The sequence below is a fragment of the Schistocerca piceifrons genome, chromosome 1, assembly GCF_021461385.2.
Source record: "Schistocerca piceifrons isolate TAMUIC-IGC-003096 chromosome 1, iqSchPice1.1, whole genome shotgun sequence".
Classification (NCBI taxonomy): domain Eukaryota; kingdom Metazoa; phylum Arthropoda; class Insecta; order Orthoptera; family Acrididae; genus Schistocerca; species Schistocerca piceifrons.
In genome coordinates, this window is record NC_060138.1 from 936,630,108 (window position 1) to 936,774,286 (window position 144,179).

Consider the following 144,179-nt stretch of genomic DNA (forward strand, 5'->3'; position numbering starts at 1 on the left):
CCCAAATCTGTTCTAGTATTTTTATCTTCTCTTATCCCTACTTTTACACCTGCCAATGGTTGTTAATGTCGAAAACGCCTAGTTGTACTGCTATAAGAATCCAATTTATCGTTCCCCTACGGGCTTCATGCTTTATCCAGTTAGAGCCCATATAATGGACAGAGTTTACCAATGGCATGCATTTTGGCCGTTTCGCAGTCATGTAAATAAACAGCGGATGTAGCGGCTAAGCTGCGAGCAGTCAAGTATCAACAACGGCTTCATTGAGTTTGTGTTCAGCACTGCAGTAACATGTCACGTATAGACATAAAACACTTTAATGGCCAGGATAGTGAATTTACTTTCAGCAGCTCATACACAGCAATAAGTTCAAAAAATGGTTCAAATGGCTCTGAACACTATGGGACTTAACTTCTGAGATCATCAGTCCCCTAGAACTTAGAACCACTTAAACGTAACTAACCTAAGAACATCACACACAGCCGCGGGGGATTAGCAGAGCGGTCAGGGGCGCTGCAGACATGGACTGTGCGGCTTCTCCCGACGGAGGTTCGAGTCCTCCCTCGGGCATGGGTGTGTGTGTTTGTCATTAGGATAATTTAGGTTAAGTAGTGTGTAAGCTTACGGACTGATGACCTTAGCAGTTAAGTCCCATAAGATTTCACACACATTTGAACATCACACACATCCATGCCCGAGGCATGATTCGAACCTGCGACCGTAGCGGTCGCGCGGTTCCAGACTGTAGCGCCTAAAACCGCTCGGTCATACCGGCCGGCCAGCAAGATGTTGCCGGTCTGTTATATGTCACTCAATGCCGGATCGTTTTCCCCCAATTTCGGCTCGCAGGCGCCCAACATCAACTGCCAGAAGTATTGGAACTGACTTCTTTCGGACAACATGGCGTAGAACATTGCATGACGGTGGTCTTTATTCCAGAACACCAAGGATACGTTTGTCACTGAACCAACGGAACCGAAGGACATGTGATCTTTCACATCAACATTGGACCATTGCAGGATCTGAAGGAGCGCTAGAAGACTCCACGAATGCCGATACGCTCAGGAAGTCCATCCGTTTGCAGGTGGACGTGTAGTATTCTGAGCGGCATTAATGATGGAATTGCGGACCGCTCTAAATCCCACCTTCGGCAATCTGGCTGGTCCCCGATACCTCCACGAAGTCCTACAAACGATTGTAAGACCCTATCGATGTGATGTCGATGGCAACTTCGTCCTAGTCAATGGCAATGCAAGATCGCACCGTACTCTAGCAGTGTGTCGGTATCTTCAAAGATGATATGTACACTTAGGTGAGTGCCCGCTTTGTTTTGTAATGATTTTTTTGTAACTAACGCTGTTCCAAACTTTTGTTGAGATGTGTATTTTTGTTGTCCGTCCGTTTTTAGGTCTGCTAGGACCCCCTTTCTTTCAGCAAAAGCTACACGCTATATATCTATCCATCTGAAATTTATGTCAATTTAGCAAGGCCTACGGCCGTTTGGCGATGTAAAAGTATAACCCTAAGATTCTAAGCCAAAGCAATCAGAAGATATGGTCATTTATGCCACATAGCTTGATAGTTGCAGAGTCACTCATCAAAGCCCATTGACGAACAGTTTATATGCATGATTAAGTTTATAAGCAAACCTACACAAATTTGTCCAATTTTTGCATATACCTACACACCAAATGGTTTGCCGCGAAGTTTTAAGATGTGGTTCAGACTTATGGAGTGTATCACTAAATTTAGGTGCATCCACAGGTTTAAATTTTGTAAGTTTATAACAACACTTATTGAAAGTTTTATCGTGAACTGCGATACAAAAATCTGTTTTGTCACGATTAGCACAAGTTAGACCTACATCGGCGAAGAAATGATGGTTCAGTCTGTCGATAATTCAAGGAGTCGTTACTCTTCTCAGCGAAAACCCAGGTCACGTGCTCAGTTTTAATGACGTATACGGCCTGTGTAGGTACTGGAGAAAATAAATTCGTTCCAGTTTAATCACTCAGATGCTTAAATAGTGACTTTTCGTTTCTATGCAAATGGGGATGGAAGATTCAAATGTGTGAACGGTTTTAGTGTCTTACGTAAACCTGATTACGTTGCAATGGCAAACGTCTGAAAAATCAAGTAGCCTATTATTTGGAAGTAAAATAATGTATTGCTGGAATAATGCGTACATACTGCTGAATGCGGGCCCTTTAATTGATCAGAGCTGCATGTCTTGCTCGTCTCAAACCGGCTCTAGTCGGTCATCCGTTGTGGTGCTTTTCGATCATCATCAATATGCATATCGTTCAATAACCAACCATCAAATACATTTTTGTGTTTCAGTAATTTCAAAGCTATCCTGGTTCATGAAATGAAATGTCGTGTGACGAGGGCCTCCCGTCGGGTAGACCGCTCGCCTGGTGCAAGTCTTTCGATTTGACGCCACTTCGGCGACTTGCGCGTCAATGGGGATGAAATGATGATTATTAGGACAACACAACACCCAGTCCCTGAGCGAAGAAAATCTCCGACCCAGCCGGGAATCGAACCCAGGCCCTTTGGATTGACAGTCTGTCGCGCTGACCACTCAGCTACCGGGGGCGGACTTCCTGGTTCATAAAAAGCGTTAGCTAATAATAGTTTCAGAACATAAACTTCTCTGGCGACAATGAACGAGAAGACCGCTGCAAAAGCTCTGGCGACAATGAACAAGAAGACTGCTGCAAAAACTGTTGAGACTTAGGTAGTATAATTGTCTTAGATTTTTGAGGTATCGCAGCCTAATACGCAAGAAGTTTTTATTCAAATACAAAAAAAAACCTGGAGTTTATTGTGATTGTTTGGTGAGCCGTGACTGGTGACTGAATGAAATTTTGTGTCGATACGCCAAGTCTGAGTCACGAAGATTTCGTGATGCCATCGTCAGCTGCAAGAAGCTGTATTATCAAATGTGTACCGCTAAAGGTTGTCACATAAAGAGCTACATGAAAATGAAGATGAAATGTGATTAGAATACTTGAACTTCTCCGTAGTAACGAAATAAATTTTATTTTCGGCTCTTACAAGCAACACGCAACATAAATGATTCCACTTACGGTACTCGCGAGGGTACTACACTTTAGGTTATCTAAATATAATAGAACTACGCATTTGGGCGTTATAAATGCTACTCTTCAGTTTCTGAAACCAGGGTTACTTCTGCTCTACGAAAACTGTAAATGATGTCGCTATGTTTCGTGTATAACATCGTACAACAAATATTCCACTTTGCGCTTACAATCTAGTGAAGCAGCGTGCTTGATATCCTATAACGAATATTCCATTTCACGCTAACCAAATACTATTTCACAACTAAAGTATGTAATTCCGCGAGAACGAATTAGAAATTCCGTGTGAAAGATAAATAGATTACAGCTCAAATTGAGTGCGAAATCCTAAATCCAAAATTGCTTATCGACAGAAGCTATTCCATCGCATGCCACAGTATATTCGATTACTAGAACTATAATTTGAACGGCTGGCTTTCAAGAAAATGTAGAAAATTTATGGCAGTCCGGATCGATCCTTTATCAGCTGAACAGCGTGTTCGTCTCAAGCTTACGATGTATCCATTATATATTCGATGACTTGTGACTTGAAACATCGTGCAACCACACCATATGCAGAAATGAAGCATGAGAAGATGGATTGTAACGTCCACTCGAAATCACCATCATTATGAAAGAGGCAAGAAAGGAAGGCGTTCCAATACGAATTATCATTAATTCCACAGTTTCCCAAACTTAAACGTACTACGACATCTGACCGAGATACTAAACTGTTGCTGAACTTAATTAAATAACCCACCCACCGTACCTCCCTGGTGAGTCTTCGACGATCTTCAGCTTCATGTGTAGGACAATTTTGTCGGGACCTATGACCTAGCAGACTCGACCTCCCCATCCCCTCTTTAAACCAACCACCCAGTTACTAATTTTTTCGTAAACGGTTTACTGAATACCTATGTCCCTTACTGTGGTTAATTTCTTGACAGAGTATTTCAACGACCTTAAGTTAACTTCTTTCACGGTGCTGACAACACCTTTATGATGTGGCAACATGGGAGCGAATGGTTTCACCTGTTCGTTGATGTTACGAAAAACAGGCACGTTAATATCAAGTTCACCACTGGAATGGAGAGCGAAGAAAATTCATGTTTTGAGATGCGTTGCATGAACCAAAAGCGTACATGTTGCTTGACCACTATGTTTACCGGAATCAAAGTCATACAGAACTATGTCTCTGCGATCAAGGATTGGATTATTCAATTCATAGCTACAACTGAGTTAAAAATTTTCCTGACAAAGGCCATCATGATTACAGCGTAAGGTACGTCACAAGTTTTTCTTTTTTTTCAGAGACAATGGCTGTAGTGGACGAAATATTAAGTTTGCCATCTCTAAGAAACGGAAACACATACCTACTTAGTCAACAAAAGATCGTCAACCTACAGCATTTCCTCCTTTCTTTGGGGATAAAACAAATAAAGTAGGCAGTGCCATAAGCGAAAACGATATTCAGTTCATACAATGACACCTCCCCATTATTGTGAATGCGTTATCAGTGACACTGGTCAGTACAATGCATTTCAGAAGAATACACAGAGAACTCGTGCTACATTAAATATCTTGATTTCGATAAATCTACTATCATTATAGCCGACATATTCTACGAGAGAGAATCGCAACTGTGTTGATATACGAAGCAATTCTCATTTACTTTTCAGTCTCAGTTGCACATTTTTTGTCCATGACGTACTTCTAGCCCACTGGATCCTTTACAAATCTAAAAACAAAGTAAAGCTAAATATGTACGACCGATTTACAGTAAGTATGGATGTAGAAATTACTTACGCGTACACTATTTTACTAAAAGAATCCGGACACCCTCAAAAACATATGTTTTTCATATTACGTGCATTGTGCTGCCACCTACTGCCAGGTACTCCACATCAGCGACCTCACTAGTCAATTAGACCTCGTGAAAGAGCTGAATGGGGAGCTCCGCGGAAGTCATGGACTTCGAACGTCGTCAGGCGATTGGGTGTCACTTGTGTTATATGACTGCATGCGAGATTTCCACACTCCTACACATCCATACATCCACTGTTTCCGATATGATAGTGAAATGGAAACGAGAATTGACACGAACAGCACAAAAGCGTACAGGCCGACCTCGTCTGCTGACTGACCCCGCCGAGAGTTGAAGAGGGTCGCAATGTGTAGCAGGCCTTCACACAGGAACTCCAAACTGCATCAGGATCCACTGCAAGTACCATGACAGTTAGGCGGGAGGTGAGAAAACATGGATTTCATGGTCGAGCGGCCGCTTGTAAGCCACACATCAGGCCGGTAAATGCTAAACGACGCCTGGCTTGGTGTAAGGAGCGTAAACATTGGACCACTGAACAGTGGAAAAATGTTGTTTGGGATGTCGAATCACGGTACACAATGGGGCGAACCGAACGCAGGGTTTGAGTGTGACAAGTTCCCGGTGAACGTCATCTGACAGCGTGTGTAGTGCCAACAGTAAAATTCGAGGTGGTGGTGTTATGGTGTGGTCGTAATTTTCATGGAGGGGCTTACACCCCTTGTTCTTTTACGTGGCACTATCACAGCACAGACCTACATTGATGTTTTAAGCACCTTCTTGTTGACCACTGTTGAAGAGCAATTCGGGATGGCGATTGCATCTTTCAACACGATCGAGCTCCTGCTAATAATGCACTGCATTCGGCGGAGTGGTTACACGACGGTAACATACCTGTAGTGGACTGGCCTGCACAGAGTCCTGACCTGTATCCTATAGAACATCGTTTGGATGTTTTTGAACGCCGACGTTGTGCCAGGCCTCACCGACCGCCATCGATTCCTGTCCTCAGTCCTGCAGTCCGTGAAGAATGGGCTGCAATTCCCCAAGAAACCATCCAGCACCTGATTCAACGTATGCCTGCGAGAGTGGAAGCTGTCATCAAAGCTAAGGGTGGGTCAACACCATGTTGAATTCCAACATTACCGATGGAGGGCACCTGATAGGTGTCCGGATACTTTTGATCAGATAGTGTGTAACCGAATTCCCTTCACACACTTTGAGAAGAGGTTCCTTACATAAAAAGAAGAGGAAAATGTGTAGTAAACATGTGGTCTAAAATGCATACTTCAAGATGTGTGGGCTTTGTCTCATTTTCAATATTGTGAAACATATTTTATGCTAGGAACTGTCTGGTTTTTGTACTTTGGGAGGAACTGAAGTGGGACAAGTAAAAATATCCCGTAAATATGAGCTTCTAAATATTTACTTTGAGAGCTAGTAGCAATTGTTCATCTTTTTTGCTGTTACACACAGCTTTCATAACGAAGAAGTGCTCAGTGCTCTTAAGGTATGCATTTTGCCCAAGCTTTCAGGAAATTTTTTTCTTGTTTTCGGTCATAGCGCCTCCTCCCCGAATATGGTAAGCAAAGAGCTTGGAGTAGAGGTGGTGTGTATCGCATTATCGTAGTACACAAATGTTGACTATACTTTTTTGTTTTGGGGTGAAAAGCCGGTCGGCATAGTCTGCAATGAGAATTTAGATACCAGCATATGTCTACGGGTCTCTGTTAAAATTTCAGCTCAGAGTACTGTGTATTGAAACTGCAGTCGATTTTTAAATTGGTATCTGATGGTGATAGGGGAGAGGGATGGGAGAAAAGGTGGGGGGGTTTGAAGATTGGTGGATGAGGGAAAACAGAACGCCTGTGATTCGGAGAGAAGAAATAAAAAAGGGAGGTGGAGTGCTAGGGATATCATGGGTTTATCAAGTGAGGCTCTTACGCCAAAATTGTAGAAAATTCAGTTACATAATAGTTCTCGTTAAGATATTACTAGTATAGGGCTTTGGGCATGTAAACTGTAAAAGGTGAAAAATAGTAAATTTATTTGTTGGAGCGGAGGGTATTGGGAGAGGGGAAAAGGGAAAAATAAGGCAGCCCCAAGAGTTGGTGTGAGGGGGTGGGGTTATGGGGGGGCTGTGATCGGGATGCCACGAGTATAAAAATAGCATTAGGTAACCATTCTTTTTTATATTAATGAAAACATTTGTAAATAATGTTAGTTTCTACAGTGTTAATAATATCCACTCTTGTTAAAGTGATGACATCCCTAAGATTTACCCTCACCCCTCCCTGCCTCCCTTCTCCTCATCCCTCTCCCAATCCCCCTCGCTCCCTCCAACAAATCTCTGAAATGCGCTACCAAGGATGATTCAGTGGTTCAATGTTGGCCGATATGATTTCTGCTGGACTTTGCAGAAAGACTCACATCTTCGTATAAGTGGCCAGAACAGAGAAAATGCATGTTGTAACGAAGGTAGCTGTTAATGGTGTATGTTTCCATGTACATAGTCTAAAGCACTTTGATTCGTTTTACACTTAGTTTGTGAGTTGGTTAGATTTCACGATTTTGTATTACTCATACACTTAAATAACGTAGTCTACCAAATATCTAAAACCCTAGAGCCTTTCTGACAAATATATTACGGTATATGGATTCGGTACCCCTTAAACTGTAAAAATCCATTTATTCTTCCCATTATTAAAATTTTACATTCAATACGAAAAATGTGTGTATCGGTACTTCAGCAAAAATATAGGTTCCAAAACCACTACGTAAAAAACTAGAGCCATTATAGGAAAGCGGACTCAATATTTGTCATCACTGCATCGAATTAACCCCAAAACCACGGCCAGCTGTTTGGAAAGTATATGTGTGTTGGGAAACGCTGCACTTGTTACTCTATGGACTCTTATAATATGTGAATAAAATAACTGTTTCAATAACTTCCAGATCTGAGCTAACTAGATTTTTGTCATTTTCAACTTCAGTACTTCCGCATAAATCACCTATTTTGGCCTTCGCAAAGTACAAAATATTAAAATTTGTTGTCTAGTATAAGAACAGATTTTGTTTGTTAAAGTTAATGTACAGGGGTTGTTCAGGAAAATGCTTAAAAAGGTCCAAATGAAAATGTATTTCACGCAGTACTAGTGCTGGGGACGTGTGGCCCGCATGTGGACATAGCCCGCCCCGAAATTACGATCGGGTTTGCATTGACCTACTGGTTCGGACCTGGCGTTGACTGGGATGTGAGGTAGCTCGCAGTTGCTCGCAGTTGCCGTCACTACCACGAGATGTTACTCCAGAGGCCAATTAAAAATGAAACAGAGAACCTTTGAGTTTCCTGAGAACTTTCCTGGCGCTTTCTGCTTATATGAAAGGGGTGATATTCTGTTACATAACGTGGTCTAGGGGTAGCGTCTTTGATTCATAACCAAAACGTCTTCGGTCCCGGGTTCGATCCCCGCCTCTGCCTAAATTTTGATAAATAATCAGCATTGGCGGCCGAAGACTCCGGCATAAGAAGTCAGCCTCATTCTCCCAACGGTCTTGTCAAAGAGGGCGGAGGAGCGGATAGAGGTTCAGGGCTCTCTCTTGTCCTAGGGGTGGGAAATTGCCCCTAAAGGTGGAAGAATCTGCAATGATCAACGACATGAGGATTCAGAAGGCATTGGAAACCACTGCATTAAAGACACGTAACGTGTATCCACAGGACATGTGGCCTGTAATTAAAGAAGTGTCATGATGATCTCTCCATTGTCAAAATATTCCTAAATAGTCCCCCATTCGGATCTCCGGGAGGGGACTGCCAAGGGGGAGGTTACCATGAGAAAAAGATTTATTAATCAACGAAATGATAACGTTCTACGTGTCGGGGTTTGGAATGTCAGAAGCTTGAATGTGGTAGGGAAACTAGAAAATCTGAAAAGGAAAATGCAAAGGCTCAATCTAGATTTAGTAGGGGTCAGTGAAGTGAAGTGGAAGGAAGACAAGGATTTTTGGTCAGATGAGTATCGGGTAATATCAACAGCAGCAGAAAATGGTATAACAGGTGTAGGATCCGTTATGAATAGGAAGGTAGGGCAGAGGGTGTGTTACTGTGAACAGTTCAGTGTCCGGGTTGTTCTAATCAGAATCGACAGCAGACCAACACCGACAACGATAGTTCAGGTATACATGCCGACGTCTCAAGCTGAAGATGAACAGATAGAGAAAGTGTATGAGGATATTGAAAGGGTAATGCATTATGTAAAGGGGGACGACAATCTAGTAGTCATGGGCGACTGGAATGCAGCTGTAGTGCAAGGAGTAGAAGAAAAGGTTACAGGAGAATATGGGCTTGGGACAAGGAATGAAAGAGGAGGAAGACTAATTGAGTTCTGTAACATGTTTCAGCTAGTAATAGCGAATACCCTGTTGAAGAATCACAAGAGGAGGAGGTATACTTGGAAAAGGCCGGGAGGTACAGGAAGATTTCAATTAGATTACATCATGGTCAGACAGAGACTCCGAAATCAGATACTGGATTGTAAGGCGTACCCAGGAGCAGATATAGACTCAGATCACAATATAGTATTGATGAAGAGTACGCTGAAGACATTAGTCAGGAAGAATCAATACGCAAAGAAGTGGGATACGGAAGTACTAAGGAATAACGAGATACGTTTGAAGTTCTCTAACGCTATAGATACAGCAATAAGGAATAGCGCAGTATGCAGTACAGTTGAAGAGGAATGGACATCTCTAAAAAGGGCCATCACAGAAGTTGGGAAGGAAAACATTGGTACAAAGAAGGTAGCTGCGAAGAAACCATGGGTAACAGAAGAAATACTTCAGTTGATTGATGAAAGGAGGAGGTACGAACACGTTCCGGGAAAATCAGGAATACAGAAATACAAGTCGCTGAGGAATGAAATAAACAGGAAGTGCAGGGAAGCTAAGACGAAATGGCTGCAGGAAACATGTGAAGACATCGAAAAAGATTGTCGGAAGGACAGACTCAGCATACAGGAAAGTCAAAACAACCTTAGGTGACATTAAAAGCAACGGTGGTAACATTAAGAGTGCAACGGGAATTCCACTGTTAAATGCAGAGGAGAGAGCATATAGGTGGAAAGAATACATTGAAAGCCTCTATGAGGGTGAAGATTTGTCTGATGTGATAGAAGAAGAAACAGGAATCGATTTAGAAGAGATAGGGGATCCAGTGTTAGAATCGGAATTTAAAAGAGCTTTGGAGGACTTACGGTCAAATAAGGCAGAAGGGATAGATAACATTCCATCAGAATTTCTAAAATCATTGGGGGAAGTGGCAAGAAAACGACTATTCACGTTGGTGTATAGAATATATGAGTCTGGCGATATATCATCTGACTTTCGGAAAAGCATCATCCACACAATTCCGAAGACGGCAAGAGCTGACAAGTGCGAGAATTGTCGCACAATCAGCTTACCATCTCATGCATCGAAGATGCTTACATGAATAATATACAGAAGAATGGAAAAGAAAATTGAGAACGCGCTAGGTGACGATCAGTTTGGCTTTAAGAAAAGTAAAGGGACGAGAGAGGCAATTCTGACGTTACGGCTAATAATGGAAGCAAGGCTAAAGAAAAATCAAGACACTTTCATAGGATTTGTCGACCTGGAAATAGCGTTCGACAATATAAAATGGTGCAAGCTGTTCGAGATTCTGAAAAAATTAGGGATAAGCTATACGGAGAGACGGGTCATATACAATATGTACAATAACCAAGAGGCAATAATAAGAGTGGACGATCAAGAACGAAGTGCTCCCATTAAGAAGGGAGTAAGACAAGGCTGTAGCCTTTCGCCCCTACTCTTCAGCCTGTACATCGAGGAAGCAATGATGGAAATAAAAGAACGGTTCAGGTGTGGAATTAAAAGACAAGGTGAAAGGATATCAATGATACGATTCGCTGATGACATTGCTATCCTGAGTGAAAGTGAAGAAGAATTAAATGATCTGCTGAACGGAATGAACAGTCTAATGAGTACACAGTATGGTTTGAGATTAAATCGGAGAAAGTCGAAGGTAATGAGAAGTAGTAGAAATGAGAACAGTGAGAAACTTAACATCAGGATTGATGGTCACGAAGTCAATGAAGTTAAGGAATTCTGCTACCTAGGCAGTAAAATAACCAATGCCGGACGGAGCAAGGAGGACATCAAAAGCAGACTAGCTATGGCAAAAAAGGCATTTCTGGCCAAGAGAAGTCTACAAATATCAAATACCGGCCTTATTTTGAGGAAGAAATTTCTGAGGATGTACGTCTGGAGTATAGCATTCTATGGTAGTGAAACATGGACTGTGGGAAAACCGGAACAGAAGAGAATCGAAGCATTTGAGATGTGGTGCTATAGACGAATGTTGAAAATTAGGTGGATTGATAAGGTAAGGAATGAGGGGGTTCTACGCAGAATCGGAGAGGAAAGGAATATGTGGAAAACACTGATAAGGAGAAGATACAGGATGGTAGGACATCTGCTATGACATGAGGGAATGACTTCCATGGTACTGGCGGGAGCTGTAGAGGGCAAAAACTGTATAGGAAGACAGATATTGGAATACGTGAAGCAAATAATTGAGGACGTAGGTTGCAAGTGCCACTCTGAGATGAATAGGTTAGCACAGGAAAGGAATTCGTGGCGGGCCGCATCAAACCATCCAGCAGACTGATGACCAAAAAAAAAGGTTGTTCTCCGAGTTTTAATCACAACTCTTTTCGTGGTGTACCACAAAAAATTACCACTAGACCTGACAAGTCGTCCGGTTGTAGAAACTCTGTGTTAACCGTGCGAAGCCAACACGGGTTGCTCGTAACATATTTGTATTCGGCTCTTGCAGTCGTACTGCTTGTGTGATTCACGCACGATGCTTGTCTTTAACAGGGAATACGCTTACAGTTAGCTTATTTGAACTGCTATTTAACTGTTAAATTTATGAAGAGAGCTTGAACTGTACCAGATGTTGCTTCATTGGATGCCACATTATGTGTGCGTTTATTATGCCTGTACTCAGAAGTCCTGTTATACGTTAAATGCTACTGACTCTGTTACAAGATGAATGTTACTGGTTCTCTTGATAGGTTTAAGATTCAGGTGTAGGTATCTACCATCGTGGAAGGATTGCCCTCCTTTTCTGGTAAGTGTTACGTAGTGCCACTGGAATGGTTCATGCGTTTATGCGTGAATTCCAAATACTGGTCACAATGTAAATTTAGGTTAAAGAAGGCAAAATGACATGTTGAATTTGTGCGTCTACTGTTACTATTAGTTCTATAGTATGTCCATATAATGGAAGGTGTGTACGTTAATTTTTCTAGGATTTTTTCTTGTTTTCGATGTCTGAAATCGGGCTAGTAAGGTCTGAATTGCTCAGGTATGGACGGGCAACCTCAATAGAGCTGCTGCGCTCCACAGAGATGAGTCAGAGATGATATTTGCTCTGCGAAGATGCGCGTTATCTGTTGATTGTGGCCGGCCGCTGTGACCGAGCGGCTCTAGGATCTCCAGTCCGGAACCACGCTGCTGCTACGGTCGTAAGTTCGAATACTGCTTCGGGCATGGATGTGTGTGATATCCTTAGGTTAGTCAGGTTAAAGTAGTTCTAAGTCACAGATGTCAAGTCCCATAATGCTTAGAGCCATTTGAACCATTTTGTTGATTGTGAGGCGAGGAAACGAAACGATGAATTGAGTTTTGGCGTTTGATGTGAACAGTCTGGTTTTGATTTAGTAGCAGCAAGGGACAATGTGGTGTTTCAGAAGTCTAATCCGGAAACATCGCGTTTCTTTACCGCTTGAGCGACGCCAGGTAAGAAATGTTAATATATTTTTTTTTATTTGAAGTATGTAAAGTGGAGACTTGTTATTTAAAAAGATTTTGTTTCTTTTCTTTCATGTCGAGCGTGGCAGCAAAATGAGCCAGTGGGGACTCAAGAAGCGGCGGACGACGAGAGATAATCGACGGCCGGCGGTTGGAAGAACCGTTGAAACATAATGCTGACCATTATTAAAGTATGTTTTATGTTTTTTATAAAATGAAAAGAAGTTCAGTGTTGAATGTGGAGGGATAAAGTTTGTAATTCGATCTCACTTGGTTATCAACTGTTAAATAAACTTCGAGTTGGAAGTTGGAAAAGTCAGTTGACTCTGTCGTTACGACATGCATCGTAAATATTAGTTATGTGTGAGATTTGCAAGTTTTGTTAAAATTCAGACTTGTTGAAGGGATTCGGGCAGAGTTTTGTCGAGAGTGTGGACGATCTTCAATGGTTGACTGGTTTGAAGTTTTATTGGTGAGAGGTCGACACGCACTGATATTTTGAAAATAATCGATACTGTGAATTGTGTTAGGATACTGTTTTGAAACTTCATCGGCGATTGTGGTCGGGAGTATCGGTTTTAAAGCGGAATATTTCGTTGTATGAGGACAGGATTGATTCTTTAGTGACATTAATTTGTTATTTAAGGAAAAATCAGGAGAATTTCAATTTATTCTGGCAAAGATATGAAGGAGTGTCAGGCCGCACAACGAATATACAGAAACTCTGTGACTTTTTATTAAAATTCAGACTTGTTGAAGGGATTCGGGCAGAGTTTTGTCGAGAGTGTGGACGATCTTCAATGGTTGACTGGTTTGAAGTTTTATTGGTGAGAGGTCGACACGTACTGATATTTTGGAAATAATCGATACTGTGAATTGTGTTAGGATACTGTTTTGAAACTTTATCGGCGATTGTGGTCGGGAGTATCGGTTTTAAAGCGGAATATTTCGTTGTATGAGGACAGGATTGATTCTTTAGTGACATTAATTTGTTATTTAAGGAAAAATCAGGAGAATTTCAATTTATTCTGGCAAAGATATGAAGGAGTGTCAGGCCGCACAACGAATATACAGAAACTCTGTGACTTTTTATTAAAATTCAGACTTGTTGAAGGGATTCGGGCAGAGTTTTGTCGAGAGTGTGGACGATCTTCAATGGTTGACTGGTTTGAAGTTTTATTGGTGAGAGGTCGACATGTACTGATATTTTGAAAATAATCGATACTGTGAATTGTGTTAGGATACTGTTTTGAAACTTTATCGGCGATTGTGGTCGGGAGTATCGGTTTTAAAGCGGAATATTTCGTTGTATGAGGACAGGATTGATTCTTTAGTGACATTAATTTGTTATTTAAGGAAAAATCAGGAGAATTTCAATTTATTCTGGCAAAGATATGAAGGAGTGACAGGCCGCACAACGAATATACAGAAACTCTATGGCTTTTTATTAAAATTCAGACTTGTTGAAGGGATTCGGGCAGAGTTTTGTCGAGAGTGTGGACGATCTTCAATGGTTGACTGGTTTGAAGTGTTATTGGTGAGAAGTCGACACGTACTGATATTTTGAAAATAATCGATACTGTGAATTGTGTTAGGATACTGTTTTGAAACTTTATCGGCGATTGTGGTCGGGAGTATCCGTTTTAAAGCGGAATATTTCGTTGTATGAGGACAGGATTGATTCTTTAGTGACATTAATTTGTTATTTAAGGAAAAATCAGGAGAATCTCAATTTATTCTGGCAAAGATGTGAAGGAGTGTCAGGCCGCACAACGAATATACAGAAACTCTGTGACTTTTTATTAAAATTCAGACTTGTTGAAGGGATTCGGGCAGAGTTTTGTCGAGAGTGTGGACGATCTTCAATGGTTGACTGGTTTGAAGTGTTATTGGTGAGAAGTCGACACGTACTGATATTTTGAAAATAATCGATACTGTGAATTGTGTTAGGATACTGTTTTGAAACTTTATCGGCGATTGTGGTCGGAAGTATCGGTTTTAAAGCGGAATATTTCGTTGTATGAGGACAGGATTGATTCTTTAGTGACATTAAATTGTTATTTAAGGAAAAATCAGGAGAATTTCAATTTATTCTGGCAAAGATATCAAGGAGTGTCAGGCCGCACAACGAATATACAGAAACTCTGTGACTTTGTTGAACTGTGAAAAAAAATTTTTTTACTGTAAAAATTGTCTACAATAGAGACTGGTCAATTTTGCTGCGTCTATCCTTATCTTGTAGGTTGAACCTGCTACAGCTTAATGTTTTTCTTTATGGATTTTTCAAGTAACTGGGAAAAGAACTTATAATTTGATCTATGGCGGACCGTCGATATTGGGTACACGGTTACGCTGTTGTGAAGGCTGTTGGTTTGCAGATTGCCTTTCTTTTCCCTGCTGCAGACATCGTTGCTGACTTGCTACGACAGGATCGGCGGTTCAGCTCAACAAACAATGGAAATTTTTGGAACTATAATTTGAATTAGTAGAAGACTTAATCCTGGGAGAAAAAGAATTGATTTTTACATTCCTAGATTAATAATTGTAAAGGGTGGGTTAGAGGAAATAGTTACGCTTGTTTTATTTGCGGCAGCGGTTAGATAACAAATTAGGAATGTTTCTGCTTTTAGTTTTTTTTATTTTTTTGGTACGATTTATCGATCATTGAGAAAGAAATGGATTTAAGAATTAGATTTTTCTTTTAAAATAAGGCAGAGATTATACACACGAAATTTGGTTTTTCTTAGGATTAGATCACTGTTATGTGATTTCAGTGAAAGCTTAAGGAATTTTTGAAGTTTCACTAAATCTTGACAAGTCTAGGGAAATGGAATTGGAACTCAGTTCATTCAAACCACAGTCATTACCCACATCTGAAGAGTCAATTAATTTTCAGTTATTTAAAAGCCGTTATCAATAACGTATGAGCCAAAAACGTTAGCAATGTTTTTAAGGTATGTATTGCACCTCTGCCTACCTCTGTAATTGGATTTTACTGGTAGTTACAGAGAGGCGCTGTAACTATGAGAGCACTTTGCACCTGGGTAGGACAAATATTGTGTAGAGAACAGCTTCTTTCATTAATGAAATTTCACAGGGATCTACTTTACTTTCGAAGCAATCGGTTTTCTTTTATCAAAGTACCTAGTCAGATTTGGTGGTTGCAATAAGTTTCAGACAGGACATGATTTTCTTAAGAGTCTCTCAGCTAGTATCTATGCATTCTCGTAGCTGAATTTCGTCATTAAAAGCTAATGTTAATCTACCTACAGATACAGATCCACTTTCAGAATTACTTTCAGAATCATTAAAACAAATCGAAACAAATATTTTCTGTTAAACCTCTGTCCATTATCTCGAAACATTTCTCGTCCAGTTGTATTGAGTTAAGCGACTGCGTGTGCACTTATGGCGCTTGGAGTATTACTGAAAGGCTTTATTTCATTGAGAAACAAACGCTCATTGGTTCTTAACACAGCGTGGGATAGCAAAAGATTACACGCTATTTGTCGTAATCAAAGCTTCATAAAAATTAACCAGTGAATAATCTTTGCTGGAAGTATTCCCATGGCGGTAAGTGCGCGCGTTTGCTATTAATGAAATAATTCGGCAATTGGTAAGTATTAGCTCGTAACGATTTCTAGCGGACATGAGCTCAAGCACGTCAGCATTTATGTCGTAGCTTCAGATACGTGTAACATCGAAAGGGATTTACAAACCTAAAAATTCATTGCGTGACATGTCGCAATAGGATTATGTCATTCACAAGAAGCCCGAAATACGGTCTCATCAATACTTTACTTTCCGAATAACATTGTCCAGTGCACGATACCACTTAGCAGATACATTACTGCACAAGGAATTTATTGCGTGTTGCAAGCTGCCGAATTAGCAACAACGAAAAGAGTTGCCCAAGAACACCAAATCAGTTTCGTTACATGATGCGCTTCATGTACGACGTTTAGCTTCAAAGTTAATTAAACAGTATTATCTTTCTACAGTCAATAGCACGAATCCGATACAATAACCATTCCCCGCATTACTGTTGTCCACTCTTGCAGATTGTGAAACACCAACTCCGTAGTCCAAAATACTTCATTACGGCTCACATTAGCTTTAAATTCAGAGACTAATACATGGTCTTATGCAGAGTACATCTTATTCACGATGGAGAAACAGCCAATTGACTGTTGAAAATTATATCTCATTATTGTACCTCATGAAGTGATATTACTTCAAAGAAATTCGTTCTGTGCTATTTGCTCGACCTTGGATCTTAATAATCAGTCTAAATATGTCACATCTTCTTACACAATGAAGTTTCGTACCACGCAGGGTAGTCTAAGTATTGATTAAGGATATCCTATAGTTTGAATACCTATGCCTCGCTCCGTTGACATTATCTGAAAGTTGGAAACTGATATTAATTAAAAGTTTTAATGATGAAATTAATATGACCTGGAAATGTGATAGAAGGTTCTGTAAGTGTAGGTAAAATGAAGACCTGAAATACGTAAATCAGATTTTAGTTTCGGGTTCATCCTTGAGGTTCCGCTACTCAAACTTTATTTTATAATTATTTAGTGATAATTAATACAATGTTAAATATGTTCAATTCTAAACATAAAAATAAGTAAAATATTGATCATGCGTGATTTCTCAAACAGTTCACTTAGATAGCGTGAACGTTGTTTTGCTTATCTCTCATACAATCAGTTTACATTAACGTGTGTTTGAGGAGGTTCTGTTTTATCCTGAAACAAAAATTGTAGCCTGATAGACAAATAATTCTCAACGGCGCCGTTCACCTGAGCTTAGTATAAAGGAAAATTTGGATATTTGTGTACATTGTGCGTAATAAACTTGTTGCACTAGCGTCTGCTTCTTGGAATGAAAATGCTACATCGTCGCGGACACAACAATCCTCTCTCGAAAAACGAAGTTAACAGAAAGTGTCGTTATTTGTTTTGGCAACTACAGAGCTGCAAAGATCGCTCACTAAAATAAAAACATAATGCAACAACTTCCTCCAGTAGATATGCTTTTTAGCGAATGAACACAGCACTGTTTTTGATTGTACTGGTTGAGGAGCCGTCCTTTATACTTGAATCGTAGCTCCAACACTTTTACCATTGACGAAGAATCTGCTCGTTTGTGGACACATTGTATATCAGCAATAACGACCTGTAATTCGTTGTCGCTCCTGCTGCGACGGCTGTGTACTGTCCGGGTTTACGATTGCAAGACTCCGACGATAATACGGTAACCGTGGCGAAACCGCAGTCCGGTCGCTGCAGCCACAGGGCCAATACGCCGCAACCGCAGGCAATTGACGTTCACAGCCTGTGCTGCCGAAAAGCAGACAACTGAGTGCTCACGCCGGCACATTAAGGAACGGGATACGGTGGAACTGAGGTCACCCCAAATCAAAATGAAAGATAGCTCTGCTGCCCTGTTATTGACATAAAAAATAGATTGTTATGGCTCTGAGGGCCCTGCAGACCTTTTTAGTTGCCCCAAGGGAAAATCTGCAGTATACTTGCACCCTTATACAGTCCAGTTTTACGGCAGGATGAGTCCAATGTGGCATAAATTTCATCTTATCGTAAGATAACGTTGATAGTCAATTTTATTAAACCTCTTAATAAATTTTTTTGATTGCTGTTCTGTCAGTCCCAACTGAAGTAAAAATAATAGCTGAATCGTCAGCCAAGAAGTTCCCATAACTTTCCCGGATTGTTTTTAATTAAGTGTCTGGTATGAGGATAGAAATACAAAGTAAGGTCCGACAGGTCGTGAAATGGAAACGACAGTGAAGAGCTGATGAGGCTTTCCAGTGTCTCCAGTATGGCTATCGATCGCGTCACGTCTCTCTGTTCAAATCTGAGCACACAGTGAGAACGTACACACGCCTAGAACGATAGTGTCTCCCATGAAATAGGGGAACCACTGCGAGATTCCATCTAATTTCATGCAACCTACATAATGTACCTGTCATGCAGGTACTTTTTCATGATTATTCTCGGCCGCCTACTGCAAGGGCAGTGATGACACTACAGCAGTGGTTTCGATAGGAAGTGGTTGATCACCCACCATGCAGCCCGGACTTGGCTTCCTCTGATGTTCATCTCCGCTCACATCAACAACTAGCTATGGAGACAACAAAATGGTTCAAATGGCTCTGAGCACTATGGGAGTTAACATCTATGGTCATCAGTCCCCTAGAACTTAGAACTACTTAAAACCAACTAACCTAAGGACATCACACAACAACCAGTTTTCACGAGGCAGAGAAAATCCCTAAGCCCGCCGGGAATCGAACCTGGGAACCCGGACGTGGGAAGCGAGAACGCTGCCGCACGACCACGAGCTGCGGATATGGAGACAACATTTTGGTACAGGCAACGAACTGAAGACCAGCATAGGGAAATGGTCAAAAGCACAGTCGGCTCCTTTCTTTGAAGAGTGTCCTGGAAAGTTGGTACACCATTACGAGAAGTGTCTAAGTCGAAGCGGCGACTATGTAAGGAAGTAGCTGGAAGGTATAGCAAATAAAATATTTTTGATTTTTACTATGGTTTCCATTTCACGACCGATCGGACTTTACTTTCCAAATAGCGCTCTTACTGTCGAAAGTCATCTAGATTTCATCGATCTGTCTGTACTAAAAGGATAAGCAGTATGTGCAGTTTAGGGAACTCATAAAAACTGAGTTTTCATTGTGCCCCATAACCGTGCAAAACGAGCTCTAATACGTACCACCAAAATTACGCAAAACTTTAACCCATGACTGCACGTTATGTTACTGGAATAGAGATTTGATTTGTATTATTCAAAATTCAGGCAGATGATGACGAAATGTGGAAACTGGATACGGCTGACACAGTTTTATTTAATTATATAGCGGTACAGGTAGTAAAAAAATTTTTTGTAACCATAGGATGCAACATGTAGAAACTGAGACAGAATCTTTTAAACTATTCCGATTCTATTTTTCAGTGTAGTTTGGTGGAAACGTGATGAATTCTGAGTTGTTACTTTCACTAAACATTCACAGCAAGGTCAGATATATGTTTCAAACGTTTGCTTAACTTTTGAACAAAGAATTTAAACATAACAAAGGTTTAATATGGTTTAACACTTTCCACCACCTATGACTACTTCTGGGGAATCTTCTTACATCAGTGTATGTACTGTAACGTACATATTAGATTGTCAGTATTGTGTATGAAAATATTCTGCACTCACAAATATTCCCTTCCAATTCTATTTCTACGCACTTGCTGAAATTTCCAAGTACGTTGAAGTAGGTCTCTGCGTAGCAATTGTCTTCCTCTAATACGACTCTTTCATAGAGTAGTTGTCTATTCTTCGTTCTGATTAAAAAATGAAAATCCACCCTTAATTGTTAATACCTTATTGTAACCGCATTTTCACAGCTGTAAAGTCTTGTCTTCTCACGACTTCCGTGGTCCACGACTCAGTAGTATAAAACGCTGTGCTCTAAATATACACTTTTGGTAATTCATCAGACTACATTTTCTTTCGTATTAGCCATAAATATTTGTAATGAAATTTCACCTATTAGCTATTCCACTAGTACCATGTTTTGTTCCTATACATGATAAACACTAAGATTTTATGTTGTTTTTAGTATCTAAACTAATTTTTATTACATTCATGTTCCAGTCCGTGGACAATGTGCATTTAGGCAGTATATGAGTTCTGAACCTAAGAAGTTCGGAATAAAAATTTTTAGGTATGTGATTCTAAAAATTTCTATCCGCTGAAAGGGCTACGATGTTTTGGAAATGAAACATAGGGAAGGGGTAAAAATGTCGATGTGGTCACTCAGCTTGCGAAAGACTATTTCGGTAGTTGCCGAAATATCACAGTCGATAATTTCTTCACATCCATAGATCTGGCTGATTTTCTACTATAACATGGGTTGACGGTTGTAGGTACAGTTCCACAAAATAAAATATTTGTACCCAGAGAATTTTTGCAAAGAAAATTTGGGAGAAATATGCTACACAATTTGGTTCCTATCGAAGTCGTACTCGACTGTTATACGTTCCAAAAAGGATGTCTGGTGCTGTTTCTCACAATTCATCATTCCTCAAATGTAATTACTAAAGATGCTTCTAAGCCTGAAATAATAAAATAGTATAATTAGACGAAAGGTGTGTTGGATTCAATATATCTGATGGTGCATTCTAACTCCCACTAAAGAAAACACGGAGATGGCACTTGGCATTATTCATGAACTCATTTGATGTATCTGGAGTTGCAGCATATGTGGTGTTTTTAAATGAAACCCGACATATCACAACAAAAAGGTACAGGCATATGGATTTTCTGGCCGAATTTGCTGATAACTAACTACATATCAAAACAATGCCAAAACTAGGACCTCACGTACCAGTTATTCATAGTATTGAAAGTGTTGTGCATGAACCTCAAGATTCCAGTGCAGTAGTAAAAGGAAAACGCTCCAGCAGACAAGAAATGTGCAACTCTTAAAAAGGAAGATTGCAGAAAACTGTAAGTGGTGAACCTTCATCTCAGTTGTAAACTGCTCTCTGTAAAAACAAAACACAAAGTCGAAAGCTCTTTCAGTATAAGAGTCTGTCAGTATTAAATAATAATTTGTCACCTATATACAGGATCTTTTTTCCAGAGGTTTTCATTAAGTGAATCTTAGGAAACACAAATAATAATTTTGTTACATAACCACATGATGTATTTACATTGATAGTAATAAAATCTTGCCAATATAGTATTTATTCATATTTTCTTGGTTGTCTTAGCGAAAAAATAGCATTAGAAAGTAAAGATACCTAAGAATCTTCCAGGATAGCCTTAAGTGTTTACCGTGACAAAATAGCATGGTTATTCGAGAATTAAAGTTACATTTCCTCAGCACTATCGGAAGTATGACGTCTTAATCTTTAAAGTGAACCTATGTTATCTCGCGTCCTCCACTGGTGTGCAAAAATTTAGGGGCGAAAGTAACATCAGCGTGACCTACCAATCCAAAGTAAGACAGCTCGATGAAACTTGGACCACTGAATAAAACAAGCCAACAATTTCATTGAAATCACCGCGATTCATGATGGTCTCCTGAACGAGACAAACGGAGGTACAAGGTTTTTAATTGGGTGTGTGATCACCATGGATGACAATGTACGCTCTGTAACGTGATTCAGTGATGTCTACAAGGTTGGGAAGGTGTTCTCGTGGTAGGGCGTTCCATTCCTTCTCAAGAACTGTTGACAACTGTGCTGATGGCGGGTGGTGCATGTGGATGTACTGCAGCGTGTCTCCCCAACTCTTCCCACGCGTGCGCCATGGATTTAAGTATGGGAACTGGCGCGCCACTCCATTCTCCGAATATCCTCCCGTTCGAAGATCTCCTCCACGTTCATAGTTCGATGTGGTGGCGCATTGCCATCCCTCAAAATTAAGTCAGGGCCAAATGCAACCCCAAAAAGACGCATTCAAGAAGGAGTACAGCGCTACCGGTGAGTATACTGTTCAAAGATTTCAAAGAACTGAAACTTCCAATCCATTCTAAATTCATAACCAAGGGGAAGTCAAACTTGTTTCGCGCTGTGCCATAGTGGCAGCTGTGAAGTCAAAAGATTTGCACACCAAAGGTCATTTGGGATATAACTTTACAAAAGAGAACAAGTTACAGCATTTTACTCATATTGTTATTTTGCATATAAGACGCAAATGTGGCGAATGTTATCCACAACTACGTGTTTTGGGAGTCAACCTCAAATACTGTCATAAACAAACACACACACACAGACAGCCAAATACTGGGACTTGATTCCCGATAACGCATGACTGTGAATAATATTCCTAACATTTCTGTCTGTACGCTACTTATCAATAACGATTACCTTCACAAGCCCTACGTCCAATCCTCAACATATATAATATTAATATTTTACTTATTTTGGAAGGATACATAAATAATTTGTGGATGATGCAGGGGTACACATGGTACGGAATTGACTACAAAGACCTGCCACCTTATATCTCAATGACTGGAATGTGGAGGCGTTTCAGTCTCCCAGAATCCCATGAACAGATGTTTTCATTGGGTGCGAGAAACTGCGAATGTGCTCACCAGGAGAGCCGTCAACCTCCTGTCGTGTCAAGAGTGATCAGGATAGCACGAGCAACATGCGGTCCTGTGTTATGTAGAAGAAAGATAACGTGGTGGAACAGACCCATGGGCGACGGTTAGCGTCTTTGACTGGTAATCAAAACATCCTCGGTCCTGTGTTTGAACCCAGCCTTTGGTTAAGTTTCGCATAAAAATCAACACCAATCAGGGCGGAGGGCTTCTGGCGTAAGAAGTGAACGAAGTGCTGCCAACGACCTTGTCAAAGAGGGTGGAGGAGCGGATAGAGGCTCAGCGCACTCTCTTACCCTCGGGGTATCAAACTGTCCCTAAAAGGCGAATGAATCAGCAGTGATCAAGGGCATAAGGATGCACAACGCAATGGAAACCTGCAGAAAGCAATGGAAACCACCCGACCTGTAGGCAGTATTTCAAAGTTTCTTCGTGACACTAGACTCATCCCCCTTGTTCGGATTTTCAGCAAGGGGCTGCCAAAGGAGAGGTCGCCACGATAAAAACAAAGAATGATCAACGAAAAGAAACGTTCTACGAGTCGGTGCGGGGAATGTGAGGAGTTTAATCGAGGTCGGGCAGATAGAAAACCTGGAAAGGGAAATGCTAAGGCTCAGTCTCGATATAGTAGCTGTCCGTGAAGTCACGTGAAAAGAAGAAAAGGATTTCTGCTCTGAACAGTTAAGTGATACGGTTGTTCTCATCAGAATAGGCAGCGAACAAACTCTGACAACAGTAGATTACATCGAAATGTCGACGTCGCAGGCAGAAGATCAAGAGATGGAGAAAGAGTGTGATGATACAGAATGGGTAATTCAGTATGTAAAGGCAGATGAAACCCAAGCAGCCATGGAGGACTGGAATGTTACCATGGAATGGAATATAACAAAGGATTACGACATAATTTGGGCTTGGCAGTAACATTGAGGTAGGAGAAAGTCTATCTGAGGTCTGTAATATATTTCATCTAGTAATACCGAATATTCTGTTCAATACTCATAAGAGAAGGAGGTCTAAGTGAAAAGGCTGGGAGATACAGGAAGATTCCAGTCATATTTCATCATGGTCGGGCAGAGTTTCCTAATTCTGAGATTGGATTGTAAGGTATACATATGAGCAGACATAGACTCAGATCGCAATGTAATAATGATGAATAGTTGGCTGAAGTTTAAGAGATTTCTCGGGATAAACAGTTCTCAAAGAAGTGGGATACGGAAGCAATTTAGAAGGGAGGGATGAACTTGTTTTCAGAAGCTATTGATACTACAGTTCAGTTCAAGAGAAATGGAGACATCCCTAAGAGGGACAATCACAGAGGTTGTGGAGAAGAACTTAGATACAAGGAAGGACCCTGCGAAGATACCACGGATAACAGAAGAAATAACGCAGCTCATCGACGAAAGAAGGAAGTACATAATTTTTCAGGGAAATTCAGGAATTGGAATGAAATAAACAGCAAGTGCAGGGAAGATAAGGTGAAATGGCTGCCTGAGAAATGTGAAAGATGATTCTTGGAAGGACTGGTTTAACGAAAACTCAAAATAACCTTCGGTGAAATTAAAAACAAAGTCGGCAACATACAGAAGAGAAAGACAGAGAGAGAGAAGACAGGTGGAAGGAGTACTCTGAAGTCCTCTATGAGTGGGAGTATTTCTTTGATGATGTGATAGAAGAAGAAATAGAAGTCAATAAGAGGTCCAGTATTAGCATCAGAATTTAAAAGAGCTTTCGAAGACTTCAGATCAAATAAGGCTGAAGGGACTGATAACATTCCGTAGAAATTCCAAAAATCGTTGGGGGAAGTGACAACTAAACGACTGTTCATGCTGGCGTGTAGGATGTATGAGACTGGCGATATACCATCAGACTTTCGGAAAAACTTCATCCACAAAGAATGATATTTTCAGTCTGCAGCGGAGTATGTCCTGATATGACTTCAGCCATTACCTCTTCTTCAAAACTGTACAAAAACCCTCCTGCGAAACTCGCAAGACTGCTGGAAGAATGGATATTGAGGAGACATGACTTACCCACAGCGTGGTCGATGTTCTCAGAATGAAATTTTCACTCTGCTGCGGAGTGTGAGCTGATATGAAACTTCCAGAATCGCTAGTCTTGCAAGTTTCGCGGGAGAACTTCTGTGGAGTCTGGAAGGTAGGAGACGAGGTACTGGCGGAGGCAGAGCTGTGAGAACGGGCCATCGGTCTCGCTTGGGTAGCTCAGTCGGTAGTGTGCTTGCCCGCGAAAGGCAAAGGTCCCGAATTCGTGTCTCGGTCCGGCCCACTGATTTAATCTGCCAAGAAGTTTCATCATCCACGCAATTCCGCAGATTACAAGAGCTGAGAAGTGCGAGAATTATCGCACAGTCGATTTAAGTTTATTCATTTAACTTTGTGAAATTCAACTTTGTGACAATAGTAATATAAAAAAGTATGATCTGTCATATGACGATTAGTTTGGCTCTAAGAAACGCAAAGGCACCACAGAGACAATTCTGACGTTGCAGTTGTTAATGGAAGCAAGATTGAAGGAAACTCAAGACACGTTCATAGCGTTCGTCAAACTGTACAAAACGTTGGACAGTGTAAAATGGGGCAAGAAGTTCAATATTCTTGGGACAATAGAGGTATGCCATAGCAAAAGATTTGAGACATACAATACGTGAAGAATCAAGAGGGAACAATATGGTTCAAATGGCTCTGAGCACTATGGGACTTAACTTCTGAGGTCATCAGTCCCCTAGAACTTAGAACTACTTAAACCTAACTAACCTAAGGACATCACACACATCCATGCCCGAAGCAGAATTCGAACCTGCGACCGTAGCGGTTCCACGGTTCCAGACTGTAGCGCATAGAACCGCTCGGCCACTCCGGCCGGCGGGAACAATATGAGTGGAAGGCCAAGAACGAAGTGGTCGGATTATAAATGTTGTAAGACTGGTATGTAGTCTTTCGCTCCTATACAACGAAGAAACAATTATGGAAATAAAAGAAAATTTCAGGCCTGGGTTTAAAATTCTGGTGGAAAGGATATCAACGATACCACATTGCTATTCTGAGTCAATGTAAGGATGATTTGAATGGAATGAACAGTCTAATGAGTACAGAATATGGACTGACACGAAGTCGAAGGAAGACATATGTTATGAGAACTAGAAGAAATGAAAACCGCGAGAAGATCAAAATTGGTGATCACGAATGAGATGAAGTTAAGGAATTCTGCAACCTTGGCAGCAAAATAACCGATAATGGGTGGAGCAAGTAAGATATAAAAAACAGACTAGCACAGGCATAAAGGGCATACATGACCAAGGAAAGTCTACAAGTATCAGTCACAGGTCTTAATTTGATGAAGAAATTTCAGATAGTATAAGTTTGGCGCACATCATTGTATAGTAGTAAATTATAGACTACATGAAAACCGGAACGGAAGAGAATCGAGGCATTTGAGATGTGATGCTACAGAAGACTGATGAAAGTTATGTGGAATGATAAGAATGACGAACGGCGAAGCCAAGAATATATGGAAAACAATGACAAGAAGAAGGGGCAGGATGATAGTATATCTGTTACGACATCAGGCAATAACTTCCATGATACTAGAGGGAGCTGCAGAGGGTAAAAACTGCAGAGGAAGACGGAGGCTGGAAATACACCCAACAAATTATTGTGGACGTACGCTGCTAATGGTAAGATGAGAAGAAAAGATTGGCACATGATTGGCTGGTTGCTTCAAGCCAGTCACAAAACTGATGACTTAAAAAAGGAAAAAAAACTCTTAAAGGAGATCTGAAAATACAACAGAGCTATCTGTTTTAACAAGTCGGGAATGTAACGACCACTGTCCGGATGCCCTGCTCTCTGAGAATTTAGAAATGAAAGCAAAGTTTAGCATCCCGTTCACATTTAGATCGTTATAAATTGAGATAAGAATGTTTCAAGAACGCCGTGCCGTTTCAAAGGAACCATCACGGAGTCTGTGTGGACGGATTCAGGGATGCAACAGAAAATCGAAATCTGGATGTCCAGAGCGAATTTGAATATTCTCCCCGATGGTGAGTTAAGGAATGCGCCACCTCGACCTGAGGCTTTGTAAAGACGCTCTTATGACGATGACTAATGCAGCACGACACCCTTCGTTCATGTCGAGGCACACACACACGAATACGTCCTTCGCGATGCTGTGCGTAGAATCGAGACTCATCTGAAAAGACACCAGTCGCTTTTCCAGTTTCAGCTGTCGTTGGAGACCCCTGTCGATCCATGTCTGCCTGCTGTCACCTCAAGGACAGCAGCAGAAGACTTGTCGTGCTTGCAGTCCGAGGTGTTGCAGTCTTCATCGCACTGCCCCTGTTGATTTCGATCTTTCAGCAAACAAACCCAAGACTGAAGTTACGTGACGGGGTTTTTCGATACTGCTGGTCAAGCGAATAACAGGTCTTCCCTCTCGGGCGCTGGATACGTGGGGCCATTGGAATTCATCATATTGCCCTCACGAATCCGTTGATTCCATTAGTGAATGAAAGTCTTGGGCTTCCGATCAACGCAGACAGTCTAATAGCCGAACGGTATCCCGCAGTGTGGCTATGTCACAATCCCTTACATAAACCAGATATCCAACAGTAGTAAATTTATGGAATATATTACCTTAGTAGTTCAGGTGCCTCCTTAACATCATCTGTCAAAAGAGATAAGCCATCCAGTACTTTGTGTTTGGATGTGTAAAGTGTCCACATTTAGTGGGAGGAGATCTATTGAAAACAGCTAGGTATGGTGATTCATTTAGCAAGCGCATACGACCTGGTTTTCATGTATAGAGGTCTGAAGATGGTTTCAAGAGGACAGATAAACCGGTAGCGTAATGAAATTTTTCTATAAATTTACAAGCTCCGTACTTAGTTTTTGCAGTTCATCGACCAACCGCAGTCCTATTCTTCCAGTTATGCAAGATGTAATAACAGACACAAGATCACGGTCTGTCGCTGTCGAATTCCATCACGTGCTGGTAGACGTCCCTCCAAATTATAAGAGGCATAGCACCCTCTTCCCATAGACAACAAATATTTTTAGGCGAATTCTGGTTGAGAAATCTGCTGCTTAATTTACAGAATATTTTCTGAGTTACTCCTACCTAAGTTGTGTAGTTGCACTGAAATGCTACAAAGCTAGAACAGTGACAACGGATAATGACATTAAAATTGCTTGAGACCCCGATCAGCTTCTTTGAATACAGGACCTACTTTACGTTTGCGGCATTAAGATCACTCCTTGTAGCAATAATCTGTCACGTTTTTAAATTCACGATGAGCTGTGTTAGAGGAAAAATAAAATCCTCTTTCCACTATCGCTACATCTCAGTATTATGTAATTAAAGCTTGAGCCAATGAGCTTAGTAGATGATACCAGTGCGTCACATTAAGACCAGGCCTGATGTTTTGTGCAGTGGTATTCCAAAATTTCTGCTGCTGGTATTAATTTGCGGCGTCTTTGCCGTATGTATTATAATACTTAGCTAGTGTAAACTGCTTGAGAAACTGAGTGGATCAAACCTGAGTTTTTCAATGTCTGTGTGAGATACACGATTATATTATGACGGTTCACAGAGCGCATGAATTAAGATAACCTTTATGCGATTTGTGATATCACAATTACTTAGAAGTGCTTATTAAGACCAGGAACTTTGAATTCAAGGATAAGAACTATAATGATTTTTTTTATCCTTTCTTTTCAGTCAGTACCTGAAGGTATTACAAAATGAATCAGTGAAATGAGGATCAGCATATGAGAAAAATGAGTACATTACATCCATGTAATCACGTACATAAAGAATGCTTAAATTTGATATCTTTATAATGTTATGTCCACACGAAATGTCTCAGAGATCGAAACCACGAATATATCGCCTGTCCGGCTGCGAGTTCATAATTACTGATTCTGGTAGCTACTGTACTTGAGGAGACAGTCGCAAAAATGATTGTTTGGACGATGTGGCCTATTCTACACCTTATTTTAGATCTAGGTGACGATGCTGTGCTGAGTTTATTTAAATGTTTTGACGATGCCATTACGACCTTATCACTTTAGGACATGGTGTAGAAAAGTTACGTTTTATCGCATTTTATCTGTACGTTTCCCTGGTTGTATGATAATATATTGTGATACATAATGCTGCATTGTGTTGAAGAACACACTGCTCACTAAGTGTATACATTTTTATATTGTAGATCTGAGGATGGTCATTAATGACTGAAACCGGTCATCATCAAAAGAATGAAACCGGTCATCATCAAAAGAATTGCTACTGTGATCAAAGACTGGAATAAAAAACATTTGACAGTATTGGTATCACTGTTCATACACGCGACTCTGTCGCAGCTGGTGAAGTTTGATAGCTTTGAATATATAAATTGGAATTCAAATACGTGGCAAACCTGAAAATATCTTCATCAGCTTTCCATGAAGTTACTGTTTGGGACAAACAGCGAAAGAATAGAGTCGTACACATTTATGTGGAAGTTGCACAACGCACATTTATGCATCAACAGTCTTTGTAGTAAATATAGTTAAATTTCATAACAAAATCCATTTAATTTGCAAATGGCTGGTAATAAATCGCGACTAGGATGGGAGATAGACACATCAAAGTACGAGTATATCAGAGTTGGAGGGGTAATGGTCATACGAAAGAACGCTGCACACAGCATATTCCTCAGACACATTGCGAATACATCACATCAGGCCAGCTAGAAGGAATTTTATCACACCGGAATGCAGTTATTAAACTAATACCTGAGTACACATCGATTTAGTGTATCAGCAGAAACACAGGAAGAATTTTGTTTTCCGGAAGTAGGAGGTTCAGTGCTATAAGAGATGTGAAAATTTGTTATTGACGCAAATACAAATTAGTTAAATATTGCAATATGAGTAAAAATGATAACACGCGTTTCAGTTCCCTTCTGATGGATAGAGAGAAACAGTAACTAGAGACGGGGCTGCGACCAAAAGTTGGGACAGACCAACGCTAAAATGCGTTAATGAAATTACAGATACGGTTGGACAGCCGGTGAAACAGAGGTTCTAATGAACAAACTGTACAACTGATGTCGTGATTCTGCCTCGAGTGGTTTGATTTCATTACAGACGAGGAAACAATTTTTTCCTAAGAACGCTAGTTAAAATATGTAATGATTTAATGAAACACATTATTGCGATAGGAACAAGAAAACATGTGTTACATACAGTGATGAAAATCTTGGTAGCACTTGTAAATGGAGAACCAGAAAAGAGTCAGTCCTTGCAACACGTGCCCCAGAGGGAGAATTATAGTTTGAAAGTATTTCGTGCTGTATAAACTGGACAGTTTTTCACAAAGCTCACTGTAGAAAATCATTCCTTTGGCACCTAACGTTTTTGTCTCCTCCGTAGTAGAATTTTTGAGACAAGGTGGATTGCGGATAAGAAAATTTTGCAAATGAACCACGATTTTCAGACCACTGAGTTGGATCGCACACCAATTCCGACACACTGTAAAGAATGCGATGTTCGGCTACGGAGTGAAGTGTCAGTAACTTGTGCGGTTTATGATCTTCTCTGATTACTAGCCATCAGCAAGGGGCACTGCCATTCCATCAGAGAGGTCTGAACATTTAGCAGGAACTCTGCTCCACTGAATCATAAAACTGAACATAAAAGGAGAGCGAACATTCACTCCCCGTTAACAACTCTTGGAGGAGTGTTACTGATGACGTGTAAGATTACGGGACGGCTATGGAGTTATTGTAATGAAACCAATGCTGACATCATCTCAGTCAGGGACGCTTGCGTTTTAACAACGTTTTGCTTGATGAAGTTGATTTACTCACTAGCTCATTTGCCGATGTCGAACGTATTATGTATAGGTGGGAATATGTAATTGTAAGTATGTATTGCCCAGCTGCGTAAAGAAGAACTGTCGTAGAAAGTTAGCTGGAGCGAAGAGATTGTTTAAATGTTCCTTACTTCTTACTGACTCGGTTTCCTGCAGTATCTTTCATAGTGTCGGTCGCTTGTATGAAACTTTATCATTGCAAAACTAGCTATTATTTATTAAGACTGGGTATTGTACGTTCATCTACAAGTAATAACCAAAAAGTATGACTTAGAAAAATGCTAATGCAATTACCTTCACGTGTTAACACAGCTAGATTCCCCTTTGTACTACTTTTATAATATTACCAACATTAAATATAATAGTTCTGAACTGGCGTAAGTGGCACAGATACTATTTTCGATTTGCGGCTCTCATGACTAAGCCGCAATTGTAATTTTTATGTGTGTGAAAAATCAATCAAATCTATCTAATAGCTGCATATGAATGTATTTATATTACTGAGTTTTCAACACGTCAGTCAGTGTTGCAAATATTTCATCTCACGTGGGAAAGATTGCTGAAAATGGTACATAAATCAGTGTAGGTGCAGTTTTTTACTGTTGGATATAATGTGATAACTCGTGTTACATAGAGCCCCAAGCTGGGTGACAAACCGTGTTGCAAATCTACATCTACGTCTGTACCTATACTCTGCAAACCACCGTGACGTGCACGGCAGAGGGTACGTCCCATTGAAACAGTTGTTAGGATTTCTTCACGTTCCTTTCACGTATGGAGTGCGGGAAGAATGACTGTCTGAATTCCTCTGTATGTGTGCAGTAATTATTCTAGTCTTAATCTCACGATATTCTAGCCTTAATCTAACGATACCTATGTGAGTGATACGTAGGGGATTGTAGTATATTCCAAGAGTCATCATTTAAAGCCAGTTCTTGAATCTTTGTTGATAGACTTTTTCAAGATAGTTCACGTCTATCTTCAAGAGTCTTTCAGTTCAGTTTCTTCAATATCTCTATGACGCTCTCACACGTATCAGACGTACCTTGAGCATTCGTGCTGTCGTCCTCTGTACATATTCAGTGTCCTCCGTTAGTCCTATTTGGTACAGGTTCCACACATTTGAGCGATATTCTAGAGTCGTCGCACGAGAGATTTGTAAAAAATATCCTTTGGAGACAGATTGTAATTCCCCAGTATTCTACCGATTAACCGAAATCGCTGTGAGCACTATGGGACTTAACATAAGAGGTCATCAGTCCCCTTGAACTTAGAACTACTTAAACGTAACTAGTCTAAGGACATCAAACACATCCATGCCCAAGGTAGGATTCGAACCTGCGACCGTAGCAGGCGCGCGGTTCCGAACTGAAGCACCTAGAATTGCTCGGCCACCACGGCCAGCGATAAACCGAATTCTACCACCTGCTTTAGTCACGGTTGATCCTATGTGATCATTCCATTCCCTATTCCAGCAAAATATTACGTGGAGTTATTTGTATATGTCGGCCGATCCCAACTGTGACTCATTGATATTATAGTCATATTATACTACGTTTATCGGTTTTGTGAAGTGCACAGTTTTACTTTTCTGAACATTGAAAGCAAGTTGCCAATCTTTGCACCACTTTGGAATCTTATCAAGATCTGAATGAATCCTAACGCAGTTTCATCCATTCATTATGGATAACTGCACCATCTGCAAAAGTTCAGACGTTACTATTAATATTGTCTACAAGGTCATTAATGCACGACGTGAACAGAAAGGGCTCCAACACACTTTCCTCGGGCACACCTGAAGTTACGATGACTCTCCCTCCAAGGTATCATGGTGCACAGGAAGTGCACACTCCGATCACAAATTGTACTTGATACCCCATATGATAGTACTTTTGAAGATAAGCGTAGATGTGGTACTGAATCAAATGCTTTTTAGAAATCAGTCAAGACTGCATCTACCAGACTGCCTTCATCCAAAGCTTTCAGTATGTCATTTGAGAAAAGAGAGAGTTGCGTCTCACGTGATCGATGTTTCGGAATCACTGCTGGTTCGTACGGAGGAGGTCATTCTGCTCGATATACGTCTTATGTTTGAGCTCAGAAAATGTTATAAGATTCTACAACAACTCGATCTCAAGGATGTCGGACGGCTGTTTCGTACGGCTTCCCTCGGTCCCTGGAGTTTTGTTCAGTTATAACGATTTCAGCTGTTTCTCAACACCGCCAACATTAATAATTATTTCAGTCATCTTTTCAATGGTGTGAGGATTAAATTGAGGCCATTCCCCTGGGTTTTCCTTTGTAACGCTCCTGTCTCATTCACTAGGGACTGGACGCTATCTTTAGTGCCACTAACAGTCTTTACATACGACCAGAATTTCTTTGGGTTTTGCAAAATATCGTTTGACAGTATTCTGCTACGGTAGTCATTAAGGATTCACGCACTGCTCTTTTGGTAGCTACACGGGTTTCATTCTGTAACCCTCTACAAATATAACCCTACCCTTTGTATTACCCCTGCTTTGCAGTAATATCTGTTTCTGTAGAAGTTTCTTTACAGCGACTGTATTCTATGGATGTTCTCTCCCATTGTGACCTGTTCTACTTGGTATATATCTATCCAGTGCATGGAAAACAATTCTTTTAAACCTGAGCCATACTTCCTCTATATGCTCCTGCCCTACCTTGAAAGTTACAAGGTCCTCATGAGAATCGACACTGCTGGCTATTTGTCTAGTTTACTGAACATATATATCTTTCTGCTTGTTTCAGTTGTCCTTTGTACACTCCTGGAAATTGAAATAAGAACACCGTGAATTCATTGTCACAGGAAGGGGAAACTTTATTGACACATTCCTGGGGTCAGATACATCACATGATCACACTGACAGAGCCACAGGCACATAGACACAGGCAACAGAGCATGCACAATGTCGGCACTAGTACAGTGTATATCCACCTTTCGCAGCAATGCAGGCTGCTATTTTCCCATGGAGACGATCGTAGAGATGCTGGATGTAGTCCTGTGGAACGGCTTGCCATGCCATTTCCACCTGGCGCCTCAGTTGGACCAGCGTTCGTGCTGGACGTGCAGACCGCGTGAGACGACGCTTCATCCAGTCCCAAACATGCTCAATGGGGGACAGATCCGGAGATCTTGCTGGCCAGGGTAGTTGACTTACACCTTCTAGAGCACGTTGGGTGGCACGGGATACATGCGGACGTGCATTGTCCTGTTGGAACAACAAGTTCCCTTGCCGGTCTAGGAATGGTAGAACGATGGGTCCGATGACGGTTTGGATGTACCGTGCACTATTCAGTGTCCCCTCGACGATCACCGGTGGTGTACGGCCAGTGTAGGAGATCGCTCCGCACACCATGATGCCGGGTGTTGGCCCTGTGTGCCTCGGTCGTATGCAGTCCTGATTGTGGCGCTCACCTGCACGGCGCCAAACACGCATACGACCATCATTGGCACCAAGGCAGAAGCGACTCTCATCGCTGAAGACGACACGTCTCCATTCGTCCCTCCATTCACGCCTGTCGCGACACCACTGGAGGCGGGCTGCACGATGTTGGGGCGTGAGCGGAAGACGGCCTAACGGTGTGCGGGACCGTAGCCCAGCTTCATGGAGACGGTTGCGAATGGTCGTCGCCGATACCCCAGGAGCAACAGTGTCCCTAATTTGCTGGGAAGTGGCGGTGCGGTCCCCTACGGCACTGCCTAGGATCCTACGGTCTTGGCGTGCATCCGTGCGTCGCTGCGGTCCGGTCCCAGGTCGACGGGCACGTGCACCTTCCGCCGACCACTGGCGACAACATCGATGTACTGTGGAGACCTCACGCTCCACGTGTTGAGCAATTCGGCGGTACGTCCACCCGGCCTCCCGCATGCCCACTATACGCCCTCGCTCAAAGTCCGTCAACTGCACATACGGTTCACGTCCACGCTGTCGCGGCATGCTACCAGTGTTAAAGACTGCGATGAAGCTCCGTATGCCACGGCAAACTGGCTGTCACTGACGGCGGCGGTGCACAAATGCTGCGCAGCTAGCGCCATTCGACGGCCAACACCGCGGTTCCTGGTGTGTCCGCTGTGCCGTGCGTGTGATCATTGCTTGTACAGCCCTTTCGCAGTGTCCGGAGCAAGTATGGAGGGTCTGACACACCGGTGTCAATATGTTCTTTTTTCCATTTCCAGGAGTGTATTTTGGTCATCATTGTTGCCACAACCACGTCATGGTGACTAATATGAGTTTCGATGAAGACATCTTTAAAGATGCCAGGTCTATTTTTTGCCATAAGATCCAACATATTTCCATCATAAGAGGGGTTCCAAAACTATATATTCTAGGTAGTTTTCAGAAAAGGAGTGTAGTAATGGCGTAGTGCCGAGTCTATGTTTGACGCTAATATTTGAGTTGGTGAGTTCATAAGCTCAATGTGTCAAAAAAAAAAAAATCGAAAATTTAATATCACACATTCCAGACTCTTGCTAGCATGATTTATAATCTGGTAAAACAGTTTTGTCCGTAACTTCTAATGACTTTTTAATATTAACCATGGATCTTTGTATCCCGTTCCAAAACTTTGTATGTCCAAAGCAAGTTGTGTTCCTAAACTTTGTACGTCCAATGTGAGTTTTTATGACAAAGTTTCTGAGAGGATGTCTATCTGTTATGTTCATCTTCTTCTTCTTCTTCTGCTTTTACAGCCTCATTGGACCACTTCAGTCAATCATTTCTGGTCCTCTTCTTTGGTATTTTCCCCTTCCGAGTGGCCCAGTATCTCTTCATTCGTTCCGATGCTTTTCGTCGTTCCTTATCTGTAAATACCCTTTTCATTGTATGTCGTTTGTCAATTTTTGGTTTAAATCTTATTTCTGTGTCCCTCAACTTCTTTAAATTTGGCGTTTTTTTCTGCAAATCATCCAGAGTTATTTCCAGTTCTTCCATATCCTCTCTTATTTCCTTAAGCCATCCTCCTTATTGTTTCAAATTCCGGAGTTTCTCAATAATTTTCCTTGATAATCTGGTTTCTGGTGTCCTCAGAATGTGACCACAAAAAGAGATCCTTTTCTTTCGTATAGTATCAGTGATGGGCTCCAATTCTCTGTATACCACTTCATTTGGAACTATCCGCCATTGCCCAGCTTCTTGATATTTCTTATTTATGCATGTTCTAGCAATTCTTCTCTCTACTTTTAAAATTTTGTCAATTCTGTTCTTCTGGGTGACTTTAAAAAGAGTTTCACTTCCGTATGTAACCTCTGGTTGAACCACCGTCTTGTAATGTTTTAATTTTGTTTTAATTGATAGACATTTTTTATTGTACGTAGACCATGTTAGTTTTTGAGCTTTTATCATTTAATTAGTTCTTGCTCGCCATGCAGGTTTCTCGTCCAATTTATGTGTTATAATTTCACCCAGGTATTTAAATTGTTTCACTATTTTAATTTCCCTATTGTTCACTGTGATGTGATCTATTACAAGTGGATCTGATACTATTATTTCAGTCTTTTCAAACGATATCTGGAGTCCTAATTTTTGTGCTATATTTTGTAAGCTTGTTATTTGTTTAGTGGCTTCCTGAATATTATTAGCTAGTAATGCTAGGTCATCTGCAAATCCCAAGCAATTTAGGTTTATTTTATCTTTCTTAGTTCCAATTTTAATATTCATAGGATTTTCCTTGTACCGTTCTCTCATTACATATTCAAGAGGACAACTGAATAGCAATGGCGATAAACAATCTCCCTGTCTCAACCCTGTTTTAATCGTAACTGGTTCAGATATTTCTCCTCTAAATTTTACTTTGGATTTGGTGTTTGTTAAGGTTAACTGTATCATTTTTATTAATTTAGGATGAAGTCCAAAATTCCTTAATATTTTCATCATTGAAGATCTAAGGATGCAATCATACGCCTTTTTGAAATCTACAAAGGTTATGACTAGTTGTTTTAGCCTTCTTTTGTAGACATCCATAACTAACTTCAACGTGATTATCTGTTCTGGGCAGCTTCTCCAGGATCTAAATCCTCCTTGTTATTCTCCCAGTTCCAGTTCTAGTTGATCTTTACAGCGGTTGTATAGTATTCTTGACATGATCTTATACGTGCAGTCCAAAAGGGAAATTCCTCTATAGTTGTCTGGATTTGATTTTGCTCCTTTCTTACGTAATGGATGTATTATAGCAGTAGTCCAATTTTCTGGTAATTTCTCTTCATTCCAGATTTTTACTATGCATTGGTGAAATGCTATCTTTACTGGATCTGCTGCATGTTAACAAAGTTCAGCAAACGTTTGATCTTCTCCACTTGCTTTGTAGTTTTTGAGTTCTTTCAAAGCTCTGTAGACCTCATTAATTGTAGGTGGATTTATATTTTCTGCTGGTGTTTTAATTGGGGTTTCTGTGTTTATCTGAAGAAGTTTTGTTGGATCTTCACAATTTAGTAACTTGTTAAATGTTTCTGCTAGAATTTCTGTATTTTTACTGTTGCTATGGGCTAGGTTATTATCTTTATCTTTTAACATTAATGTTGGAGGATCATATCTTTGTAATTGTCTGCCAAATATTTTGTAATAGTCTCTTGAGTTTGTTTTTTCACTATTTGTTTCTATCATTAGAAGTATATCTTTTTGATACTGACGATTAACTCTTCTTATTATTTTTTGTGTTGTCTTCCTTTGTTTTGTGAGTTCCAAATATGATTTTTCTGTTTTTTCATTTTGATGCCCTAACCAGGCTTGGTGTCGATCCAACACTGCTTCATCACATTCATCGTTCCACCATTGGTGTTTTTTCCTTGGATTTATAGGGGCAACTTGTTCAGCTATTTGTTTCAATTTGGGAATTATTTCTTCCAGATCATCAGTTATTTTTATATCCCTGGTTTGTGCTTCATAATCCTCATTTTGTATCAGTTTATGAAGGTCATAGGTTCTCTTCTTCTTCAGATGGGATTTTTTCTTTGCTAATGGGGTTAATTTAATTTTAATTTTTATCATGTAATGATCTGATCCGGTATCTGTCCCTCTCAGTACTTTCACATTGTAAATTTCCTTGTGGTAATTCTTATCCATGCAGACATGGTCCAGTTGCCATTCTCCTTTTTTCCTGTCTGGATGTTTCCAAGTTTTTAGTTTACTTGGTCTTCTCTTAAAATACGTCGACTTTGAGATCATGTCATGGTTTCTGCAAAATTCCACTAGTCTTATGCCATTTTTGTTTGTTCTTCTTTGTGCTGTCCATGTCTCTGTATCTCTTTTCCCTTCCTAACTGGGCATTGATGTCTCCAATTTAAATTTTGATGTGATTTTTATTAATGTTATTCGTCGTTTGATCTAAGAGCTCCCAAAATTTTTCTACCTCTTCTCTGTGTCCTTTTTTATTATTTTTATCATTTGTCAGGGTATGGGCATTTATTATTGTGTACATTTTATTTGCAGCTTTTAGAGTTAATGTTGAGAGCCTGGGAGATTGTGCTTTAAATTCTATTATGGACTCTATTATTTTCAGACTCACCACGAATCCTGTTCCAAATTGTGGACACTATTTCATGTCACTTTTCCCTGGTATTCCCTTATAAATCCTATATCCTTGTGATTCTATCGGCTCCTGATCAGTATTTCTCATTTCTTGAAGTCCGGTTATGAGAATCCCCTTGTGATCCATTTCATCTGTCAGAATTTTGAGTTTGCCTGGTTGTATGAGGGAATTTATATTGTGTGTCGCAATGTAGTTTATTTGTCCTGTCTTGAGTTTTGGTCGTCTGTCCGTTTTGGGTATTTTCAGATGCTCCGACTCATCCAAGTTATCTTTCAGGTGACTGACCACCGTATCCGAGTGCAGTCTTCCTTGGTTATTGCCAAGCGGTGGATTATTCCTTGAAAGATTTCCTTCCATGTTTGACTTTCAAAGGTAGTCAACCTTGTATGGAGCAAGCTCCGAGTTACAACTACGGTTGTTAGCCATAGAGGTTCATCATAAATAAGCATTAGCACTTACATTACACATTGTTAACTAAGTTTGCTTAACAGTACGCTGCAGAATCAAACGTGTGTTTAAGCAACATACCAACTGTAAATATATGGACATACTCAGTTTCAATAATTCAGATACCTGAACAACACCGAATTTCTATATTGGGTTTTGCCCAGTGTATAACATCATTATTGCGCGCAGCAGCTGTAACGATGCAGAACGAAATGGATGGGGATGCAGCTAGTATTAGAATTTGTAAAAATAATATCACTGCGACTGTGTTACGAAGTTTAAGTAAAGGAAACGAGATGTTTGTGCACGGAAGGAAATCCAAGGGAAACAAGCAAGTTAAGAATAGTAAGAAAACATTTCTAGTTTTATTTCTACTAAGGGTTCCTGTAGTTTATGCATAGCTATCTATTTTTCAATAGAAATCGTTAACCAAATTAACTTTCTACCATATTTGTGTTGCTTTTCTTTGCGTTTTATTCGATGGTTATATGTTGTCAATACCAGTTCTATCAGCCGCATTAACTACTCACAAAAAAAAATCCAAATATTTTGTATATTGCAGCAACTCATCCACATCTCTTCCAAAGAAACCAAATTCTAAACACCCTCAAAGTTCAAAAATGGTTCAAATGGCTCTGAGCACTATGGGACTCAACTGCTGAGGTCAGTAGTCCCCTAGAACTTAGAACTAGTTAAACCTAACTAACCTAAGGACATCACAAACATCCATGCCCGAGGCAGGATTCGAACCTGCGACCGTAGCGGTCTTGCGGTTCCAGACTGCAGCGCCTTTAACCGCACGGCCACTTCGGCCGGCAACACCCTCAAAGGATGGGCTTTAAAACAATGATCTTGGAATGCAAGATAGCATAACGTTTCACCAGTAATTATACAAGTGTTACATTGAAGTATGCAAGATTCATTCATTCCTTATTACGTGACGGAAGAAGCTCCACAACATAAAAGACCTAGAACGAGTGCACAAAATAAAACCAAAGATGTCGCACTCAGATACTATGGACCAAAATTTATTTCTGGACAAAGTGAATTACTTCAAATGTGTATAAGACAGTTGAAGGTCAAGTTATCGCTACGAGAAAGAAGAGAGGATGATTACCCTTTCAAAACAATAGGCGAAAGAAAAGGTCTCCAGTAAACGGTCAGGGGTAAGATGCCAGTATCTGTCAAGTGAACTAGCCATTAAAAAAATGTGACCTACGAAGCAGCATTAAATTCTGAAATAAAAGTTAAATATGGTTTCTTTCATAAAAACTTTTACCACTCTCGTAATTTCCCAAATTCAGTACGTGGATTAAATATTTGCTATTAAATATGAAAAAATGTCAATGTCTTTTACCGAAACTACCATTTTTGCAGTTAAAGCAATTTCAAGCACTATTTTTTTAAATATTTTTAACTCCAAAATATAGCTGTAATTTTTTTTTCCGTTTTTATACATTTCCCCTAACACTGACACGTTTAGATTTGTAACTAAGTGCCTCATGGGGAGAAAGGATATTTTCAGCGCCTGGCTTGATCATAATGAATGAAACCAGAAATTATCACTTCACAAAATGTGTGAAGACATGGGAACGACACAGAGTTGAAAACAAATGGCAATATGAAAATATTTTAATAGAACAACAACAAAAGCAAGAAACATATTAAATACGAGGTCTCAGGGCCCTTGGAGTGACGTGGAACGAATAGGTTTCTGAGGAGCTGGCTTTCCAGTTAGATCTCACTAACGTCTTGAACTGGCCCTCGACAGTGTAGACATGACTTTTGGCGGGCGTTGTTCTCTGACGGCGTGTGTCTCATACTGTTGCCTTGTCCTTCGTTTCAGTGAGCGGGCATTGCTCGGCGGATGACTGATAGCTATCGACAGTAAAATGGTGTGTTCCTTTTATGCATAACGTCGCGTCGCGATCAGATGGTGAGGATTATGTAGCTGCGATTTCGCCGTTCTGGTAGCACTGTTATGAGTGGTCAGCACACCAACCGAGATAGAGTTTTGTATGCGGTCGAAAGGCAGAAGCGACAACGAATGTGTCGTATTTCATCTGGATGGCCGTGGTGATGAGATTGAACCGTTCGCAACAAGACCACAACTCGGATCAGTATTTGAATGAGACTGCAAAACCGGTTTCAGGGGACAAACGGATGATCAACTTCAGAAAAGAAAGTAGAATGCTCATGAGAGTAACCGCTAGACTGGAATGAAATACAGGAAAAATGGGAATCAGAACAAATAGTAGTAGACTTAAGTCATCAGAGGATCAGATTAGCAACAAATGAAGAATAAGTCCTGAAAGAATGCGAACATAGAATAATAAAATTGCAAAGAGCAACTGCTGTATCCAAAATGAAATTGATTTGTCAGAAACACACTAATAAAGATTTTGATATATATTTCGCAAACCGAAGATGGACGAAAGGCCAAAACGCTTGTTGGGATGAAAAGAACATAAAAATGGTAGAAAATCACTGTATTCCTTTAAGAAATACAGTGTTTCAAATGAATATACGAGTTTTAAGGATTTGTAGCACATATTACATTCACCTTACAATTATAAATAATATACCAAATGAAAGAGAAACACAAACCGTTTTTCTTACAATTATTCAGTGTGAACACCGATCACACAACTCCCCTATCGAGGCGAGTTGTTCCGAAACCTTGATCAATGTGTCAGGAGTAACCGTTGCAATAAAACTGTTCCTAAAGTCGGATAGATCAGGTGGTATCGGAGGCTCATACTCATGATCGCGTCAGATCGTGTGTGAACGTGGAGATCATGCATAAAACTGGACTCGCATTCGGGAGGACGACGGTTCAATCCCGCGTCCGGCCATCCTGATTTAGGTTTTCCGTGATTTCCCTAAATCACTCCAGGCAAATGCCGGGATGGTTCCTCTGAAAGGGCACGGCCGACTTCCTTCCCCATCCATCCCTAATCCGATGAGACCGATGACCACACTGTCTGGTCTCCTTCCGCAAAAGCAACCAACCATGCATAAAATGTTGTGTCAACTGGCCCCTTGCGTCCAATCCAACAGTCGGTTACAACGTCGTTTAACCAGTCGCGTACTGAGTTATGCCAGTGAGGTGGCAAGCCATCTTACTCCTAAATAAAGATGTGTTGTTTAGCTTCTTCCCATTGAGGCACGGGCCACAGCTGTAGCACATCAAGATTAGAAACATCAGTTACAGTTGATTACCGAAAAAGAAAGGCTCATAAGCTTTCCACGGGAATATATCTTGGGGCTAAGCGTGAAAGACTTGTTCTCGTTCAACACGTTTTTAGTCAGTCTTTGTCACTCCATATTCTTCCCATTGCGCAAAGCTATAGGAACAAAACTGTATGAGTTGGTCTTTCATTTGGTTTATTATTTACAATTGTAAGTTGAACGACGTAATAAATGCTACAACGACTTAAAACTGGTATATTCATTTTGAAACACCCTGTACTTCTCCTTGAGGTGTATGCAACTGATGGTGATTCAGCCAATGAAATGTTTTTCTTTGGATGGCAGAGTCCGTTACAAAATATCTCTGAGATTAAGTTACTTCTTTCACTACAGTCGGAGATGTCGGCGATTGACCGTCGATGGCAGGTGAAAGACTGAGACCAACAAGAATCCTTGATATGAGACTCCCACAAAATTAGGTTGTGGACCCCTATAAATTACAATTATTGTACTCCACTGCTTTGCTGAAGCAAGGACTGTGCCTAATAAATGGGCGTGATCGCGTGGGGGTTTCGTCACTGTGTCCTTCTGTTGCTGACGTTGCACACGGTTTTCTGCTGTTGGCACTCTCTCATTTATATTTTCAGTTGAAATTCAATGTAGCTACTAGAATGAGATAGGTTAGTAAGTGTCATAAGATAAATACCTTTTGCTTCCCATATTAGACTTGTTACTAAACTCAAAGTATTTTGTGCAACTCATTTCCCCATTTTAGTTGCAGCAGTCGTACAATGGCCAAAGCAATTAAATGCTACATGTTTCAAACACCATAAAGTTTTATATTTGTTCGTTATAATTTAATTGGATCGTATAATAATACTGTGTCCGATCTCCACGAAAACCAGTTGTGAAATAAAACTTTAATCGTTTTTCAGTAAAAACAGAAACGACATGAAAAAAATTAACAAACTTAGCTGGCTAGCAGTATCCCTTCTCTTACCTTTCACAAATGCGTCTACTATAATGTTATCTCCCTGAGATGTAGGTGAATGGTAGCCTACGATGAAAAAGGAACTATGAATTGGTAATGACTGGAAAGTATCGTTGTCTTATAATTATTTGGAAAATGGAAACTGACAACAATGTATAATCACTTAATCTGAAGCACCTAAACGTATTTAAGGTTACTCATGTTTCACAAAATGGAGGTTTCAGGCTAAAAGCCTATTTTCAGCTGTTATTGTTTCAAAGAATTTTTATTCATATCGTCTGTTGTACTACGAAACAGAATTTTATAACCACTGAAGAAGCCATATGGTAACAAGAAATACGGTAGAATATTACAACACAAATAAATTAAATAACGATACGAAACACTGATGAAGTAATGTGTAATCGATTACAAATCAAATAATAAGGTTTTCGCTATGCAATATTGACAATCGTTTAAATAGATTACTGAGTTTCTCCGAATACAATAATGACAATTTATCATGCAGCATAGAACAAAGATTTTGGATGATTTTGGTTGCCTTGTTTGATAGTAAACCAGAAGACATGAACAACATTTTGAAAACAGTGTCACTAGAAGAAAAATGGCTATGTAAAGAGAAATCTTATCGGTGCAAAATAAAATTTTGTAAAGAATAAGCAATTAACTGTGTTTCACTGGGTAATAATTTCAATGTTTCACCGAAATTGCATCGTCAAGTAAGTTAAAAGGCACTTTTTATTTTTACCAGTGTTATCATTCTCTCTTCAACTTCAAATTCTGAGCTCGGCTGCAGATTCAACCAATACAATCAGATTTGTCTTACAAGATTTGAAACGCATGTGCGTAGTATTTACATATGCCTAGAGGTAATAACAAGGCATCAATAAACCAATCCAGAACACTAGTAGGCTTACAATCAATTTACTAGATTGTTGATCGATTTTTGGATTGCAACACAACATCCACTCTGCGTGGCATCGATTCGATACTTCGTTGGGAAGTTTCCGGTGGTATGTGACAACATATGTTTGTGGGCTATGGACGTGGATTTGACGTCGATAGCGTCACTGAGATCAAATGAAGCCAACTTGTAGGCCAGCACATCAGCATGCGTTTAGTAGCATGCTGTGAATAGTGATCCAAGGGGAAGATATTGTCTACCTATAGGAAGACGTCATGCACAAGGGGGTTCAAATTGTCCGATTACTACCACAGGCAGCATCTAAGCCCAGATGGATCTCCTCCATAGAATAATACTATCTCCAATCGGGCTGTGCCCGTGGCGCGTGAGTTATTTCGAGCAGCCGATCATCTGGATGCCCGAAACATTACCATCGACTTGGTGTAACAACAAAAGCGATTATGTCGTCTAGACGACACGTTTTCTTTGATCCACGATCCAGTTCGATGATCCCATGCTCACTGCAGTCGCAACTGACGATGCTGTTCGATTAACGGGGTAACACTTTGAGGTGTCTGTAGCAGAGTCCTTTGTTCAACAATGTACATTGGACAGTGTGCAACAAACCACTCGTGAGTTCAACGTCCTTCGCCCACTCGCGACATGTGCTTCTCCGTTTCCACTACGCTCGTTCCCAGGTGCCAGGCTATAAAAATCTGCCCATCGTGAAAGTCACATAAGGCAGCGTATTACCCAATCTGTGGGCCTAGTGTCACTAGAATGACTTTTGATCAAGACGCGAGCTTCAGTACTCGAAACTCTTAATTTCCAGTTTAAGATGAAACTAAACACTGTGTGCATTACCTTCAACCTTCTTCCGAGATGTTATCTGTGGTCCTTAAGTATGGCTGCCGTTACTTGTAGCAAATTAAACTGAACTTAGTGCTGCTACCTAAGTAGCGGTATCATTTTCGATTCGTTTCCGCCCCGCTTATCTACTTACCTCAGCGAAACGCCCCGGGAGGCATCCCGCCTCACTGTCGGTAGCAGTCAGTGTTTTAGCTCATTAACGTATCTGCGCGCGACTACATCATATGTCCGAGTTCTGTTAGTAATTGTAACGAAGTACACAGGGTATTGGTTTAAACTTGAGATAAGTAAACATCTCGGAAACGATTTATAGTACGAGAAATATATTATGGGTGAAGAGTCAACATTAGCAGAGGGGACATTTGTCTATGCTACAAATGGGCACCTCTTAAACACCTCTCCTGCGAGGGCGGGATCAACTTTGTATTTTCAATTGGGAGCACTACCCTCCCCCCCCCCCCCCCGCCACACACACACACACCAATTTTATATTCGGATTCTAGGAAAGAAAATACGTACGGTTTATTCAAACCAATGTTCTCCATATGTAATATACGGTAGTGTAATCAACTAATATCAAGTGTGCTTGTTTTTGCAGTTGCATTTAATGATGTAGAGGTAAACCTTTGTGCTCTGATGGTTGCTATTTCTGTTCGAAATTTATTTTAGTGTTGCAGATTTGATTGTACATCACACTGCGTTTAGCCCTTTCTTTGTCTAGTTAGAAACTACGTTTAGCTTGATCCAGGGACAACGAGCTGGATGTAGGGAAAGGCGGGGCGAGATGGGGAAGCTAACTTTAAACCCTTACAAAAGGGACAAAAACAAACAAATTCAAGCGGGTTTGATTATCATTTGTTTACTTAACCATTGAATTACAATAGCATGCAAAGAAACCTGGAAACGTGTTACATTTAGTTAGAAATAACTCGATTTGAAACATAAACTACCAGTTCCCCGTTTTGTCCCATATGCGGGGTAAGAAGGGGAACTAGCATGAATTCATCTCTAAAGCGCAAATAAGGACTGGAATAACTAAACCAAGGGACGATAAGGTTTCGAAACATGGTTCTGCGAATTGTAGAATCAGGTATTACGTTATATTTAGGCCTCTTACTTTCACATAGTACACAAGTGTGTACAGCCTCGTCATCATCACTTTCGATCCCTGCACAAGTGTTGTGGGCCCAGCGTCCGCAGCTAATACACTGTAACCAGCCTCCTTCAGAGAAGTCATAGCAGTATAACCATTCTTCACTCTCTCCCTCGTTGTCATTCGACCTCAGTTTATTAACCCTTGAACATGAAGGGGTGGTTAAGACGGCAGTAACGTTCGTCACTTTTTCGTTGTCATTATGTCCTTTTGGTGGTATCCCAGGTTTATTGAAAGTCTTTCAGAAGAGTTTTCGTTTACTTTCAGCACGTTTGGGGACTCCTTTTCGTTTAAATTCTTCAGATAGTTCACTCCTATAAGGAGATTCGGTTAAAACAACAGGTTTTCCACGCCTGTTCGATGGTTTCCTTTTGGTTTTTTTATCCACCTTTGGAATAGCTAACACCATTTCAGGGCTGGTAACTTGAAAGTTAGACGAAACAGAGGCTTGATCGTCACTTGTTAATTGATCAGGTGTTTCATGTTTTACGTCTGGACAACAACTCTGGTATTTGGTCTTTCATTTCTGTAACTTCAGATGTGTGAGCTTGATGAATGCCTGTAGTTGAACAGGAAAGGTAATCATGTTCTCGAAACACATTTCTGTTTTCCGAAACCCGTTCACTGCTGTGGACATTGTAGCTGAATGAATGATGGCTTTGCCGAATAAAGTTGCGATCTGATGCAGCGTAACAACTTTTCCAGGATGGGTGCGAAGCCACGATCTTACTTCATCTTCGTAAAATTTACTGAGATGTTTCATAAATGCCACGTCCAATGGTTGAAGACGGTGTGAACAGTGTGGTGGCAAACACAGCAAGGCAACCTCATTTTCGCGGGCCACATCTATCAGTTCTAAATTCTTGGTGTGCGTTTTGTGGCCATACAATATGAGAAGTATTGATATTTCCTTTGACGCTCCAGTAAATGCAATAAACTTCTTAAACCTAGTCAAAAATAGTTATTTCGTCATCCAACCAGTACGTAGCACCCCGACACTGAAACTCAGATTTCTGCAGTCACAGTGTGGCCTCTTTCTGCTGAAGTAACTGCTCCCACCTGTCTGCGCCCTTTCAAAGCAACTACCTTTGTGTGACTGTTTGGAATGACTGTTAAACCAGTCTCATCTGAATTGAAAATTCAGTCTCCAGTAAACTCGAATGTGTCAAATTGACTTTCTAACAGATCGAAAAACCGATCTACAACAACTCTATTAATTCCCATTGCTCGTGCGATTGATGTGGCCTCTGGTTTTGTATTGTTAAGGTAACATTTCGTGCAAGAAACCCATTTTACCAATGTCTTCCAGCAGATTTGGCTCCAGTATTAAATGGATGTTTGTGGATGTTTGATGTTGTTTCGTTCAGCTAGCTGAAAAGCAAGTTCACAAAGTCCTTTAAGTGTTAGGCCAAATTACTATCCTTCCATCTGTGTTAAGTAGTCTTTAAGTTCTGCTTCTTGTTCTGGGGTAAACACACCAGTGATTCGTCGTAACCTTTTCACAACTGTATAGACAGGTTCAGCACGTTTCTTTGCCACATGTCGTTCAATCGTTGTCTGTGGCACGTTGAACTGTTGAGCAGCCCTGAAAGAACCCATATGACCTACAACAGCATTTACAGCGCCTTCCATTGACTCCAATGACCAATCTTGCCTAGACGTTTGCCGCCGATACTTGCGAACCATCTGAAATAATAAACGTGGAACGTACTATTGAGTCCGATCATTCCTGGTAATTTATATTATATAGTAAATACCATATCTTCAATAGTCAGTCGTTAAACCATAGCAAGATTACTGACTTTGCTCGTTTTGTGTATTTTTATTCACCATATAGCCTAAGGCATACTTTGTAATTAATTGGGAAACGTTGGAATACCGAATACCATTCCATTTACAATTGTATTCAGTGTAGAATGTACGTGTGCAAAACGCGCAGTTAGGTAAACCCATGACACGACAAGAACGTAATGGTTGGACAAATACACTCCTGGAAATTGAAATAAGAACACCGTGAATTCATTGTCCCAGGAAGGGGAAACTTTATTGACACATTCCTGGGGTCAGATACATCACATGATCACACTGACAGAACCACAGGCACATAGACACAGGCATCAGAGCATGCACAATGTCGGCACTAGTACAGTGTATATCCACCTTTCGCAGCAATGCAGGCTGCTATTCTCCCATGGAGACGATCGTAGAGATGCTGGATGTAGTCCTGTGGAACGGCTTGCCATGCCATTTCCACCTGGCGCCTCAGTTGGACCAGCGTTCGTGCTGGACGTGCAGACCGCGTGAGACGACGCTTCATCCAGTCCCAAACATGCTCAATGGGGGACAGATCCGGAGATCTTGCTGGCCAGGGTAGATGACTTACACCTTCTAGAGCACGTTGGGTGGCACGGGATACATGCGGACGTGCATTGTCCTGTTGGAACAGCAAGTTCCCTTGCCGGTCTAGGAATGGTAGAACGATGGGTTCGATGACGGTTTGGATGCACCGTGCACTATTCAGTGTCCCCTCGACGATCACCAGTGGTGTACGGCCAGTGTAGGAGATCGCTCCCCACACCATGATGCCGGGTGTTGGCCCTGTGTGCCTCGGTCGTATGCAGTCCTGATTGTGGCGCTCACCTGCACGGCGCCAAACACGCATACGACCATCATTGGCACCAAGGCAGAAGCGACTCTCATCGCTGAAGACGACACGTCTCCATTCGTCCCTCCATTCACCACTGGAGGCGGGCTGCACGATGTTGGGGCGTGAGCGGAAGACGGCCTAACGGTGTGCGGGACCGTAGCCCAGCTTCATGGAGACGGTTGCGAATGGTCCTCGCCGATGCCCCAGGAGCAACAGTGTCCCTAATTTGCTGGGAAGTGGCGGTGCGGTCCCCTACGGCACTGCGTAGGATCCTACGGTCTTGGCGTGCATCCGTGCGTCGCTGCGGTCCGGTCCCAGGTCGACGGGCACGTGCACCTTCCGCCGACCACTGGCGACAACATCGATGTACTGTGGAGACCTCACGCCCCACGTGTTGAGCAATTCGGCGGTACGTCCACCCGGCCTCCCGCATGCCCACTATACGCCCTCGCTCAAAGTCCGTCAACTGCACATACGGTTCACGTCCACGCTGTCGCGGCATGCTACCAGTGCTAAAGACTGCGATGGAGCTCCGTATGCCACGGCAAACTGGCTGACACTGACGGCGGCGGTGCACAAATGCTACGCAGCCAGCGCCATTCGACGGCCAACACCGCGGTTCCTGGTGTGCCCGCTGTGCCGTGCGTGTGATCATTGCTTGTACAGCCCTCTCGCAGTGTCCGGAGCAAGTATGGTGGGTCTGACACACCGGTGTCAATGTGTTCTTTTTTCCATTTCCAGGAGTGTAGTAGGGGCAAGACGGGGAAGCTCCCCATCTTGCCCCACCCGTCTTGCCCCCTACTATGCTGTCAGGTTATGTTACGCCTACATGAACACTATTTAGTGAACATTGACTACTGACACAGCAGTTTACTATTAATAAGACGTACAAATCAGTGCTGTATATACATTCTTGACAAATGTTCACGAAACACACGTTTTAGGACCTCGAAAGGTGTAAAACATTACAAATCAGTATAACAACTGTACGTACCTTGCAATGCCCACAGAAACCTCCGCGAAACTAAGGTTTAGCAATGTCAACACACTGTGACCTGTGTGCTCATGATGTTGACGTAGCTATCCACAGATGGCGGCACTCTAACTGTAGCTTATGGCCCTTCCCCGTCTTACTCCACCTCCCCGTCTTGCCCCGCCTACCCCTAATAGTTTTCTGTTCCCATGATGCTTGATGCCGATGAGTCCTCTAGCAACTCAACCACTGGGGTGCCTGATTTTGGTGAGTGCGCTTGTGTCTCGTGACTTGATTTCGGCGAATATCTAGGACAGGTAAGTCTATAACTTCATGGGCATCGTACCTGATTGGAATGGTTGTTGTTAGTATCCGCCGGTAGCCGCGCAGCGGCCGGTGCAAGAGTTACGGCGGCTGGATTGAAACTCACGTAGAAATCAGTCACTTTGAAGGCGGCTTCCAAAGCGGTCACCGCAACCACGCATTTTCGTGATTTGGGGACTCAACACAATCAACGCTGTAGGAAACAGAAAATTGCGTTACCGTACAAGTGGCTTGTATCCCGAAAATGTCAGTGTCGAGCAATATTTCTTGTACTGTTCATAAACATTTGCAACACTCAGGTAAAGTTTGAACATATATACCAAACGTTAAAAGACAAGGGTCTCCATTTGCGTAGCAAATGAAATGTGGAATCAAGTGCGCCTGTTCTTAATTCCAAAAAAAAAGGGATACTTGATATTTTTCGATTACAGCGCCATCTACCACGAGTGGGAAACAAAGGTTAGAGTAAACCGTACATATTTCGTGCCGTAGAATCCGAATATGCAATGAAAATGGGGGTGTTCCCATTTGAAAATACGAATGCACCACGCCCATGGAGAAACGATGGTTAGGTGAGGAGTTGTAATGCAGACAGATGTCCCCTTTACAAATATTAACTTTTTTTTATCTAGAACCGATAGTAGCTATACGTAAACGACAGAGCCGTTACGCTACAAACTGAGAAGCTAGTGCAAGACGAATTAGCGGATTTTGTATGTAAACGCTGACCTTATTGCCAAACTAATTCCCTGTCCCTCTACACCGCAGTCAAATTGACACACCTGTCGACTGTCAGAACATGGTTCAAATAGTTCAAATGGCTCTGAGCACTATGGGACTCAACTGCTGAGGTCATTAGTTCCCTAGAACTTAGAGCTAGTTAAACCTAACTAACCTAAAGACATCACAAACATCCATGCCCGAGGCAGGATTCGAACCTGCGACCGTAGCGGTCTTGCGGTTCCTGTCAGAACATGAATATATGTGAATTTTGCTTTTCTTGAAATTATAAAATTAATTAATTCGCACAATTTTGAAAGCATTTTTTCTGGAAACATTGTCAAACAACAAAAATACGTTATTTCTTTTGTATGTGTGCCGAAAGAATCAAGTTACAGGATGAAGTTAGTACTGCATAAACGTTAGGCTGCTAGTAGAAAATTAACAGGACTAAAATTGATTTCTCTGCTGTTTCCGACTTTTCTTGGTAATATCTGAACAACTACTGTCATGATTTTTGCCATCTGTGACCGTGGAACCACGTCCTCTAATTCAATTGTGGTCAGTAGCGTTTCTCTGTTTCACCGTCCATCAGAACGTGTTTTGTCGAATAATCAAGATACACTTATGTAACATAATTTACCTCATTTATTTATTCGTCATACATATCTGTATATCATAAGCAATCTGATGACACTTGAATCTCCTATTCAAATGTTTGCTGGATTCGAGAAGTTAGGAGGTTAAGCCAGGAGAATACACTAGAGGTAACACCAACTGATGCTGTAAATAATATTTTACACTTACATTTGACTTTTAATAACTGTGGGACGTGTGAACCTACATCCATGTAAATAAACGATAATCCGATGTCATTTGTAAATATAAATCTGCAGATGTGTCCTGCTGTTATTCAGCTAAAATCTCTTAAGGAAAAAATTGACAAACAGAATAATATGTGAAACTTTTTATTTCCTAATGTTATCCTCGGAGTCTGTGCGAGGAGAGTTGATAAGTATATTTCTGATGGCACGCTTATGCACATCATCAAAGGGATACATTAACGCTCTTATTTCTGGCGAAACAGTTGGTCATCTCTTTCAGCAACGAAGCCTCTTCTTCTTTTGTAGTAGTTAAGTGTTAGCACCAAAGCCGTTGAATGCATCCATCAACACATTTTCCGCGGTATCTCTCTGCATTTAATGCTCTGTGTTACGGACCACCTAGGACGATCGCCAATACGTTATTTTAATCTTCAAGTACAACGTAAAGTTAGGGAATTTTTATCTATCAATACGGCTGAATGGCCAGGCGAAAGACATTTAGGGAGATGTATTTGTGCTAATATTGGTGGAAACATGTTGCAGAGAGCTATTTATTGTAACGAGCCACACAGTGTCCAGAGTTTCTGGGGAAGCTGAAATTACGCAGCACACAGCTGTGTGGGCAATGGCAGCAGGGCGACAGTACCGGCCCCAAAAAACTTCGGGACACCACTGTTGCTGAAAGAAAATTCGGATTATGTATATTAATTCGTTGTATCCTATTTCTGATAGACCGACGTGGTCAATCGTTTTGCACCAGCCCAGTTTTGATTGAAATATTTTAATTGCGTAGTACATAGGGACGTACGCGGCGCAGTATTTATATTGTTTTATGGTCGGTATATCGGATATGACTTACAGCAGTTTATTGGTTTTTCTTCGTAGTGTGAATCGATGATTTGTTGAATTAGAACTGTAACTTTAGTTTATTGGTTAGTGTTCTCCGAAGCAGTCGATTTTACTTAAAAGTGTAAGACGGCTACTCTTTGGAATTAATAATTATTCTTAAAGAATTGAGATTGATACGATTCGCTTGTAGTGAACACCATAATTATGAGAAATTGCACTTCACTGGGGAATTATTTTAGTCCCTGACTGCAGATGATTTGACTTGGAACGGAATTAATATACCTTGGACGTCCAGGTCGGGCAGGTGAATGCTTAGAAAAGGTAACTCTGAGTCTGAAGGTGCGTAGTTGGGGGTCACATTTTTTATTAGAAATTCCGCAAAGGACAGTACAACAGCGTTCAGTGAATCGCCTCCATATAGGTAGACCGCCACGTTTGATGTAAATATTCGCAGCACTTTAAATGTGAATGTCACAGTAGCTAATAACGTGACCAATCTTAGATTGGGGAACAGGAGGGATTACACTATTTTGCCAGTCTACAGAAAGTGATAAAAGAAATTTTAGTTAATTTTTAATTTTTGATGAAGTGAAATGAAACAAAGCGGCTTTGCTTCCAAAGTAAAAAGAAAGGAGATTGATTAGTACTGAAGCAGCTATTACATTGCTAGCGATTTTTCCATTTGGGTAATTATCGGTAACTGAAGCTTCTGTATCTTTTTGAATACATCAGTCTAAAATTCCTGGACGGACATTTTAATTTCTCTTCTCCCTAATGGGATTACACTTTTTTTAACACTGCAGCAGTTGTTAGAGCCTCATAGTATCCGTTCACACATTCCTTTTACTTTGAAAGAGTCCACAGAGTCGCCTAAACCCATTACCCTCCTCCTGATCCTGAGTGTTGCACGGTACCAAAGGCGAAACCATAATTGTGAGTGAAAGCGCATATAATGCTACACAGATGCCGCGGATTAGAAGTCGAAGCGTCTGCTCACGTGTGCGTTTGCGAGCGGTGAAGACGTCTGCAGCTGTGACTCCACAGGTCCCGCAGCGAGCTGAGAAAATGGCTTCGAGAAGAAGAAGGTAGAATAATAAGGCAACTCACTGCAAGAAATTCGTAGGTTTTTTCATTGAAATGGGAACATAGCCACCTCATTCTGATGGCAGAAGTAATTATCATCGCAAAAGAAACAAACTTGATGCAACATTGAGTTCAATATTTTGTAGTTTTGAAAATTGTAGGATGCATACAACAGTTGAGGAGGTTAACAAGATCATAAAACTATGCCTTGGTAATATTACCGATGAAGACATGTCATTTTGACGTTGAAGGAAAGTGTTGACATTAGTGCGGATGTTCATGAACCAAAAGTTTAGTTTTTACATATACTTCGATTCACTACTGGCATGGAATCTTAGAGTAATTAATTATTGTTTTTGAAAACAAGTAGCTAATTATTTTTCTCATCATAGGGTCGAGATTTGTAAATTTTTTTTTCTCTAGTACTAATCGGTAATAGAACTCGAGTTGCTGTTGTTGTAGTCTTCAGTCCAGTGACTGGTTTGATGCAGCTCGCCATGCTACTCTATCCTGTGCAAGCTTCTTCATCTCCCAGTACTTACTGCAACCTACATCCTTGTGAATCTGCTTAGTGTATTCGTCGCTTGGTCTCCCTCTATAATTTTTACCCTCCACGCTGCCTTCAAATGCTAAATATGCGATCCCTTGATGCCTCCGAACATGTCCTACCAACCGGTACCTTCTTCTTGTCAAGTTGTGCCACAAACTCCTCTTCTCCCCAATTCTATTCAATACCGCCTCATTAGTTATGCGATCTACCCATCTAATCTTCAGCATTCTTCTGTAGCACCACATTTCGAAAACTTCTATTCTCTTCTTGTCCAAACTATTTATCGTCCCTGTTTCACTTCCATACATGGCTACACTCCATACAAATACTTTCAGAAACGACTCCCTGACACTTAAATCTATACTCTATGTTAACAAATTTCTCTTCTTCAGAAACGCTTTCCTTGCCATTGCCAGTCTACATTTTATATCCTCTCTACTTCGACCATCATCAGTTATTTTGCTCCCCAAAAAGCAAAACTCTTTTACTACTTAAAGTGTCTCATTTCCTAATCCAATTCCCTCAGCATCACTCGACTTAATTCGACGACATTTCATTATCCTCGTTTTGCTTTTGTTGATGTTCATCTTATATCCTCCTTTCAAGACACTATCCATTCCGTTCAACTGATCTTCCAGGTCCTTTGCTGTTTCTGAAAGAATTACAATGTCATCGGCGAACCTCAACGTTTTTATTTCTTCTCCATGGATTTTAATACCTACTCCGAATTTTTCTTTTGTTTCCTTTACTGCTTGCTCAATATACAGATTGAATAGCATCGGGGAGAGTCTACAACCCTGTCTTACTCCCTTCTCAACCACTGCTTCCCTTTCATGTCCCTCGACTCTTATAATTGCCATCTGGTTTCTGTGCAAATTGTAAATAGCCTTTCGCTCCCTGTATTTTACGCCTGCCACCTTTATAATTTGAAAAAGGGTATTCCACTCAACATTGTCAAAAGCCTTCTCTAAGTCTACAAATGCTAGAAATATAGGTTTGCCTTTCCTTAGTCTATTTTCTAAGATAAGTCGTAGGGTCAGTATTACCTCACGTGTTCCAACATTTCTAAGGAATCCAAAATGATCTTCAATGAGGTCGGCTTTCCATTCGTCTGTAAAGGATTCGCGTATTCTCGCGTAAGGACTTGAGTATTCTCAACTAATTTTGAAACAAGTGTTGTCCTCTGAAGTAAGGAACTTCCGAAGAAATGTAAAGATTCCCCTCTCCTCCCCTCTTTCCACCCATTTTCTCACCCATAAGAACAGTTTTATTTTCCTTTTCAGGTTTTTCACTGCCATGTCATATGCAGCGGACACAGAGAAAGCGAGAATTGCCGATTTTCGTTTAGCACTCGACGTCATGATTCCTTTCTCGCTGTGCGTGCAGTTCTGCCGTGCGTTTTGTTTTTTCTCTCACGAAGGGTGAGTTTTGCCGTTCGCTTTAGCGAAATTTTTGTTGCGTGCTGTAAGAAACATTTAAATTAGCGCTTAAGGGAAACAAAGTCTGAAAGTGCTAAATGAAAATCTGTTTACAGACTACTGGATCAACACTGCGAATTAAATCAATCTACTGATTTAAATTTAAGTATTGCTGTATTTGATACTCATTTACTTACTTATTTACTTACTCATTTACAAGGTGCTTTATGGTAACAGAATATTAATACACATAATTATTTTTGGAAAATCATGTCTTAGCAAGATTTCTGTATGTACTTTTACTGAAACTGTCAGTTTCGGCCGAATAACAAACCACCGTCCGATATAAACAAAAAATTATAATTCGACAAGCATGCAGTCCTGATGTTTAGCGTCTGGGTCAACGTTACAGAACATTAACTGCATCAGATTTATAGAATACAGAGAAGTACCCGTTTCAAGGTTTTTTTTTGTTGCTATGTATAACGTACGTCTGGAAACAAATTTTCGGTACTAAACGCATGTCCAATAATTCATATTTTTGTGTGAATGACGGTGGCCAGCAATTTCATTGAAGCTGATATATTTTTATTAACAGTGCCAAATCAGCGTCTTTCAAAAACAATTAAAAGCTATAAATCATCGCCTCCTTAATACATCATAATATTTACTTTGTCCGCATCAGAGGGCAGAGTATCATGCAGAACCGCACATTGTAAATAACGGGCCGCTGTGTATCTCTGCATTGCTCGAAAAGCATTTATCAAACAACCGCCAGTGTGACCTAGCGAGAACGTACCCACCGGAGCAGAATTAATTAGGCTGCGGTTAACCGCAGTCCGACGGCTGTGGAGTGCTGGGAACCAGTTCACAAGTGACGCCATAATAATTATATCACCACTCTGGCCCCAACGGAGGAAGAGGTGGAACTTTGTAATGGCAATTCACAAGTCAGGACAGAAAGATCGACTGCCTGAAGTTGATCTATACAGGGCGATGGAGCAAAAATAGGCCACCTTAAATACATCCAGAAAGAATAAATATATCGAGGTGCGGTTTTTGCCAAGCTATAGCGGTCAACGGTCAAATGGCGAATATCCGGACATTTGCAAGTAATATTTATCGTTTATAATGGCCGAATCACGTCACCGAATTTGTTTTTTTTTCTAATGGAACTATATACTTTTCTCTATTGCATTAAAAAAAACTTGTAAGCCAACGACATAACATAAATAGGACTTGATCAAAACTACAGGGCTATTACAAATGATTGAAGCGATTTCATAAATTCACTGTAGCTCCATTCATTGACATATGGTCACGACACACTACAGATACATAGAAAAACTCATAAAGTTTTGTTCGGCTGAAGCCGCACTTCAGGTTTCTGGCGCCAGAGCGCTCGAGAGCACAGTGAGACAAAAGGGTGACAGGAGCCGAGAAAGCGTATGTCGTGCTTGAAATGCACTCACATCATTCAGTCATAACAGTGCAACGACACTTCAGGACGAAGTTCAACAAAGATCCACCAACTGCTAACTCCATTCGGCGATGGTATGCGCAGTTTAAAGCTTCTGGATGCCTCACGGTTTAAAGTTTACGACCCCTTTTTCTTCTGCGAAAAAAACGTTACAAGACACGTGTATCTGGACATGCTGGAAAATTGGCGCATGCCACAACTGGAGACCGACAGCGCCGTCTTCATCTTTCAACAGAATGGTGCTCCACCGCACTTCCATCATGATGTTCGGCATTTCTTAAACAGGAGATTGGAAAACCGATGGATCGGTCGTGGTGGAGATCATGATCAGCAATTCATGTCATGGCCTCCAGGCTCTCCCGACTTAACCCCATGCGATTTCTTTTTGTGGGGTTATGTGAAAGATTCAGCGTTTAAACCTCCTCTACCAAGAAACGTGCCAGAACTGCGAGCTCGCATCAACGATGCTTTCGAACTCATTGATGGGGACATGCTGCGCCGAGTGTGGGAGGAACTTGATACTCGGCTTCATGTCGGCCGAATCACTAAAGGGGCACATATCGAACATTTGTGAATGCCTAAAAAAACTTTTTGAGTTTTTGTATGTGTGTGCAAAGCATTGTGAAAATATCTCAGATAATAAAGTTATTGTAGAGCTGTGAAACCGCTTCAATCATTTGTAATAACCCTGTATCAAGATAACGTCGCTGGAAGCCGCTGTGCCGCCGTTAGGAGAAGAGGTTCCACGAACGCCTGTCCTACTACACCAAATGTTAGCAAACAGGCAGGTCAGGTATGGTTCTCGTGTTCACCTGTGCGCTTGAAACCCATCATTCTGTGTTCTGCTTTTGTAGCAATCAGATAATTTGCTCGTAAAACTACTGAGAGAATCACAACGTATACGACATTCGGAAAAGCGGATATCGTTGATGGTAGACGTCGCCAAACTATAAGATCAACAGTGCCGTTGTATGCTGAACAGTATCTGAATCGAACCAAGCACTCATGATCTGTCTTTGCAAACTTTGTCAAAAGCTGTAGGTACTGGGTGTGTAAAGAATGAAATACGCCAGGAAAAGAGAAGAGGAACTAAAGAGAGAAATGTCTGCATCGATAGCTGAGTGGTCCACGCTGCAGGATGCCGTGCAAAGGGGCCCGGGTTCGATTCCCGGCTGGGATTTAGATTTTCTCCACTCACGGACTGGGTGTTGTGTTGCCTCCATCATCATATCATCCCCATCGACACGCAAGTCGCAGAAGTGGCGTCACCTAGAAGGACTTTCACCAGGCGACGGGTCTATCCGACGGGAGGCCCTAGTCATACGACATTTCGTTTCAATGACGGAAATTAAATTAAAATTTTAGAATCAGTAATGAACAATGAAATCGTCGCTAAGAGGCGCCTCGGTAATGCGAGGGCGGATTAACCAAACGAGTCTTCTGCGGACACTATGTTCCGTGGTATTTCATTCATCTATAGATTCCTAATAATTACTTCTAAAACTATTGACAGTCCTCCGAATGTTATCTACGAAATGTGAAAAGTGACGAGGCATATAAATGACAAATTTAATTCAAAGAAGATTCATTGTGTACAAGACATGGACAAGTTAATCTAGACAATATGTATTAATCTTCGGTCGGTCGGAGTGGCCGAGTGGTTCTAGGAGCTTCAGTTTGGAACCGGGCGACCGCTATGGTCGTAGGTTTTAATCCTGCCTAGGGCATGGATGTGTGTGGTGTCCTTAGGTTAGTTAGGTTTAAGTAGTTCTAAGTTCTAGGGAACTGATGACTTCCGCTATTAAGTCCCATAGTGCTCAGAGCCATTTTGTATCAATCTTCAGTTGAAAACCACTCTGACTCAATGGCGTGGATAAAAACAACAGTCTATCAAAGTTTGATGCGTGTTTTTCAAAAACAGTACCACATTCTGCCGCCGCAGTTACTGGACAACATCTCAGTGGACGCAGGGCAATCATTGTGGTTCCCACATGAGAGATGCGCTCCCATTCCGCACATGTACTAACATATTCTCTGAAGGGAAATTTCGGAGAGGTTTAGAACAGTCGTTAAGGAAACGCACAGTCGTCTGCGAACTCACCAATCTTAACACTTCTATACTTTTATCAGTCTCGAAAATTAAAACAAGACGCTTTATTTATTTTAGTGACGATTTTCCCTCCATGCAGTTTCTTCGCACTCGTATCCATACAGCATCAACAGTGGTTTCTACAGGACCCTGATGAATGGGTTGCCAAGTATGCTTCTAGTAGGGTTGAATGCAAGGCCACGGAAGCGGTGATAGCCACCGATCTCCTCCGGAGGTCACAACATCCCCTGTCAGGCCTATAAAATAAAAGAGAGTGAAACTGTCTGAAGATAACGATCCGGTAACAGTTCTGATTACTCTTAACACGTAGTAAAAGAGTTCACATCTTTGTCCAAGAACGACAGTACAAATTATAGCCTACATGCGTACTTTGCCGGGAAAACAACAAGTACCAAAACTGCCTATCCTATCTCGTGGCACGCGACAAAAATGGAAAAAAAATCGTAATCTGTCGTGAGACGTAATCTCTGTAATAAACTGTAAATCTACAGGTTCTCTTGTTTATCGTGGTTACCCTGAGCATATTTTGCCTATAGCTATTGCTTTTCCAAATGTGGGCACAAATACGAAGATCGCTATAAATCGAATAAAGTCTTGTTGTTCCTTGTCATTTAAATTCTTCCTCTGATATAAAAAATAATCAAGGAGTAAAGGAGCGTAATTAGAACGAGGTATGCGCATATAACGTTTAGCACATCTACATCTGAACTGCTGAATAAATAGATGTAACTTTTATATCGAGCAGTCAAGGAACCCAGTAAGAATGGAACTGGAAACTAAGAACGGCCGTAATTAGTTTCATAATCCTTTTCAGCAACCGACAAGTATCAAATGAAAAAGATCCATATTATGTGCTTTAAGTCCCTAAACAAGACTTCGCTATCTCTGACTAAGATTCAATGAAGTCAAGTTAATGACATTTCGCAAAGATGTATTGTACAATCACGCGTGGTCTTTACCCAATTTGTCACCCGACACTTAGATTAGATTAGATTAGATTAGATTAATTATTCATTCCATAGACCCATAAAAGAGGGAATCCTCCTGGGTGTGGAACATGTCAGATAAACACATCACTAAAATGAAATTAGAAAAACTTCAGTTTCATTAATTTTAATGATCCTCAGTCAATAAACAGTGGAATTATGTACATGAATTAAATTTAAACTTCTAATATTTACAGGTTTAATACTTACATTTGCTTTCATTAAATACATCATTCGGACATTTGCTAGTTTCTTGGCTGTTACAACCAAGTATTGTCAGAAATTAAAGTAAATTATTCATTCAGTGATCCTCAGTTAAGAACAGTCAGATTATGTACAAGATCTAAAATAAAACATTCACTGTTTATAGACTTAAGACTTACATCTGCTTTCCATACATTCATCATTCACACAGTAGGTAGTTACTTGGCTGTTACAACTAAATATTGTCAAATATTAAAGTATAATAAAGTTTCATTAAAATGGTCTACTGCACTCTTTGAGAAACTCATGGATGGAATAGAAGGAGTTGGCCACCAAAAATTTTTCTAAATTATGTTTAAATTGAGCTTTGTCTGAAACTAAACTCTTAATGGTTGCTGGTAACATATTGAAAATATGCGTTGCTGAGTACTGAACTCCTTTCTGGGCAAGAGTAAGTGATTTTAAATGTTTATGTATATTGTTCTTATTCCTAGAATTGATGCTGTGTACTAAGCAGTTAATTGGAGAAAGAGCTGTATTATGTACAACAAACTTCATTAAGGAATAAATATACTGAGAAGCTGTGGTTAATATGGCCACTACTTTGAATTGGTTTCGACATGATGTTCTTGGATTTACACTACTCATTACTCTTATTATACGCTTCTGTACTCTAAAAAATTTTTCTATCTTTGTGGAGTTACCCCAAAATATGATACCATTTGACATAATGGAGTGAAAATAAACAAAATATGTCAGTTTTTTTATTTATTTCTCCTATGTCTGACATCATTCACATTGCAAACACAGACTTGGTTAGGCACTTTAGCAGTTCATTAGTGTGTTGCTCCAAACTGAATTTATTATCAAGTTGTAATCCCAAGAATTTTACACTCTCACCTTCTCCTATTTCCATGTCATCATATTTTATACACACACCAGAAGGAAATCTCTTGGGAGCTCTGAACTGCATATAATGGGTCTTTTCTAAGTTTAATGACAGTGAATTGGCTATGAGCCACTTATTAATGTCAGTAAAAATTTGATGAGCTGCCCTTTCTAAATTTATATTTGATTTACTATTTATTGTAATATTTGTATCATCTGGAAATAAGACAAACTTGGCAACAGGTAATGTAACAGATGACAAGTCATTAATATACACAATAAAAATTAGTGGACCTAATATGGACCCTTGGGGAACACCACATATAATTTGTTCCCAGTCAGATGATGTCTGATTGCCTACTGCTGAAGTGTTACATAATGACACCCTTTCTTTTCTGTAGTAAGATATCACTGAAACTACTTTGCAGCACTACCAGTAACGCCATAATATTTTAATTTACTTAAAAGAATGCTGTGATTCACACAGTCAAACGCATTTCACAGGTCGCAGAATATGACAGTTGCCTCTAATTTGCTGTCCAATGAATTAAGGACATTTTCGCTGTAAGTGTAAATAGCTTTCTCAATATCAGAACCCTTAAGAAGCCCAAACTGTCACCTTCACAGTATGTTAGCTTCACTAAGGTGCTGAAGTAGATACTTAAACATAACCTTTTCAAAGAGTTTTGGAAAAGCTGGCAAAAGTGAGATCGGTAGGTAATTTGATGGCATTTCTTTATCCCATTTCCTGTGGTCAGGTAGAACTTCAGCATATTTAAGCCAGTCCGGGAATGTTCCTGTGACAAGTGATTGATTGCACAAATAACTTAAGATATGACTAAGCTCACATGAACACTCTTTTATTAACTTTGTTGACATGTTATCATAACCACTAGAATGCTTTGATTTCAAGGACTTTCTGATAGATTCTATTTCTTTGGGTGAAGTATGTGTCAATTCCATTTTATTGAGATTGCTTGTGTGCACTGGTCTCAGATATTCCACCAGACTGCAGTGGCACGTAAGCATTTAACACGTATACAAGACGAATAGGAATTGTTGCGAATATTTTACTGCACAACTTAGCCATGGCGTTTATGTGTCCCTTTTATGTTTTCTCAATTGAAGTTAACAATGTCTCCTAGCCTTTGAAACTGGAGTTGTGTCTCTGAGTACCAACTGTATTACCTTAGGTGGACTATGTTGGGCGTGTTCCTTATAAGAGGTATGACTGAGGATTTCTTTGTGTTCTACCACTTAATAAACCACATTTTTAGGAGCTTTGAGATGTGAAACGAAAATTCTTTCATAAGTTTCAGTACCAGCTGTTCGTTATTTAAACCACCACGGCTTGGGTCGTAGTGACCATATGCCCGCTCCACACTCCTCCTCCATCGTTCCCAGTTACGCCTCCTGCCACCATTCTCCCGCTCCTTGTCCCACGTCCTCGGTGTCCTTGTCAGTATTGTCCTTTCATCCTGTTCACAGTCGTCCCCAGTACCTCCTTCCAGCTACAGCTCTGAGAAACACATCACGAGGTATCCACCCTTCATTCATCCTTGTTAAATGTCGAGCCCAGGTCAACCTTCTTCTTCTTCTTCTTCTTCTTTTTATAATGTCAGGCTGTGCGCAAAGCTCTTTTAATTCTTGATTGTTTCGAATTCTCCATTCCCCTGTTTGTGAATCTGTAACAGGACCATATATTTTTCGGAGGATTTTTCGTTCGAAAACAAGTAGTTTCTCTTGATGTGTTCTACTAAAGGTGAGGCTTTCACAACCATACATAACCACTGGCATAGTCATACTCTCGTACAGCCTCTTCTTAAAACTTCTTGACAGGGATCTTTTCTTCAGCACATCCTGAATGCTAGAGTATGCTCTGTTGCCTCTGAAAATTCTTGCATTTATTTCAATTTCACAGTGGCTCTGATCACTGCAGAGACTACCATGGTAGTTGGAAGTATATGACCTTTTGAATCGGAGACTGTCCACCGTGAGCGGTTCCCATCTCTCGCTGACTTGCTTTTTTCCTTTTTCCAAAAACTTTTGCGGCTGCTTCATTCAGGGTGGTTTTGATTTTTGTCCAGTCTTCATTTATGTTATTGCGACCAGACTCCATTTTCTCCACATCTGCTATCTTCCCAGCAAGTTCTGTCACAAACTGTTCCTTCTTTTATGGCTGCTTTAACGTATTTACATTATAGATTACCCTTTTGGTCACTGACTTTGTGACTTTCTTAAATTTTACTGTCATTTTAGCTCTTACTAGGAAATGATCAGAGTCACAGTATGCTCCTCTGTATGACCTGGTGTCCTTGATGCAATTTAACAAACGTTTTTGGATACATACATGATCTATCTGGTTCACAGTTTGGCAATCCGGTGATAACCATGTCCCCTTGTGAACATTTTTATGGGGGAACATGGTACTAGATATGCATAAGTTGTGATCTGTACGAATATACGGCTACCATTGTCTTTACTTTATTAAAACCACACTGTTTTACATTATTCCGCTGAAATTGCATCAGAAGGAGCGATTTATTTTCCAAGGAACTGAATTTTCGATTTCTATTGTTTTGCCACAGGAAGCTCACGTTGCAACAAAGACATATGCATTACTCAGAACTCGTCGCTGATTGCACACTTCTGTGAAGATAAAGAAGTGTAACAAGCCGGGTGGATATAAATCTTCAAATTATTGCAATTTCATTGAGTCCTGTAATCCATTGTATCTTTAATAACGAACTATAAGAAATAAAATCGTCATATCTTCAGAGCGGTTTGTATTCGGACGTTGATACTGCGCGGTGGGCCGTGCGCATGATGGGAATTACTATGTGCATACATAGCTAGGATTAGCGGCGAAGCCCACTATCTTGTGGATGGGTTCGTCAATAAGCAAAATTGGCGCATTTGGGGGACTGAGAGTCCGTATTTTTCGATCGAGATATCTCTTCATCGTCAACGAGTCACTGTGTGGTGTGCAAAGTGCATGCAATACGGAGCTCGACAACATCGAAGCAGGAGAGTGTTTGATGTCCTGGAGGAGAACTTTGGGGAGTGCATTCTGGCTCGGGGATAGACAGAGGTCACTGACATGAGCTTTGATTGGCTGCCGTATTATCCGGATCTGAACTCATCCGACTCCTTTTCGTGGGGCTGCATTAAAGACAAGGTGTTAGCAACAACCTCAAAAACGTCGCTGAGCTGAAAACAGCGATTCATGGGGTCATCGACAGCATCGATGTTCCAAAACTTCAGCGGGTCATGCCAAATTTCATTATTCGTCTGCGCCACATCATTGCCAATGATGGCAGGCATATCGAATATGTCATAACTTAAATCAGAATATCTATAATGTCGATTACATGTTGAATAAAGTCTGTACACGCTACAGTTAGTAACTAATTTACGTTTTTTTCATATAGTTCAATAACTGTCACCCTGCATGAAAACAAATAAAATAAAGTAAAACTAGAGCTTCTGTTTCGTCACCATTGAAAAGAAAGCTCCACATGTTAACAATATGGCAAAACACTCTCGTCACTGGTAAAATCATTTGCGGAAATGAAGTTTAAATTTCGCAAACTGTTCATGAAATACGCGGGACTGGAACTGAGTGCGTAAGATAAAATATATTTTCAGGAGATTCGAGACAGAGACCTCTTCTCAAATCTAAAGATAACATCAACATGTTTGCCAGAAAAGTATCATCTAATATGCCCCAACCAAAAAATGATAGTGACCGCTAATTTCACCTGCAAACTTCTCGAATTTTGCACAGTGAGTTACTAAAACGTGAAATACCATTATAATTACGATCATTAACAAAACGGTGGACATTTCACAATGAAGCAGACATATAAAGCTATAAGTAAAGTAACTACCAAGTATTTACCGAATGCCGGCCGCGGTTGCCGAGCGGTTCTAGGCGCTTTAGTCCGCAACTATGCGACGGCTACGGTCGCAGTTTCGAATCCTGCCTAGGGCATGGATGTTTGTGATGTCCTTAGGATAGTTTGTTTTAAGTAGTTCTAAGTTCTATGGGACTGATGACCTCAGATGTTAAACCCCATAGTGCTCAGAGCAATTTGAACCATTTATTTACCGAATAGTTTGTGTAAAATCGTTTGAGTAGAATGGTTGGGCGTGCACACAGATTTTGTCAGCGCAGGGCGTAGTCCATCGGGACGTAGGTGCAGGATAACTTTGTCTCGAACATTCTGGTGCAGACAGGTGACGGTGAAGAATGAAAATTTGCTTGTGGGGAGAGGCGCATCACGTCATTAGGAACAGCGTCTGTGTGTTGTATTCGTACAACAAGCTTGGTGTACAAAATAGAATGAAACCGCAACAATTTCATAAAAGTATTGTTTTTCACTAAGTTTTGTACTCCCAATTACGTCATCTATATCAACAATTGGTTTACCTTGAATAACAGGGAAAGATTCAAATTTGTAGTATTTAGTTAAGTTTTTTCCAGTACACACATCCACAACAGCAATAAAATGATTGTTGAGCAAGCCACGCTTTTATGGATGATATAAAAGAAATATTAAGAGGTATCGCATGTTCTCCAGGTTAGGGGCGGCTACCAAGAGCATCTGTTCCCCACGTTAGAAGCAGTTGAATATTAAATCACCAACATGCTCTTGTGTTGTTTTAAATGCCAAACACCAGTCATAAATTCTGATAATTATTCGAATTTTCAAAAAAACTAGCGAAGATGAATGAAATGAGATACTGAGAATTTCGCAGTGGTGATTCATCAGTTTGCCTCAGGGATTCTGGGGGAGGCAAAAATTCTAGAAGAAAGAGAAAGAAACAACAGTAGCCACATACAACATAAGAACTACGAGACGAGCTGAAGATCATGAGAGAGTTAACGAAAAAGGGCGAAACATAAAATTGGATACCCTGAGGGTCTGTGAGGGGCGTCTGCTACGAGGAAAGCTTAAACCCTACTATAATATCACGTCAAATTAATAAACAATGAGAATGATTCCGTAAATGGCATTGTTATTCTAGTCAATAGGAATATCAAAGAATTTACACACAAAGTGGTTTGCGTTTCTCGTATAGTGGTATATATTGTCCCCAAACTCAACAGCAGTTTTACCACACAGGCAATTCACGACTGTACCCCAATCAAAAATTGTGATGAAGATGTGGTTGAACAGTTATAAGAAGATATCACTAAAACAAAGGATTCTGAGAACACCCAACTGGGTTTCATCATGGGAGATTTCAATGCAAAAATAGGAGAAAAGGAAGATGGACACCCGTGGAACATTGGTAACTTTGGATGAGGCCGCAGAAATGAAAAATGTGAACGAATGCTAGATTGTTTTAAAGCTGATATTCTCTGTTGCATGGATAACTTCTTTAAGAAGTCCATCGAATGTAAGTTGATATAGAAGAGCCCTAGTGGTTTAACATAAAATGAAATTCATTTTATTCATACTAACAAGAAATGGTACTGCAAAGATGTGCCTGTACTCAGTAGATTCGACACCAGAAACGACCCCTAGGCTAGTTCGAGTGACCGTCACACTTGACCTCAGACTTTAACGATCAAGGAACAGAGAGCTCAATTCAGCAAACGTCTGAGAAACTTGGTCCAATAGGAGGTATGAGGTCCGTGTAATTATGAAACTCACTGAGAAAATTGCAACAGCGTCCACATTGCAACGTATGAGGTCCCACTCCAGAAATATAACAAGGCTCTCAGTTAGTCGCTCCAGCTCATCGATGAAGGAAGGACAATGGGTACAGTAAAATATAAGCTCTTGAAAAGACTATCCGGAAAGAAATAAGAAAAATTGTGGGGAAATTAAGAATAATCTGATTACACAGACGCTTGAAAACAGCCGAAGTATGAAAATTTTAAAGATCAGCACGTCTAAAGGAAGAGCTAAAACTATGAAACTCAAAAACAGTAAGATAGCTATAGTAGAAATAGACATAATACGAGTTATTGAATTGATTAGAGATTTCTATCAAGGGCTGTTTACACCACCGTTGACGGAGCATCCGAGGAACAACATGTAGCCATGAATGATGTAGAGGAAGAAGCACTGTAGGTAATCAATGTTGAATTTAACTAAAAAGGGAAGAAGTCTTGTGGAGGATATCGTAACGAATGAAATTCTGAAACTAGATGGAAGCAACCTGCTGGAAACTGTGAGGATGCTAATCAACCAATGCATCAACTCAGGAAGAATACTAGTTAAACGGAAAGTTTCTGAAGTGGTAGTCAAAAAGGGCCATAAGGAAAACCTGGAGAACTGTAGTCCGGTAAGTATGATTTCACATCTTTGGAAACTCTAGACTAAAATCGTAAGAAACGGCCTCAGTAGAAAATTGGATTTGAATCAGCCATTTGAGGAAGTGGAATTTCGGAAATGTTTTTCGACTATGTACCACATCTAAATTTTTCGGAAACAACTAACATCAGGAGTTAGCCTGCATTTATAGATTATCGAAAAGCTTCCGGATCCGAGGAGATTTGGCTAATTACGAAGGCCCTTGAAAATGTAGGAGTAAATTCAAGGTATATATCGTTCCTGAAAAACATCTATGGACAAACAATAACGTCAGAGTGGATGAACGCCTTATAAGCAGTAAGATCCCAATCGGCAATGGAGCTGACCAAGGGAAGATCATGTCCCCAAAACTGTTCACAGTTGCCGTCGGAGGCTCCTATTTCAACATTCCCTGCAATGTTGTGCTCGTGAATGAACTTTGGAAGAACTAAAGAGTGTGGTCCAATTACTAAAACTTGCCTCTGCAAAGAATGGGCGCTACGGTCGCAGGTTCGAATCCTGCCTCGGGCATACATGTGTATGATGCCCTTAGGTTGGTTAGGTTTAAGTAGTTCTAAGTTCTAGGGGACTGATGACCTCAGAAGTTAAGTCCCATAGTGCTCAGAGCCTTTTTTTTCGCAAACACTGGCTTGGAAATGAATATCAGTGAAACAAAGATGCTACGCCCAGACAACCAACCACTTAACACCAGTCTATAGAAACTGCTGTTGAATATGTCTATCTTGGCCGAAAAATTAAACTAGGAAAAACAGTGAAAATAGTTATATCAGTATAGATTGCAAGACACGTTTATCAGAAGGCTACCGGTTTCGCTCTTCACGTAGTGAGCTTCAGACCTTCAGCGGTATTGATGGTCAATGGCTGCGCACGAAACCGTTGAATGACGATGGAGCAGTTGCCTGTCGTTATTCAGCTACTGACCATCTCAATATGGCTACAAGGGTAATTAAATTTAAGTCTGTAAGTTTTTCCTTTCACATTTTCTCTTCGTTAGTAGATTACAATAATTTTACTTTGATCGTATTTAGCAGACCACACAATCATCATTAAGGACAAATGCAATCAAGGGATGTGAGCCCACTACTAATCACTCAGTCAGAGGCCTAAATTTTGATGACATGTAAATATTAGTAGACAGCTTACTCTCTCTATGGCGATACAAGTATCAAACTAAATAAATATCATTATCAATATTGCGTCTTTGTGGTTTTAAAATGTTGTGCTTAAAATTTATCATCGTCTCATCATATTAAAGCATTAGCCATTTTTAAAATTTTTGCCTGTTGCGGTACCCATCGCTTCATTCGTTTGCTTCTTCTCCCACCTGCATTACATCTTCACTCATTCTTTCGAGATTCTATTTTCTTGTATTTTATTGAGAGCGTTAAATATTTTCACTTCTTTCCAAATTTCTGAATTTCTAAATCGTCGGCCGTTGGTTATGGCTTTACTGCTCTTAGAAGCCTCATCTCCGTTGTTTACATGCGACTTCCTTGACACTGACATACAAACGATTCACTTCCATAAACAAACACTGGAACTCCAAACGCTTTATGAAAATTTTCTTTCTGATTTTATCTTTTAGACATCTGTTTATTGTTCCACTAATATTTCTAAACTTTGGTAATTTCATCTCTGTGTCCTCGTAATACTCACATGTGACGTCGCAATCTAAGTAGTTAAAATGTTTGAACTGTTCTATCGTTCTACTGACGGTCACAAATTTTGTTCGTCCAGGACATTTCCCTTTGAAAGTAATAGATTTTATTTTATTTTCTGAAATCACCAAATGGTACCCTTCACAAACACTGACTAATAAATATATTCCACTTTCTAGGTAGTCTTCAGTACCAGCCAACTGTATGGTGTCGTCTGCATTTAAAGTTTAATTCTAGCAGGATTTGCTGTTAATTTTAATTCCCTCGTTACAAAATCTCCTCCAATTTCCGTGTTGTGTCCTCTAAAATAGTGTTAAATGTGTGATTGCAATGCTGCAGCCTTGTCTTACTCCTTTGTTTGTGGCTATAAGCTGTGGTAGATTGCCACCTACATGCTAATTCGTTTCTCTATTGTACTTTCTCTGTTTATTGATTATTTGGTTTATTGTAAATACTGACTCTGTCGTCGATCTGCCTTTCCGAAATTACATTTGTTCTTTACCTAATAGAGTCACAGCTATAACCTTTAACCTCTTGTTCCCTATTCTTGCATAAACTTTGTATGCGGTGCCAAGTAAACTGATTCCTCTATAGTTCTCGCTGCTCCTTTTTCGAATAGTGATATCACCTTTGCTTGTGACAATGTGTGTGGAATAGCTCCCTTTCTCCAGCAGATGCTGAATAAATGTAGTAATCTCTTTTTCAGTAGTGTGCCTCCATATTTTAGCTGTTTAGCGTTTATATCATCCATACCAGTATCTTTTCTATTTTTTTTTTTTTTTTTTTTGTGGAGTTGGCGTTTATCTTAATGTATCCATACTTAAAACTTCAATAAATCCTTTTTCAAGTTCATTTTCTATATTTATGTACAGGGTGGTCCATCTGAAATTTCGGATGAGATTATCCCGAAAACTATACATCGGGTAAAAATAGTGGGTAAGGCAAGTTCGTAAGCACAAAGAAGGACATCAAATGACACTACACGTGACCCACACTTCCTGTAACTTTGGCTGGGGCGTGAGCAACTCTTAAATCTTAAATGAAAACACCCATTTTCATTGCTGATTAGGATTCTCCATAAAAAAGTAAGCAAGCTTAGTCTGAAACATTTTTTTAAACCATTGACAGGAGGCGCTGAAATCGAGAAAAATTTAAATTGCGAAAGAACTCCGATTTATTTAGACTGGTCCGAGAAGGTCGCTTCCAAACGATACAAAATGTGCACCAGTTCTTTCCTTACGCCAAATTAAGCTCGTTTTTACAAAATGTATCCAACCCGCCACAGTTTTTGATAGAGTGAGGCGGAATGGTATTAAAATCTCGTTAGGGAACTCTTCACAATTGCTTGACTCACCCGACTGTGGCGCTAAAGTGCCCACACTGCGAACAGCGGCTCAATATAAAGGTCAGTGCAACGCGATTAGACGTCACTTTACTTTCAGATTGTGAGCCGTAAACAACAACTGACGAAAGTACATTATTCTTTAGCGAAACATGTTTCACTACCCTCCTACAGTGATTGTTGGTATGATGTTAATTTTAGGTGAATGCCATAACAGTTACACAGCAGCTGCGCAATTGTATGCGGATCGTTTCCCAAAGAGACGACATCCAAGCGGAAACATTATTCGAAATTGCACTCAACCAGCTCGAAATTGATACGTGCACCGTCCACCTCGATATCGCACATGTGATGAAAATAACGCTTGTACCCTTACCGTTGTCGCCTGGATCCCGAAATCAACTGTTTTGAGGATTTTGGAGGCACATAATTATCATGCGTATCATATCACATTGCCACAGGCATTAACGCCGAAAGATATGCAAATATGCGCGCATTTCTGCCTATGGGCCTTTGAAAATATAAGGGGTGACAATGATTTTTTTTTAGATACGTTATGTTCACCGATGAAGCCACATTGATAAACAATCGCGAATTAAATCGTCATGATTGTCATTATTGGCCCCCTGTCAATCCACACTGGCACAGACCCGTTGACAATCAACACAAATGGTCGTTAATAGTCTGGTGTGGAATTTTAAACGGTTATTTGATAGGACCGTATTTTTTTGACGAAAATGTTACTGGGGAATTTTATTTACAGCTTCTCCGTGGCGATTTGTTGGAGCTAATGGAAGATGTTGACTTAGAAAATAGGCAACGAATGTGCTTCCAACAGGGCAGAGCAGCTCCCCGTTATGCTAAAAATGTGCGGAATGTTTTAAATTTACTGTACTCTGGTCGGTGGATAGGCCGCGGCGGACCTATTCAGTGGTCTCCACTTTCACCAGACCTAACATCTCCTGATTTTTTCTTGTGGGGTTATTTAAAAAAATATTGTTTATGAAAGACATCCCACAAGCCGAAAGGATATGGAGCAACGCACTCGGAGAGCTTCTGTAGCCCAACCACGGGATGTGATGCTCAGAACTGTGGACAACTTTCGCGGTCGATTGACTTTATGCATTGAAGCAAATGGAGATAATTTTAAACAATTTCTTCGTGGCTAATTTTGATTATTCTTTTATGGAGGATCCTAATCTGCAATAAAAAATTGGTGTTTCCATTTAAGATTTAAAAGTTGCCCTCCTCCCTGTCCAAGGGGCGGGGGTTGGAGGTAACGTGTAGTATCATTTGAAAGTCCCCCTTTGAGCTTACGAACATGTCTTACCCACTATTTTTACTCGATGTATAGTTTTCGAGATAATCTCATCCGAAACTTCAGATGGACCACCCTGTATATATTTCTTTACGTAATAACCATTTTCAGACCGTTTCTATATTAGTGCTGTTTTTCTAGGTTCTGAACCACCCATTCTGATTAAACATAACTGACAATCTGATCTCCGTGCGAGGGCCAGTTACCACCTAGATTAAAACCCAAACAAGTCTCGAATTTTGATCAAGTCTGATAAGATCATACTGCATTATATGCAGAAGAATATTAGTCATCTTTTCCTTTGTGATAACTGAGCAACCTGTCCACACTGGTTATATGGTTCCAGACGGGTGCAGTTACACTTTAAATATTAGCTTAAATTTCGCCATCACCCACTTTCTATCAACACCTGCCCTATGCGAACTTGTTTATCTTTTATGGAAGTAATGATGACCACTGGTCATTAAAAGGCTTTAGAATTAAAGATATTCTTCACTTCCTTACTCGCTGGGACTCGGCTCTTCTGAAGCTGATCATATTGGACAGAGTTTCACTTTACTCTTAATGTAACATTTCTGTGCTGTCGAACAGCCGAGAGCTTCAGTTTCCAATACTTTGACCTGCTATTAATTACAGTCATTGCATCACGTGAGTTGCCATTCTGTTAATTGGATGGCCCATGATGCAACCGACAATTTCCGGAGTGTTCTGAAAGTCAAAAATTTTGATTTTCAATTACATGGAAAAAGATTCTGCATTAGTATGTCATATAGTTTAAGTTATTCGGGAGAGGTGAGTTTCTGTCTCCGTCCGACCATCGTGAAATACGTCTCAAATTTTATGCCAAAATCACTTTAACCGAGGATCTTGTGTTAAACGAGCTCATAACCTCGCTGTTGAGAACCCGTAAAGAACACATACCCACCCACCCACACACACACACACACACACACACACACACACACACACACACAGATTTCCGTTAGACCTCCCATTATTAATTCCTTGTGTCATTATTCTTTCAGTTTTCCAGTTACGCCTTGAACAACCTCTACTCACCTCGACATCGAGAACGGAATAAGTTGTAACCTTTAATATTCTCCCTTTTAATATCAATACTCCTAAGGCTTTTTTGTGTTTGCTTCGAGCTCAGAAACATGGTACTTTGTACACTGAAGGTCTGATGGCAACATCATTAAGTAATTAGGTACAACGGAAAACATTCAAACTTTTTTATGCCGACAATTGTAGCTGCTTACGTACGAACAAGTTGGTTTTAAGGGGTGTTGAGCCTCTCTGTAAAACTTCAGAATGGGCTAGACTGACCTGTCTGCGAACTTGTTCAATGACTGGCGCTATGCTTACCCTTTGAGGACTCCAACGGCAGGAATCTGCTCTTAATAACTGATAGCAAGGTTTTTGTTTCACTTACAAACTAGGCGAAAAAAGTTGTATGATAGATAGAAACCTCGATATGAGGGGCTTCCCTGCACGATCAGTTTTGTTTAGCTTTGTGTGCACCATACTGTGGCCACAGCCTCTCTCTGTGTCCACCCGCATTCAGTGCTCTCTGACTGGCTAGCGTACGAATAGACTCGATGTTTCTTTCTCCTAACTAAAGATTCTGGATCATCAGAGTTATGGAGCTTTTAATACCTTAATGTATGAGTTACATGTTGTGAATACCCATGAGATATATTCTGACGAAAACAACAGTAAATCAGAAAAAAATACTAGTAGAAGAAAAGAGTAAGAATTATGTGCATGTCTTCCAACACATAAGTGAAATCAGGGAACAAACACATACTTGTTGCTAGTTTTGAAGCTTTCCCGACTGACCTATTGTAAATAGACTTCTTGGGTTTGCTGCCGGATCATGTTGAGTAAAACCCACAACATTTCATCGATACTACTGTTCGATGGTTGGCAGCACTGGCGCAGATAGCACACGCTAGGATATTAAGCTCTCGAAGATAAGTAATTAATTCTGTAATAATTGTCAATTAAGCCAATATTACACCATAACAAAGTTAATCAGAATCTGTTTTATAATATCTATTGAAGGTTTCACTCGGTTCAAAGTATTTCTCGATAAAAATAAAAATATAACATAACGGCCGGTATCCGCATATTTTAAACGTAGGTTTACATACACATTTAAGACATTTAATTAAGAGTTAAGTGAAGAATTTAGGTTGCTTTCATCACACGTATATTTAATAGTGCCGTATCTACTGGTGGAATTAACGGTTTTAAATTCTATCTTTTATTTCGTTTCAAAACTCGTAAAGTATGTAGTGCGCATACACGATATTAGGCCTAATTTTTCGGGTATACAGGTTTCGATCTTTAACCTTAGTTTTACTGCATTACGTTACTGTATTAATAGTATACATGTATGTTAATGCTTCACATAACTTTAGTTACTTTTGTGATCTGTAGTTAACAAAAAATTACTGTTACTGCCCAGATAAATTTTGTAAAAAGTATTGTAGAAAACCCTGAGCGAGAAGTGTTTGAGCTGCCGTAGGAATGTGAGTGCTGGAGTTCTATGCAGCTGTTGTGGCAAATGGTTACATTAGGGTGGATGTATTGCCATGGGAATCGGGGAAGTAAATGGGTCTCTTCCATGGTATTGCAGATTATGTTCAAGTGATAGGAAATTAGCGCTACATGAAGGGAATATTAGAGCCCTTCAGGCTGAACTGGACAGTGCTACGGAGGAACTGAAGAGGTTAAGGGGGGAAGACGGTGGAGACAGGTGGGAAGTAGTAGCAAGGAACAGGGGCCACAGACAGAGAAGAGTATCAGACAGTTTCATCATTGTCACAAACAATAGATTTGCCTTGCTACCTCAGTCAGCTAAGGAAGAGGCTCAAGTAGATGTAAGCGTAGTCAGCACTCAACAGACATTCACTAGGAAACACACTGGTGCAAAAAATTGAAAGTAGGGAGAAAGTTCTGTTGTTAGGTAGTAGCCACGGAAAAGGTGAGTGCCAGATCTAGCAGGAAAAATTAGGTGACAAGTACCAGGTCACAAGTATTTTCAAACCCACTGCATATCTTAGTCAGGTGACAGAGGATGTAGGACCTTTGTGCAAGGGTTTTACAAAACACGACCATGTTGTGGTAGTGGGTGGAGTGGTAAACAGTTTTGATAGGGATCAGGACTACAATATTGACGGTGATCCGGTAAAAACAGCATCTGCAACGAACCATGCACGTGTTGGCTTGGTTCCTGCGTTCATGCAGTATGACCGGCCCCAAATGAATTGCTCTGTCAGGAGGGTCAATATGGAGCTAGATCAGCTGTTCTGGGTGGCTTCTTTGTGAGGCATATGTTTGGTTCCTGTTGATGGTATTGGTAGGTGGGACTTCAGAGGACATGGCCTGAATCTCAATAGGAAAGGGAAGGGTAAACTTGCTGGGATGATAGCTAAATCTTTGAGGGGGGCATTGAAATACATGGGAGTACTCTATTAGCCTTAGAACAATGTCCAATCATTCTACATTCATTGAAATTAAGCTTAATGAGACCTTCAGACAGGCAGGTACTACAGCTGGGAAAATACCACAAGATTCTAATAAAAGTACAGTGAAAAATAATGTTAGTATGTCACAAGATTCACACAAAAGCACATTGAAACATAATGTTAATATATTGCTTCAGAATATCAGGGGATTAAAAAACAAAGTGGATCAACTTCTTATTTGTGTAGAAGATTTAGAAACTGAGGGTGGAACACATGTAGTAAGCCTGTCTGGACATCATATAGTCACAGGCATGGAAATGGTAAATGTAGGTGGATATAAGCTTCCATCACATGTAAGTAGAGACACTATGAAGAGAGAAGCAGTTGCCATATATGTTAAAATCAATCATATTGTGAAAAATTTGGAAACCACAAAAATATTGTGTAGAGCAACATATAGAAACATGTACAAGTGAGCTTAAACTAAATAATGGCACATTTATAATTATAGCCATGTATCATTCCCCATTGGGAAATTTTCAACTATTTTTGATATACTTGGATTCTTTGTTGTGCTACCTGTCAGACAAACGAAAGTGAATTATTGTTTGTGGGGATTTCAACGTAGATTTTCTGAAAGAGTCTGATAGAAAGCTTTATCCTGAAGTATTACATGGTTCTTTCAATTTGATATCAGTTATTGATTTTTCTACTCGGGTGGTACAGGAAAGCAGCACACTGATAGATAGTGTTTTCGTAGACCGAGATAAATTTAATCAAATAAAAACTTTTCCTGTTAAGAATGATTTCTCTGATCATGATGCAGAGTTAGCTAGTGCATTTTATAGCTCCATACAGTAATGGAAAACAGTCCTCCAAAATAGTGAATTCCATTAACGACTTTGTAATTCCGAAATTTAGGGTAAGCTTGCAACAGTTATATTGGTATGAGGTGTGGAGGGAACATGATGCTAATTTAAAATTTCGTCTACTTCATGATACCTTTGTGAGTATATTTGAAAACAGTTTCCCTAAGAAAACAGTGAAATATAATTATAAAAAACCATGTAAAGAGCCATGGCTTACTAAAAGGATAAAAGTATCTCGTAAACAGAAAAGTAAAATGTAACTTACAGCTAGGAGGTGTAATGATCCCAAAACAGTGAAATATTTTAAAAACTACTGTACTGTGTAAAGAAATGTTATTAAAAAGTCCATAAGAATGTGCATTGTGACAAGGTGTGGAAGGTGGATTTACTGCATATTTCGTACACTTGTAGAACTCCATTAGGACAACAGAATGTGTATGCATTAGCGCGTAATTCTCAAGCATTATTGAGAAAATCGCTAGATAATTTCGGTCGTCCAATGTATACCTGTGCGAGGCCATATTTATCATGAACAGGTGGCAGCCGACTGGTTAGCACTCAAGCCCCGTAACAATTAGGTCGCTGGATCGAGTCCCGTTCGTCAGTCTTTTTCTTTTAACACACTCATTTTCTTTACTATTTATACTACAATTTATATAACGGGAGAAATACGTGTAATCGGATGAACTTTTATTAAATTTAAAATGTTATTTGGCAGTCTACAAATTTTTATTATCACAAATAATGTAATTTACTAGCGACTAGTAAACTACCAAACGCATAAAGTGATACTAAAAACGTATGTTTGTCCGTGTCTTCAAAATTGTTCGTATTTAATCGAAAGACGCTATTAAAATACAGTCGATACTGCATGACCAATTAGCAGCGCCAATATTTAAGGCAATGCTGCGTTATGCATGATTTGCTTCCAAATTATCGTCTGAAAGAGAGGTTTTTGAAAATGTTAACGAGGTTTGTTTCCCAACGGAAAACCTCAAAAGACCTTGCGTATGCGTAAATATGGAATTTATTCAATGCAGCTGGCGCCATTTAACTTTATGTTTTCTTTTTTTATGAATTATACCGTCTTTGCAACTTGTAATGTCGAAAGCGACGATTAATTGTACTTCTTTCGAAAGCCGTCTGTGCCGCTCATGAACTTGGAGGTAACAAGTCGCCATGGGCTCCTTCCAGGTATGAGAGATTTCTTAAATCACACACAAGCATACATTTTCAGTATCACTTTATGTGTTTGGTCGTTTATTAGTCGATAGTTATGAATATTATATTATTATTGATAGTAAAATTAGTAGAATGCCAAATAACATTGTACATTTAATAAAAGTTCACCCGATTAGACGTATTTTTCCCATTATATCAATTGTAATATAAATAGTAAAGAAAATGACTGTGTTGAAGAAAAACTAACGAACGGGACTCGATCCAGCGACCCAACGATTATGAACGCTAACCACTTTTATTTTAATCTCATTTTGTTCGTTTTCGTTCGTTGCGTCTGCTCGGGGCGGACGTCGCAAGACACCCGTTTCGGTTCGTTGTTGATCCATTAACCCAGTTTTTTTTATTACAGAGGGTAGCATCTGACCGAACACACTGAGTTACCGTGCCGGCACCACTCGGCTGCCGCCGCTTCATGGTAAAAATAGCCACGGAAAGGTATGTATTGGACGACCGAAATTATCTTACGATTTTCTCAATCCGTGTTCCCAACGTCGTGGTCTCCCCCTGTGAGATTGGCTCATCTGAAAATAAAATTACAATAATTTGGAATATTTTGAAAAGGGAAACAGGGCAAACGAGGGCACAGGGAGACTGTATTTCTATCAAATACAATGAAGTGTTTGTTAACAAGAAATCAGAAGTAGACAACATTTTTAAAATTCATATTTAAGCGTTTTAGAGAAAATAGGATCCAGCTATTCATTAGAAAATCCAAGACAGTACACGGAAGAGGCAGTACCTATGCAACTTGATAAAACTGAAATTCAATCCTCCTCTCCTACAGAAATTAGGAAAATGGTAAATTCACTCAAAATTAAAAGCTCACATGGAACTGATGACATTTCCAACAGAGTGCTAAAAGCTTATTCCCAAGAGATAAGTAGGATTCTGGGCCAAACATGTAGTAGCTTACTGAAACAGGGTATTTTTTCAGATAGACTGATATACGCTATTGTTAAACCACTGCATAAAAAAGGGGATAGATCTGATGCAAACCGTTACTGCCCAGTCTCACTTCAGACAGCTTTATCCAAAATCTTGAAAAAAGTTATGTATTCAAGAGTAATATCACATATTTGTAAAAATAAAGTACTAAAAAACGTAACTTTGGTTTTCAGAAAGGCTTTTCAACTGAAAATGATATATATGCTTTCACTGATGAAACATTTAATGCATTGAATAATCGAATATCACCAACTGCGATATTTTGTGATACCTCCAAGGCTTTTGACTGTGGGAATTATTAAATTCTTCTAGATTAGCTTATGTATTGTGGTATGAGTGGGGCAGTGCACAAATGGTTTAATTCATGCTTAACTGGAAGAATGCAGAAAGTTCAAATTTACAGTGCAGGTAGTCTGCGAAAGCCAACAGACTTCTCTAACTGGGGAGGTATTGAGAATGGTGTCTCACAAAGTTGAGTCTTGGGTCCTTTATTGTCCTTACTACATATTAACGACTTGGTACATTATATTCATGAAAATGTATAGCTAGTTTTTCTTGCTGATCGTAGAAGTATAGTAATCACACCCAAGAAGCTAGAATCAGCTGAGGAAATTGCAAATAATGTCTTTCAGAAAATTATTGAGTGGTTCCCTGCAAATGGACTCTCACTAAATTTTGAGAAAATACAGTTTATACAATTCTGTACAGTAAATGGCATAACACCATTGATAAATATAGATTATGAACAGAAGCCAGCTGCTAAGGCTGAATACTCGAAATTTCTGGGTGTGTGTGTTGATGAAACATTGAATTGGAAGAAATACATCGATGATCTGCTGAAACGGTTAGGTTCAGCTTCTTATGCTATTAGGGTCATTGCAAATTTTGGTGATGAACATATCTGTAAATTAGCCTACTATGTCTATTTTCATTCACTGCTTTCATATGGCATCATCTTATGGGGCAATTCGTAATTAAGAGAGAAAGTATTCATTGCACAAAAGCGTGTAATCAGAATAATAGCTGGAGCCCACACAAGATCACCTTGCAGACATTTATTTAAGAAAGTCGACAAGTACTTTCGCAATACATGTGCTCACTTATGATATTTGCCATTAATAACCCATCCCAATTCAAACATAACCGCAAAAATCACAGCTACAACACTAGAGTAAAGGATGATATTCACTATTCTTGACCAAATCTCAGTTTTGCACAGAAAGGTTGAATTATGCTGCCACAAATATCTTTGGTCATTTGCCAAACAGTATTAAAAGTCTGACAGGTAGCCAACCAACATTTAAAAGCAAATTAAAAGTATTTCTGAATGACAACTCCTTCTACTCAATAGATGAATTTTTAGATATGAAGTAGTAACTGCAAAAAATAATTAATTAATTAATTATTTAGTGTACAGAAAACTTATGTTAAAGTGATACGTTCCACATCATTACAAAATGTCGTATTCATGAACTATGGAATTAAAGATTGAATTATGTATATGTATGTATGTATGACAAATTCAGGCAGTGGTAGAGGCTGTTGTCACTGCCACAAGTCGCGTCTTGTAGCAGTGGCAACAGCCTTTACCATTGCCTGAAGATGTCGAACAGTTGTCTCGACGAAACATTGCGAGATTTGCACAATATGATATGGCAGAAAAACCGAGAAATTTATTTGCGGCAAACCCGAGAAATGTATTTTCAAAATTATACTTAGCGTAATGTTGTGTACTCTTTGTGCTAGAGCTGCACTAAATTTAACTGAATAATTATCTTTTGTGTCCTAGAAATGGGATATGTGTCTGCATTTATCATTCACAGTGGAAACTGTCAGTGAATTTTCCATTCGAAACGTTTGGAGTCTTTGAGTCTAACTAAATTTATTTCGTTAACTTCAAAGGACTTTGTTATGTTATCTTTGATCTTCTTTAGGCGCATCACTGTCAACAAATTAGGATGTGAATGTGATTCATGACTAACGGTTTTCAAAAGTTGACATGTCAGTATGTCACCCAGATGAGACATACATAGTTTTTAGAGCAGCATCGCTTCCAGCAGACAACATAAAATGAGAACATAACGAATTTGTCAGCGGTAGCAATGTGTATTTTGCAGTAGCCATTGGCTCTAATTCCGCTGTTAGTTACACGTATAATGCAGGCAGCTGCAATTACTGTGCAATTAATTTCACGACTGGGCAGTTATTATAATTCCACCGGCTGTAAACTTATTTAAATTTCGAGCGTGGGACATCACAGGTGCGTAACTATTGCTTGTACTCTTCTCCATTGAGTAACATTATTTTCTTTTGAATCCCCTAGTGTTAAAAGTATCACTTGATTGGTGGCAACTGTATCAAAAGGCGCAACGTATTTTCCAGTATGCGCAAACTATTATTCGAAGAGTTGTAAACTCAATCATTTACCCTCACTCTCCAACATTTCTGTTTCCAAAGGTTTGATATTTTGGTATTCTGAAGAACCTTAATTTTAATACGTTTAATCTTCCGAATGTGGCATAATCTCTTATTAAATCTTAAAAGACGAATCATATTTATGAATTGCACACTAGCCTTTTCTTCAGAACTATGTTGTTATGGAGACTGGAACACAAACACTGTATGAGAATCCTGTATAACTTTCATTACGTTACGTATAACTTATTGCGTCAGTAACGGTGGCTGCAGATCTTGGTTTTACTTATAGGCATTGCCTGTCACTAGAAATAAACATAGCAGTTGAATTAAGAGTTTGTTTCGGAGATACATGGCCACTGATGTTTAAACAGTTAAAAGGTTTCTTAACTGCGTAAAATCTACGGTACATTGAAAGATTTGGTCTGAACTCACATCTTCATCTACATCTATGCGTATAATCCCAACGATACTGTACAGTACATGTTGGCTTTGGGGAGTATGAGTACTGTTCTCTCTTTTCTGGTACACTTACCTGTGGGACAAGAGAAAACACCCAGTCCATAATTTTCGTTACACGCCGAAATTTCTCTTAGATTTTTCTTATGTTATAAAATTGTCTCTGGATATCAGTTATGTTAAATTACGCAATTCGTATTGTGGTTAGGAAAATTTATACTCACCCGAAGATATCCATACATTTTCACTAAGCTTCTCTGTTACTCTTTATAGTGGGGTACACTGACCATTCATGTATAAGCAATATGTTTGTGAAAGCTTTCGATGGGTGGTGTCATGCTCACTTTTTAGCGGCAGGAGTTTGCTCTTACTCATACTACGATGTTTGTTTCCTTTACAGATACACCACACTTTCGCACTCTTTCAAAAACGTTAAAATATTCCAGATATCGGATGTTTATCCCGTTTCTTATCACTTCTTAAGACTTTCGTTAAATAGATTATGAGGTGCGCGGAGTAGCCGCGCGTTCTGAGGCGCCTTGCCACTTTCGTGCGGTTTCCCCCTTCGGAGGTTCGAGTCCTCCCTGGGGCATGGGTGTGTGTGTGTGTTGTCCTTAGCGTAAGTTAGTTTTAGATAGCTTAAGTAATGTATAAGCCTAGGGACCGATGACCTCAGCAGTCTGGTCCCACAGGAACTTACCACAAATTTCAATTTCAAATAGACTATGTTATGGATCCCAGAAGATTACTCGTCATATCTTGTGTTACGTTCATCACGACCATGCTCTCTCCATTCTCTCCCGAACTGTGCTACAATTGTCGCATATACAATCCGCGTTCATGGGAGTCATAGTCTGGATTTCATACACCACATACCCTCAATCTTATTGAGGCTAGTACGCCGCTGATTTACGTGCTATCTGTCAGCACCTAACCTAGACCAATTTCGGTTTTGGTTTTCGGCTAAGCGGTCTTCAATCAGCATGAAGCTGCAACGGTTTTTGTGTTGTGAAATTCCTCCCACAATAAGCCGATACATTCCTACAGAGCAAAGGAATTCACCAACATAGGCTTTACTAATTCAGTGTCACAGAGGTTGTACCACTGTTGCAGTTAACATGAAGTATTATAACAATCTGCTTTCAGAACCTTGTCAGTAGTCCGGGCGGACAAGATGGAATATCGTTATGCTGGGATCTGGCTTTTTCACTCACTTCTAAGTCAAATGTGAGCCGTAAGAGCTGTGTTCTCCTAAATGGTGGGTCGACTAGGATGTCACCGACGTGCGAATGACATTTGTTGGCGTCGGCTCGCTTTGTAGCTTTGTATCAATAGACAGACGAATGGCATTGCTGCAGAAACTTGAGATTCTTTGGTAGACTGCAACATGCTACATGCACATCTTTCCAGATCCACCACCTTGTTATGAACCAAGGCAGTTACCTTCCTAAAACTATACCTTTGTTAAATGGGGTAAGCCACTGAGGAGATGGATCACCAAAGATGCAAGAAATCAGTCGTTCGGTCAAGTGATGTAGGAAGCTGCTCTTGACTCAGCAGCCGTAAACCACATGCCAGCATCCGCGTAAATGGTGTTAAAGTATTTCAGTTGGTTTACATATTGAAGTAATAGTATGTGGGAAGATACAGTGGGTAGCATTAAGTCAGCATGTCACTCCCACGAAGAAACTAATGTCTTGGTCATAATGAACATATCCTTCTTGTGAATCATAACGAAAATTTCCTTTTTGCGGGTCAGAGCCAACATTTCCCTTTAAGATCAGGCATTGTCGTAGTTGTTCCTTACGAGTGACTTGGTTTCTTAAAAGGTACAGAAAACTGTCTACGAACCAAGCACTTATTGTGCGTCAAGTACGTGAATGCTGACATTCTTTCTATTGAGGTTTAAAATGTTCTGAAAAAATACCGAGACATATACTGCCAAGTCAGCGTTATCATCAAAGATGAGTTTAGCTAAATCATGCTCCGCTGGTTTACTGATGAGGACAATGTATTAGGAACAAGAGGACGGAAAATGCCTGCCCTGAATTTTCCAACCCTAAATAAGTGGAGGGCAATTATCACGTTTAAATTAGATACTTCGGGTATATAGCTCAAGGCAATTAAGAAGTAAAGTGCCAACTGAAATTCATATCTAAAGTTTCACGGAAATTAACTAGTTTTGGAAGGTTGTTTTATACCAGAGTTAATGTTCGACTAATTTCCGCTTAAGCCCCGTTTAAGATCTTATTATAACTAAGATCGCAAGGTTACAATGAAATGTGGGACTCCATGGTATCTTCTAGGGTACGGTGATTAATTCTGTGACACCTCTTTCTTCATGCGAGATGCATTGTGTCGTTAGCAGTAAGTTCGTTAACATCGAAGATCTATGCTTCATTTCTAAATACTGTCACATTTTACTAACGGAATGCTTCCCTATAATTTAGTGTGCATTTCTGTAAGGATGGCGACAGTTAATAAATATCTAACACGTCGTTGCTCATTCTTAATAATAATATTAACCATTCTCCGGAAACAACAAGAAACTCGAATACCATTTTGGACTGAAACGGGTGACATCTGCTTCAAGAAATTTTACGTCCCCGTTGTTTACGTACGTCCTTTCCATTGGTGTTCAAACAAGGGAGAGGCTAATTCCATCTCAGTCACATTTTAGTTGCTAAAGACTTTTACGTTCACAATTGTTAAACTATCAAAAACCCTCACATTTTGAACACAGTACACGTAATGTGAAATGTGATCCTCCTTTTCATTTATTTACGTGACACTGCTCGAAAGAATGACGTATAGTCTTCCAACTTACTTCGAAAAAGTAGGCATGTATGGCACCGAAATACAGAAATGAATTTTAACTGTCTTGCATCCTACGCTGCTAAGGCTCTTACGTATACTTGAATCATCCTATAACACTTACTGATATCCGCGGTGATCGTCAAAGACTTTAGTCATTAGGCAAGTGACCGTTTAGCAATAATTTATGACGTGTGTTGGGCCAGTGGCGCCAGATGTGGCGCAGATCAAACAGCCATTTCAGAACCATTAAAAGCAGTTTAGGGAAGGCTTAGAACTTTGTCATAGAACGGATACCCTCTCACGAAGACTGCCTTAGAACAGACATTATTGATCATTGAGAAAACTCATCCTTTAAAATTAAAAGGAAGACAAACCACATTATCGATAAATGGTGTTTCATCCAACGTGTAATAAATTATAAGAAAGAAAATAATGAAAAACGTCACTGCTGAAAGTTATTTCTTTTAGAGTTAGCACCCTCTTGAAAACATGTAAGTGTCGTTTCAATTGAAGCAGTGGGTAGATGCAGGGGCCTTTCAAATAACAGTCTGTTGATCAGTGAAACATATGAGCCGAAGATAAGTTGTACTGTCATAAATATACTTTGAGATTAGCTGAAAATAATTCGCTTCATATACTGAATATGGTGAGTTCCTAATCATCCTAGTTAAGTGTATGGAAAAAGAATACCCTGACACGAATGAAGGAGACAACGTAAAACGATAAGCGGAAAATGAAAACACTCGCAGAATGAATATTCAGTTTCAGTATACTTTCGATGTTCCATAATGCTGTAAATCAAGCACCTTTCATTGTAAATCCAAAGATGAATGTATGCACGTTAATTAATGGATGGAGTATATAACGGTGCCATAATGTTTCATGTATTCGTATTTATTACGACAACAGAACGGACCACGTTGGCAACATCGATCCCGTCACTTGATGCACAGTTACAGCTACAGAACGCTTAACGGAAACAATTCTTCTCACCTGAGACACGTGATCCCTCATATTTCATAACCACGCACTGCTGCGGTTATTGTCTCGCCAGAAGACATTTTAACGATAGCATCGTCATTTTGTGTTCATTTATTGAGAATAGTTTTATTTATGACTCCTGCCACACCGAAACATTCCAACCTAAATAAGAGTTGTACGACCAGTAAATATCTGAACAATATTGCTGAGCTCATCGGTATAGTGTACCTGACATACTATCTGGTGTATGTTCATGCTGAGGATCTACATGTGTGCTGGACAGTTTCAGTTTCGCCATGTATATAGTAATACTGTCACGCGATCTTTACTTTTGTTGACTTGTTCGATGGTCATACGACGAGGGAGTTATAATTTACGCACTAAAATTTATGCTATGTTAGCCAAAATATGATGCAGCCTGGCATTCTCTTCTGAATATCTAGTTGAAGTTTTAATTGTACGTTCCTGCGGGTAGTTACTTTTCTTTGATCCTGGGTCCATAATATCAGAAAATGCTGCTTTTATTTATTTTTACTACTGCACAGTTTCGGCATTAAAGCATTTTCAGTTACCCTGTTACAAGTCTTTTATAAAGAAAAATTACCTCTTCAATACGTTATCCTTAGCTAATATTGTAAGCTGTGAGTTCGCAGAAAATAAGTTATGCTATATTTAAGAGCTACTTAGATTTATTTGTTAACTCTGTGACAGTAAAATATTCGGCTTTGCCCAATATTGCCATTTTAGTGGATGGTATCGTTAGAGATCTTAAGAAATTATGTAGACATTTGGTATGCTTGGTGCTCCAAAAGTTTGAAGTGTTTGTTAAACGGCGTTTTGCTGTAGACCAGGAGACCACGTATAATTCTGTGAAACAAGGGCTCAATTTCTGGAGCTCTACATGCGGCGTCTTACATTTTGGTTACATTGTAATTCCAGCCATTGAAGGGGACTTCTTTCTTCATTTGAAGTTCACTTATCCATGCTAAATACCTTATTCAGGTTGGATCGTATTTCTTTTTCTTCCCAACAGGAAGTAAGACGATAGTAAGGCATCAGATATACCAGAGGCAAAAGTCTTTATAGTTGTTGAGTTACTACTTAAAGCAGAGAGAGCCAAGCTCCCTCACCTTACTGCCCACTTCCCTCACCGCCAAGGCATGCTGTCTGAGTCTGAGGAAGGGGAAGAAAGGGAAACTGTGAACCTACTTCATTTAAAAGGCAATACAATGTCACTGCATACGACTTGATTTCATAATTCATGTTTCTTAAGAACATTGGTGACCAACAAAAGATATTTTCATTACTATTTCGTTATTTTTGACATGCTGAAGGCATAGTATAATTTTAATCTGCTACAGACTGTGCACTTACGTAGAGAGGCAGATCATTTCACAGATTTTCTCTCTTAGATTGCTAAATAATTGTGACTTATTTAGTTCCGTAATCTACAAAACCCTTTCACACACACATGTTGACTGAAATATTTTATCATGTGCGGAACCTCATTGGGGGGACGGGGAAACTATTATGGAGAAAAGTAAAGTAGGCCTCCTGGACAATTTTAACGTAAAACAACTTATATGTTCAATGGGAATTTCATTACAGATTAGTCAATTCCATCTTTACATGCAGAGAAGTGTCCTGAACTGCAACGGCAAATAGTCGCGAAAACAGCTCGAACACAGATATAAGGTAGACAGCGTTCTCAAACCGTTTAGAAGACTGTCCTTGTAATTCTTTCAAGTTCACAATGATTTCTTCAGACCTCTCGTTTAATGTAACGCCCATGAGCTTAGGGACATGGACGATGATTTTGGTCATAATTAGTACCTTCCAAACCGAGCATTGTCTTACTTGAGGGTGGTGTGTTTAAAATGCGACGAATGCAATCCATTCCGGATGTCGTAATTTACTTTCCTGCATTCTTTTTTCTTCATAAATTCAACTATGGCTGATTATAAATCGAAAAATCGTTCCAGGCATGCCTCTTGTCTTAATCAACTTAATTAGCAGTAGTATAGAAAGTCACCATTGCCTTTGTGAACTTCCACAAACAACTCTTGCAACTAACAGTGGACTAGTGCGTGTGACTTCAGAAAATTTATTTTTCATACCACCAATTTCTTCACACACTCCAAACCTGAAAATTTAACAGAAAGATCTTCTTCATATACAGAACAACGAGGCCTTCCTCTCTGCCGTAATATCTTGCTCGTTAATCGTCAACTAGATCTTTAAATACTTTCTGCATGATGATATAATATCGTTACATAGTAGATTTGCGGTACCTGTCGATTAGGCGACTGTATATGGTGTAATATATATTAAGTGTTACGTCTGTCACAGACGGCCCCTGCCAGGCAGACTACACTCAAAACACCCCTGTGTAGCATATAACACACACAAGCACTTGCAGGCGCATCAAGAGGAAAACAATTCTTCAAAATAAACAAACTTGCTAGATGCTAATGCGAAACTTCTTCTGCAGAGGTCGCCTCACAGACACAGGAAAGTTGGAGTACTCCGCCGGCTTTATAAGGCCAGGGCAGCAGCAGTACAGCCAGTTCCTCACTGAGCTAGGACAAGCTCCGATGGACATCACTGAAGCTCTTGATGAATAGTCGTCTGCATCTTATTTGTCTTCTTTGTGTGTATATAGTGATTATTCGAGATGTGTAGCTCAGTTTCAATAAACGATATTATACTGAGTGTTCTACAATACTGAGTATTCTTCATGAAGTATTCTTATCTGTCTCTTCTGTCATTCTTATTCATTTACCTCTGCCGCTAAAATGTCGCATTCTGTTGGACCTCAGTCTGCGAGACCGCCTTCCATACCCTTAAACAGCAGCTCCAACCCGGTAATGTCTCATGCCTTATGATCCAAATCTTCCTTTGATACCTGCTACACAAATTACCAGATGGCACAGAGCACCCCATAGCACACATCTCAAAAGCTCTCTCCACATCCAAATCAAATATTCCCAAATCGATAAGGAAGCACTTGCCATGGTTTTTGCCTGTTCCAAGTTGTATCCCTTTCTCTGTGGCAAGTCCTTTCACATTATTACTGACCACAAACCGCTCTTCTCTTTATTTGCCCCTTCAACGCGATTACCGACCAAAACATCCCAACGTCTCCAGCGTTGGGCGTTGTTCCTATCCCTATTTTGCTACACCATGCATTTCCGTACCACCTCCCAGCACGCCAACGCAGACGCCTTGTCGCGTCTACCGCACGGTCCGGACCCTCCTTTTGACCAGTTGGACCTCTTCGTTTTTCAGATGGATGATGACGCCCAAGAGGCCCTGAAGGCATTTCCCATTACAGCTGTCAAAGTAGCTGCAGCCACCGCAGAAGATGCCCTGCTCCGAGTCGTCCGACACCGCGTTCTCCATGGTTGGCCATCCTCGCCGCCTCCTTGGGATCATCGCCACCTCCGGTTGTACTATTGCATCTGACGCGAGCTTTCGGTGGTAGATGGAGTCCTCCTTCGCTTAGATTCTGCAGAACTGAGGGTCATCATTCCACAATCCTTGCAGACGACAATCCTCCACATTCTTCACCAAGGGAATTGGGGGATCGATTGCACCAAATTCCTCATAAGAAGGCACGTTTTTCGGATCGGCCTCACATCTGACATCACAGAGATGGTGCAGCACTGTTCTGTCTGTGCCCAATAATTGCCCTGTCCCCCCAAAAATTCCTTCCCTGGCCTATGCTGAACAGTCCCTGGGAACGCATCCAACTTGACTTCATGGGCCATTTCTGGGCCACCAATGGCTCCTACTCAGGGATGTATTTTCCCTTTTCGTGTACATTGTTCAGTGTTCAGCAATCACCACACACATTACCATATCGGCCCTCGCAAAAATATTTTCCTTGAAAGGATTACTGAAAGCCATAGTCACAGACAATGGTCCACAATTTCGAAGCCTGGAATTCCACTCCTTTGGCACCAACAACAGCATCCAGCATCTTCTCAGCCTCCCCCCCCCCCCTGCCATCCACAATCAAATGGGGAAGCGGAACGCCTGGTCAGAACTTTCAAGACACAAATGCTCAAATATACCAAATGCCACTCCCTTGAAGATTCTCTGACGCTATTCCTCAGTTGCTATCGAACCACTCCGATAGGGGATAAAAGCCCAGCGGAAGCACTCCACAGCCGCCAACCCAGGACCCTCCTACATCTTCTCTTGCCCTCCACGATGTCAGATTCCCTGGATAGTCGCAGTTCTTCCCTGGCTCCTTAGTCTGGACCTGAGGTTTTGGCACTAACGCAGGTTGGCTGCCCGCCATCGTCCAGTGTTCCCTGGGTCGCCTTGGATGGCCTCATAGTCCGTCACCATCGAAATCAATTGAGTCCTCGCTACCCTGAGACACCTGCACCACACCCTATGACGTGGACCACCGCCACCTCTACAACCCATTCCGGACCACCTGCACAGACCCCTTCACTAATGCCACCTACTCGTTGCATTGGTCGCCGCCAGCAGCACCACCATCACAGCAGCCGCAGCCAACGGACCAGCTGCCCGGCCCCTATTCAGCGCCTCCCCAACAGTCGATGGCCACCGAGGAGGACGAACCGATGCGACTGGTCCCACCCATGCCGCCATCGCAACCAGTACGCAGGTCAGCCCGCATTGCAGGACGTTCAGCACCATATTCTCCAGGAGGCAGCCTCCACAGCCTCCTCCGGGGCGCCCCAGCCGCAGATCTCCACGACGTAGCAGCTATCGACCTTTTGCGCCGATCTCCCCTGAAAGGGAGGTATGTTACGTCTGACCCAGACGGCCCCTGCCAGGCAGACTACACTCAAGACACCCCTGTGTACCATATAACACACACAAGCACTTGCAGGCGCAACCAAGAGGAAAACAATTCTTCAAAATAAACAGAACTTACTAGAGACTAATGCGAACCTTTTTCTGCAGAGGTCGCCTCACAGACACAGGGAAGTTGGAGGACTCAGCCGACCTAAGCCGGCTTTATAAGGCCAGCGCAGCAGTAGTACAGCCAGTTCCTCGCTGAGCTAGGACCCGCTCCGACGGACCTCACCGACGCTCTTGATGAATTGTCGTCTACATGTTATTTGTTTTCTTTGTGTGTGTATAGTGATTGTTCGAGCAGTGTAGTTCAGTTTCAATAAACGACATTATACTGAGTGTTCAACAATACTGAGTATTCTTCATGAAGTATTCTTATCTGTCTCTTCTGTCATTCTTATTCATTTTTAAAGGCTTGTAAAATAGATAGCTACACTGATTCTTTTTGTGCAAACAGCCACTGGACCTGTCAACTTCTTTTGTACCAGAAATAAGTAGCGAACGGCAATGAGCTATGACAAGACGGGTCTGAGGAACAGAAGATAGTCGTGCGGACGGAAAAATGTCGCACCACAGTGCTGAATGAAATATCGCGCAATAACGAATGCTTCCTAGAAGTGCCGTACACATCAAGACAAGCCGAATCTTTGCCCAGCAGTTGGAGCTAGTTTGTCAATATGATTTTATCATGTAATTAGTGGTTATGTAATTAAAAATACAGGGTGAGTCACTATCTATTACCACAAAGAATATCTCTGAAAGTATGATAGCAGCTGAAAAGTTTATGGGACAAATGTTGCATGGGACAATGAGGGCCATAATATGATGGTCTTTTGTTGCTAGGTGGTGTCACTTCAGAGGTAAACTTTGTGCTTTTTTTTAAGTGGTATGCTATAGTTTATTACTTATTTTCTGATAGCGACTATCGAAACGAATCCAATGATGTGTAACAGTAAGGTCTTTGAAGGTCAAGGAAGGTCACAAACGTGGCGTGAACGTCCATGTACAGTGGTGTTCTAAGTGATGACCATTGGTATCAATGCAGTGCTGCAATCTTCTTATCATGGACTGAGTGGTATTCTTTACCATATCAGCATTTATCGAAGTACATGCTCTAACAATTCTCTCTCTTATATCGAGGCAGTAGCAAATATTCGCCGTATACGGAGTATCCATCTAACGTGCCAGTGACATGTAAACACCTTTCGACTCACTATCGAAAATTGCTGCTTTGCAGTGGCATCAAGCGTCGCGTCTGGCCACATCGAGCCCTAACACATCTCATGCTAACATGGTTCCCCGCCTGCGGTCTCGCTGCTTGGAAGACTTCGCCGCCGTTATGTACTCAGGTCATTACATATCTCGAGAACCTCAGACATTTGCTGCCCAGAATATCAAGTATGATAGAGGTTCAGTGTAGAATAACTGCATGAAGTGCGTTACCGAAACAGAATGTAGAGTAAAATAGCCACAATTAGTATTATCAATCGGAATTGTAATAGAATTCCCGTATTTACAGAGACCAGCAATGTCTTTCATCTCTTCAGCTGCATTTGCCTTTATCGTCGGTCGTATTTCGCTATGAACTCCACCAACGATAGGAGCTACTATTATTTCGTACAGTAGATTACCTCTTGAAAACTTCATCTGAAGTTTTGCGATCTCTTACACGAATGCTAAATTATACAGAAAGTTTAGTAAATTTCTCCACCATGAAGCAGGTGTTTCGTCTGTATGGTCAAGCAATATACAGATTCCTGAGGCAGGTGACCAAAGACATCTCTGATGTCACTGTTACCAGACAGACACTGGCTCAATTTAATGATCAGATATGCTTTTCTTCATCATCCTGCCTGCACTAGTAACCGAACCGTCGGCTTCCCTATTACATCCGTAGGAGGATATCGGTCAATCTAGGTAAAATTTGATTTCGACTTTTTTCTACATACGGCGACAATGGAAATCAACTAGAAGCGTCTTAGAAATATTTAATACAGCCAATTCTAAAACTACGGGTTTTCGGAAATGCATATTAAATCATCTTCATTTAATGACGTTCAAATTCCTTATGACATTCGGTCTAGCAGTGCGTCCAACTCCTCTGCATCAAACTTCCTAACTTTTTATTAGTTTCACATCACTGATTGTTCGCAATTTCTGCGTAGGTTTAGTCAAACTGATGTTGAAGATTACTTTGAAAGAAAATATTTTCGAAATCGTTTTGTATTTGTTGTGTCTAGACAAGACAGCCTAGACACCATGAGAGGAAGCCGAAAGGCTCACGCTTAAACTCAATCATGCTGGCGTGATACGTAATGAATGCTATAAAGAAAAGTACGTAGCTTCTGGAATACTTAACTTTAATCCATCATTGTAGAACATCGCTCTTGATGATACATGCTTCATATAATAAATATCAATTGAATACGGCGCCTTGCTAGGTCCTAGCAATTGACTTAGCTGAAGGCTATGCTAACTATCTTCTCGGCAAATGAGAGAGTCTTCGTCAGTGTAGCATCGCTAGCAAAGTCGGCTGTACAACGGGGGCGAGTGCTAGTCAGTCTCTCTAGACCTGCCGTGTGGTGGCGCTCGGTCTGCTATCACTGACAGTGGCGACACGCGGGTCCGACGTATACTATTGGACCGCGGCCGATTTAAAGGTTACCACCTAGCAAGTGTGGTGTCTGTTGTGACACCACATTCCTCCCCCGCAAATCGGCGTACGGTTGTGTTATAAGGCTTCCGCCCGCCGTGGGGAGGACCCCATGTTAACGTATGCGACGAGATGGGGAGCCTAACAACAGGCGAGGCTGTGCCTCCCGCACCCGGCCATTCGGTCCGAGGGGAGCTAGGAAACGCCTGAAAACCTAGTCCAGGGTGCACGTCAACATGCGGTGTATGCGCCCTTAAAGAGACAGGAGGGGCCGAAGGCTCGACCTCCATCAGAACGGGGCACCCGACGGGCGAAGACGACATCTGGTCCGGAGCGTGCAAGAGTTCCATGTCGGACAGCTGGTCACGGGAAGCGATCGGCGGCGCGTGACCCAGGGAGGCGCTTGGCGGCTGCAGCGAAGCGTCCACTGCGGGCGTCGCCGGCGGGAGAACAGGCGGCGGCGGCGGCGGCGGCGCGTCGCCATGGGGCAATATGGAAGGCAGCATAGGTAACACCTGGGGATGAGGCGAGCCAGTAGATGGGTCCCCAGGGCGCTGACCGGACGGCACCGTCGCTGAAAGCGCAGCTGATTGAGATGCCGACGCACCTTACCAGAGGCCCCCAATACCAGATACACAGCTCAGCCGAGGCAGCGATGAATGCGCCCTGCGAGCCAACGCCGTGAACCTCGATAGTTGCGATAGTATACAACGTCGCCAACGTCGCCTCGAGCAAAAGCAGGTGGCTGCCGCAGCACAAGAACCTGATGCGGCGGATGTAGCAAAGACATCAAGGTTCGATGAGGACGACCGTGGAGCAACTCAGCCGGCGAGCGACCATCTCGGGGCTGAGAGCGATACGAAGACAAGAAGAGCAATAACGCGTCCTCCCGAGAATGCGACTCTTTCAACTTCAACATCTGTGACTTGAAAGTCCGGACTAATCGTTCAGCGGCACCGTTTGACTGAGGCGAAAACGGTGCTGATGTCAGATGTTGAATACCATTGGCCTTGCAGAATGACTGAAATTCTGCGGACATGAATTGTGGGCCATTGTCGGAAACAATAGTCTGTGGAAGACCTTCAATGCAGAAGATAGCGGATAACGCTTCGATGGTGGCAGAAGACGTCGTGGAAAACATCCTGACAACGAAAGGAAAAGTACTGAAGGAATCGACAACAACCAACCATCGAGCATGCCAGAAAGGACCAGCAAAATCGATGTGTAAGCGTTGCCAAGGGGAAGTGGCTTTCGGCCATGCAAAGAATTTTCGTGGTGGTGCGGATTGTTGTTCGGCACAAGCCATGCAAGAGGCGTACATATTCGTAATCGCACCATCGATTCCGAGCCAAGCACAGTGCTGACGAGCAAGTTGTTTCGTTCGCACTATACCCCAATGTCCTCGGTGGAGAAGTCGTAAGACAGAGGACTGTAACGAACGTGGGACCACGACCCGGGACTGATCATTATCAGAACGCAACAGCAAAACACCACGTCGAACAAAAAGTTTGTCCTTGTGAGGAAAAAATCGGAGAAACCAACGTATCCTCGATCCGTGACTTTGACTAGGGCCATTGCGTAGCAACAAAACGCAAAACGGTAGCAAGGACAGGGTCAGCAGCTGTGGCTGTAGCTACACGACGAAAATCAATCGGAAAAGATTCCACCACGTCATCGGTTTCCGAATCAATGAACATGCAAGCAAGTTCGGAAGAATCGAATGCTCTATCCTCAGCAACAGGCAGACGGGACAACGCATCGGCGTTTCCGTGCGTAGCAGTGGACCGATACAAGATATCGTAGCGGTACTGCGAGAGGAAAATTGACCAGCGAATGAATTTCTGCGCTGTACGTGGAGGTACAGGCTTGTTCGGATGAAAAAGCGATGTCAAAGGTTTGTGGTCTGTGATGATGGTAAAGTGACGACCATACAAGAAATCATGGAACTTTGTAACACCAAAGACGAGAGCCAAAGCTTCTTTCTTTATGTATGAATAATTTCTTTGCGCAGACGAGAGCAATTTGGACGCAAAGGCAATAGGGCGATCATGCGATCCATCTTTGTGCGCAAGCACAGCACCGATCCCGAAATCAACAAAAGGGGTTTCTGGGGATCGAATGGCGTAAGGCAAGTATTTGAAAGCAACGCCGATTTCAACTGGCGAAAGGCGCGTTCGCATTCCGTCGTCCAGACGAACGGAACACCTTTACGGCGTAAGCGATGAAGCGGAGCTGAAATGGATGAGGCATGGGGACCATATTTATTGTAATAATTAATTTTTCCCAGCACACTCTGTAGCTGCTTCAAATTCTGCGGCGAAAGCAAGTCCTGTATGGCACGGAGGTGCTCTGGACTCGGATGTATGCCTTGTGCATTGATTACATGTCTCAAATAGGGTAAGTCACGAGCAAAAAACACACATTTGTCCTTCCCCAGGCGAAGACCATTTTGGCGCAAGACCTGAAATAATGTCCGGAGATTGGCTAAATGTTCTTCTTCCGTCTTTCCGGAGATCACAATATCGTCCAGATAGTCTGCTGCAGTAGGGACCGACGCACAAACAGTTTGTAGATATGGCTGAAACAATGCAGGGGCGGATGCACACCCGAATGGCAGTCTTTTGAATTGGTACAAATCAAGATGCGTGTTAACCACCAAGACGCGCTGGGATTCGTCGTCCACTGGTATTTGCAAGTACGTATCTGCTAGGTCCAACTTCGAAAAATATTTACCGGGGCACAGTTTGTCAAAAAGATCTTCCGGGCGGGTTAAAGGATAAGTTGCAATCACTAATTGTGGATTCATTGTTGCTTTGAAGTCCACACAAAGTCTCAATTTTCCGGAAGCATTTGGCAAAATTACTAAGGGTGATGCCCAGAGAGAAGCCTGCACACGTTCAATCACACCTTGTGATTCCAAATCGTGTAACGTTCTTGCGACCTCATCACGCAATGCGTGGGGAACATTGCGCGCTCTGAAATATTTAGGTTGCGCGTTTACTTTCAGTTCCAAATGTGCTTCATAGTTAAACAACTGAGCTGGAATGGGATCACGTTGCCATGAATGTCCAAATCTACAAAAAGTTTATTGTCCTGCTGACGACAAGAGCGACTGTCTCGTGCAATTTGAACAGACACTGGTACAGAATCACTTGCTGCGTGACGGGATTTCCGTCGATGTCGACGCACACGTTTTGTGGGACGAACACAGTCACTGTTAGAGAGAGTGGCACTGGGCGGAGTGGAATTAACTACATGAATGTCCATGGGCGAAGGTTCACGAGCCTGAGCATTCTTGGTTCGATTCCGGCGCGAAGCAAAGGGCCTGGAATGGTTTTGAGTGTCCATTCTGAGCTTTTTCTGGCAAACGCTCTAAACATAACCCTTTTTTTTTACAGAAAAAGCAAATAGTTTGGCGTGACGGGCAATTCCCACGCGAATGTCTGGTTGTACACCGCGGGCATGATTTTAGCACTGCATTTGCTTGCTGCCGCGGGACACGTGGTTGAGAGCTTGGCGGCAGCTGCGCGGACGAGCGCGAGGCCTGTTTACTGTTCCGTGCAGCTCGCCCGGCGGGCCGGTTAGTGTGACACACTGCTGGCGAAGTTTCAAATGATTCCTTAGCAAAGTCAAGTGTGTCTTGCCTATCCAATATGTCTATCACTTGTTGAAGGGAGAGATTGACTAGTTTCAAAATCCGTTCCCTTATACGAACATCAGAAACGTTCTGTGCAATTGCATCATGCACCATAGTATCTGAATAAGGGAGTCCACATTCACACTCAAAAGCACAATCCCTAGTAAGGCCTTGCAAAGTTGCAACCCACTCCCGATTAGTTTGACCGGCTGTACGTTTTGTACTAAAGAATGTATACTGTTTTGCAATTACATTGACTGATTCTTTGAAATAGGCATCTAATGCAGACAAAATTTCTTCGTAGGACAGAGTTGCTACGTCGCGTCGGGGAAACAATTTCACTATCATACGGTACGTCTGGAAGCTGACACAAGATAATAAGTGAGGCTGCCGCTCATTACCTTGAATTCTGTAGGCGGCGAGATGGAATCCAAATTGGCGTGACCACTCCGTCCAGCTTTCCAGTGCCGCATCGAAATGACGAAAAGGTGGTGCAACTGCGTGTTGTGGCTGCGGTAGCGCTGGAGCGGCGGCTGCCGCATCGGTTTGCATTGCACGTTGACCCTGGACGAGCTGTCCAAGGGCATCCAATAACGCCTGCGTCTGCTGATTCTGCAAGCGATAAAATTCGGACAGTACATCTGGAGATTGTGACGAAGCCATGACACAAGTAAATTAAACAAGTAGAAAAAAGAAGACCGTTTTGAGCCTCGTCGCCAAAAATGTTGTGTCTAGACAAGACAGCCTAGACACCATGAGAGGAAGCCGAAAGGCACGCGCTTAAACTCACGCAGGCTGGCGTGAGGTCTGAAACAGGATACGTAATGAATGCTATAAAGAAAAGTACGTAGCTTCTGGAATACTTAACTTTAATCCATCATTGTAGAACATCGCTCTTGATGATACATGCGTCATATAATAAATATCAATTGAATACGGCGCCTTGCTAGGTCGTAGCAATTGACTTAGCTGAAGGCTATGCTAACTATCTTCTCGGCAAATGAGAGAGTCTTCGTCAGTGTAGCATCGCTAGTCAAGTCGGCTGTACAACTGGGGCGAGTGCTAGTCAGTCTCTCTAGACCTGCCATGTGGTGGCGCTCGGTCTGCTATCACTGACAGTGGCGACACACGGATCCGACGTATACTAATGGACCGCGGCCGATTTAAAGGCTACCACCAAGCAAGTGTGGTGTCTGGCGGTGACACCACAGTATCCATATGCTTCTCACTATATAGTTCGATATATGTCTTCCAGCAGTGAGATAGACGAAATGACAACATCCGGTGAATTTCACTTACGATAATATTATTATTCTGACATTGCTTTAAATTTTTGCACTGCAGCAACAACTTTTTTATCATGTAATGTGTAAATTAGCTTCTTTAAAACTCTTCGGTTATAGATGTAACGAACTGATACTATTTTGTCTGACCGTAATGGTAGGTTGGACTGAAGTTCGTGGCCATTTTCCACACTTTTAAGATCATCTATTAAAATGAAACCTATGTCTGAAATATCTGCTAGGCTGATTTCATCAAAACTTTCCACAAATAGTAATGCAAAACCAAAGCGTTACAGGTATCGCATCACTGCACCGCTGTGGATACCATTAACCTTGAGGTACATAATGTAAGTTTCATCATTATTTTCATTATAATCTACCATGAACCCACTATTTGCAACAGGATGTCCAAGTCGACAGTGAACAAAACTACCTGTCACGCCACCCTCAACATGCTGTAATTGCTCTAAATCTGCAACAAGTTGCAATTTTACCTTAGTGATTTTCAGAAGAGCATCTTACGCTAAATCAGGTAAAACATGATGGGTTGGATCTAGCTCATATGTTTGAAGACAGAGTGTCCACAGATTTTCATAGTCGTCAGTCAATAGCAAGACGAAATCTTTCAAAAATAAGTCAGAGTAATCTCCTAATGACTTTTATTCTAATTAATTCCCATCCCAGCACGCTGTTTGGCATTAATACTTTTTGATAGTTATTTCACTAGTCATCAACCTTTTTTAGTGCTTTCACACAGCAGCTGTTTATCCAACAATACGAATTGGATAGTTACATTCTCTTATAGAAAGACACATTTCTTGTTAATCATTTAAGCTGTTTCAGTTGGTTAGAAACTTTCTTATTAATTTCAAATACCAACTTTTAAACGTGATACTCATGTTTCTAGAGAACATGCCAGGAAGTCGAAGGAATGTGTAAGCTGATGTTACGCTTCATTAGATTTAGTAAATGTTTTATACATCTTCCTGTTTTTCGCTATAACGAGAACATGGTCTGGATATAATTTCACTTTTTTACGATGTTTCGTGTCTCCACTTGCTTGCATTAATTCATAATTATATAATGAGCATCATAGATGGTCATATCGTGAAACACAACAAGCGCTTTAAAATTAAGTGTGTAATTTGAATTACAGCTAGAATATGCAGCTCCTCGAAATCTGTTTGTAAAATGACAGTGGTCTCTGAGTTTCAAATCAGTTTGCTTGAAGTATACCTTGAGGATGTGACAAATTTCTGCTTCTCGAAATGTTAATTCCTCTGTGAGGCTAATATTCCTATGCTCCATTCACAATAAGTATTTCTGTGACTTCAGCAATCAGATACAGCTGTTTAACAAATATTTCATACAGTCAACTCCTCAGTACAGATGAAACGTTGAATATTCTTTACTGTAACTGCATTAACATAATACACAGTTTGTGCAGATGAATCAGCGGATTTCGTCAGTGGCACAGGGTTATAGAAAGTATTTGAGACCTGTGTACAGGACAAACATCATCTATAATCACCTTGCATACTTTTAGAATTGTACAAGTATATAATGTTTCTTTGCTTCGGGCGTGACACATCGGACTGATTTGAAATGCGAGTAATAAACTATATGTGCGGCCAGTTACTCTTTAAAATGGAAATAGCACAAGCAACACTCACATACTAAAATATAACGATGATACAGAGCAATGATATAATGTGCCATCGTCATTAACATATTGATACCGTTCTCGCAATTATGATGTTTCGAAAGATACAGTGGAATTTCTTTAAACTCGTTGTCCTCATAACGATTTTCTCGTGCTCAGAGTACTAAATACTTTACAATTAACTCACACATTTCTCTTCCTTTTTTTCCTCAATTATTTCTACATGTTTAAGATCGCTAGGAAATGAAACGTTAGAAAATTTTGAGGCATCTACAGAAGAAATGTAATTAGACCTGTAACTGTTACTGCTATTCACTATGTACAATCCAGCTAAAATTCACCATCTGAAACAATGGTTATAGTCCCTTCAATCAACATTTTTCATGGCACGTTTGTTTGTAATTATTTTTGGTAATTTTCTGTGTTCCCACATAAAAACCTTTATTTGTGTAAACATTAACACATAGACTTAAAATTTTTTGATGCCCATTCGGAACCAGGAACATAGAAAGTTTTCATTTTTTAAGCCACTAAATATCTTCGGTTGAAGATACAGAGATCGGACAGCTACAGACATGTACGAGGGTTGTCCAGAAAGTAAGTTCCAATCAGTCGCGAAATGGAAACCACAGTGAAAACCAGAAAAATTTTAAATGCAACAGTCAGGTACAACTTCCACCTACTTCTCTACAGGGTGTCACAAAAAAGTATGGCCAAACTTTCAGGACACATTCCTCACACACAAAGAAAAAAAAATGTTATGTGGACATGTGTCCGGAACCGCTTACTTTCCATGTTAGAGCTCATTTTATTACTTCTCTTCAAATCACATTATTCATGGAATGGAAACACACAGCACCAGAACGTACCAGCGTGACTTCAAACACTTTGTTACAGGAAGTGTTCAAAATGTCCTCCGTTAGCGAGGATACATGCATCCACCCTCCGTCGCATGGAATTCCTGATGCGCTGATGCAGACCTGGAGAATGGGATATTGTATCACAATGTCCACAATACGAGCACGAAGAGTCTCTACATTTGGTACCGGGGTTGCGTAGACAAGAACTTTCAAATGCCCCATAAATGAAAGTCAAGAGGGTTGAGGTCAGGAGAGCGTGGAGGCCATGGCATTGGCCAGCCTCTACCAATCCTTCGGTCACCAAATCTGTTGTTGAGAAGCGTACGAACACTTCGACTGAAATGTGCAGGAGCTCCATCGTGCATGAACCACATGTTGTGTCGTACTTGTAAAGGCACATGTTCTAGCAGCACTGGTAGAGTATCCCGTATGAAATCATGATAACGTGCTCCATTGAGCGTAGGTGGAAGAACATGGGGTCCAATGAAGACATGACCAACAATACTTGCCCAAATGTTCACAGAAATTCTGTGTTGATGACGTGATTGCACGATTGCGTGTGGACTCTCGTCAGCCCACACACGTTGATCGTGAAAATTTACAATTTGATCACGTTGGAATGAAGTCTCATCCGTAAAGAGAACATTTGCACTGAAATGAGGATTGACACATTGTTGGATGAACCATTCGCAGAAGTGTACCCGTGGAGGCCAATCAGCTGCTGATAGTGCCTGCACACGCTGTACATGGTACGGAAACAACTGATTCTTCCGTAGCACTCTCCATACAGTGACGTGGTCAACGTCATCTTGTACAGCAGCAACTTTTCTGACGCTGACATTAGGGTTACCGTCAACTGCACGAATAATTGCCTCGTCCATTACACGTGTCCTCGTCGTTCTAGGTCTTCCCTAGTCGCGAGTCATAGACTGGAATGTTCCGTGCTCCCTAAGGCGCCCATCAATTGCTTCGAACGTCTTCCTGTCGGGACACCTTCGTTCTGGAAATCTGTCTCGATACAAACGTACCACGCCACGGCTATTGCCACTTGCTAATCCATACATCAAATGGGCATCTGCCAACTCCGCATTTGTAAACATTGCACTGACTGCAAACCCACGTTCGTGATGAACACTAACCTGTTGATGCTACGTACTGCTGTGCTTGATGCTAGTACTGTAGAGCAATGAGTCGCATGTTAACACAAGCATCGAAGTCAACATTAACTTCCTTCAATTGGGCCAACTGGCGGTGAATCGAGGAAGTACAGTACATACTGACGAAACTGAAATGAGCTCTAACATGGAAATTAAGCGTTTCTGGACACATGTCCACATAACATCTTTTCTTTATTTGTGTGTGATTAATGTTTCCTAAAAGTTTGGCAGTACCTTTTTGTAACACCCTGTATCGCCGCCGCTCCAACTTCGAGTTTTGTGGTTGTGGAGCATCAACTTACCAATATCCTCTTCATTGATAGCAGCCGCCTGTGCTTTCTGCCAGTTATCTACACTGCTCTGCAGCCCATTGTCTCAGGGGGAGCCAATTATGGACTGTATTGCGGGTGATCACTTCTCACCGGAAACGCTGCAGGAGCGTCTTCATTGCCCTGCAGTGTCCGGCCGAGAATTTGCGTGAAGAAGGAACTGCTCGGCAGTTGCGTTACGTGGGTTGCGTGACACGGCGAAATTTCTAACCAGACCCTCATACTTGGCGGGAGACGCTATTCTCTACGCATCTTGACGTGCTCACTGCCCACTCAAAACTGAAAAGGGTGACGAGACACGATCGACGGGCGTACTAGAGACACTGCCCAACATATGTGTGCAAAACGTTAACGGATTTTCCTAGTGGTTTCCATTTTGCCACCGATCGGAGGTTACTTTCTGGATAACCGTCGTATTATTGCTGTTAATATACATTCCCTAAAATTACCTGACTTGTAATGTAGGAATTTATAGAAAAGTGAACATTTGTCTTCAGAGGCTGGTTGACTTCACGACACGCCAAGGGACTGGTTATGATCCTAAAACCCAGCATAATTAGTCATCATGCCAGTGCATGTTCACTTTTTAAAAGCAAAATCGACGAAATTCCGTTCAGGAACATCAGCGCTGATTATAGGATATTTTGCTGCCAGTTAGCCCACCATTTATTATTATCTACTACTGAACTGTCTGGTATAGCTCATCCTCTCCTCACGAGTTGAGTGCTGACTGCAAGTAAATAATTTCTATTTACAACTCAGAGTTCACAGTTCTGTGAGTGCTGACTGTCGGATGAAAGTCATGTTTTCAAGGCACTATCTCATATTTTGTGGTAGCAATTGATTGCATTGAAAATGGTGATGATGATGTGACGCTTTATTTTGAATAGGTGTTAACACAAATTATTGGGCACTTGTGTGATTATCTGTAAATAATCTATGTAATATTGTGGATAATAAATGATGAAAAGTGATATCTGTTTTGTTATTGATAAAGCATGATCAGTAAATCGAGGAAGACTAAAATAAAATATAGCAAAGATTATTAACATACTTGTCCGCAGCTCGTGGTCGTGCGGTAGCGTTCTCGCTTCCCACGCCCGGGTTTCCGGGTTCGATTCCCGGCGGGGTCAGGGATTTTCTCTGCCTCGTGATGACTGGGTGTTGTGTGCTGTCCTTAGGTTAGTTAGGTTTAAGTAGTTCTAAGTTCTAGGGGACTGATGACCATAGATGTTAAGTCCCATAGTGCTCAGAGCCATTAACATACTTCTAAGTTACAATAAAAAAAGACACAGAAGGTTACACATTTCTGCATTTACAAAGAAGCCATCAGACTTTTCTTAACAATGCATTGTTTGAGAGTTGATCCACATAATTTCATACCAAAGCAAACAGCCCCTCTGTTATTGGCAAATAGTACATATTCTTTGCTGAAGGTTGGTAACTGGACTCTAGTGCTGTGAAATTAACAGCAGCATCGCTCCCTTAGTGCTGAATAGTAGAAAGCAGCTTAAGAAATCAAAGTGCACTCCAGCTGGATTGCGGTGCTATCTGACGCTGAGCCAATACCGCCTTCAAAAATGTTAATACTGTCTCATCATCTGTGAGCTGTGTATCAGATGTGTCCAGTACTTTCATTACGAAATTAACTATAATATATAGCGTGTGGCAAATAAAAGTGTCCTGGAGGCCAGAGTTCCGAGGCACAAAGAAACACAGCAGAGGAAAGGAAATACAGTACTGACCTGGCTATAGCAGGTGTTGAAAATGACCACCATTCACCTCTTGGCAGTTTTGGACCCTGGTAGCCAAATTGCTGAAGGCGGATCGAAGCTAGGATGCTGGAATTGCTGCAGTCTCATCTGAAATTCTCTGCTGCAGTTCTTGAAGACTGTGAGAGTTGTTATGATACACCTTAGACTTGGCGACTCCCCACACAAAGTAACCACACTCTGATAGTAGATCAGGTGATCTGGGTGGCAAGCTACTGCTGCGACCAGACTGACCTCTGCTAACAACTCTGTCAGACTTGAAGATTGTGTCAATGTGCTCCAAACTATGGCCGGCTTTATGGGCAAATACTCCATGCTATAGGAAGTAGCGGCAGCTCGTTTCCTCCTCCGTTAACGCTGCCACAAATAGTATTCACTCATCTGGGCCAACTTTTATTCGTCCAAACCTGTACATGGATGAATACTGAGCCAGGCGAGCATAGAAAGAACAAACATTTAAACCCTATACTGATATCTTTCGTCTGTGATGATATTTTCCTTGGATACTTTTAGACTTTTTTTAATACAATTGATACTTTTCAAACAGTTTATGGCTGGATGGAAACATTAACTTAACCCATTTATCGTTTCGCTTTTCCTGACACCATTGTTCCATTTCACTTAAACAGAAAAGACGCTGCGCTGTTTATGTGAGACGAAAAACACAAATTCCTGTCGTCCTTTCTAATATTCTGTCGTATAATTCAATGATGTTGTGTGTCGTAATAATATACTCAGGCATGTGGTCTCACGTTTCCTTCCCAGTTTCATCGACTTCACTTACACTGGGTGAACATTAATAAAACCGACAAACTGCCCAGATGGATTCCTGACTGGATATGGAGAAAAAGGGATCCAGATATTCATCGTTGCCACGGCAGCTCCAGCTCCGTCACAACCACCCTCTCCCTGAGACCAGAACCCCATTCTGGGGCTATGACCACTGGAGCTCTCAGACAGCATCATCACTCAGCACAGCCTTCACTGGACGTCAGAAATGTTCCCCATCAATTCGGCCAAGCCATTGGAGAAATGACACTGCACCAGCGTCTACATGCTGCCTATCACTTCAATCAGGTGTGCCCGTTTGGCACTGATGCTTCCTGCCAAAGGGTCTTCTCAGTCTTGTTCCAGACACCGGCTCCTCCATCCTATTGCCATGAACGGCATAGAGTTGCTGTAGCCTCAGTGAGATATATGCGCCTGCCCCCTCCCGCCCCTCCCCAAGCTACCTGGATAATTATCCCATCTCTGATCTCAGTCGTACACTAGTGGAAGTTCAACACAATGACCGATCACATGGTTGGGCGCATGCTTCCTATATTTCTAGATGTTCCACATCCTCTCAAGTTTCTTGGGGTAGACGCCTGACAGACCTGCTAAATCACTCACAGCTCTGGTGTGGCAGCAGGAGCTACATCAGCAGATGACAGAGTGACGTTTAAGCACCCTGAATAGGCCGGAACATGGCAATGTGAGCAACAATAGAGGTCACTGGCTCCACATACACTATTTGCTTCCGCCCACGTAAGTGCAAATGCTTCCTCTAATACTACTGCGCAGTCAGGCCATCTGGGACAACACAGAGCCAGTTTGAACAGATATCTGTCGCCTTTTCGACCCAAACGACGACTGCACCTGCCGTTCATTAATGAAAGTTTTGTTGGAAACTTTTTCAATCTGTGATGCTAGGCTGCGGGAGCGGCCAGCCCCATTCACTGCAATTATCGTGCCATGGCCCCTACATCGAAAGCAGTAAGGACTTTTGGTATCGGGTGTTGACCTTACCTCACATCAGATTGTTCAGCTATCAGGTGACTCTCAGACTTTGCTTAATCTTCGTAGGTGCCGTCAACTTACATTCATAATTACGTAAAGTCAGTGCATCTTACAAACACACTCAAACAGCTGCTATGATTAACATTTTCTCCAACGAGGATTTTTGCATTTATGTAATTCTTAATAAAACTGCTTTGCGTTTCTTATCTTGGTTGTGGTTTTACTGTACCTCGATTGGTGTAAGGCTTATCACAATCAGATTGGATATCAGTGTGTTTTGCGCCAAAATATCAAATGACAGTTCAGCCCTAGTCATTTATTTTCTAGAACATGCATTAACCAGTGCATTGTCCCGAATGCAGAGGCATAGAAGGAGGTAAGAAATTTGAGGAATTAGCAAATCTCATCTTTTGTAGCTGTCTCTCATCTGATGGAACATTTGCCGACTCTGGAATTGAGTCTTTCACTTCAATTTTGACAACCAAGTTATAACAAGGTGGCTTAATTATTCATGTTAGCGCTACTCTACAAATTTTATTCCTATTTCTATAACCTAATAGTATTCCTCAGACCTTTTAATATATTGAATGGGAAACGAAGATGTTCTTTCCATAATTCGTAATACTACTTGCAAAATGTATATACAATTTCACGTGTTGCCTACGGTCAAGCTAGGAACTTAATGTGTTCCTCACTTCGGTTTGTGAGAATATGTATTTTTCCATTTATTCGGCACAGCAGCCTACCAGATAGAGACGGTGCTGCGACGCAAGCATTCGACCTTCGTGAGAGCCATGAACGTGTAGCTTTAAAAGCTATGCAGGGAAGAAGCAGCCTCCATGCACTTCCCTCGACTCGGGGCAGCTCATGTTAACGTGACTGTAGGTAATATACAGGGTGGTTTGAATGCGCGTTACCACAGACGCGATGCGTATGTGAAGGAATAATTTCTTCACTTAAAGAAAGCGGCGTTTGGAAGCAGACCGCGGGAACCACAAGGTACAGCGTCACAACAGCTGTCCTGGAAGTTGACTAGAAAGACGGTCAATTTCTGCCCTTGTCCGCACGAAAAAAAGAAAAAAAAAATGTGGGCAAGGTTTCAGGTGCAGCACCAGACGGAGGAAACTACTGTGCTGTCTAGAGCGACTGACACTGGAGGAGTGTTAAGAACTGCAGTTGGGTTGACGAGTGTCATGATGAAGCTGGTTGAAGATTCTGGTGCATTGGCATTAGCGGGAAGCTGCGGCTCTTATGCACAGGGGTGGTTGACCCACGGGGTTCGTCCAGGAGGGTGGCTTGGTACCTCCATGGTCGTGATAATACCGGCCATCTTTTTCTTAATGCGTCTCTGAGGTTGAGTGATGAATGGTACTGAAATGACTTGATGGGTTTCTTCATGTTGAGAACGAACAAATAGGGACTAGATGTACAGGAGCAGAAATTCACTCTCAGTGTCTTTAGAGAGACAGACACTGTCTGATGATTTTCAGAAGAATTCCTCACCGCCAAAGATTATGAGGAAAAATTTGCACATGGCACTGGAGTCAATGGTGCCGCTGGGGCGCGAGAAAATCTTGCTCACTACTTAATAAGTCTTGCATCAGTTAAGGTGCAGTAAGAACAAAGTGTAGGTAAGAAATGTAACACTGTTATATTAAGAAACACACAAACAAAACAATCTTCCTTGGAGAAAAATTTAATCGTAACCACTCGTTGTGAACGTTCATAATACGCACTGAAATTACACACATATGAAGTTTTGCTATGACCCCAGTGAAGAATAAGTCAAGCTTGAGGTTCACTTGACAGCAGAACAATCTAATGTGAGATAAGGTGGACGAAGAATACCAAAAGTACTTGCAGCTCCTGATGCCACATCCCGGTGACGACGGTGAGACAAATTGGCGACTCTCTGGGTCTCGTGGTGGATGGCCTATTGTACAGCATCCCATGGTGCGAAGTTTCCGAGACTGATTGCAGAATACAGTGGACACCTGGCACAGAGACTCAATGGAACTCTGCTCGGAGTGGCTCGGCACCGGCACAAATAGCTAGGCAGCGCAGCGATACCAGAGTAACTATTTCCGATCAAGTGGCCTGCGAAATCAGACAAGCACGCAGGGCCAGTGACCTCTAGAGACACTCGCACTTTCGGTTGATTACGCAGTCTGTCTAGTGAATCGTGGCTCTGCCGTCTGCTGATGCAGACCCTTCTGCTTTAGGCTCTTGGCATACCTCAAGTCTAAGAGAGGTGGCCGGACTGTCAGCCGAACAGCAGACTGGGCAAACGTGAGTCGTGCTGGTAGGACCACAAGATGTCCTGCCACAAAGGTCGTCTCCTACTGTGAATTTTCTAGCGCAACATTACCAGAATGATAAAACGCCCATGACAGTTGACTGACATTAAGAAGAAAACCCAAATTGCATCATTCCAATGACTTAAAGCAACACTGAGAGATATTATCGGGGCTGGTATGCCTTTTGGGATGTGCTCCTCAAACAGCCGACTGTGATGCCAAAGTCAATGTTGTAGTTGCATGCTATATTTGCTGCCTGTGATAATCCCTCTCGTTAATATCTTCTCATCATCAGGTTTCTCGAGAAGTTCCTATTAAACTTTCACTTGATGTTCCCTCCGTTCTTCGTTGTTGAAACAGGTCACAAATGTTGCTGCATTCTTTGAATTTTCAGATTTTCAGTCGGAATCTCATGATTCTAAATATTTGACATTGGAAACCTTTGTATTCATTTGGCCACAGTTAGCTGGAGATTGATGCAGACAAGATCGCTTTTTTTTTTATTTCTGTCCTGTTTGTTGTAATCGAAAACCTTCTTCTATGGTTGCCATTTTGAATTAATTGACAGCCCAGTTTTGATTCAGAACGACTACTCCTAATACAGTTTTCAGTTTAGTAAATCGTATGTATAAGCTTGCATGAAACACTAGAACGTATTTGTACATGTTTTTACCACTTTCACGATAAACTCCACGTTGGACCCTAGCTTCCATCAATCACACATAATTAAAATTCCTATGCTGACACTACCTTTTTCCTCAAATAACAATAACTTGGTAAATATATACGTTATCTACAACGCAATTAATTGGATTACCCGAGAGTATGCTGTCAGCAGCATATCGCCACGATCTTCAATGCCGAGTAAAGAACGGTGGTTCTAATCCTTTTTGTGCCGGCCGCGGTGACCGAGCGGTTCTAGGCGCTTCAGTCCGGAACCGCGCGACTGCTACGGTCGCAGGTTCGAAACCTGCCTCGGGCATGGATGTGTGTGATGTCTTTAGGTTAGTTAGGTTTAAGTAGTTCTAAGTTCTTGTGGACTGATGACCTCAGAAGTTAAGTCCCGTAGTGCTCAGAGCCATTTCAACCATAATCCTTCTCGCACAGGCCACATATGTCAGGATGTCCTCACTTTATTTAATTTTTGGTCTGGTAATCCTACTGATACTTTTTGTTCACTAGGTGTCAATGTGGAACTATATCGAAGACTTTTCAGAAGTGAGTGAACACATCAGCTTGATGAGAAAATCTGTAACCACCAACAAAGTGTATGAATGACAGACAGCACATTCAAGGGTCTGGGTCTTAATTTCCAATTACACTACGATTATGTCTGCTATTAACCCTTATTTCACCTTTGGCAATGATTTGTGTGTGTCAAAAAAACTTTTCTAGTTGCACTGTAGAATGTGACCAATATCAAAATTAGGTTCCCTATGTAAATGGCTGAATGGTTCGGGTTATAGGTCAGAAGAAAGCAGGAGCATTCCTTACCTAACAGCGCTGCTGTGTTAGAAGCAACCATTGTGTTGACCACTTCTACATTTATCTTCTAATAACACTAATTTCAGCACTAAGTAACTTGAGAGTCATCTACTTCTACATCTACATCATTTCTCAGTAATTCACATTTAAGTGCGTGGCAGAGGGTTCATCGAACCACAATCATACTATCTCTCTACTATTCCACTCCCGAACAGCGTGCGGGAAAAACGAACACCTAATCCTTTCTGTTCGAGCTCTGATTTCTCTTATTTTATTTTGATGATCATTCCTACCTATGTAGGTTGGGCTCAACAAAATATTTTCGCATTCGGAAGAGAAAGTTGGTGACTGAAATTTCGTAAATAGATCTCGCCGCGACGAAAAACGTCTTCTTTTAATGACTTCCATCCCAACTCGCGTATCGTGTCTGCCACACTCTCTCCCCTATTACGTGATAATACAAAACGAGCTGCCCTTTTTTGCACCCTTTCGATGTCCTCCGTCAACCCCATCTGGTAAAGATCCCACACTGCGCAGAAGTATACTAACAGAGGACGATCGAGTATAGTGTAAGCTGTCTCTTTAGCGGACTTGTTGCATCTTGTAAGTGTCCTGCCAATAAAACGCAACCTTTGGCTCGCCTTCCCCACAATATTATCTGTGTGGTCTTTCCAACTGAAGTTGTTCGTAACTTTAACTCCCAGGTACTTGGTTGAATTGACAGCCTTGAGAATTGTACTATTTATCGAGTAATCGAATTGCAACGGATTTATCTTGGAACTCATGTGGATCACCTCACACTTTTCGTTATTTAGCGTCAACTGCCACCTGCCACACCATACAGCAATCTTTTCTAAATGGCTTTGCACATGATAGTCTTCGGATGAACTTACTAGTCGATAAATTACAGCATCATCTGCGAACAACCTAAGAGAACTGCTCAGATTGTCACCCAGGTCATTTATATAGATCAGGAACAGCAGAGGTCCCAGGACGCTTCCTTGGGGAACACCTGATATCACTTCAGTTTTACTCGAAGACTTGCCGTCTATTACTACGAACTGCGACCTTCCTGACAGGAAATCACAACTGAGACGATACCCCATAGGCCCGCAGCTTGATTAGAAGTCGCTTGTGAGGAACGGTGTCAAAAGCTTTCCGGAAATCTAGAAATAGGGAATCAACTTGAGATCCCCTGTCGATAGCGGCCATTACTTCGTGCGAATAAAGAGCTAGCTGCGTTGCACAATAACGATGTTTTCTGAAACCATGCTGATTACGTATCAATAGATCGTTTCCTTCGAGGTGATTCATAATAGGTCATCTAGTTCCTTCACTATCAGAGTTAACGAAACCAGTTCTACAGAAGTCTCTCAGTATCGAAAATACGTTGTTTGCGATGTCTTACACCTTGACATGATAGTTGGCTGATTTTTATCTCTGAGGGATATTCCATTCTTTCACTTGCCCCATAGGTACTCCAATTGATGGAACAGACCAGCAGATTGGTAAGAACACATAGAACAGAGCTTAACCTGTCATAATTTTCCAGTTCCTACCATGTCGATGCATTTCGATGACATGATCGTATTATACATTGATAGCACTCTGTACAGAGATGCATTCCTCGTCGTGGCGACGGAAGGATTTCTCCCAACGAGAGACCAGTTGGTTCCATTATGGTAGACTGTTTGATTTGTTGATGGAGCCGTAGCCTCACCCTTTCTTGCACCACTTCCTCTCAGTCACAATGAAGTCCTCGAAGATGTTGTCTAAGTTTGGGAAAGAGAGAGGAGCCAAGGTGAGACGATATCTAGGATGATCGGTGACTGTGGACACAAGGCGTGGGATTGTTGCACATGTCAAAGCACTGTCCGGCATTGTCATGCTGAAGAAAAGCTTGCCCCACGTATGGACGAACTTTTCGAAACCCGATTACAGCACGCTGTTTCTCATACAACGACTTAGCCACGTTACACTCCGCCGTGTTACACGCTGCAATTCGGAGCTGTCCAACGACAGAGGGATCCAAATACGTAGATATGAGGAATAAAGAGATCAAATTTATTTAAAAAGTTTTAACAATTTTCACATGAAATACTCGTAAGCATTACTTTTCAGCATCCCGTCGTATCATCCACGATTCAATCCGAACATGTGATTCGATTTTAATGATCTTGTAGCCGACGGAAAATTAAAGCCCAATCTTCCTCCTTTCTACTTTAAAGATGTAGAACGCCAGACAGTACTAATGCTAAGGAAAATGTATTTTGTTCCTGTCCATCACTGGAAATAGCAAGATGAAACCAGAAACACTTTCTCACATAATATTAATAAATACGTTAAGAAAGTACATGCTTCATACGGTCGGCGGAGGGGCGCATGTGAGGCTGTTAGACAGTAATATCTGAAATTATCCTCGGGATTATCCTATTAGAACGTAGATAATGAAGAAGATACTTGAAGGTCACAAAAAAATTGCTGTATGTAGACCTGTAAGGAACAGGGTGGACAAGAAATGTTACAATAAGGTTCTAGGGGTAACAGACGGTGTCTTGAGGAACAAATCGAGGATAACATCCCGCGCCCAGAAATGTCATCCAACGACGCTACAGAAGTCACAGGCGCCGGCTCCTGCTACGAGCCACCTTTTCAACGGGAAAAAGGGACTTTGAACGCTGACGGACCGTAAGTGGAACGTCTCGCAGTTTGTTTCGTTTTCAGTGATGACTACTGATTACCACGATCGCCAGTGGAGGACATGGAGCTACCTGCTACGGCAACAGGCATTGTCTCCTATGAACGCGATACTCTGTTGCCAGATTTACATGTGCAGTTTATTTTTGTCCTGTATACCGAAACACATTGGAAATTTTAGAGGTTCAGGAAAACAGCAGATGCAAATCTGTCTCTGAAACCATCATCCACCTAGGCAACAAAGCATCAAGGCCTTTCTGGGCAGTAGTGATCTCCATCTTCTTCACTAGTGATAGTGGCAATCAGTTGCGACTACTGCATAACAAACAACACTGCGAGATAATTCTCCTACGGGTCGTCAGCGTACTAAGTCACCTTTGTTGCCGAATGGATGGCCTATTGACAGGTACTGGTGCCTATAACTACGATGTTTTGTAGCGACGTTGAACAGCGTTTCCGGACACGGATTCCTATACTTGATTTGTTCCGCAAGACACCCACTACAACCCCTTAAGTTCGTAGCAACATTCCTGGGACACGCTTTATATTGAATCCAGGTATAAATAGACTTGTTCGTTTAGTACCAAACCTATAAGTGGATGAATAATGACTCTAATTATCAAACTCTGTAGCAGGCCGGTCAGCCATGTACGACTGCCAGTTGTCGGAGCGGGGTTCATATCCCGATGCTCGTGAGCCTCGTGACGCAAATTAAGGAGACGCTTGAGACGTAGCCCCTTCAAAGCCAGGGAGGTTCACAATGGCGCGGAGAGCAGTGTGTACGCGCCTCTGCAGTCTGTAAAAGATAACTGTGCCACAGCGGTATGTTGAAAGTCCAGGCGTGCGATTTGGTGTGGGACACTTGCGGCTTCTGAAGCCGGGAAACAACCTGTAATTGGCCTGCAGAAGCCACCTAAGCTAAGGCGCAGGTACAGTGCGCGAGGTTTTAATTATCCTCTCGTTCTACTACGCCCGCGGATTAGTCGGCTATTTCATTAATGTCATTAATTTAAATTTACCCCTGCGGGTAATGAAAGAAAAACGGATTATTTAATGTTATACAAAAACTTATTACCTGTAGAATTCGATCTAGACCTACCACTCACAAACACAGTAATTCGATTTCATTGATGATTCTATGCTGTTAACACTTAAGTAAATTTTACACAAACATCAGTTACACATTTTATATTTGGAAAAATAAAGCGTTTTTAAAATGAAGGACCATTTTAACCATAAAATCTCCCTACGCTTGCATGCGCTACTGCTTAGATGGCTTTCGTAAGTCAGTACGAGAGTATTTTCAGCCTTGATAGTTTATATCATGTGTCCTATACCACTTTGTTCGCCTGGACTTTATCTGTAGTACTGTGGTACTTTGTTAACAATTATCGCTTACAATCTTCATAGCGACACCAAAGAACGCCATGATGAGATGGCGACTGGACCTCTCGTGATCTTGTGGGCCTGACCAAGGAAAACACTTTGGATTTACAGAGTCTGTAGCAACTTTTCGTAGTTGTTGGAGGTCTAAACACACGCAGTAAGAAATATTGAAACATCTTCATAGAAAAATTTATGAATTTCTGTGCTGATATACCTCTTAAGTTATTTGATTATCAAACAGGTGAGCAGAACTGAACGTACTCGTACATTTCTCTCTTTACTTATTCTGATCAACACTAAACTAACACACAATATTTTTAGCGCAACGCAGTCTGACTTTCAATAATCCCTATGAAATAATGGCCCTGACTGACAATAACCTATAACTTTCATGAATCACTTACCTCACAAATATCTTCGTTTACTCGAACTACTGCAATACAGCGAGTGCCAATACTGCCAGCTGAATAAAAGATTGTAACTACCGAAGACACTAACTACTTACATGCATAGTTAGCAAATGAAAGATTTTGATAGAGAACAAACAATGTATTTACCTTAATAACGTTCAAGTGTCATCATATATACCAGTTCACGATATCCAGTATCACAAATTTACTCTTTCTGATGGACACACGTCCAGATCGTCTGCTCTCAAATTTCTGCCATTTCTCTCCCCACATCCACCACTGCTGGCGGCTCACCTCCAACTGTACAACGCTACACGCTGTTTACATCCAACTGCCCAACACTAAAATAGCAAATATTCCAGCAATGCAAACCAACCACAGACTGCGTACAGCACAGTTAGTGATTTTCATAGAGAGCGCTACTTGGCATTACCAACATAAAAACCTAAACAGCCTACTTACAATATTACTCTCTTGGCAGTGCAGAAAATAATACGCCATTCAAATGAAATAACGGAAAATTCCTTTGAAAGTCATACTACATGGAAGAAAAGCATGCTACCTCAGTCTCTTACATATCAAGAACACAACGTATCTTTGGATTCTCGTTCATTTTCATAAAACCAAAGAATCTGTACGGCCCCAGAGGAGAAAGAAAGTCATAATTCACCTCTTCTCGTCATATTTTCATCATTCCTGAAAGGCAGCGTTATTGTGTAAGTGTTCATATAACTATCTTGTATGCCTCTTATAAACCTATGTACGTTACTCTGCGTAATACATTCCCATATTTTTCAGTCATTATTCTTCTAGAGTTTGTGGTAGAATACCGTAGTGACGAAAAGCCTGTCTACTATAATCAAGCCCAACGTGTGCACGGACTCATCGGTGACTCAGTCACCTAAAAGTCCACTTTCTGAATGTGTTCCAGTTGCCCGCTACATGCATTCTAGCGTTATCGTGCATGAACCGGGACACAAGATCAACAACGCACAGGGCAGCCACCGCGAGGTGTAACAGCGGGCGCCACATGGTCTCCGCTGCTGTAGGGCGACCACAGGTAACGGCTGGGGCAGACGGGCGTCGGTACCGATGCAGTGGCCTTCATGTGTGGAGATCTACAGCATCTAGACAGATGTTCGACAGCTAAACGACTACTTAAGACATCGTTTCTAATCTGCAATCTAATCGTATGATAAGAAAGATGGTTCAAACGGCTCTAAGCACTATGGTTCTTAACATCTGTCCCGTAGACTTAGAAATACTTAAACCTAAGGACATCACACAAATCCATGCCCGAGGCAGGATTCGAACCTGCGACCATAGTAGCAGCGCGGTTCCGGACTGCAGCGCCTAGAACCGCTCGGCCACAGCGGCTGGGAGTCAGAACAAAATTACAATGTAGTTTCACATACAATTCTGTCTGAAACAGGCAGTTCGTTTGCATTTATCTAATTCGCTTGGCTACCAACACATGGATACAAGTACTTTCACCGGTTTCATTGTATTGTTTCAAATTATATTCACAGATATCTGTTTTTACAACTACGTTAACACTCGTTGAAGTACATATTAGTCCAATGAGCTAATTGCCAGCAGACTTGAAATATGCCACTTTGCATACTAAATTTTGTATTACTTCGTATGTGTAATGGTTTCAAAGTTTTCGGGCAATGCCATTTGAAGCACATAGGCATAATACAGTGATACAGAAATTCAAATGTAATCAAAATTTATCCTTGACTCAATACTAATTAACTAGAAGGTGATCCTTGAATATACAATATAGACAAGGAGATGTACAATGAAGACACAATGAATTAATATATCTGCACTTGCATCGATTCACCAACTAATACACTGCGGGAGGCATCCAGTGGGCTTCGGTGGTATTTACTTACATTTCAGCGAATATTGGTTTGGTCAGTAAATCTCCTGAGTATCAGAACGCGACGTCACGGGAAGGTGAGCAAAAAGGCGTTCGAAGAGAAGTACAGGGCCGTTGTTCTTGGTTTCGACATGGATCGGATGTGCTGCTGTCCATACCATTTGTCGTAAATTTAACCAAGATAGACACAATTCCAGTCACAGTGTTGTGACACAAAGTTCCTTATTTTATCTTCAATATTACTCACCTGTAGTTCTCTTCACGAACTTTTAAGTTCGAGGTTGTGAAGCCTAGGAGAACTATATTTTGACATAAGATAAAGAGTGAGAGTGACTACTGCAGGAATTCACTGGGAGATAGTGGCTTGCACTATCGACCAACGCCATTTTTAAGTAATGGCTGCTCGAACTAATCAATAACTGAACTAAATAACAAAGCTCAGCCAGACACGAGCAAGAGATCTTGAAAATTAACTCGCCATGGTCTGCGTTCACAGTGATGTAGACATTAAGAGCGATGAATAAGAGAAGGATATCTGGTTAAGAAGGTATCCCGGTGTCGTCTGTGCCTTATGTTCTGAGCCTTTTGTAGCTTCTACGATCTCTGCGATTGGGGATACGTCACAGTAGCACAGAGACGGACCTACAAAAGTCACCATACGGGAGTGTAATAAGGTGACGACATGGTCCAGTTCGCTGTGTTACCTGATCTTCTAACCAGCCGATGAATATACGGGGAAGCGACAAGATTGGCAGCCACTCGACGAAACGTCGACCCTGCGATTAAAAAAGTCGTTGGTCTTGCAACAGACGTTGACACTACCAACAACAGATGTTTAAGCCATTTGCCGCTAATACCTATTTGCATTCGTTAGGAGACTTCTGACTGGTTTTACAGTACACGGTGTTCTTTACATAAAATATGTTTCTCTATCTGTCACATAAATATCGAAAAGAATTAAATGGTGAAAGTGGACCTTACCTGATGTAGAAACATCGATTCATTTTCAGCGTAAACTATCAGACAGTAGAAAATTCCAAATTCCTTGGATATACCATCCCACAATATGAAATTGCTGAAGATACAATAGATATGCTTTGCCGTCTCCTCAAACACAATCAACTGTTAGATATATCTTCAGTAATTTTTATTGAATGTTTCAAGCGCATTGAACAAAATCTTGTGCACATGACAGCAAAGTGTTAAGTCAATGGCTACGAAATTTGGTTATCCGTCTGATCTGTAGAAACGTTTCCAGGTAGTTTAAAAAAATTGTACAGCAACCGATAGAAGTTTATCAAACAGACGTTTATCAACGGCATACAGAGTTAATTATTACCGCAGTACCTCACCGTGTGCGTGCTTTAGGTCAGCACGCTGTGTGTGCAGTGTCAACGTGAAAGTTTTCAATTTCCTGCAGTACAAACGCGTCTGGTCTTGCAAAGGTCAAAAACTCGGCACCACACGTGTTACACACACGCAAATTAAACTAGTCGTGCCTCGTATTTCAAACACAAATTTTCGGCATAAAGGTGCTCTCTCATAACGCACCAGCCGAGTCATACAGAACTGAAAGCCGTTTTACCCTACATAAACAAGACCAGACTTGTGCAGAATGAAAGGTTCCTTGCTTAGGTACCTGCAATCGAGTATGGCATTCCCTTCCCAGCTCTGAAGGTGACTGCAGTTCAGTTTGCTCGATACGTCCTCTATTCAAACTTACAGCGCTGTGACATACGACAAACTGGGGCCAAAGGGAGCTAAAGTGATGAAAAAACCTATGCAGGCTATTGTTTTACTTTGAAATAAACACTTTACCCCATAATTTAACGTCTACCTAATTTCGCCATCCTTGGACATTATCAAGCTAATTCTACATTGCAGAAAATTTGTAAAGCATTCTGTTTGATGCATTTCACACATCCTTGTTGAGGAATCAACTTGTGATGGGTTTCGTACAATGATAGTGTGAAAGGAAACGAGAAACCCATCAGGTTTTTCTCACACGCATCATATAGTGTACGCAAAGTTCACGTTCGATGTGAAATTAATAAAAACTCTGAAGCAGCACCCATCTCTACGAAATGATATCCAAAAACCAAAGTGACGATTTGTGGGTAAGCCACACTGCGCTTTGTCGGTAAACGGATCCAAAATTTCCCTGAGTAGCCGTTACGTACGAGGAGAACACACCAAATGCCATAACCCAAATGTCCAGTAACTTCGCTGAGTGGAAGAGCGCTCAAAATAGGTGAACACGTGTCTCGGATTACTCATAGGTACTCGACCGCTTGTTAAAAAACAATTGTCAAAGGTCTCAAGGCATTTTTTTAGTAACTTCATGTGCCTTTTATCGGGTGGTGTCTTCAGACCAATTTATGGCACAGTATATAGCGTTGCGGCTTGTTAATTTTGTTTCCCGTGTTCAAAACCCGATTATTATTTTTATTTTGGTTTTTCATTTATATATCCATGTCTGTAGAAGGTTACTACATCAATGGCTTGGAGTGTATACCGATGTAACGTAGTTGTTTTTGGTCTGCAAATTGTATGTTACACGAATCATTTAAAAGAATGAAAAAACTAGTTGAAATTATTTTCGGTGAAATTCTTGTAGCACATTTCGCTTCACAGTCAAGTACAAGCTCCAGTTTTCAGAAAAGTGATATGTTATGGATGGTTTGCCGCGAAATTATTGTGAACGCCCGAAATCTTCTTTCATTCCAGAGTCAAATTCATGGAAAGAAATGTGACTGTCGCAAGACTGTCTTCATGAGATGTTCGTGGTGTTCGTGATGTCTGTGTTTCGGTATCACCCAAGGTAATGAACCAAATCATCCGGAAGAATAAACCTGTGTTTCAGAATCATCCAAAGAAATGCAACTAATCGTCCTGAAAAATAAACGTACGAATAAAATGAAAGAATTGACTTACGAACTGATATGAGAATGAATTTTGAGAATGTGAGAATTCAAAGTAATTGTGATCCCTCAATACACTGTACACATATATGTTATACAGTAAATGTAAGACGCTTATTGTGAAATATAGTTTTACTTTTACAGTTAATATAGCACCCTCGTATCTCCTACCTTGATAAGAAACATTGGTATAGTAACCTTCTGCGGACACGAGTAGTTAAATGAAAACAATGAAAGTAAAATTAAATAAATATATAAAAACAATAATCGAGTTTCGAAGACGCTGTGCTATATTAATAATCCGGGACGCTAGCTACTGAGCCATCACTCCGTCTAAGAATATCTCGCACTAAGATTCGCATACAGGATCTTGAAAACACCTCAGAGACTGTCGAGTACCTACCTTTTCCACCGAGCAAAGTTCCTGGGACATCGGATGATGGCATTTCCTGTGTTCTCTGCATTAGTTTGGAGAGCACGTAAATTCTTATTTCTGTTCTTCAAACTTGTGCTTCCTATAAAAGTTCGTAATATTATCTCACATTGTCTCCAAGATAATTCGAAATGAAATTCAAGTTGTATTATTGTTTGTTTTAAGCTCTCGCTTTCTCTTTAATTATCGGTTGTTCTGCTTCAGAACATCTTCCCTTTTGCCTTCTTCATATCTGTGAAGAACATTACATTTGAACAGGTGCCTTTCTGAAATATTCACCATATCCTAAGTATAATTTTCGTTTTCCACAATGATGAACATTTAGATTAAATTAATTGTTTGATTATTTTCTTGAATAAAGTGTCATTCATAATGATTCTGAGTTTCAAGACAATCATTTGCAGAATTTATCTCCATGTTGATGGTAGGGCATATTGTACGTCGTCCAAAAAAATTTATTTTTACCAACACCTCGACAATGCGTGTGCCTAGTATTTTCAAGAACTTTCTAGCACTGGCTGGTGTGGTCCGTAACTCAATTTATATTTTCATTCTTGCGCTACAATTACTAGTCCTCTTTGGCATTTTCTGCTTGGCCTGTTATCATTTTGTTCTTACGTTCAGACGGATTATGTACCGTTATTTCATTGTTTTTCCTCTTTCACGTCAAGGCAGTTGTTATGCCTATATCTCTGTCTCAAATTTCACGTGTATAATGTCGCTTTGACTAGCACGGTCTTGAATCACAGATTATTTTACCTTTTAGTCAACGTAACAGATACGTTTTTCGCTTGTGTCTGATGTTTCTGTTTATGTATCGAAGTATTTTTTTCCTTTCAAGCGTCGTGTTGAACAGTCTTTTAGTTACGGAAATGTATACTTTCGCTCAAGGGCATGGAGTTTAGTGAACACTTATTGCTGCAAGTGGGTCTGGCATAGCCTTTAACGATCTAAAATACAGTACCATTCGCTTATTTTAGTGCTTTTTACCACGATTCTAACTGCTTATCTTACCTATCGCTCTCAGTAGTCATCTTGCTTTAGCATTTGAACTTGTATTCCGGGAGATTCAGGTCCTCGTGTTTAGATTGGGACTCAGATTACTAGTTCTGCATGTTGTCCACTGATGTCCGGCTATTTGGGCTGCCATACTTCAAAATGCATCAGTTTTATATACACGAAGAAAAAAAGGAAGTTACAGAGTAAATCATCTCCCTAGGCTGTAAATACTTGTAGTCCTCAGCATTTTGTTCCCGCCAACAAAAATACGAAGACGGTATTGTTAACGATTTTTTGAAATTTTCTTTTCCATTGTCTTTGTCCCGCATGTGCGCGGTGTCGGCGTTGTTATTAACTGATTTTGCATGGTTAATTCAAGGGGCGGCAAGATGCCCTTCCTGCCTTTACACTGTCACTCCCTCCCACGGTCCATCCCTCTGCCTAATCACACCAGTTTGGAACTGCGACCATTACAGTCTGCGTGCTGTGTTATTCATGTGAATATGTGCAAAAGTCTTCCAAATGTTGGCGAATCATTAATGTGAGGTAGGACTTGCGTGTAGTGGGGTGTAAGAAACTACCTAAAAACCACATACAGGATATACCTATTCTGTAAATGAAACAGCCTTTTCCCGCTGCTACTTAGTTTATTTATACCATATGCGTTTCGCCTTTCCAAGTTCTAAGGCACCATCAGTGCGATCAACAACAATACAATTCTGTTAGTTCTAGATTACTAAATAGCTCACGCCTCGATTTTTTTGTAAAAAACGTAATTACTTATGATTTGCTGATCTGGGTTTCCTCACATCTGGTCTGGAGGTCGCATTACCACATTTATTAATGTCATATACGTACAACTTTACCTTCTGACATTATTCACCCTGTTCACCGCGTTTCACATTCTTTTTCGTGGTTACTATTGTTCTTTTGCCTCTTGATATAACTATTCCGCCGGACACTCCTTTTCACTAAGTAAATACTTAGATTGCAATACGTGATTCCTCCTCTTTGGAATGTTTACGTATTAGTTGCGAACTTAATGAAGTTCGAAGTATATGTTCAAGACTTACTTCTGTTCATGTGTACATGAGAGAGCGTGAGACAGAGAGAGAGTGAGAGAGAGAGAGAGAGAGAGAGAGAGATGATGAGTGCTTTTTGTTTTTTCTGTTGGTGGTTTGAACTGTACGGTGTTGTATTAGCTCCTAGCGACTGGTTGAAAACTTTGGTGCCAGCTGATTTGACTTTTTGTTTCAATTTTCACTGGAAAGGTTCATGGATAGGTGAGTGTAAAACTGTTGGGTGGTATTATTATTACTATTATTATTATTATTATTATTATTATTATTACTATACTGGGTAGTATTATTATATTAATCTTCTTTTGGAGCGGTTTTCTATTATTTCACCTATTAGCGCAAATAATGAATTGCTTCACATGTATACTCAGTTATTCAACAGGGTTTTCCTTTCTGCTTTGCTTTCCTGTATGTGGTAATTTTCTTGCAGGGTAAGTAGGTGTTTTTTAATTGTTGATTCTAATTATTTCATGTCGTCTTCTATAGTGGTTGGTCTGTGGTCATGTTCTCTTAGGTGCTCTGCAAATGTGGACTGGTTTGTCCCATATTTCCAGGCTCCCATGTGTCCTTTGTATCCGACATCAAATGTTCTACCTGTTTCTCCTATGTATCTGCATCCACAAGTGTTACACTGTAGTTGATATATGCCTGCATTCCGGTATTTGTCCCTGTTTATGTCATATTTGGGGTGTATTTTTGTATAGAACTGTCTTTTGGGTATAATATGTTTATTACCTGTCTTTTGAAAACGTTGGTGATTTTATGGGTGAGTTTGTGTTTGAATGTCATTGTGTACCATCTTGTGGTTACTTTCACCTTTTTCCTGATTATCCTGTGTATTTGTCGTGGGACTGCCTGTTTGTGTTTGGTTCTGTTGTGTTGTTGTCTGTGGTTTGGTGCTTTCTGCGTTTATTTATTTTACTTTTAATTATGTTGTTTAGCTTTGTGACAATGTTATTATTGTAAGCATTTTTTTTTTTTGCTATCAGGATTATTATGTCCCGTTCTTTTTGGTAGCTTTCTTTGGTGAGCATTACTGTTTTGAGTCTATGGATCGTGTGTCGAAGTGCTGCTTGCTTTTGTGAGTGTGGTTTGCTCAGAGATTGGGGAATGATAATATCTGTTGCTGCAGTGTTATGGTAAATTCCCTACATACGCTTATTTTATTGTGTTTTGATTGTTATATCCAGAAAGTTAATTTGATTGTTCTGTTCTCTTTCAATTGTGAGTTTTATATTTTTATTTATTGTGTTGATGTCGGTATGCAGTTTTCTCAATTTTTGTTTGTGGTTCAATTATTAAGCAAAGGATGTCATCCATATAGCTGATCCAATACAATATGTGGTATTCGTTTGCTACTATTTTTGCGAAAACAATCTATTCAGTGTGGTTTAAAATATATTTGCCAGGGTTTCTGGGACTGGGGACCCCATTGGTACTCCATCTTCCAGTAAAATTTCATTTTAGAATTGGAAGTAATTTTGTTGAGTTATTGTTTTATTAATGTATTTCCTTAGTCTGTTCGTCAGGGAGATGACTATTAGTCTTCAAGTTCTTATCTAGGATTTCCATTGTTTCGGATACTGGTATGTTGGAATACATGCATTCTATATCAAAAGAGAGGAGTGTTGTTGTGTCTGGGATTTTTATATCTTTTATTTGTTGTATTAGCTGTGCAGTGTTTTTAATGGTTGTGTCTTCTTGTACCTTGAAATTTTTTAGACAGTAATCTTAACATCTATCCTGCAAGCTTGTAAGTGGGATATTTTCTGAAATGCAGTATTGGTCTCACATTAAGATACAGTTTGTGGATTGTTGGTTGGCTTCAGAGAACAGGTGCAGTGGGTTTGATCTGTGTCAACTTTCTGTTCTCTTTGTTACCCATTATGATGAAAATATAATAATGTTACAAACACTAATGTACTGAATTTAAAATAAGAAAAGGCTTCTTTTATTTATGAGGTAATAAACTTGTAATAGAACTACTACAATACTAATTTACAATGAAACATTACTGCACCAAAATGGTGCGGAATTTTTATTGTTTTTATATATATATATATATATATATATATATATATATATATATATATATATATATATATTGTGTTGGAGACAAGCCTCTGTAATGAGGAAAAGCTCAAAATTATATAGATATATACACAAATCAGTTGGTCCTACTGAGACTGAGAAATTCATCAATGAAGTAGAAGGAGTTGGCCACCAATAAATCCTTTAGGCTTCTCTTAAACTGAATTTCATTGGTTGCTAAGTTTTTATGTATCATTTACTCTTAATGCTATTCGTCCCTCTTCAGGTCTGGTTCTACCAGCCTCCTCCTTCGCTTGTAATGTATTTGCTTTGATGATTGTATTACAGTGTTTAATACTTTTCAGTATTTCTTGTAATGTGCTATAGCATCAACATCAGAACTGTTTCGGATTGACAGATACAGTTTTCTTTTTGTTTTACAAGATACCCCTATTCCTTGAGTAATCCATGGCATCCTTGGTTAGTTTTGATGGACTGGGTAAGCACTTCACTAGCAATACTGGCTATTATTAGCATTGGTTATTATTAGCACTGGCTATTGTTAGAAATACTGGTTATTATATTCTGGATTTCTTTTTTACTAGTTCTTTAGTGAGTCCAACGTTGACACTGCTATTTGCATTCCTATCGTCCCTTATTAAAACAATTTCTGCTTCTATAATAAGATTCCTATATACTCTTCATCTATTTCAGAATTTAGATTGTATTTTAATCCTTTCTCCAACAGCTGTCTTTGCTTACTGTTTAACTGTGTGTCAGTAAGTTTCACTAATCTTGGGTAGAATTTGTGTGTGTGTTTTTCTTGGCTTCTGAAAATGTACTGTGTTGTGACTGGTGATTTTTGAGTTGGTTTAAGTTCCTTCTTTGAGCTGTTTCCATTCTTTGTATGGCATATTTTGTGAGATTTTCGACCTTGTTGACCAGAGAAGATGTCCCGAAAATAATTATAATCAACAATAAAAAGACATCCTAACCCTGCAAGTCAAATACCACAGAGAAACCTAAAGCACAATGGAAAACCCTGCTGAATGCTAAGCAAACTATTATGTACACTAATGGATGAAGTAATGCAATAACGCTCCGAATGGGTATTAATATATAAATACTGTACAATATAATAATAATAATACCACGCAACACATATATACTTACCTTCCCAGAATGTTACTGTTGTTTTGGTCTTCAGTCCTGAGATTGGTTTGATGTAGCTCTCCATGCTATTCTATCCTGTGCAACCTTCTTCATCTCCCAGTACCTGCTGCAGCCTACATCCTTCTGAATCAGCTTAGTGTATTCATCTCTTGGTCTCCCTCTACGATTTCTAGCCTCTACGCTGCCCTTCAATGTTAAATTTGTGATCCCTTGATGCCTCAGAACGTGTCCTACCAACCGGTCTCATTTCCTAATCTAATCCCCTCAGCATCACCCGACTTAATTCGACTACATCCCATTATCCTCCTTTTGATTTTGTTGATGTTCATCTTATACCCTCGTTTCAAGACACTGTCCATTCCGTTCACCTGCTCTTCCAAGTCTTTGCTTTCTCTGAGAGAATTACAATGTCATACGCGAACCTGAAAGTTTTTATTTCTTTTCCATGGATTTTAATACCTACTCCGAACTTTTCGTTTGTTTCCTTTACTGCTTGCTCAATATACAGATTGAATAGCGTCGGGGAGAGGCTACAACCCTGTCTCACTCACTCCCTTCCCAACCGCCGCTTCCTTTTCATGTCCCTCCCCTCTAATGACTGCCATCTGCTTTATGTACTAATTGTAAATAGCCTTTGCTCTCTGTATTTTACCACTGCCACCTTCAGAATGTGAAAGAAAGTATTCCAGTCAACATTGTCAAAAGCTTTCTCTAAGTCTACAAATGCCAGAAACGTAGGTTTGCCTTTCCTTAATCTTTCTTCTAAGCTAAGTCGTACAGTCAGTATTGCCTCACGAGCTCCAACATTTCTACAGACTCCAAACTGATCTTCCCCAAGGTCGGCTTCTACCAGTTTTTCCATTCGTCTGTAAAGAATACGCGTTAGTATTTTGCAGCTGAGACTTATTAAACTAATACTTCGGTAACTTTCACATCTGTCAACACCTGCTTTCTTTGGGATTGGAATTATTATATTCTTCTTGAATTCTGAGGGAATTTCGCCTGTCTCAGACATCTTGCTCACCAGATGGTAGAGTTTCGTCAGGACTGGCGCTCCCAAGGCTGTCTGTAGTTCTAATGGAATGTTGTCTACTCCCGGCACCTTGTTTCGATTTAGGTCTTTCAGTGCTCTGTCAAACTCTTCATGCAGTATCATATCTCCTATTTCATCTTCGTCTACATCCCCTTCCATTTACATAATATTGTCCTCAAGAACATCGCCCCTGTATAGACCTTCTATATACTCCTTCCGACTTTCTGCTTTCCCTTCTTTCCTTAGAATTGTGTTTCCATCTGAGCTCTTGATATTCATGCAAGTGGTTCGCTTTTCTCCAAAGGTCGCTTTAACTTTCCTGTAGGCAGTATCTATCTTACTCCTCATGAGATAAGCCTCTACATCCTTACATATGTCCTCTACCCATCCCTGCTTACCCATTTTGCACTTCCTGTCGACCTCATTTTTGAGACGTTTGTATTCCTTTTTGCCTGCTTCATTTAATGCATTTTTGTATTTACTCCTTTCATCAATTAAATTCAGTATATCTTCTGTTACTTAAGGATTTCTACTAGCCCTCGTCTTTTTACCTACTTGATGCTCTGCTGCCTTCACTATTTCATCCCTCAAAGCTACCCATTCTTCTTCTACTGTATTTCTTTCCCCCATTCCTGTCAATTGTTCCCTTATGCTCTCCCTGAAACTCTGTACAACCTCTGGTTCTTTCAGTTTATCCAGGTCCCATCTCCTTAAATTCCAACCTTATCGCGGTTTCTTCAGTTTCAATCTAGAGTCATAACCAATAGATTGTGGTCAGAGTCCACAGAATATTGAAATGAAAAGTCAAATCAGCTGGCATCAAAGTTTTCAACCAATCGCTAACAACTATTACAGCACAATACAATTCAAACCACCAGCATAAAAACAGCACTCATTGGAGCCCCTTCCCTGTCTTTCTCTCTCTCTCTCTCTCTCTCTCTCTCTCTCTCTCCCTCTCTCTCTCTCTCACTTTCTCTCATACACACACACGAGTAGAAGTAAGTCTTGAACATATACTCCGTACTTCGTTAGTATGGCAACAACTAGGTAAACATGCCAAAGCGGTGGAAACACGTAGCGGAGTCACAATATTTACGTTGTGAAAAGTAGTGTATTAAGTGCAAAAGAACAATAGTACACCACCATGAAGAATGAAAAACCTGGTGAACAGGGAGAAGACGGTCAGAATACAAAGATCTGCGTATAAGACGGTAATAAATGTTGTACTGCGACCTCCAGACCAGATTTGAGGAAACACCGATGAGCAAATCGTAAGTAATTACTATTTTACAAAAAAATCGAGACGTCAACTGTTTAATAATCTAAAACTAACAAAAAAGTAATATTGTAGGTCCCACTGATGAAGCCCTAGGACAAGATAAGGCGAAGAGCGTATGGTATAAATAAATTAAGTTGCAGCAGGCAAGGCAGTTTTATTTACAAAACAAGTATTTATGTGCTTGCTGCGGAAGATAGCCACACAAACAAATTTGTTATTCACGCCATGCCAGGTATTTCCATGTCGCCTATACCAGAAACGCAGAAGAGTTCATTTTACATCCGCAAAACCTTATAACACATAAAATTAAACAAAAAATTAAAACCTAAAGTACTTGTACCTAAATATGTCAATGTAAAGATTAAAAACAGGTCACTCGCCGCTCAAAAAGGATTGTATGCTGAGCAAAAATTGTGGTTAAAATACGAAATCAAATGCCTACATTCCAAAAGACAAGAGCTAAATTACGAGTTGTATAAGATACGTTTAAAACAAGCACACACCATTAATAATATGACAGTTTAAACCCATCTGGTCAACAAGGCCGAAAAGCACACAAAAACGGCGGTACAAAAAATGGACACAGTTCATACAAGAAAGTTAAATTATTTAAAAAATCCCCAATCACAACGTAATACCTTATCACACACCCAAGAAATACACATACACAAATTCTACCCAAGATTAGTGAACTTCACGACACACAGTTGAACAGTAAAGAAAGACAGCTGTTGGAGAAGGGATTAAAATATAACGTAAATTCTGAAATAGAGGAAGAGTATGTAGAAAATCTAGTTATAGAAGGAGAAAGTGTTTCGACATGGGAAGATAGCAATTAAAACAGCAGTGTCAATGTTGGATTAACTAGAGAACTAGTAAAAACAGAAATCCAGAATATAATGCCCAGTATAAAAACACAGTTACACAACACAACAAAATCACAGAATCTCCAACTCTCAGAAAACTTAGGAGAGATATTGACTGTGAAAATGTTATCATTTCAAAAGCAGACAAGGGGAACACAATAGTGCTGATAAACAAAGAACAACACATTGAAAAAACACAAGAATTCATGTCACAAAATAATGTTACAAAATTAAAATCAGACCCAACAAACAGATTCCAGACAAAAGTAAATCACACTCTGAAAAACATTTTCATCATAATGGGTAACACAGAGATAAATCCTACTGCACCTGTCCTCTGAATCCAACCTACCATCCACAACCCGTATCTTAATGTGAGACCAATACTGCTTTTCAGAAAATACCCAACTTACAAGCTTGCACGATACATGTTAAGATTACTGTCTGAAAATTTCAAAGTACAAGAAGACACAACCATTAAAAACACTGCACAGCTAATACAACAAATAAAAGATATAAAGATCCCAAACACAGCAACACTCCTCTCATTTGATATAGAAAGCATGTATTCCAACATACCAATACCAGAAATAATAGCAATCATAGATAAGAACCTGAAAACTAATAGCCAACTCCCTGATAAACAGATGAAGTAAATATGTACATTAATTAAGTTCATAACTGAACAAAATTACTTGAAATATTAACACGAAATTTTACAGGAAGATGGAATACCAATGGGGTCCTCAGCCCCAGGAGCCCTGGCAAATATATTTCTAAACCACACTGAACAGATCGTTTTCACAAAAATAGTAGCGAAGGAATACAACATGATATATCGGATCAGCTATATGGATGATATCCTTTGCTTAATAGATGAACCACATACAAAAATTGAAAAACTGCGTACTGACATCAACACAATAAATAAAAATATAAAACTCACAATTGAAAGAGAACAGAACAATCAAATTAAATTTCTGGATATAACAATCAAACACAATAAAATATACATATGTTTGGAATTTACCATAAACCCACAGAAACAGATATTATTGTTCCCAATCCTTGAACAACGCACACTCACAAAAGCATGCAGCACTCCGACACATGGTCCATAGACTCAAAACAGTACTGCTCAGCACAGGAAGCTACCAAAAATTACTGGACATAATAATCCAGGTAGCACAAAATAAGTGTTACAATAATAACACAGTCACAAAGCCAAACAGCAAAATTAAAAGTGAAATAAATAAACGCAGAAAGCACCAAACCACTGACAACAACACAGCAGAACCAAACACAAACAGGCATTCTCATGATAAATACACAGGATAATAAGAAAAAAAGATTGATATGACTCTGAGCACTACTGAGGTCATCAGTCCCCTAGAACTTAATCCCAACTAACTTACGGACATCACACACATCCATGCCCGAGGCAGGATTCGAACCTGTGACTGTAGCAGTGGCGTGGTTCCAGACTGTAGCGCCTAGAACCGCTCGGCCACCTGGGCCGGCAATAATCAGAAAAAGATGAAAGAAAACACAAGATGGTACACAATGACATACAAACACAAACTCACCCATAAAATCACCAACGTATTCAAAAGACAGGTAATAAACATATTATACAGATAAAACAATTCTATACAAAAATACACCCCAAAACTGACAAAAACAGGGACAAATACCAGAAAGCAGGCATATATCAACTACAGAGTAACACTTGTGGAGGCAGATACTTAGGACAGACAAATGGAACATCTGATGTCGGATATAATGAACACATGGGAGTCCGGAAATATGGGTCAAACCACTCCACATTTGCGAAGTACCTAAGACAACATGACCACAGACCAACCACTAGAGGAGATGACATGAAACTGCTTAGAATCAACAATAAAAAGCACCTACCAACCCTGCAAGAAAATTAACACGTACAGGAAACCAAAGCAGAATGGAAAACCCTGTTGAATGACCAAGTATACATTTCAAGCAATTCATTAGTTACGCTAATAGATAAAATAACAGAAAACGCTCCAAAAGAGGATTAATATAACAATTCTGTACCATATAATAATAATAATAATAATAATAATACTGAAGAAATACCAGAAGATTGGAAATGTGCCCTAATACATCCGTTACATAAAAAAGGGGATAAATCGGATGTGAACAACTATAGAGGAATCTCCTTACTTGCCGTCACATACAAGATATTATCAGCTTGTCTTCTTGAAAGAACACAAAAACTGCTAGAACCCAAAATCTCAGATTTCCAAGCTGGTTTCAGACCAAACAGATCATGTCCAGAACAAATTTTAAACTTGAAATTGATTACAAGGATGAGACAAATGCGAAAAAGGCATATGATTCAATTCACAGACCCACACTATTTAAAATTCTTGAAGAACAAGGACTGGATAAGAAGACACGGAACATCATAGAGCAGACATTAACAAATACAAAATGCAAAGTGAAATTCATGGGAAAACTTTCAAAATCATTTGAGATAAAAACTGGGGTTAGACAAGGTGATGGATTATCACCTCTGTTATTGAACTTAGTTCTGGATAGAGTCATGACAGAATGGGAAAAAGAACTCAAAAAAGAAAAGTACTGGAAACCAATATCACTGGGAACCAAAAAAGATGACCTACAAATCCCCTACTTAGCCTACGCAGACGATCTTGCAATAATGGCAGATTCTAGTGAAATGGCAGTCAAACAGATAGAAACCTTAAAAGAGTGTGCAGGAAAAGTTGGCCTACAAATATCTTTTGAGAAAACGGTGTTTACAACAACAATCTAGAAATTTCTAAGTTACAAAACCAAATATGGAGAAATTAAGAGGGTACCATACTTTAAATATTTAGGAGAGATAAATTCTGAAAAATACTCACAACAAGAAAGAATATTAAAAGCTCGTAGGGGTCTAGGGATGGTCCAAAACATTTACAATAAAAAATGTCTATCTATAAATACAAAAATTAAACATTATAAGTCGGTAATTAAACCAATAATGCTATATGCCAGCGAAACCTTGACACTTAAAAGGAAAACAGATATGGAAAACCTGAAGAAAGAGGAAAGGAAAATCATTAGGAAAATTCTGGGACCAAGATGGACCAAAGAGGGGTATAGATTACAGAAAAATTCTAAAATTGAAGAATATTCTTACATAGAGATAGACATGAGGAAGAGGCGTCTAAAATTCTATGGCCACATAATGAGACTTCCCGATCACAGACTTACAAAAAAAATAGTAAGATACGTAGCATCCCATGTTAATGGAGGAGAATGGATCAAAAATGTAAAGAAAAATCTGGAATTAGCCAACATTACTACTGAAGACATGAACAAAAGAAACAATTTCAAACTTAAAGTTGACAAATGGGAGGTCAAACCAGAGACAAAAGCGCCGAGAACTGGAACAAAATGGAGCGAAGAAAGAAAAGCTGAATTCTCGCAAAGAATGAAGACCTGGTGGGCAAACAAGAAGAATAAGAAGCCCCAGAAGTGAACTATCTTTACTTAGCGTCTTCCATGTTGGGAGCTTTACGACTAATAATAATAATAATACCACCGAACATTTTTACACTCACCTATCCAATAACCGTTCCACAAAACATTTAAACGAAAAGACAAATCAGCTGGAACCAAAGTTTTCAACCACTCGCCAGCAGCTAATACATCACCGTACAATTCAAAGTACCAAAGTAAAAAACAAAAACCACTCATCATCTCTCTCTCTCGCTCTCTCTTTCTCTCTCTCTCTCTCACTCTATTTCACATAAACACGAATGGAAGTTAATCTTGAACATATACTTCGTATTTCGTTAGGTAGGCTAGAAATAGATAAACTTGTCAAAGGGGAGGAAACACGTAATGGAGTCAAAATACTTACGTTGTGAAAAGCAGTGTCCGGCGGAATAGTTATATCAAGTGGCAAAAAACAATAGTGCACCACGAAAATGATTGAGAAACATGGTGAACAGGGTGAAGAATGTCAGAATACTAAGTTGTGCGTATATGACAGTAATAAATGTGGTAGTAGACCTCCAGACCAGATGAGAAGAAACTCAGAAGAGCAAATCGTAAGTAATTACTATTTTACCAAAAAATCGAGACGTGAACTGTTTAATAATGTAAAACTAACAAAAATGTATTGTTGTTGATCCAGTGATGGTGCCTTAGAACAAGATAAGGCGTAACGAGTATGGGATAAATAAATTAAGTAACAGCAGTTTTATGTAGAAGACAAGTATTTATATTATATTAGAACAAATAAGCCCTCGGTCAGAAATATTAAGTCAAAAGTGGACACACAAACAAACTGTTCAAATACTGGTTGTCTGTCACATTTCTCGTGTTTAATCCACCTGGCTGATTTGTTCAGTGGCAGGCGCAGTGCCGTTTTCCGGGCACATTTTAGCGGCCATTAAACTGCCCTGAGTTCATCCTTCGCTTTTTCGTGGACTTGAATTCTGATGTGCTGACATTTAAATGAGGTGCCTATATATCTTTGGAAGAATGGCAGCTCATTCTTCCCCAAGAGGCGAAAGTAGAAAAAATAGTGAAAGACCATAATGTCTGGAGCAAATTCAACTGTCTTAATCACTAAACAGACGATCCATTGGGTTCAGGTCTGGTCTCTTTACTAGACTAATCCATTTCAGCAACGCTGTTATCCTTGGCCATTGCGTCACAGACATTACTTTATAACAGGGTGCATTACGTGAAGAAACACTGTCCGCCTAGTGTAAGCAGTACACAGTATTATAAAATATGTTCATGTTCTTACGCATTTTGCGCTTTCTTAAGCACAATAAGATGACCATACTATAACCACGAAAAACACCCTACCCTTCTTACCTAACATCACCTACTCCGTAATTGTTGGCAATAACGATGATGGCAAGTAACTTTCCCAAAGCATTCGGCAAACTAAAACGCTTCCAACGGACTAACAATTGATATAACGTGATTCGACATCCAAAATCACTCGTTTCTAGTCATGCAATGCCCTGTGGCGTCGCTCATTACACCAGCTCAAACGCCGCTTAGCATTTAATACAGAAATGTGTGCGTGATGGGGAGCTGTTCGATCATTGTTCACCATTATCTTGAACTATCTCCACCCAGACATTTTAATAGCTAGATTGCTGGTACGTATTTGGAAGTAATAAGTGATTCTTTTCACGTACTTCGTGGTTTTCCTTACAACTGCCCCTCGACAAAGATCGACTGAGCCTATCTGTCAGTACATCAGGTCTCTCTGGTAATGGTTTAACATTCCTTCACGTTTGCACTTCACTGTCACATCACGTGGCCAGTTAGTCCTGGCTACTGTATTCAGTGCCAGCGAAATTTCTCTGTGGAAATGCGGCTCTCGGAAAACTTTGTAGACAAAGAAAGCGTCTCAGATTTAAGCATGGCATGCGTCTGTCATAGTCTCGGCCGTCAGAGTAAAGTAAAGCCTCTAGAAACGTACGCATCAGGAAATGATGGAATAGTCGAATGAGCTATGCTTATTTATAAGTCATAGCAGTCACCAGGAGTCGATTTGTGCCAAAAATAACCCGACAGTAATAAAAAACTCTCACTCTTTAAAAATTCCGAGCAGAGTGCACAAAAGAGCTTGAGTTGGGACACTTGAACACAAGGTCGAACAAAAAATGTTTTGGGCGAATTGTATTAGTCGATTCGACTACAGACCCAGAAAATTACTGTTCTACATCTACATCTACATCTACATCGATACTCCGCAAGCCACCCAACGGTGTGTGGCGGAGGGCACTTTACGTGCCACTGTCATTACCTCCCTTTCCTGTTCCAGTCGCGTATGGTTCGCGAGAAGAACGACTGTCTGAAAGCCTCCGTGCGCGCTCTAATCTCTCTAATTTTACATTCGTGATCTCCTCGGGAGGTATAAGTAGGAGGAAGCAATATATTCGATACCTCATCCAGAAACGCACCCTCTCGAAACCTGGCGAGCAAGCTACACCGCGATGCAGAGCGCCTCTCTTGAAGAGTCTGCCACTTGAGTTTATTAAACATCTCCGTAACGCTATCACGGTTACCAAATAACCCTGTGACGAAACGCGCCGCTCTTCTTTGGATCTTCTCTATCTCCTCCGTCAGACCGATCTGGTACGGATCCCACACTGATGAGCAATACTCAAGCATAGGTCGAACGAGTGGCTTGTAAGCCACCTCCTTTGTTGATGGACTACATTTTCTAAGCACTCTCCCAATGAATCTCAACCTGGTACCCGCCTTACCAACAATTAATTTTATATGATCATTCCACTTCAAATCGTTCCGCACGCATACTCCCAGATATTTTACAGAAGTAACTGCTACCAGTGTTTGTTCCGCTATCATATAATCATACAATAAAGGATCCTTCCTTCTATGTATTCGCAATATATTACATTTGTCTATATTAAGGGTCAGTTGCCACTCCCTGCACCAAGTGCCTATCCGCTGCAGATCTTCCTGCATTTCGCTACAATTTTCTAATGCTGCAACTTCTCTGTATACTACAGCATCATCCGCGAAAAGACGCATGGAACTTCCGACACTATCTACTAGGTCATTTATATATATTGTGAAAAGTAATGGTCCCATAACACTCCCCTGTGGCACGCCAGAGTTTACTTTAACGTCTGTAGACGTCTCTCCATTGATAACAACATGCTGTGTTCTGTTTGCTAAAAACTCTTCAATCCAGCCACACAGCTGGTCTGATATTCCGTAGGCTCTTACTTTGTTTATCAGGCGACAGTGCGGAACTGTATCTAACGCCTTCCGGAAGTCAAGAAAAATAGCATCTACCTGGGAGCCTGTATCTAATATTTTCTGGGTTTCATGAACAAATAAAGCGAGTTGGTTCTCACACGATCGCTGTTTCCGGAATCCATGTTGATTCCTACATAGTAGATTCTGGGTTTCCAAAAATGACATGATACGCGAGCAAAAAACATGTTCTAAAATTCTACAACAGATCGACGTCAGAGATATAGGTCTATAGCTTTGCGCATCTGCTCGACGACCCTTCTTGAAGACTGGGACTATCTGTGCTCTTTTCCAATCATTTGGAACCCTCCGTTCCTCTAGAGACCTGCGGTACACGGCTGTTAGAAGTGGGGCAAGTTCTTTCGCGTACTCTGTGTAGAATCGAATTGGTATCCCGTCAGGTCCAGTGGACTTTCCTCTATTGAGTGATTCCAGTTGCTTTTCTATTCCTTGGACACTTATTTCGATGTCAGCCATTTTTTCGTTTGTGCGAGGATTTAGAGAAGGAACTGCAGTGCGGTCTTCCTCTGTGAAACAGCTTTGGAAAAAGGTGTTTAGTATTTCAGCTTTACGCGTGTCATCCTCTGTTTCAATGCCATCATCATCCCGTAGTGTCTGGATATGCTGTTTCGAGCCACTTACTGATTTAACGTAAGACCAGAACTTCCTAGGATTTTCTGTCAAGTCGGTACATAGAATTTTACTTTCGAATTCAATGAACGCTTCACGCATAGCCCTCCTTACGCTGACTTTGACATCGTTTAGCTTCTGTTTGTCTGAGAGGTTTTGGCTGCGTTTAAACTTGGAGTGGAGCTCTCTTTGCTTTCGCAGTAGTTTCCTAACTTTGTTGTTGTACCACGGCGGGTTTTTCCCGTCCCTCACAGTTTTACTCGGCACGTACCTGTCTAAAACGCATTTTACGATTGCCTTGAACTTTTTCCATAAACACTCAACATTGTCAGTGTCGGAACGATAAACATCATGTCTATTTACAAAATTAAAACATATTGTGCAAGAATATCGACACTTATCATTCTATCATAGATTGTGGTTGATATTACTGCTCTTAATTGTTCACACTTGAACACATTCCTGTATGTGAACGTCTATTTCAACTGAAAACAGAAAAACATATTCGGACTTTCACTTAAAACTAATTACTCAGAGAAGATTACTGTACTGATGACCATTAAGCAACAGATTGGAAATTAACTGCTGGTGAGTCTTGCTGTCACAGCAGAACCAGGAGCACTTCTCAGGGTGTGCACTGCAGCTCTGAACGAAATGTTAGGAACGGAAAACTTCCCTGGACCATGACCATCCAAACCGGACACTCAGCAGCAGCTACGATATCTGCCTGTGAAAGCCTAGAAACGAGAAACTGGCATAAAGTACACCGAGGTGACGAAAATCATAGGATAGCAATATGCACAATTACAGATGGCGGTAGTATCGTGTACAGAAGGTATAGAAAATCAGTGCATTGATAGAGCTGACCTTTGCGCTCAGGTGATTTATGTTAAAAGGTGTCTGACGTGATTGTGGCCGCATGACGGCAATTAACAGACTTTGAACGCAGAAGGGCAGTTGGAGCTCGACGCATGGGACATAACATTTCGGGAATTGTTAAGGAGTTCAATATTCCTACATCTATAATGTCAAGAGTGTGCCGAGATCACCGTATTACGGCATTAACTCTCACCACGGACAACGCAGTGGCCGACTGCCATCACCTAACGGCCAACAGCAGACAAACAATACCGCATGAAATAGCCACAGAAATCAATATGGTACATGCGACGTTTGCGTTTGTTAGGATTGTGTGGCGAAATTTGGCGTTAATGGGCTACGGCAGCAGATGATCAACGTGATTGCCCTTGCTAAGAGCACAACATCCCCAGCAGCGCCTCTCTTGGGCTCATGACATCGGTCGGACCTTACACAAGTGGACGACCGTGGCCTGGTCAGGTGAGACCCGATTTCAATTTGTGAAAGCTGATGGTAGGGTTCGAGTGTGGCACAGACCCCACGAAGCCATGGTTCCAAGTTGCTAACAAGGGCCTGAGCAAGCTTATGGTGGCTCTGTAACGGTTTCCGCTGTGTTTGTATGGAAATGACTGGATGCGCTGGTCCAAATGAACCGATCAGTGACTGGAAACGATTAAGTTCGGCTACTTGGAGACCATTTGCAGCCACTCATGCACTTCATGTTGCCAAACACGGATGAAATTCTTATGGATGACATTGCGCCTTGTCACCGGGCCACAGTAGTTCGTGATTGTTTTGAAGAACATTCTGGACAATTCGAACGAATGAATTTTCCACCCAGATCACCAGACATGAATTCCATCAAACATTTATGGGACATAATCGAGGTCAGTTCGTGCACAAAATCGTGCACCGTCAACACTTTCGCAATTGTGGGCTGCTACAGGAGCGGCATGGCTCAATAGCTGTGCACGGTACTTCCAATGATCTGTGGAGTCCATACCACGTCGTATTGCTGCACTAAATCAAGCAGAAGGAACTCCGACACCATACAGGAGGAACCCCTTGACATTTTTATCATGCTTGGATATGCAAACGATTATTGTTTTAGCGCAACCACACAACGTAGGTAGACGTAACGTTCAAAAAATGGCTCTGAGCACTATGGGACTAAACATCTATGGTCATCAGTCCCCTAGAACTTAGAACTACTTAAACCTAACTATCCTAAGGACAACACAACGCCCAGCCATCACGAGGCAGAGAAAATCCCTGACCCCGCCGGGAATCGAACCCGGGGTCAGGGAACTCCGACACCATACAGGAGGAACCCCTTGACATTTTTATCATTCTTGGATATGCAAACGATTATTGTGTTAGCGCAACCACACAACGTAGGTAGACGTAACGTTCAAAAAATGGCTCTGAGCACTATGGGACTTAACATCTATGGTCATCAGTCCCCTAGAACTTAGAACTACTTAAACCTAACTAACCTAAGGGCAGCACACAACACCCAGCCATCACGAGGCAGAGAAAATCCCTGACCCCGCCGGGAATCGAACCCGGGAACCCGGGCGTGGGAAAGGGAGAACGCTACCGCATGACCACGAGATGCGGGCATAGACCTAACGTCATCTAGAGTTTGTAAAGAAATGGAACGCAGAGGGTTCGTCATTGAAAAATCTCACGCAAATGTTGGTTGCTTGTGGGAACATCGTTCCAAACTTCGTGTTAAAAGGAAGAGATCTACCGGTACCGGGCATAATTCGACAATGGGGGGAGAGAGGTCCTTCCAGACTGCGGTTAATGTCTCAGTGATGCTGCTGGTCGCCTTGGTTGGTGTATAACGACTCCAGTGGGAATTGTCTTCTTGGATCGTTTTAAGCCATGTGTAGATTGATTCTATCTTCTGATAACCTATAACGACTCATATGTTTTAACGCATTCACTGTTAGTACCAAAAGGCTAATTTCTGAGCAATCAAAGGTTAATGGTAATCACTTTAGACGTAAATAACGTAACAAACAGTGCATCTCCCGCCTCACTTTTTCCATGCTTGTAACAAATTGCCTCAGGAAACAAATACAACAGTTTTCTGTGGAAATTGTTTCCTGTTGACACACTGCCGTATTCGGCACCATGGTTCATATTGGCAATACCCGAACTATTATTCTAGGTTGGCCATACTCCCTATCGATACCGCTTGTGGCTTCTATGACAAAATGAAGGATTTATCTGCGTGAGCGCAGCGCGGAAAGGGGGTGACGGTGGGGCCAGCAGGTCTGTGCTGCGAGTAAGCAAGAAGTTTTCGCTGGGGGTGACATAACGCCAGACAGTGATAGGCAGTGTGTTTGCTAGGTTTTGCCCAAGCGGAATGAACGGTGGTCTGTCTCGCGGCGGACTGTCAATGTGTATGCTTGGAATTTATGGAATTAAGACGAACGTAAGACTCCTATAACCTCAGCTGACGTATCCGCCATTATTTTCCCCGAACAATAAGACATTCATACCTGTTTGCTTATGAATCACGTTGCGAGTGGAGATTTCTAACTAAATGTATTGATGGCTGTCTACTCAGCGATGAACTGCACAAACCATTGCAAAAATGCTTTATTCGTGTTTACTACAAAGGACTTTAAAAATGGTTTTCTTTGCCACAATGCTTCAGGTGCTAGTTCTGCAAAGGCACTAACTCTGCGGGCTACCCAATCGACAGAAGCCAGGGAATCACATTCTGAATGGCTAACAAACCTAAATTATAGGCACAATTCTGTGCATGCAGAATCTAAGCTGTTGTATATAAACTAACTGTCTTGATGTTAAGCGTGAGACAGACTTGAGTGTTTTTATGATACAGTAGACGTGTTCATTTTAAAAGCAATTGTTCCAGAAGCCCATTAATTGCTTATGTTAGATAGAAAACAGAGTTACAAAACTATTTTATGATAGATCTCTATCACTTCTTCACCCAGTTGTAATAACCTGTGACGAAATATAAAAAGCGGTTAATAAAATGGTTACTAGAAGTTTTTTCCAGTGTAACATGAAACTATGCTTTTCCCCAAGTACAATAAAAATGCTGCGCTTCTTAAAGTACCTACTCATGTTTAAAACATTAATGCCCCTTAGGAGGTGCCTTGATACGGACAAAAGCTAATGAATAGGTACAAGTTGTTGCTGAATAACACCAATATTTGAAATCATTGGTACAGAGCTATTAACTCATTACATTTGATATTTACAAGTACCTCCCAAGTTGCAGCCTACTTTTCTGTATCCGTGTAATATTACGTTTCAATTTCTATGTTATGTGAAAACGGCATTCTAAAAACCTCTGTATACATTACTAACTGTTCGGTACAGATCATGCATGCGATGTTAAATATTTTATAGTAGACATTTTAAAAATTTGTGCAGTAGGTTTACCATCCAAAAGGTAAACATTGCCGAATTCTCAGAGTTGCGAAATCATGGCGGATGATTCACCCTTTTATTTAGGACCTGCAGACGGACGCATAGAAACCGTGTGTCGTCACTGAGTCGGACGTTCAGTACGTTTAGGTATTGTGTACAGATGGTCGTGTCGGTAATTATCAATTTTCTGTTATTATGGCGTACTGTTATTTGCTCATGAAACCGTTGGTGTATATTTCATGTGCTACGTGAGCTGTAGAGATTAAACATTTTCTGTGTGTAATATTAAAGAGAGATTTCATTAAAATGTGCACTGCAAATGATTGTTTACTTCTTAGCTCATAAGATGCTTGTGCAGGATCCTATGCGTCAGTGAATCTTATTTCTAACGCTGGCCTGTTTAAGATGCTCTATGAGATATTATATTCTATTTGCAAAGAAGGAAAACTGAGCTTGATTATAATAAATACTGCGTGTAAAGGCGCAGAACCTCGAACCTAAGCAAACTCTTCAATACGGAAAGGAACGGTCTCCAATATTGCTTCTATTCTATTTTCACTAGTGGATGCTACACCAAGCCATTTGGAATGTTTATCTGTGAGTAAAGTAAAGCCTGAAGTCCTCTGTATAACTTATAGTGTTTCAGCTGAGAGTAAAATTTTTCGTAATTGTTTGGAACGTAGTGTTATGTATTGTTTTTGAATTTCTGTATATCGGACGTCCAAAACATGTGGAGAACAAGCGCGTAACCTGGTGAAAATGGTAATGTTCCATAAAGTAATTCAAGTATAATTTTCCAAGTTTTCTTCCTTCTAGAATTCTATACTGACTGATTATCATGTATCAGTTTTATCAATTTGGTAATTGTTTATATTGTGTGTGAATTTTAAGAAAAATTATTGTAAACCTGTTAAAACTGTGAAAATGTTAATATATGTGCGCTGTGTTAATGTAGCTGTGATTCAATCAATCGTTTGCACTCTTTCTTGTCATGTGACTCCGGTCAATGTTCCACCACAAATTGAACTTAGTCGTCTGCAGATGGAAGGTAATTACTGTTTCATCATGTTAAAGAGTAAGCTTACAAAACCAAGCAAGCAAAGGTAGCTCTTAACAAACGTAATTTTAGCCACATGCTACATGACTCGTTCGTGTAGTAGTAATAATTATCTTCCAGTCGAGCTACTTATGTTGGAGGCAATGCGTCGGAAAAGTACGTATAGTGGTGCCTAAAACAAAACGAATTGCAGGAAACTTTTTAAATAAAGCTGGTGAGGCAATGTTCTAAGAGTGTTAATTAATTTTACTTCCTTGCTGATAAGATTTCAAAAAACTGTACTTGCATTTCATAAAGTGAAAAACGAGTATGAAAATACAAAAAAGCGAATATGTCAACATAAATATAGATTCATGAGAGTTAAAACAAATATATTTGCAAAAGGGTATACGAATATCATGTATTTCATTAAAACCGCAGAGAACAAGCGTGTTCAACTTAAGCTTTTTGATTTTCTGAGTTAAAGGCGTAACTGACAAAGAAATACTTCTCTTCAAAGTTCAGTTTTTGTTTAAAGTCCTTTTATACATAGTAAATTGCAGTTCGTAAGTAACTCTGTGAATTGTCCATTGATTTGTGCTATTTTTATGGTTATACAGAGTCCACCAACACTCTGGTTATATTATATTTAACTCATGCATCAGTATTAAAATATAATTAATGAAATTAGTAAATATTAAGATTCACGCATCGCATTTTTGGACCTACTATTATTGAATGTTCGCTGTTTCCATAGTGTACATGTGCAGGTTTTTCAACAAGCCACTGTCTTCAAAAAGGACTACGGGTATATTGCGGAAGAAAGGGGTGGAAGCTGTGCTACAGAGAGATATTAAATATTAAATGAACAAAAATGGAGCGCGGGAAGAAAAGTTAGTTAAATTCACTGACGAGGAAGTAATTCTCCGCAAAACTCTCTTATGAAGAACAAGCAACGTTGTCGTACGTGCAAGTGTAAATGAACAGTCATCCGAGGGAGACCAGAAGGATAAAAACTGTAGAGAAACTCGAGAGGTATGTAGCGCACAGATTTAAATGATGTTCTTTATAGAACGTATACAGATTCGAAAAATTCAGCCTTACAAATTAATAATTACAGATTGGTGTTAATAAAGTGCACTGGCGTGAGAAGTTGTATCTGTACTACTCAAGTAGACGAAAACACAAAGGCTTCTCTTACTACGTCATATTAAACGTTAATACTCGCATATTTTTCAAACAGCGGAACGATCGTCAGATGATTTTAACAACCAGCACGCAGTGATAATAAAAATGTGCTTATAGATGTGTGAATTTTAAAACGTACATAATAATTTTTCCTGTCTTACTCTGAATCAATTACAATTGAATTTCCGTTTACTTTGGTGCCTTATGCGAGCCTCAATTATGATGGCACTACAATTAGTAACTATAACAATAAAAGGAGGTTAAAAAGTCACCTAAGTGAAGCAAACAGCACTGCTCACGTCTTGCCCTATTTTCGTCATGTCTTCTCACCCTAGCAGAAAATAGTCGTTACAAATTATGATACATCAGTGATACAATTTATATATGGTTATCAGATAACGTTTCAACTCATCAGCGTTTCGAATCCAATGACGCCCTTCACCTAACCCGCTCTCTCTATCTTCTGCTAATCAATTTACCTCTGTCCACCACCTACATATAAGATCTTCTATAATCTATTTTGTGAATATTAGTCTGCACATATTACACTGAAGCGCCGAAGAAACTGGTACAGGAATATGTACTCAAATACAGGTATATGTAAATAGGCAGATTACGTCGCTGCGGTGGGCAACGCCTAAGTAAGACAACAAGTGTCCGGCGCAGTTGTTAAGTTGGTTACCTCTGCAACAATGGCAGATCATCAAGATTTAAGTGAGTTTGAAAGTGGTGCTATAGTCGGCACACGAGTGGTGGGACATATCATCTCCGAGCTAGCCCTGAATTGGGGATTTTTCCGTACGACAATTTCATGAGTGTACTATGAATATGAGGAATCCGATAAAACATCAAATCGCCGACATCGCTGCGGCCGGAAAAACATCCTGCAAGAAAGTGACCAGCGATGACTGCAGAGAATGAACCATTCAACGAGACAGAAGTGCAGCCCTTCGGCAGACTGCTGCTGGAGGCTTTGTAATGGCGTGTGGAGTGTGTAGTTGTAGTGTTATGCGACCCCTGATTCGTCTAGATACGACTCTGACCGGTGACACGTACGTACGCATTCTGTCTGATCACCTGTATCCATTTATTGTGCCGTGTGCATCCCGATGGACATGCCCAGCTTCAGTAGGACAATGCGACACCCCACACGTCCAAAATTGTTACAGAGTAGCTGCAGAAACACTCCTCTGAGATTAAGCACTTCCGCTGGTCACCAAACTCCCTAAACATGAGCATTATTGACCATATCTGGGATATCTTGGAAGGTGCTGTTCAGAAGAGATCTCCACTCCCGCGTACTCTTACTGATTGATAGATAGCCCTGCCGCACTACTTGAGACATTAGTCGAGTCCATGCCACGTCTTGAGTGGGCACTTCTGCGTGGTCGCCGGGGCCCTACACGATATTACACCGGTATATCAGTTTCTTTGGCTCTTCAGTGTATATTTCCATTCATACAACGCCTTTTAACGACAATTTCTTCTGCCTATCAGAATGGATCTACGACATCATTGTCTCTCCTTGTCATAAGTATTTAACGTCTTCTAATTTCTGTTTATTTGCTAATTTATGTGCCAGCTTACTGTAATACTTCACCACATTTTACTCACGAACTTCAGATAACTACTTTCACTAGCGTCGTCCTCAGATTTATATAAATATTTGTTACTAACAGACATATTTCATTGATGTCCACACCAATCTGCTTTGAATTCTCGGTTAATGTTTCTTATACAGTGCGGTCAGAAACAATCTGAAAAGTATTTACGGGTGTTGCAGTGGAGTTTGTGCTGGGTAGTAATTATTAAGAGAAAAAATTCGATACGTTATGCTGTTTCTGAGGTATTTGGCATTGGAGTTAGCAAATTAGGTCACAGCGTGCACCTTCAAGGACCAGCACAAATTAAAAATACAGTAATGCACAGACGTTGTCGATCTGTGTATTACCACTTCTTCAAATGCTCATTGTCAGATAAATACATGCCTTTTTCGGAAGAGATAAATTTATGGTAGGTGAACAAAAGCTACAATTGTTCGGTTCGAGAAAACCAAACGAAATACGAATTTAGTGACACTGTCTCTGGCAGTCTTTCCTCTGATAGTCTTCTTTAATATGTGTGTGAGACAAGCCGATTGTCTAACTTCAATGCTAAGTAAAGCGGAAACGGCGCAACGTATCGAATTTTCTCCTTAACAATTATTTCTCGGCACAACTTCCCATTCAAATATCCTTACAAGCTTTTCAGAATGTTGCTGACCACCTTGTACAAAAACTTTCTTTTCTCACCTGCTACTGCATGTTATTGAGTTATGTTGTTAAACGAGCCCCTGACCTTCTTTCTCTCACTCTATAATACTATCTACATTACTCCCACGTCGGCCAGATGGGCAATACTGCCATAAGGGCTACGCTGTTTGTTACCTTTAAGATTTTCATGTACTGACCGAGCCCTTTCATTCCTTATCTGAATTATGTCTCACTTGATTATTAAACGGATGCGTAAGGATGTCCTTTTATGGGTTCTAGATATCCTGCAGCTATGTCATTGACTCGTGGTGATTTGTTGGACTCCAGAACAATCAGTGCTTTGTCAAAGCCTGACATACTTTTGCATAATGTGCTTCTTTCTACCAAAATTGTTCCTCATTCCGAGTACGCTTTGGATTATCTCTTCTCGACAATTCTATGTGATACAAAATCCTTGTTCAGTTACTTAAGTGCTCCATCCTTCACTTAGTATAATAGGGAAACTACTATCTATTTTTCTACGACGATCTTCAGTTCGTTTTGTGACAATTACTTTCATGACTTCCATCAAATGTGATGTATCAACGTTCTCATCATTCCTTATTCCAAGCAACGTATCCTGTTGACATCCAATCTCTTCCCTTCCATTATGATCCTTCCTTTCTTTAAACCTTGATCATTTACGGAAGTGTTCGCTAAATCCGGTTGTGACCTACTACAGCGATTATTCTCAGATTCCTCTCCCGTTGACGGAATCCTCCACCCGACCATGTTTTGTAGTACCACCGTCTTCTTCTCTCACCCCTGTTACAGTTTCCACATCTCACGACACTATCAGCTTTCGTGGGAACAAATTTCTTCTCAGTTTCTTTGAACCGTCGAAACTACTCTCCTTAGCGTGTTCTTTAGAAGTACGGTCTGCAATGAAGCAAAATATAATTTTCCTCAGCTGAGTAATACTGTAGAGAATTAGCTGCACTACAGGCATCAAGAGAGTGTACATAGTTATTTAACTGTATTATACTGTTAAAGTACGGTTATTTTATCATGTCAGGTTGCGGGTACTTAAGTCCAGAAATACATGTTACATACTGTCACTTCGAGTTCACAGTTGCTACCAAATCCATCGTAGTACAGTGTTCCACAAATCAGAATACGAACACATGTACAGCTTGTACACGTTCCTTCCCTCCAGTAACCAGTTTAAACTGAGACCTGTTACTGGAAGAACAACCCTTTTCATGAACTAATAATCACC